This window comes from Amblyomma mixtum, chromosome 3 (assembly GCF_055824585.1).
Source record: "Amblyomma mixtum isolate Tamu chromosome 3, ASM5582458v1, whole genome shotgun sequence".
Classification (NCBI taxonomy): Eukaryota; Metazoa; Arthropoda; class Arachnida; order Ixodida; family Ixodidae; genus Amblyomma; species Amblyomma mixtum.
In genome coordinates this window covers 272,469,560-272,613,738 of record NC_143014.1, presented here as the reverse complement: position 1 = coordinate 272,613,738, position 144,179 = coordinate 272,469,560, and the positions used below count along the sequence as shown (strand labels likewise).

Below are 144,179 nucleotides of genomic sequence, written 5' to 3'. Positions count from 1 at the left end.
CCTCCACGGACCCTCTTGTACCTGACGACATGGCCTCGGTGAGTTTTTCTTTCCTTGTATTTTCTCGTTAATCAAAAGCATGCGGACTTTAGTTTCTCTGGGTATTGGCAGTTTTCTATATTTTTTGTTGTAATCAGCCATAAACCGTTATTTTCCTGGTGAGGCTCACTGGAAGGCTTCCGAGCCAAACATGCTAATTTCCATCTTTCCCTTGTTTTTTTTTTTGTTTCTTACTTCCCTTGGATTGGGCACACTACACTTTTTTTTTTGTTGTGTTTTGTTTAGTTTTATGCTTTCACCATAGGGAACTGTAGTGGCAAAGGATAAGGAGGAATGGTTGAGAAATAAGGGGAATGAAATGAATGAGAGCTGTGCTTTGCCAAAATTGTACCCGTTGCGTGCACACAATATGTAGATGTGAAGTATAGGAAACATTAGTTGCACTTGTGCACTATTACTAGGTGAGCTACATTTAAGGGGCTCTGAAACACCTGAGGAGAGTACGCGAACTCGCGAAACCACTACATTTTCTCGCCATGAGCGTCTGTGCATTTAGGTAGTGAGAACAAGTTCACAGGTTTGGCCCCAGTCACTGCAGCTGAATTTCAGTGGAGGTGAAATGTAAAAATGCACATGTTCTGGGACTTCAGTGTATTGCCACCAGCAAACTTAGCATGATTGCTTGAGCGCGCAGCTTGACTGACATTAGTGCCATGGAGCATTGTCCACTGGGTCCGTGGCCAAGCTAAAGTGGCTGCAAGGCACCCACCATAATCAGCCGCCGCAAGTACACTCTGGAGCCTGGCCGCGGACCTAGTGGCCAACGCCTCAATGTGCTAACGCTAGTCCAATGTGCTCAAGAATTTGTGTGGAGTTTGCGGACAGTGGTACATTGAAAAACTACAGGTAGAAGAAGTAATCCAGGACCCTCCATTGTGGCATGCCTCATTGCCCATAGGCTTTCTGTGACACATAAAACTATAACAACCAGTTATGTAAACTAACTGAAGGTAGCTTTCTATACAAAGAGGCTATTTTCTTCTTCCATTAATGATTGTTAGCGTATAGGTAGGGGTGGCTTTGCAATTCCCCAGTAGCATGTTTGCATTTGGTATGCAGATTGAATGGGCTTGCCACGTGGCGATTTAGCTTTTACAATGGTAGCTCTGCAGGATGCTCCAGTGTGTAAGTGGTGTCACCATTGTATATCACAGCTGCAAATTTTCTCATTCACCTGCTGGCAGATGAAAGAGTTATCAAGGGTGGCTGGTGGGTTGATGTTCCCAGTGTAGTCACGTGGTCTGGCTTGGCATGGCTCTCATAGAGAGAATGCTCTGCAGCCTACTGCTATCACTTCTTTGCATAGGAGAGGGGGGCAAAGAGTGGGGGATCAGTTTCCCTGCGTGCATTCCAATCTCTGCATGTTGTATGTGTGGCACTGAATGCAAAGAGCTGTCTATATTGATGCAATTTGCTATGTCCTGTCTCATTCTGCTTGTCTTTCTCTATTTTTAGCTTTCATGCTTCCAATGTTAGTGCACTTTCGTATCATCAAGTACTAGGGAGTGCCAACATTCGATGAACCGAATTTTTGGTATTCGAAATTTCGAAGCATTCATCTCGTGCGAATAGTGTTTCTGGGACGCTTGCCCGCTTGCTTTATGTGGTTTCGGTTTTGAGTATTACCACATAGATGGCTTTTTTTTTTATTGTGCTTTCAAACGTCGGGGGTCGCTTAGTATGCAAATTGCAGTCAGGTCAGGGTGTGACCCAGCTACAAACTAAAGAAAGGCGACGTCGGCATGCTATTGCGGAAGATCCTGCGTTCTGGCCGTCTTCGAGCCTCCGCACTGAGGTAGTTGCTGCCATAAGTCGCGTTGCTGCAACTGTGTCGAGGCAGATGCACCGAAGGAAGAACACAGCAGCAGACAATTGTCTAAGCTCCAAACCAAGAAACCTCAGTGAACCCTTTATATATTCTGGCCGGCGGTCACATTATCGGCGAGCTCGGTTGCCGCAGGTATTAAAACGCAGGCATCGCTTGGCCGCATTCATCGGATCGCTAGTTGAGTCCGCAACTCCATAGCATAATTACTGCAGAGGGAATTGACCCCCCCCATTTTTTTTCGAGAGCTGCGGGGAAAAGGTTATCTGATAGGAGAGATGCAAAGATAAACACTCAGCCCTACCGCGCTATCACTTCACCCAGTCACGTGACGAATCATGCGTCTCGAACATTGGCGACCTTTCTTGGCAACATTGAAGCAAGCCATCATACCAACTGTTGCGTCGATCAGAGAAAATCGAAAAGAAATTCTCTCGGCCTGACCGCTTGCTTGTTCAGGCTCCAATTTTGCACCAAAGTGGCATTTGGCGGTCAGTTTTGTTTTACTTTCGTTTGGATGGGGTACTTGCCTGATTTGGTCAGAATATCGAAAGTCTCCATTATATCCGCTGACGGCGTACCGAAACGGCAAGCTTTCGCAGCAATCATACCTGTAGGGCCATCTGTGCCCACCGGAGGAATGAACGCTCTACCACTGAAGCTGCGGCAAAATGCGAGTGGAGTGAAAGTGGCTTCGCGGTTGGTTTGAAAGGGCTTTCTTAGTTATTTTATCAAAATTGGGTGCAGAAAACGTTGTTCCATGCAACTACCCCCTTCCCTGCACCTTGAGCTTTTCCCATGAGTTCCTCCACAGCCTCCGTGCAGGGTAGAGTGCTCATTCATCTGGAGGGCCCATGATGCGCTACCGGTATCATTACTACAATGGAAGTTAACAAAAAACGATTGGAAGATTGGTGGCGCAAAAGCAGAGTGGTGACATAAGTTAGCAGTGTAGGAAAATATATTGAAAGAAAATGGTGAATTTTAATAACAATTTACAGCACAGTTAAAAAAAATAAAGAAAAGAGCCGAGCATGGTGGCGCCTGCCACCACCCCATTTCAAAGGGGACGCTCCGTCCATCTATTCATCCATCCATCCTGCGAAAGCTCACAGTTTTGGTTCACTGTCGCCCCAGGCAATGAACATTTTCGATTAGTTTTGACCGAATCGGGCAAGTACTCCACCCAAACGAAATATAAAACAAATCCGACTGCCAAATGCCATCTATCGGTGCTATGGGCTCCCTTGGAGACGTGATGGCGCGATGCTGCCAGTGCTGCTCAGAGGCGCGGTCAACCTATGTGCCATTCTAAATTCTTTGGACGCAGCAGTCCCATCAACGCGACATCGACGCAGCTGAAAAGAAGACGCAATCGAAGCCAAGAAGTGAGGATCCTAAACTATAGAAACTCAAACAACGCAGTGCCAAGTCTGTGCACAGAAAGTAATTGTCTAGCTCGGCGTTCGACATTGAACCCGTTTGACCACGGGTTCGATAGTTGGCACCGTGGCCAGTGTGTCTACGAAAGGCAATCCAATGTGGAGCTGCTTCTTGAAAGTTTCCCCGGGCAATGAGGCTCGCTGCTTGAAATGCAAGGCCAGTTTGAAGGCACTAACGGTGACGATGACGACATTACAAACGCACTTGAAAAGGCACCCCGATTTCTTTAGAGGGCCTACCAGGACGACTGTCAGGCGCGCAAACGTGCTACCACCCTGAATAAGGCGCCAGCCGAGCGTTCAGCAACCGTCAGTAGTAATATGTTCCACGCCAAAAATGAAGGCGACAGCGCCGAAAGTGCAACAGATGACAAAGATGGTCGGCCGATTCATTGCGCGCGGTATGCACCCGTACTCTATCGTTGAGGAGTGTGGCTTTCGTGACATGATGAAACCCGCCATGCCCGATTATGCAGTGCCGTCACAAATGACTTTCTCGAGGGTCATCATTCCCGACCTTTATGTATCAAAAAAAGAAGAGGTGCGAACGAAGCTTACAGAGCTTTGAGTTCGCGAAGCTTAGAGTTCACCCTAAAAATTTCTCACTCTGACTCCTCATCTCTTCTTTAAATCCAGCCTTGACTGTGTCTTGTGCTCTTCAGCTTGTGAGTCACCGTTGCCTCTTTGCTGCTGCTTGCAGGAGCTGCTGCGTGAGAGCCAAGTGAGCTTCCTGCAGTTGAACAGTGTGGAGGTGGCAACGCAGTTGACCCTGGAGGACTTCAGCATCTTTCGCCAGATTGAGCCCACCGAGTACATTGATGACCTCTTTGAGGTCAAGTCTGCCTATGGGGCACCCATGCTGGCCATGTTTGCTGAGGTGGGTCTTCTCTTCTGCTCATTTCTTGTTAAATTTGTTTTTAATAAATTGCCTTTAAGAAGTTCAGTGAATCCGTGTGATCATCCTTGGTGGTGTTCTGTACATTTAGGAGCTCCTCTTATTTTCCTTCCTATGAATGTAAACCGACTTGGTCATAACAAACATACTGAAATTTTTTTTTCATCTTTCTTGCAGCTAGGACGTTCTTGTTGCCACTAATTTTCTTTTAAACCGTCTCACATTGACCAGGGTATCCTTGCTTATTTATTGTTACGTGTGGTGCAGTATTCTACTTGGATTTGCTGTGTGAAAAATTCCGAACACATTTTTGCTTGACTGCTATAGTATTTTCCATTTAGGGCATGGCAGCAATTTTTGTGCCTTCTTGATATTCACTACATTTTTGGTGGTAACCTACTCTATACCTTATTTCAGCTTGTTAACCGTGAGATGTTCTGGGTCGTTTCTGAAATCTGTGGAGAGACCAACCCCATCCGGAGAATGAAGACAGTGAAGCAGTTTGTCAAGGTGGCAAGTAAGTTTTCCATTTGTTTTCATCTATTTTTGCGGTTCAGTAGCCGAGTGTCCGGTCTAAAAGTGCTGCTCTGTTCTTGTAGCATTTTAGAAACTCAGGTTGGGGACTGTCAAGTGAATTTCACATTCAGGATATAAGGCTACTTTTTTTTTTTTTTTATCCCAAATATCCTGTAGCTTTTTGCAGGCTGTGCAGGAGCAAGAAAATTTGCTATTAATGCTTGCATACCTAGAGGTGCTAATTTATGCTTTTGTACAGAACTTGTTACTAGGCCTAAACACAAACTGGGTGGTTGAGGAAAGCATTTATGCATAGTGAATGCATGAGATTTGCTACTTTATTCTTATGTCCTTTTTCTTTTTTTTTTTGAAGGGCAATGCAAAGAGTGCAAGAACTTCAACTCCATGTTTGCCATTCTGAGTGGCCTGGGTCATGGAGCAGTGTCACGGTTACGGTCTACATGGGACAAACTACCAACCAAGTACCAGAAGATGTTTGAGGTACATGCCTGATAGTTGTGGAAGTAATTGGCCATTGCAATCATTGGTTCATCATGTCGTTGAGAAGTAACACAGCTTCTATTCTTGTTTAAAATACATTTGGTGTGAGAAAATTGTTTGTGAACACTGCTTTGAAAGTATTGCCCTCTGTTTATTTCCCTGGAATCTGTGATGGGTACAAAGAATGAAACAAAACTGCATATTGCACTCTGACAGCTACAGCACTATTTTTAGGCATAACCTCCATCATTGACGATATACTTTGTTTACACGATTGTAAGTCAACCTGTTTTTTTAAATTTGAAAATCCAAAGTTGGGAATTCAACAAAGGATCTTGAATTCTTTTTTTTTACTTTCGACTGTGCACTCCATGCTCATGGGAGTGTTCATAGTTGATGGAAGGGCTGTAGTTTTAATCGTGGCAGCACCACCACTCGGAATGCCAGCACTTCCGGGGAGTGTTGTGAGCGATGGAAGTGCTGATCTCACGCCATGCTCACACATAGTTTCGCTTTGACTCTGTTTGATGCATTTGACTTGACTGCCAGCCACGTTTTACCAGTTTTTACTATCGTGCTTTGTAAATCTTTAGTGCTCCGGGTCCAGTAAGCGTTGTGTGCTCGTTTATGGCTACATTCAAGATGGCTGTCATTCTTTGCGCCAAAGAAACAAGCCGCGTCGGGCCGCAAATTCGCTATTTCGGGATGGGTGATGCAAGTGTGGCTTAAGTCCCTTGCTTATCTAGGGACTTTAGGTGCAGCGGCTGCAACGAAGCAAAATTTTCAGCTGTTCCACGTGATGTCGTGGTGCAGTTGTTTGTGAAGCGTGGTATTTCACTGGACAACGACGTTAGAACATTTTTTCCTGTTTTTTTTCCCTCGTCTTCTTTTCTTGCCTCTTCCCCGCACCTTCCCTCCTCCTGGCCACCTGCGAGCACATCTGGAGCTCCTGGGCACACTGGATCCAGCCTTGTTTTTTTTCCCTTCTGTTTATTCATCCTTTTGGGGCCTCTCTGCCCTACAAACCACCTTTACCCGCCCATAATTGGTGCAATTTTTTTAAATTGGTTTTCTTAGTTTTCTCTCTGACGTTTGCCTCCTTTTTTTTATTTTCAATTGGTTTTGCATGCGATTACCTCTGGTTCAGTGTGGGCTTCCTCTCACATTTATTTTGAGGTTTTATGTTTTCACTGAGAGTTTTACAATAAAGGGACCTCAGCAGCGATGACAACGGCAGCACTAGTGGGGACGAGTAGTCTAGTGAATGGTACATTTTCGTTGTAGAGTGTTGTCCACGGGCACTCCCTTATTTTTTTCCTGACATGCGATATGGGGGGTGGTTGACTTACATTCGAGTCGACTTACAATCGTGTAAATACGGTATTTTGGCCAGCAATGAGCTTCATGCGGCACTAGTAAAAACTTATTCCAAAGTAGGAATCCCACTGCTTCTTTGCTCACGTGTTGGCATCACTGCCTGGAAATCGTTCTCCGTACAATCAGTCAAGCAGTGGAAGTCATATGATGCCAAGTATTGGCAGCATAGAAGGTGCAGTAGGAGATCGGCAGTGGGCTGTACTGTCTTCAAAGCTGCGGGAGGCCTGGCAGTATGTTTCAAGGGGAAGGGTCCCTTCTCTACCTTCATTCGGAGGCAGTCCTGCAGTGTAGAATTCAGAGTTGTCGCTGTAAGTTCCTAGAGCCCATTGTGCCTTAGGTGGTGCGGGCTGGGCAACATTTCTTTTTTTCTCTGCCCACACTAATATATGTAAAATCCTAGAGATCCACAGGGATCATCCCTGTTGGGCCTCAAAAGACGGTGCAAAGTGACTTTAAGTGCTGAGTGCTTTTCCTGTGATGACAAATAGCCCTGTCTCCACTGCATGAACTGCCATTTTGACTCTGGCTGTACTCAGCCAAACAGGCACATGGTCAAGCAGGCAGTAACTCGGGCATATGTCTTAGTTGCTCAAGCATGCAACGTTGACACCGTATTGGTTATGTGACTCTGGTGATGTTTTCCCGGGGAACCTTCTCTATGCTCCTTTTGCTTCTCATTTGGGTGCCTGCCTGGTGCAGACTTTGATATTGCAATGTTACCGATATTCCTGACGCATTGAAGCTGATGTTCAGCACCTTGCTGAGTTCTCAGGTCAGAATGAGGCAATTCAGCTCGTCACAGTGCTTTTAACTTTGCAGCATGACAGCTGTGCATCTCTGTCCTGATTGTGTCTTGTCCTTGGCATCAGTATCACCAGCCCTGATATGCTTCACTCATTGCCTCACTGTGCTTGTATCTACCATAAACGTTCAACTGCTGCCTAATATTAATGTCTGCAGCATTTTTCACATGCATGAATTCAGTTCTCATTTACTTGAGTTTAATGCACGTGTTTTTCAACTGAAAAAAATGTCTACCTTAAAGAGCATGTGTGTTGTGGTATTCACATAAGGGAGTCACCTAGGGGAGAGGGAGGTGACATTACCATGCAGCCTCAGCTCCTATGCTCTCACATGGGATGGAGCCACAGCTTAGAGTTGTGAGGGAGTGGACAGATTAAGCAGTGGCTTGTGAATCGGAATCCCTTTCATTTTATTGCTTTACAAAGTCATGTGCTAGTACATTACACAAGTTGCCCCGTGCCGTGTGAGGGAGTAATAGGGAAGCTACTTGCGCTGCACAGCTGGGTGCCATTCAGAGAATTATCCCTCTGAAATGTTAGTCTGTACACTCTGTAAACACAAGAAGCCTGCCCACCTGCCCACACCAGTATCAGCTGGCAGTGACTAAGCAGCACCTGCCAAAATGACACAGCCCCCCCCCCCCCCCCCCCCCCCTTCCCCGGAACAAGTACCTTCACTCGTTGATTTTGCCTTTTTCTTTTCTTTCAGGATCTCCAGGAGTTGATGGATCCTTCAAGGAACATGTGTAAATACCGCAATCTCATAAACAGTGAACAAACCAGGCCACCCATTGTAAGTTGATACTTGAACTAGATTTGTCATCAGTGATTAGTAGATTAGCAAGGCACATGTCTCAGAAATGTGGGACTGGATTAAAGTGAGTGCAGATATGGCAAGAAAGCACTAAACTTAGCGCTCTTTCCTGTCCCTTCTTAGTTTTGCCTTCGGGCACCTTCATTCGCGCTGCTTTACATATGTCAGAATGGACCAACTTTGTTCACCTTTTTGCTTTCAATGTATTTGTGTGTGGCTGTATAATTTATGCTAAAGTAGACTGAAGTTATTTTATTGCCTCTAGGCGCAGTTTATTTAGTGTACCCAGCTTTTTTTTTCCCAGCGTTTTCCCCTTTGTGCTACCCTAAAAGTGTGAAGTGTGTAATTTTTTTCATTGTTCATTGTAAGCTGTCGCGGTGGCTGAGTGGTTATGGCGCTCTGTTGCTGACCCGAAAGACGCGGGTTCGATCCCAGCCGTGGCGGTTGCATTTCGATGGAGGCGAAATTCTAGGGGCCCGTGTAGTGTGTGATGTCAGTGCACGTACTGCAGTATCCCTCATAGCCCGAGTCACTTTGGGGCATTAAGCCCCATAAAACCAATTATCGTTCAGTGTCAAAACAATATCTGCTTTGTTTTTCTTGTTTTTCTAGATACCTTTTTATCCAATTGTCAAAAAGGACCTCTCATTCATTCATTTTGGAAATGACACCATTGTGGACAATCTGGTGAGTTTGTCCTGGGCGAGCAAAGAAAGCAGGGTTTAAAATGGCGTCTTGTGCATGCTTCATGAGTGATTGTACATAGACGTGACGAAGATGTAAAAACTGTATACTTGATGTTTTCTTCTGCATATCATGCTTTCCTTAGTTCTATTATCTGTGCATGTTGTGGCAGTGCGGGCAAAAAACCTTTCTCATATGAGATTCCTTTGCACAGTCATGACATTAGTAGGTAAATGGAGCAGTGGATAAATCTGTCCAATCAACTTATTCCTGTCTTCTTGCTGCCACACTGGACATTTAAAGCTTCGTAATGTACTTGACAAACCTTAGTAGTGATCACGCAAAGCAGAAAGGGTGTGGGTACTGCTCTGAAGTTGTCTCCAAGCGTGGATTGTAGTTCTTAGGGTTTTTAAATTTCAAGATATGCACTCTTATGTATGCAGTATGGAGTGAGCGTGGAAGTGTGAGTGAGCGAGTGTGCATGCGTGCTGTATATGATTAGCACACATCCATGCATGCGGGCATACATGGATGTGCATGCAGTAAAGAGTTTAGTGTGAGAAGTTGGTCAGACAAGTACCGGCTGCTGTCGCAGGTTGGTTCTTTTAATGACAATATTCTGCAAAACAGAAGCCCACTTGATCAGACCAATCATCTTTTTAACATTGGCTTCATCGAACAAGGTACCTTTAAATACCAATTATGAACAAGTGCTGCTGTGTTGCTTGTCCTAATGCCAAATAAGTTCCGAGAGCTGGTTTTGTCATTCAGGGCATGCACTTTAGATACTAGGCTTCTAGGATGAGGGGAAAAAGTTTCAGGACTGATCTGGCCACTGTCCTGGTCTTTTTCCTAAATATATGAAATAGCACAGAGCTTTATGCCACTGAGTGCCTACATTTTGAGCTCATTACCAAAGGAGAGGGTTGTATTGTTGCTGCAAAACACCTACTATCTGGCACCAAATCATTGAGGAATCGAAGTTTTTTGCATGCCTTGTCCCAGGGGTCCGGAGATACTGCAGCCACTCTACCCGACCTTTTCTTAATTTCTGCTCACACTTTGTGGCAGCTTCTGCTGCCTATGTATTTTTCCTCTCTGGGTCCTCTACCTGCCTTCTCGCCACTGCCGTGGCAGCACCTTCTGCACTCTTCCCTTGTCATGCCACTCCCCTTCTCAAGTTCTACATGTAGTCACACGAATATACATGCACATCCGCTTGCTTTTCTTGCCAGTAACAGCTATCACCATGAAGAAGAGTCCGGGACTTGTGTTTGCTTTCTGTTTAAGTACTGACAAGAGCTGGGGAAAGGCCGCTGCGGTGGCTCAGTGGTTATGGTGCTCGGCTGCTGACCCGAAAGATGCGTGTTCGATCCCGGCCGCGGCGGTTGAATTTCTTTGGAGGAGAAATTTTAGAGGCCCGTGTACTGTGCGATGTCAGCGCACGTTAAAGAACCCCAGGTAGTAGAAACTTCCGGAGCCCTCCACTATGGCGTCTCTCATAGCCTTAGTCGCTTTGGGACGTTAAACCCCATAAACCAAACCAAACCAAGAGCTGGGGAAAGTCTGTGTTGCGACTTGTAATTTGTGATTTAAATGCATCATTCAAGCATATTAACATATGCACACACACTCAAACACAATCATACTTTATTATTTTAAATTTTTTTGCAGTGTTAATGAAAAAGGGAAGAACATAAGCACAGCTTTCAGTGCATTCTGCTATCCTAAAAAATTTTTGCAAGAATGCTTAATGTGTCAAACCAGTGAGCCATAAAAGACAGCCCTTGATTTTACTCCATGTTCCTAATTCTTAAAAGCACGGAAACATCTCCCTTGTTTTTTTATTTGCAGGTCAACTTTGAAAAGCTCAGGATGATCGCCAAGGAAGTGAGGCAACTCATGAAGATGTGCTCAGTTCCCTACGTAAGTAGCATTGCACTTTTATAACATTGTTTCATAAATTTGAAAAACGTAACTGCAAGGGACAGTGCATGGAAAAGCAGACAAGACGAGCAGAGGCTTGCAGCTGGTTTATTGAAGTGACAGCTCCTTACTTCAACAATAGTGCACGTGCACAGCTGTTCACTATTGTTCATGGCCGTCAAACATGCCACCAGAGTCACTGCATCGAACGTAAAAATTTGTTCCTTATCGTACAAATGCCTCGCTAACCCGCTTGTCGGGGCCATATCTGACCAACATCGATGTTCCCAAGAATTTCACATGCCTTTTTGTCCTTTGCACAGCGAATTATCCTTGTCTACCTAAAATGCAGTGTACAGTCACTTGATTGGTAATGTTCTGGTGAATACTTCCCACAAAGTGATTCCACCTCACATGTTCCTGTAGATGCCTATTAATGCAGCGTCCCGCTCGCCCTACATAAACCATTCCGCAGCTAAGTGGAATTTTGTTTGTTGCACCTATTCTGCAACACACATACATGTTTTTGTGGTTGATTCCACAGCCAACCAACCTATATCTTTATCTTCTATCTTAATTTGTGAAGAGGCACCAACGAGAGTTGATAAACGAGAGCAGTGGAAGTGCAAATTCCTGCCCTATGTTCATGAGGTCTCGCATGGCCTGAAGAGGGTGGCAGGGAAATTCGGTGTTGGTGGTCTTTCTTTTGAACCATGCTAGTTGTTCTGTCTGTGCCTCTTACCAGTTAGCTTGCAACACCGGTCAGCCAGCAGTGTAGCAGTGGCAGCTGTGGCACAGGGAGGAAAACGAAAGTTTGCTGTGGCCAACTTAAACTTCTGAGCTACAGTGCTGCAGAGAAGCAGTCACGTGAGGATAAGTGATGACTATGGCTGAGGCCTCTTTCTGTGGTGGAAGATTTTAAATTCCATGAAGTAACAGAGAATCGGTAATATTCTGCGAGAGACATCAAATAATGTTTAAAAAAGTAGAATACAGTGTTTTTTTTTTTTTTTTAAGCTTTTCAAGGTAGTCAAAGTGACCTTCTCCACATCTTGAGAGCCAGTAAGAGAAGCCAGCTTTTTACTATCCTTGGGGCAAAGCACGCTGTGTGCAGGCGGAAATAAGGTGGCTCTGTATGGAGGAAGAAAGAAGTACGAGTTGCTGAGAAAGAGAAGGCACTAAAAGTGCTGAGTGGAGTAGGAAAAGGAAAGAAAGGAAAACGGGCTCAGGCCTGGGCAGCTTGAAACACTGAGTAAGGGCACCACAGTGTCAGCGGTGGCTGCTGCTGTGTCGTAGGCTGTGTGCATTAAAATGTTGGAGGTTTTACTTTGCTCGATTATGCTACATACATCTGAAGCGTTACCTCTCAAATAATACCGATGTGTCCGCTGCTTCCGTATTTTAGCGTGCTGTCTGCGTTTTTTTTTTTGGGTGCCTTTGGCTATGGTTGGCCTGAACAGTTTGAGATTACATCATAATCATAGCAATATTTCTTTTAAAATTCTCCTCCCGGGTCCTCAGACAGCCCTCTCTCATTATATTCGTGCATTGAGCACATTTGTGTGGCTCGTACCGTGACAGTTCAGACGCTGGCACCTGCAAGCGGGTTGGTGGTGGTGGCGCGGTGGGAGAGGCAGAGGGGGTTACGCTGGTACCTCCAGCAATAGCTTGGGAGAGTGTCTTCTCTTCAGGTGTGTCAACGAGTGTAAGTGTGCACATTGCCTGCTCCACCGTATTGGTATCAATGTGTCACTGCGATCTACACATGAGGGGCACTGATGAAGTTTTCTTGCAGTGCACTGCATAGGTCACGACTGCTTCACAAGGCCCCTCCTTCAGCCTCAAATGCAATGATACGTACGCACTGAGACGTTTGCGACAAGACACTACATTATAAGCGAGCACTAAATGCTTGAGGTTTTAACCTTATGCTAAATTGCTGCATTAGCAAGTGCACCTTAATAAGGTTTTACTGTACTGTATGATAAATAGGCAACAACAGCAGTCATTACATTCTTGTAACTCTATGGTTAGAGTGCACAAGCACTCTTGTCGGAGAAGAGGGCATGAACCCGGGAGAATGATAATTGGGGCATGGATGCCAAATAATTGAAAACAATTGATGGCAGAGAGGAGGCAAAAAAGTTGAATTCTTGACAACACAAAACAAAATGAATGAAATTATGTCCTGTGTTAAGTGTTCGAATAAAAAAAAAAGACACTGTATTAACGCGTGTAAGGGCCGCACTTTTTTTCTCATGTTCAAGGGCCAGTTTTCGGGGTGCGGCCCATACACATGATATGCAGAAAAAAATATTTTAAAGTAAAAACACACCAAACTGGGAATGAGCGGCATTTATTCTATGTTCAGTCATCACTCACGGAGTCTTCAGACTTTAAGCTGGTGCTGTGCTCTGGTGCATGCTTATTCCACAAAAAGTCGTACAGCATGTCCGCTGTCAACGCGTAGTCGTTGTTCCGCACTTCCGTCACATAGCAGAGCAGCTCTTATTCCAGTTCGGGTAACTTGCATGGTTTGTCTCGGAAACTGCGCTTTTTGCAACTTGTGTTCTTCAATGCATCCTTTTGGTTGCACCATCATCGGATGCACTTATCGGCCGCGTCGAATTTCCTGTGCACGCTTGCTGTGTCCAAGAGCAAACTCCCAGACATGTAGCTATTAAGGTGCTTGCCCATGGTGCTAAAATTGCAATGCTTGGTGGCAACACAGGGAAGCCACGACTGTGATTAACTAACGCACTACCACAACTCCCGTGCCTTTGACAGCCGCAGAAAACTGGAGCTGGTGATACTGATGCCGATATGGATAGCGGGATCTCGTGGCAGAAGAAAAAGTTAATGATGATGATAAGCAGCGGCCTCAGGCGCCATCCGTGGGCAGCATCTGGAAGCTCCTGTGCACATCTGTGGCCTCCGTGATCAAGCGCACCATTGCTCGCGGAGGCCAAGGCACGCGCGTTTCGAAGGCTATTCCCACGTGGGTCGTGGAAAGTTTGGGTGCGGCCCTTATACGGATGTTTTTTTTTAAAATATTTCCTTCGGGAAAACAAGGTGCGGCCCGTACATGGGTGCGGCTCTTACACGGGTTTATATGGTATTCTTGTCGAAGCTTTGGCTAGTGATGTGAGGCTCTCCCTTGACTTTTATTCATTTTGTTTAGCGTTGCAAACAATTGACACAAATTTGTTCAGTTTGATGTGATCCTCTATAGCAACACAGTCACTTGTGCTTGGATTTATTATTCATCCAAGAGCTTTTTTGGCCAATAGCAAGCACATTTCATTGGGCTGATGATATTTAAGTCTTTTTGCTAGTTAGCCCCAGTTGCTGGCTTCGTTCCCTTGATGAGACAGACATTAGGCCCCTAAACAGGTGCCCAGTGCTGACAGAGCTGCATGCAGCGGCTGTTTCTCCTGAATGTGCAGTGTTTTTGGTTGCCCACTTTTCAGGATTTGTACAGCATGCTGGAGGCTGGTGGGAGCCCGTTGAACCCAGCACTGGCATCCCTCAACAGCTTTGCTGCAGCTGCAGTGGCAGGGGGTGCGGGTGCAGCAGCGTTGGCACGTCGGCGCAAGCGCAGCACGGCGCAGCCCAGCCCTAAAAAGATGTTTGAAGAAGCCCAGATGGTGCGCCGTGTCAAGGCCTATTTGAGCCACCTCAAGGTTGTCGCTGATGAAGGGCGCCTGCTGGCTATGTCATTTGAGTGTGAGCCACACCCAGCGCCCTCAGCGATTCCCGTTGTCCTGCCGAGCAACGCGCATCCGCAGCGGAAGCGGCACCCGTCCCCACGGAAGAGGCATCCGTCTCCTACCCTCTCAACCGCCAGCAGCAACAGCAGCACCTCAGAAGGCAAGAAGTCCATCAACTCGGCAGGAGGCGTCAAGTTTGGTACCGACTCTCCTCAGGCCATGCGCAAGCTGTTGGCTCTGTCAGACCAAAGCAAGGTGCGTCCACACCAGCCACCACGACCGCCTGCATCGCCATCTCCTGGCGTAAAGCGCCGAGGATCGGCAACTGTGCGTGATGCACCTGCAGCTGTGGGAGGAGCCAGTGCCAATTGCCATGGCCGGTCACATTCGGATGCAGGCTATGCCAGTGTTCAGCCTGTTGATCTCTCAGCTGAGAGCTCCAGCGTCACTAGCCTCAACAACCTGCCTCTGCGAAAGTCTCATGCCTCAGGTTAGTTTTGTCTGTAGGAATGCAAGATTAGGTAGTGCCAGTGCCGATTTGGACATCTAATGTCAAGCACCACAATTTTCACAGTGGATCACAGGCTGGTTGTATATGTATCCATAGCTGTTGGAAAAAGCGTGTCTTAAAGGGCCATGAAACGATGTTTACTGAGGTTAAGAAAAGCAGACGAGTGATACGAATGCCATCATTCATTACCCCACCGCAAGAATTTTTGATATAGCTTTATTAACACTGAAGCTGTTGGCAATTAATTATGATGTTTCTGCTCTCCTCCCTCAACTCACACACTCCGATGCGCCAGAAAAAAATAAGAAAATGGGTCAGGACTGTTGTGGCAGTCTTGGCTGCAGTTAATGGCAGTGTCTGATGGTGGCCTGTCACTCAACATAACATCACTGGTACCCATGACTTATACATTATAGAAAATAGTTTTAACAACCTCTACATGGTGATCAATTAGTTTGCAAATTTTAAAAATCACGAAGAATTAATACTAAATTGCTGGGTCCATTCCAAGGACGCAGTATGAATGCTCAAAAGCATTCATTCTATGCTTTGAACACATTTGCCGACAGTCTTCAAAACTGTTTCATAGTCCCTATGAGTGAGCGCAGTTGACTTGTGTCCTCCAAATAAGGTGGACCAAGGCAGGGTTTTGCCTGGCTTCAAGAAGGGGAATCTCTTGCATTTGCCATGTTGCATTATTCTAGTGCTACAAAGAATCAAGCAACCTAATATTTAATCATAGGCACCATCGTAAAATTCATCACAATTAGTTGACAGCTGAAATGGCCAGGCACGATCCATTGTCTCTGTAGAAGCACATTGTGCTTTGATATACCTGTTGTATTGTGTCCTTCCAGAGTTTTCCATTGCCAATGCACCATCCTGTCAATAAGCACTGTCTGTTATGTACTGAGCTTGCTACTGAAACCCAAGTGTTATGCTATCCTCATACGATGCATGATTGTTTTGCTTCCTTCAGCATGCTCTGTCACCTCGGCCGATAGTGGGGTTGGAAGTTACCACGAAAGTGATTCTGGTCGTTGTTCTACTGGCTATGGCAGCCCTCAGCAGCGACGAATTTCAGGTACTGACAGCTTCGGTGTGTCATTGTGGTCATGCAGTATTAAGTGGCTCATTTCTTGCTTAATCTCAAACTGAGTGCTAGTGGTAAGCAGTCTTGCCTTGCAAACGTGCGTAACAGGCCAGGGAGTCGAGCTTCAAGGTATATATTTCTTTTGTACTAGCTGGGTTTACCTGCTACACAGAGCAATATATATTTGCTTTACCAATCAGATAACAGTGCTCTGTATTCTGAGTGAATGCAAGAGGGCTCGACTTCATACATTTAGTTTAGCTGTCCATCTGAATTGCTTTCTTTGATAATACTAGCTAACACTCAAGTTCGTGTGAATGCAATATTTGTATGGATGTGTGCATCTATTTACGGTGAAGACTTCCTTATTTGATAAGGAAAACCAGCTGTTATTGGTACAGGAGCTCGAGTAAAATTTATGCTCTGTAAACATGGTGTAGAATCTGCTTATGAAGTGGAAGTCACACCCATAAAGGCATCACTTGATGCTTGGGTACAAGGCCAGCATGACCTCTGACTTATGAGGGCCCACTGAGAGGTGCATGGCTTGCCCTTCTCTGAAGCAAAGAAGGTGCACCACAACACGATGGATTCTTCAGCTACTTAACAAAGTGCAGTCTCTAGGTACTTGAGTCAACAAAAGGGGTTTATTTTCCTCGTGTGTTCATTGTGTAAAAAACAGGCACTGACATGACACTTGTGGCGTTCTACGAATGGAGAGCCTCTGGAAGAAGTAGGCCTAGCTCCAGGCTGTTTGTTGACTTGCTCGAAGAGGGCTGTTCGGTCGTTCTTTCTCATGATAATCGTTGATACTCTTGAGAAGGTGCCCACATATCCATGTAGGTGGCAGGGAAGATGCTAACTGGAGAAGGACAATGTTTCTGCGTGCAGTATGAGCGCACAGGGGCGTAGCATGTATAATGCACAAGCTGCAGTCTGTGTGCCATGTTGGTGCTAGCACTTGTAAGATGAACATTCCAATCAGGCATGAGTGAAACAGCCATTCCACAAGTACACATTGAGCAGTTCAACCGTATGCAAGGAGGCATGCTGGAGGCACTGGAGATGCCCATATTCAAGGTCACCGCACAACTGCAGCACTGAAATCATGGTGGTGTGGAGCTCAGTAGTAACATTTATAATTAAACTTACTTTTGTTTTTAAGGGGGGAGCCTGGTCTTGAAAAAAAAATTTTTATTAATGAAGTCACAGTTAAGAAATCTTAAGGGAATATGTATTTTTGTGTGCCGATTCTAAACATGTCATTTAATTTCATGTAAAACAATTCCATGAGCACTTCCATAATTTTTATGCAAGTGTTTTGTGAAGAGCTTTGAAAGAAATTTCTTGCGGGAAGCTTGCTGAAATGTATGCCATTAGGTTCTCTTGACACCCAGGAATGCAATAAGGGTAAAATTGTCTTCCTGCCTATCCTAGAACTTAAGTTATAGGGTTTTGATGTTGTCGCTTCAGAAATGAGAAGAAAAGTGTGTATTCCTGTTTCTGAAGTGGCAGTTTCAGTACCCTGTTACTCAAGTTCTATGATAGCCAGGATGATAATTTTACCCTTATTGCATTTTTTGGTATCAAGAGAACCCAATGGCATACATTTCAGCGAGTTTTCCGCAGCCAATTTTCTTCAAAACTCTTCGCAAAACACTCGCATAAAAATTGCATAAGTGCTCAAGGAATTATTTTGCATGAAATTAAATTACATATCTAGATCAGCGCACAAAAATACATGTGCACTGAAAATTTCATAACTATGGCTAGATTAATAAAATTTTATTTTCAAGACCAGGCTCCCCCCTTAAGCTGTGGTAGCTGTGTCACCCCTGACCTTGTAATGTTGTACCTCCTGGCAGCTCTAAAAATGCTTTGCTGTGCTCGTTTTATTTGTTGCATTTTGTGTGTCGCATTTGGACTAAACAGGGAGGAGGCCTTGCATGGTCATTGGATGGTATTCTGATGTTCTTGCTTCCCATTCTAGCACAGCTGCGTGTATGGAAACTTTAGTGGGCTATTGACGCAGCACCCAGAAAAATTGCGTAATCAGTTTTGCAGAAGCACAGCTTGTTGACAGATTTCAGGATTCCCCCTTCTCGTCGTTAAGAGCTGCGGGAGCGAGCAACGTTTGATGTGCATCATTTCTCTGTTCTTGACAATAGGTGCAGCTTGGGTTTTTGTGGTCTCAAAATCTTGTTTTGTGTACGTTGCCTTGTTCCTTGCACTTTTCTTATGTTCCTGAGCTTATTCAACCTATTGTCATTGTTTGTTGACCTGCATGCTGGTTCCCTTCTTTCGTAGGCACAGGTCCCCCATCGCCTCCCACTGTGATGCGGAACCGCAAGAGCATGCCGCCATTCACTCATGGCGTGCCTGTCTTGCCACCTCTTGTGCCAGGCCAGCATCCGGGTAAGTCATACTGCCAACCTTCTTACCAGTGTGTTCCTGTCCTTGGTTCCCAAGTACTGCTTTGTGCAAGCCATTTCTTGTAACAACCACCACGTAATGGGGAAGGAAACAAAAGACTAGTATTGTTTGGGCTTTCAAGTGTGAGTGCATCATGTAGCCGGCATGCCTATTGGTGTACTGTTTTGGTTCAGGCTTGAACATGCCAAAGTAGTCGGTGGCTTGATGACAGAATAATGCAACCTCGGAACAGTGTGGACATTTTGCACTAACTTGATTGATGCATAAATTGTCCTTGGAAGATTTTCACTATGCATTCATAACCGATACTAGTAATTGCAGCTGGTATTCTGGGAATGATCTGGGCACATTTTTTGGCAGACAGATGGTTAAGCTGAAGTCCCAATCACATGGTACAACTAGTAATGGGAAAGGTATAGGCTTTTATAATGACATGCATACAATGTTCAGTTATGTATTTGACTTCTTGTCATACTTTCCTGCCAAGCATATCACTTACAAGGTGCTGCTAGCTTGGGACACTTCTGCTTCATTTTCCTTGTTGATTTGGCTTTGCTAACATGTCTTCGCTTTTGGCTTTGGGTCCCTGTTATTTCAAATAACAGTACAGCTGCATGACACCCTTGCCACACATTTGCCCTTTCTTAGGAAATGGTGGCGGTATTCTTGGTTTAGCATGGTTGCTTGTCATACTGGCAGATTGCTTTGTGACAAATCTTTGTCCTGTCAATTCTTGTTTTACATGTTATTGTAACAGTGAAAGTTTGTTGAATTAATACAAATCGTGTCAGTTGAATTCTGATCACTACCCTTCCTTAGTTTTGTGTGCTGAAATTTCACCAAATGACATCTCACCCTGTTGTGCGGGTCACAGTTGCCAAACAGTTTACATGATTTGATAACACCTGTTTTTGGCTAAGTGGTGCAGCATAAAGCATATACATTACACAGGAGCATATGGAGACAAGAATGGACAGAAATGATGCACAGTGCTGACTAAAAGCTAATGCCAGGGCTTTCTAGTACCTTCCTCCTGGTCACAAAAATTGTTCGTAATGTTACGGGGGACCTTTGTAGCCGTCTGGAGTGACTATGCCCGACCGTACTTCATGAGCATGAAAGGGCATGGAACTTGAAGGTAGGCTGGCACCTTGCTTTGTTTGTGCACAGCAACAGGTTGAAGACGCTTCCTGGACTGCCTTCAAGAGATGTGGCATTAAGTACGTTACGGGCCGCAGGCACTTTCAAGCTATTTCCCCGTTGCTTTTCACCTGGGGTCCTTTCATTCCTCTCAAATGAAAAATAAGGACATTCATTCATTCTTTCATTCAATCAATCAATTTCTGAAAACCATAATTACATTGAGCTCCTAAAATATTGTGTTCTGTATGTTGGGCATTGCTTCCAATACTGAAATTTTTTTTTTTTGACCTGTGTGAAAATTGCTGGCTTTCTTTTGTGTAGTTTTCGCAGTAAAGTCTGTGTTTTCAGTAGTGCAAACAGATCTTTTGTGTAAACACGATAATTTTGCCTTGCTTGTTTGGTGGAACCTCAAATGAGTGAGCCATAGTAGATGTGAGAATTAACTAATCAGCCCTATATCTCCAGCCTGCTTTTTACCTACCTTTGCATTAAAGTCGCCCATCAGTACAGTGTACTGTGATTTTAGTTTGGTCATTGCCGATTCCACATGCGGTAGGTGACTATGGCATAGGTTCTAGGAACAGTAGGGGAGAGTTATTAGTAGAGTTCGCAGATAGAAATAATTTACGGATTATGAATACCTTCTTCCGCAAACGAGCAAACAGGAAGTGGACGTGGAAGAGCCCCAATGGTGAGACTAAAAATGAAATAGACTTCATACTGTGTGCACACCCTGGCATCGTAGAGGATGTGGAGGTCCTCGGTAAGGGGTGAAGCGAAAGGCTATTAACGAGTTAGCATTAAGAGGGAAGGTAGAGAAATTCAGAATGCCGCTGCAGAACAGATTTTCCGCTTTAACTGAAGAAGACGACCGTAGTGTTGAAACAATGAATGATAATCTTACAGCTATCGTTACAGAGCGCGCCGCAGAAGTAGGTGGTAGGATGGTTCGACAGGATACCAGCAAGCTATCTCAGGAGACTAAAGATCTGATTAAGAAACTCCAAAGCATGAGGACGTCTAACTCCACAGACAGGATAGAACTAGCAGAGCTATCGAAGTTAATGAATAAGCGCAAGGTAGCAGGATAGAACTAGCAGAGCTATCGAAGTTAATGAATAAGCGCAAGGTAGCCGACATAAGAAAGTTTAACATGGAGAAAATCAGTGAGGAGAAAACTGGGCATAGGTAAAAACCAGATGTATGCGCTAAAAGACAAACAGGGCAATGTCATCAGCAATATGGATAAGATAGTTGAATTAGCCGAAGAGTTCTACACAAATCTATACAGTAGTGAATGTAATCATCAAGTTACTGAGGGAGGCAGTCGAGCACAGCAATGGGACATCCCACCAGTAACGAATGAGGAAGTAAAGAAAGCCTTAGGAGGAATGCAGAGAGGGAAAGCAGCTGGTGAGGATCAGGTAACAGCAGATTTGCTGAAGGACGGAGGAGAGATTGTGCTACAAAAACTAGCCACCCTGTATACGCAATGCCTTGTGACCACGAGCGTATCAGGAGCTTGGAAGAACGCTAACATTATCTTAATTCATAAGAAAGGAGACGTCAAGGACTTGAAGAATTACAGACCGATCAGCTTATTGTCCGTTGCCTACAAGGTATTTACTAAGGTAATTGCTAATAGAGTCAGGACAACCTTGGACTTTAGTCAACCAAATGATCAGGCAGGCTTTCGTAAAGGATACTCGACAATAGACCACATTCACACTATCAATCAGGTGATAGAGAAATGCGCAGAATATAACCAACCCCTATATATAGCCTTCATTGATTACGAGAAAGCATTCGACTCAGTGGAAACCTCAGCTGTCATGCAGGCATTGCGGAATCAGGGTGTGGAAGAGTGCTATGTGAAAATATTTGAAGATATTTGTAACGATTGCACAGCTACTATAGTTCTCCATAAAGTCAGCAATAAAATTCCAATACGGAAAGGTGTCAGGCAGGGAGACATGATCTCGCCAATGCTCTTCACTGCCTGATTACAGGAGGTATTCCGGGGACTGGAATGGGAACAGTTGGGGATAAGAGTTAATGGAGAATACCTGAGTAATTTGCGATGCGCTGATGACATTGCCTTGCTAAGCCACTCAGGACAAGAATTGCAAAGCATGATCAATCAGCTAGACAGGCAGAGTAGAACGGTGGGGCTAAGAATTAACATGCAGAAAACCAAAGTAATGCTCAATAGCCTTGCAAGGGAACAGCAGTTCGCAATTGGTAGCGAGGTGCTGGAACTAGTAAGAGAATATGTCTACTTAGGGCAGGTAGTGACCGGAGATCTGGATCTTGAGAGGGAAATAAGTAGAAGAATAAGAATGGGGTGGAGCGCGTATGGCAGGTTCTCTCAGATCATGAATGGTAGCTTACCAATATCCCTGAAGAGAAAAGTATATAACAGCTGTATCCTACCGGTACTCACCTATGGGGCAGAAACGTGGAGGCTAACAAAGAGGGTTCAGCTTAAGTTAAGAACAACGCAGCGAGCTTTGGAAAGGAAAATGATAGGTGTAACGTCAAGAGATCGGAAGAGGGCAGAGTGGGTGAGGGAACAAACGCGGGCTAATGACATCCTAGTTGAAATCAAGAGGAAGAAGTGGGCTTGGGCAGGGCATGTAATGCGAAGGCAAGATAACCGCTGGTCCTTAAAGGGACACTGAGGAGAGCACTATTAATATTTTTTTTATAGTAAAATCCGATAGTTCGGCATGTCATGGCTTTGTTGCCACTTGGCCGGCAGCGAAAGATGCATTTATTTCTAAGAAATTTGGATTCGAAGTTGAAAAAGTTTTTCCCGCCGCTCTGATTCAAACTTGGGATTCGTCTATGACGACAGAGGACTAAGAGACGTGAAACATGACGTGCACATGACGTAACGCAGACTCCGTGATTTCTGGCTGCCAGCAGTGCGGCCTAGCAGCAGCCGAAAAGAAAGCTACCGCCGGCCGCACGTTGAAGGCATCTATCGGCTATTGCGGCCGTTGCTACAGTCGCTTCGATTACGTTTGCACTGGTGTTTTGCCAGCGTTACGATGGATCTCGTTCTCGAAGTCGTCAACGAAGTTCTCGTAAATAGAGACCTTTAGCATACCGTGTACCTTGTTACCGCTAGCGGAATACCGGGAGCCCGCCTACCGCCGGAAAACAGGCGCTGATTTGTCCCGATGCTTCAGGAGCGCGCGTAGCAGCCGGGCACATGGCGCCATCTGGCGACGTCAAGGAGATTTGCGCATGCTTTGGCTGCGCCTCAGTGATGCATGGTTTCTCGGTTCCTGGTGTTGCTAGAACCATTCGTTCTAGCAACACTGTTTTGTTCTATGATCTCATCACGCTTGTACTTGCGAGTTTGGCCTGTGGCGGCGATACCTGTATTTTGGTTCTTGCTCTTTTCTACGTTACAAGAGCTTTGTTGTCAGTATGAGTGGCGTTTTTGTAATCAGGAGCTGGTATTCTGTCGATACAAGCCAACTTCAATTTCTCCTCAGTGTCCCTTTAAGGGTAACGGAGTGGATTCCAAGAGAAAGCAAACATAGCAGGGGACGACAGAAAGTTAGGTGGGCGGATGAGATTAAGAAGTTTGCGGGGATACAGCGGCGGCAACTAGCAAAGGAGAGGGTTAATTGGAGAGACATGGAAGAGGCCTTTGCCCTGCAGTGGATGTAGTCAGGCTGATGATGATGATGATATCTACAGTTTTAAGCTAACTGTTTTAAGTTAAAGGTGCACTGAAGAGGAATCTGAACTCGTCTTTTTAATGTGGGAACTCAATCTACACGTTCCTAGCATTCTTAGAAACTTCGAATTATTGTCATTTGCGGCCGATTTCTATGATTTAAATCGAATTAAACGTCCCAGCTCCCGCCTTTTATTTTGTCTTTTAGGTTTCCGTGCATAAGTAGATTCAGTCAGAGACTACATAGCTGCAAATTAGGCCCATAGAAATAAAAATATGCCTGCACTCTTTGCGTTTGCCGATCGCTACATATCACTCTGCCGATGGCAGAGCAGCAAGCTGCCGCGGGACTGGCTGAAAGGCTGGTTGAGTCCTCCTACCATCACAGGACAATAATTCGAAGTTTCTGAGAATGCTCGGAATGTGTAGATAGAGTTCCCGCGGTAAAAAAACGAGTTCAGATTCCTCTTCAGTGCACCTTTAAGTCTGCTTATAGTGTGAACAGGGTGATGATTAATTCTGATGATGAGCCAGGGGACTTCGGTATACATTGTCAAGTGAGGCAAGCTCTTTCAAATGTTAGCAAAAAATTAGTTGACACCTCTAGTTCTTGCTCTGAGAACCACATATATGATTTCGCTAATGTTCAGCTGAAGTTTATTTGAATTTAACCAAGGAGAGAGCTTAGATAGCCAGTGAGTTGCCACTTCGTGTATTTCCCGCAGACTTTATTTCAAGAAAGACATTCGTGTCATCAGCATTTATTATACATTCATTTGTATGTGGTACGTTAACTATGTGTCATTATTATACACTACAAACAAAACTGGTCCAGGGGCTGTTTCCTGTAGAACTCTCTCAAAGATAAGGCTTGTTGCAGATTTTATACTGTTGGCTAGTTATCAGGTCAGATGCTTGGCTTAGTTGGTTTATTAGGGTTTAACGTTGCAAAGCGACTCGGGCTATTTTGGACGGTGTAGTGAAGGGCTCCAGAAATTTCGACCACCTGGGATTCTTTAACGTGCACTGACATCGCAGAGTACACGGGCCTCTAGAATTTCGCCTCCATCGAAATTCAGCCGCCGTGGCCAGGATCGAACCCGCGTCTTTCGGGTCTGCTGCAGTTCCCATTATTCCAGAGTAATTCAATTTTATAATCAGTGCGCTATGTTTCACCGAATCAAAGACTTTCAAAGCCGTGTTTATCAAAACCGGAGCCACTTCAGCATGCAGGGAAGCGATCATTATCGTTCGTTATCAGAATCTATTTTGTCATATCCGTGACAGGTGCTCAAATGGCAAAAACAGTTCATGTTTCGCATTTCACTGCTCCCTTTATTCAGTGTGAAGTTTTATGAGAGAACTTTTATGTGGGAACTATGCTATGATCTGAATAAGCTTTCCGATGCTAGAAGGCTTACTGGGTAACCCATGTCTACATGCCTTTTAATAGCTTCAGGAGACTGTCCGCTCATTGTTGCTGGTAAGGTTTGGCAAAGGCTTATGTAAACTATGTACAGTAGAGACCCGCTGTTACATTTTTGACAGGACTGTGGAAACAAAACATACCAGCCGGGAGATATAGTAGCTGAAATCAGCGTATGAAAATTTGCACATCATTGCCTGCCGCATTTAAAAAAAAATTTTCTGCTAGCACAACATGCTTCTTTGTAGTCTGCAAAGCTTTGCGGGTCTCGCGATCGTTTTGCATGTGCAGGACATCTGAAATACCTTAAAATGGTTCTCCGTCTGCTTTAGCAGCTGTCGGTGGAAGGGGAGGCAGCAGCAAGGAGGGAATGCGCGCAAGGTTGGTGTAGTTGCAGCACGTGAAGGCTTCTCTGCTGTTTTCGAGGTGGCCACTTTAATCCTGCGCAATCCTCATCTATTTGAATGTGTGAACTGAGCCCTTAGGCTGCAGGAGACAAGAAAACAGCGCATATATAATGTCCCTGAGCCTGCCACTGCATAGTTTCATATTTGCACCTTCGGTTCACGCTCACATTGCAGCTGTGATAGACTGCACCAACAGCCACAACAAAATTCATGCTGCTCATAAGCATACGCGGCGTTGGCGTGGGTGGAATGCATCTCGAAACTGTCAAAAACGGTAGCGGTCAAGCGTGGATGGAGTTAGCTTTTGCCAGCATGTCAGTGCTGTACTGCATGCGCTCTATGTAAGCTGTCAGAATGCCAGCATGGGGTAAAAACATTATCACAAGGTGACAGTCACGACGTACCATTCGAGAATGCTACCAAAACTGCCATGTAACAGCTGAGTTTGTATTGCATGGGTTTCTATGGGAGCTAGAGCACAACTGGCTTATGAAAGCCTAGCAGCCAGTAAATGCAGCATTCGGGAAAGTAGCAGCTGGGTCCTACTATAACTACAGTATGCCTTTTTGACAATCGTTTAGTGGGCAAATCCAAAAGGTAGCATAGGTTTTATTACCCCACGGTTCAAGCACTCATTAGACGTAGCCTTGAGGGGTATAGAATCAAGGTCTAGAAACCTGGTGTGCTGATCATTTGGCAGCTCATGAGTTTGTTTCAAAGTGTATTCTGCCTCTATAACTGAGTGCATGCAACACTTTAAAGTTAAGAGTATGATTTATGGCATATAATGACGGTGGTAAGCGCAATGCAGTTATTTAAAAGACAAAATGTACAGGGCTTAAGGTATGGTCAACGGTCATTAAGAAATTTAATTTTAAGGTGCACTCGGGCAGCCTTAGCCGTAAACCTTGTCTGAGCAAGAACCACAAGGCACCTGACGGATAGGATACAACTCTGCCATCTCCTCGCCAGTGAGGGAGAGACTGAGATAAGTGGCAGTAAGAAATCCCCCGTAAGAAGCCTACATCTGTTAAAAGTTTAAGTACTTTATTCAGGGCAAACTTTCGGTCATCTCGTACACTTCCGGTTCTTTTATTGCATCTGTAAGAAAACTACATCCGCAGCATGTGTGAAGGACTGAATGTAAATATATTGTTCCTGTCGCAAAACCTAGGCTTGTATAAACAGAGAACTTCTAAAACAATTCCTCCTAGAAAGCCTGTCGTGTTTTGAAATGCTGTTATACCATGTCTGACGACTGAATCACTGACACAGGCCATTAGGTGTCAGGGTAGGGAGAAAAAGGTCCTTTGTCTAGACATAAAAAAACTTTTTTTTTAAGCTTAGAAATTCAATTATTAGATCAGAGGTTTTGACTAAGAATGTGTCGTCAGCACCGAAAGAAAAGAACCAAGTTTAGTCCCCAAATATTATGCCAGAGTCTTTTATTCTTTTATAGTGTGCCATTCTTGCAATGGTTTATAACAGAACGTCTGTTTTTATGGGTCTTGACCATGAAGAACATGCCCGAGGACAGTGAGAAAGTGCTGTGCCTTGTCGTTCTTCTGCAGTGTCACCTATGTGTGCACACTGTATACCTCATGTTTGTAGTTTTTTTTTTTTTTACCTGTTGCCTTGTGCCACTTTTCTAATTTTGTTGGGGAGTGTGTACATGGTTCCTTTCTGCCATTGTGCTGATATGCTTTTGTTGACAAGTGTTGCTGTGCTGTAACCTGACTTGGATGCAGTAGTCAGTTGCATTGTTGAAAACAGAAAACACTCTGAGAAAAAAGTGTTGCCTTTCATACAAGGCAGCAGCCAAAATTTGTGCTCTAACTGTTCAGCTTTCTCAAGTCTTCTATTGTAACTGAGAGCTTAGTTTGTGCATAAGGGGTTTGTTAAGCTTGTGTATCAGCTGAATACAACTGCATTTTGTGTTGTATTTTTTTGTAGCTACTTGTTCACATGCTTTTATAATTCAGTAAGCTGGAACACATTTTGCATTGTGCCCAATTTTTGTTCTTATTGTTTATAAAAAGAACTTGTTTATTTTTATTAATAGCATGTGCCTTGGCAGTTGCACGCATAATTGAGGAAATCTGATAGCACACGGTTTTTCACAATGCTGTGAACAAATTGCGTTCACAAAGCATAGTACAAATAAGGAATAAAACAGTTTTATTTTTTTCTAAAAAGGTGTCTTGGTTTATATCTAAGGCTGCAACAAAATAATTGTTACTGCAAAAGAGCCTGTTATAACAAGGTTTTATGGCACAGGGTGTGCTGGGTCATTTATTGATTTCAAACACCACCGGTAAAGGACAAAGCTTTAGCATGTTGTGAGCTTCCAAGAACCATGCCACACAACACAAGTGCCTTGGTGATGCACGTATCCAGGAGATTTTTAAGAGAAGGATGTCGCTGATGGAAGAGAAACGTAAAGAGCTCAACATGAAAAAAGTCATGGCTTTGCAAGTGTGTGTACTCTTCAAGCTCAGTTTGTGATTTATCGTCAATAAAAGGTTCCAGGCTGAGAACAGTGCATCCTTGGTTGTGGTAGATGGCAGCTTTTTTTTTTTTTTCCACTTTTCTTGCATTCAGTGCTGTTGTGTAACATGGCTACCATCATTATTTTTGTGTTGACATAAATGTGAGTGCATATATTGTTAATCTGTTCAGTTTGCAGACCTGTACCTCTGCATCCATTTTGTCTTGCCTAATTAAGCCTACGTCAGTTTAGCATGCAAAACCTTGGCTACGGCGTGTGTAAAAAGAATGGTCAGTTGATTTCAAAAGTCTTCCACATGAGCTTTGCGTTTGATGAGGCACCTTATCTAGGCTCTAAAAATACATGCTCTTTCTTTGTATTGCTGTTGTGAGCAATGAATGAGAGATATGCACAGTGTTCCTTGGTGTATTATCTTTGAAGCGACCAAATGCTGGGAGATGTGTTGATAAGATATGCATTTTTGTTTGTGTGTTTTCAAAGAGCTAATGTGCATTTGAGCAAGATGTGTGCCCGTGTCTTCAACTTGGGAAGAAAAAATTGCTTTTGGGCTTCTTGTCCTCTGTGGCACTTCATTTCTGCATGTTTGTATTGCAAGCCCTTCTAGCAGTTTATGCCTCGCCCTTAATGCTTTCTCGCTTCTTTTCTTGGTTTAGCTGTTATCATAACCAAATCCCGCTTCTTCCGCTATTGCTGCTTATTCGTATTAAGTAACAGTATGTTACTGAAATTGCGTTATAGTTTTTCATTGAAACTGCCTTCTAATTGATTAATCCCCCATCATCAGATGCTTGCTTGTCAACTTTGGGCTTATGCCTTCAGGATGTAGCGGCTCCAGGGCATGCCCACAAGATTTTTTTTATTCATTTCACTATAATTCAGTTAGGACCAGCTTTATTTTTCTTTTTGGAGCCAGCCTAGTCATTGTATTTTTCAGAGTTATTGTTCTTACTATCATTTTGCTTTTAATAGTACTAAGTTCACTTCCACTCGCTTTCGCAATTCATTAATATGGTTTTCTCACCTGTGCACTAGTTGTGCATTTCATAGTGTAGGCGTTAAAGCTAAGCTCATTGTGAAACTTTCCTGATTTATAATGGCAATGATGTGATCAAACTTAAAGTACCCAAACAGCTTTAAAGGTGGCTGTAAAATTGCGCAGAGTTGACCGCGGCAGTGGCCTAGTCGTGCGAGCATCCTCCTTGCATGCGGGAGGTGTGGGGTTCGATCCCCAGTGCCGCCAGGTACCCACCGGTGACACAATGGGTGCAAGCTTTCCCCTGGCCTGGTGCTCAGCTTATTTAGGGCGAAACGCTTGGGAAATGGGTCTTTGACCCAACCTTGAGAAGAAGAAAAATACCTTGTGCCATGGCGCTCTTTGGCCACAGATGCCCCTGTGCAATAAAAATCCATCATCATCATTACGTAGGATAAAAGCTATTGGGCGTTCATGATGCTTAGAAGTCCTCAAAAGCAAACCAATAGTTTACAAATAATATTAAAGAATTCTCATTCTCGCGGCTTGCGGCGACATCTGCTGCCAATTTCTTGTGTGAAATCTACTTTATGACTCCGTACACTGTCATTGCCCTGCCATGACACACGTTGCACCCCGCATGTGTGAGAAAAACTGCAACTGCATTTGTAGATGAAGCAAGTATATGGGGGGGGGCACAGCCAGACTAGAGACAGGGAAGCGAGTGCTCCAGTTGGAAGTAAACAGCGGAGCCCATGACATATCTTTGGGCAGAGAGTGATCCTGGCCTGGAATTTTTTTCTTCTTTCCGACTTCCTCTAATGAATGAGTTCAGACAGAAAAGAGAAAGGGTCGTTCTCAATCACTGTTACCTCTGGTTCTGCACGAGCTAGATAGAAAATTTTTGCAGGATGGTGATGGGCTATTCAGTATCTCTTTCCTTAAACTCAGTGTCAACCATTTAAGGGCCCTTTAAGATTTGGCTTTTTATGCTGGTGGTTTTGTGAGTGATTCAGTGATTATTTTTATTTTGTATCAGTCAGATATCACCTGTGTGCAGTTTAAGAATATCCTCACAAAAAAATTTTTTTCATGCAAAGAAGGCAATTTGAAAACAAACCGCGGCTTCTTGAGAAAAGTGCAGTAAACCTTCGTTAACTTGGGCATTCGCTAATTTCGAAATATTGATGAATACAAAAGTTTCTCGCATTGCGCAATAAACTCAGATAGGTACCATGTGTCCATGGCCATTTATCTCTAAAGGTTTTTTGTGATAAAATTTGGATATCCTTAAATGTAGCCTGTGGGAGCTCAGGTTGAAAAGGGTCATCAGATAGTGGTTTCCATGACCTGCTGGTCACACTGCGAGCCAACAAGCTAGTCTGTTCTAAAATGCTTCTATGCATGCCCATCACCTCCGCTGTGTACTTCGCAATATTCTGGTACTGCGTTGATAGCAGATGTGCATTGCCTCCAGTTCTGGCTTGAATCTTGAGGAATTCGAGGTGGGGGCTTGAGGCAATCTGGTTTCGAGGCAAATCACAATCAGGCAGTCATAGAGTAGGGGCACAAGGGATCTCTTCCCCCTACCTTTCACATTACTTACTGTATCAGCAATGTGGTTGCATGCGCTTTATTAGGTGTTCCCACTGTGCCATGCTGCTACAGAGAACTTAATTTCGTATAAGTAACCACTGGGTTTTCATGGCAAACTGAACCTAGGTGAAAAGCTTAAATTTTTACAATCCATGATCAATGTGCTATAATTTTGGTGCTTTATTTTTCTCTAAACTCTGTTTATCTCAGTTTTTCTCCATTTTTACAACTTTGGGATAACGAGGGTTCTCTTGTGCAGGAGTTAGGCCTTGACATTACTTGTGGGTGTATTCATTTGGGTGGCCCATAACCATTTGAGCATGTAGTACTGATAATGGATTCCTATTTATGACAGGTCCTTCATTAATTTCATTCCTAGCCAAGCAGTGGGGACTAAGCAGAAATATTCTTTGCTTATGAAAAGTAGTCCTGAAGCTAAGCATTTTTGTGAAATAAAAAAAAATTTTAGGTTCACTTTTTTTTAAACTACTAATCACAAGCCCCGTTACAGTTGCCCGTTTCAGGTCTTCAAAGACCTGAAAACTTGAGCTATCTACAGAACTCAGAAACTCGTGGTCATCGCTTCCATGCTTTGCGTTTACCATGTGCGAAGTTGCTGTTCAGCCCCGACTGCTGTTCCACATTGGTGCTTAGCTGCCGGCTTTGCCTGCAATGCATTTGCAGCTTGGCTAGTGCCATTCCTCGGTATATATGCTGCCTGCATTTCTCACTCATTTGTGTTGGCTTGTTCTTGCCCTCTCCCTTCATCTGCTTCCCTTCCTCGGCGCACGCTTGGTCCCCCGGCGTATCCAGGCCCCATGTCCCCGTCATGCCTGCTGATGCCTCCCCCTCCCCCACGAGACCCACCCCCCGTTCCCAAGGGGGCGGGGCCACCTCGAAGACCCCCTGACTACAATGTAGCTGCCCAGATGGCAGCTCGAAGCCGACAGGCCCAGCGGCTACATCGCGCCCGCAGTCAAGAGGTCATGGCGGCCACTGCAGCAGTCGCGGCAGCAGCAGCATCCAGCTATGCCTGCGAAGTGGCTGCTGACCCGGCTACTGATCATGAGGCGGACGAGGAGGGTAGGTGTCCTCCCTGGCCAAAGGGCTTCACTGCGGGACACACTGTCACCAAGTTCTATGCCTGTTTGGTGTCTGGGTCTGTTGTGAATCTGTTCGTAGTGTGTATGGGTCATGTAATATTTAATGTGGGCAGATATCTTGTGCGTTTTCATTTCTGGTGCCATCTGGGCCTTTTTTCACTGGACAGCATGTACTGTGTGGATGTGAGGTTTAGTTTTCTCCTGTAAACATGAATGTTGGGTTCTTGCAGTTGACATGTGCTCCAGAAGTGTAATACAGTTTAACATACATCTTTTAAGTTTATTGTGATGAAGATGGTACATAGAAGCACCCATGCTAGTACATGTTTGGGTGTTAGCTCAGTTTTGCCTGCCTTTATTTTCTTCTTTGTATTTAGGAAGGGCAATTCCAGTCTTGAAGTTGAGAAAAAGTTTTGCCTTGGAGCTGCATATTTAACTAGAAGCTGGACCCTCTGGAGCTGCTCTCAGGCAGAAGATTCTTGCAGTGCTGAGTGGCTAAAGCTTTGAATTGGAGGCTTGGCGTGTTAGCTTTTCTTGAAGCTTGGCTATACTTAAGTTTTAGCATTTGCTAATAACAGGTAGCCACTGTAAACTTGTCAGCATTAGTGAGATGGTTCTTTACATTGTCTAAAAGGAGTGCTAAGTATAGAAGTGGACAGCAAGAGTGAACACCTGTACTGCTGCTTCTGTCTGTTTGTATACTTTGCATTGTTTCTCAGATTGGTTGAGTGAACCATAGCTTTAAGGATTTTTTGATAAGACAAGTAAATACAGCTCCACTGCTGCTATGTCATCAGTCTGCTCATAGAGAAATAAAGTGCCAAGAAATAAAATTTGATTTAGGTAATAAATTTTTTTTTTTGAGCAGTTGTAAATTCAGATCAGTTTTCTGTAATAGGGTTGGTTGGCTAAATTAATACAACATAAATATATGGAAGAGGAGTTTATATTTCAGTGCATGGAATTACTCAGAAAACAATCCTTTACAGATTTCAAGCCATATTTATGGCACAGAAAGAACACCTAAGTCAAGTCTGTCAATGCAGTTGTAGCCCTTGCTAAGTCAACACTCATAATTTCATGTTAAGGTTTTTGTTGCATCTGTCTATGTCATATATTACCTGACCACACTGGATGTGGTTGATTTTGGCCATATTTTGGAGTAGAAGTTGCATTGCCTGAGCAGTCTAATTGAGAATACAGCTCTATTCACCACGAGCATGCCCGAGTGTTTTCTACTGGAGTGGTGGGTGGAGAGCAATATGTTTTCATGGTGTTGGCCCTTTCTTCAGTTTTGTTTTGTTTTGTGTGGGTGTGTGTGTGTAATTATCTCGGACCCCGCCTTGAATATGCCTGCCTGCATGCTTGCTATGCTGCATGCTTTTCTGCTGCATTCTTTGGCCTTGCTGCTGGCGGTCTGAACTTTTTGTGTGTACTGTCGCACTCTGTACATGGTTCTCAATTTTTCAGTGCCTGTGTATCACTCCATTCTTATGTGCAGGAGTGCTGTGTTGAAGCTGTTCCCCAACTGAGTATGTGGGATTAGTGAGTTGTTTGGAAAGGAATGGTCTTTCCATTGCATGAAAGATTAGATTTCAGACTTCAGCAAAGGCACTGGAAAAAAAAATTAACTAGCTCCTGAGGACTCAAAAATCATGTACAGGCATTTTAAACTGAAGACAGCATTCATGAGACCGCTTCAGCATTTGCATCAACACTCATTTGTTGTCTTTGCCTTAACGTCGAATACAGGGTTGAGGATAGCTTAGGTTGGTGCTGTAGTCTTTACCATGCTTTGATTACATATGGTGAGCTGATTTCCTGGCCAACCTTTTTTCCCATGTAGGCAATTGTGCTGGCTCATTCTGCCAGCTTCTGTGGTGCTGTGTGAAATGGTTGCTGTGCTTGTTGATTCATAATCCTAGAAGATGCAGCAGAGAAGACAGCAGGACAATGCTACTCTGTTGTATAATCTATGACATCTCGTTGGCCCTACAAAAGACCCTTCTAAGAACTGACAAGTCGAGCTTGAAGTTTTGTTGTGCTAATTGTATTTACTTTCATTCTATTGTTTACCTTAATTGTTGTAAAGGTAGTGCCAGGGCTATGTCAATCTTGAGTTTTTTATTCGCCTAAAATGGTGCTTGCAAAACACTTTTCACTTTGTCTCACTTTCTGGTTTTGTTTTATCTGACGGTAGTTAGCAAATATTGCCCAGTAGTTCTGTGCTAAAGTTCTGTTGGTAGCTGCAGGTTGAGATAAGGAACCTCTTAAAGATAGGCGGACATTGAGGACAAACTGAAGTCTGCCTTGGTTGATAGGGTGCCCCGTTCTAATGACAAAGACTACTTTCACTGAAGGCAGTGCTTCAATAAGCTAGAAAAGGCAAAAAAATTAAATGCAGGTGCCAGCTATTTTCTTGAGTAAACTGCAGTGTGTCAAGACAGTTTTTCGTGTGAGGTTCAGTGAGGCTGGGCTACATCACCATACACTCTCAGGCGATGATCACTGCGTGCGTTTTGATCTTGACATCATGAGGTGAACTAAGTAGTGGAAAAATTGTTAAATGCAATTTTTTTTGGCAATAAAAGCATCTTTTGCTGCCGGCCAAACATCAGCATCGCCAGAAAGAGATGTAGAATTTTTACTAATAACCAAAATTGGTTGGAGTCATCCTTGGTGTAAAGAGCATTTTTTTGTTGGTTTAAATTTTTCTACTGGTTTTAGTAATGATTGTATGTGTTGTCTCTCCCTGGTGGCAGACATTCATGCAGTTTCTTTTTCCCTCTCTCCCCACTGTTTTCTCCGTGATCCACACAGATGAAGATGAAACACAGGTCTCTGCTGTGTGATCTCTTATAATGGACAGCAAGAAACCAGACTGCACTGAATGCAGAGCTCCATGAGCAAAACTGGCTGCCATTGATGAAGAAGCAATTCGAGGGGGCCACTAGTCTACGACGGATGCGAGCAAGCTGTGCCGTCTGCACTGCCTCCAAGTGACATGGCAGTGTGTGTGTGTGTGCGTTGGAGTACAAGACAGTTTGTGCAAAAGAGACTGCGCCCATTTTTTTTTTTTGCGCTTTGCTTTGTCGTCTCTTTCGTTTCAGGAAAGTGTGGACATTTGCCATCATTAGACTGCTTTTTATGCATTTCTCTGTCTAGCACTACAGCACCTTGTTTCGAGCTTGCACTTTGAGCAGGGCTGAGCAATGCCTACTTGATTTCTACAAGTGTGCACTAGGAAAGCAAAACTTGGAAGAAGAAAAAAAACCAAAGATCTAGTGATGTGTACAAATGCTTTTTATATATTAGTGTAACATTTAATGCACCACGTCTGGAACCGCCCCTTCTTGCACGTTGCTTGTATCATATTCTCATGACGGCCTTTAGTAAAAGGGGTCAAACTCACTCGTTTTGTCTTTGGGTGTGACAGCAAGATGCCTTGTGTTGTACCTTTTTGCTTTTGCATTGAGATTTGAACTTCTTAAGAGGGCAAACTGTGTAATGTAAGAGTTTTGTATATAGGGCAAGACATTTCTTTTGCCATCCCTGTATTGACATTGCACTGGTCCAGTTTTAATGTTGCTTCCTTTTAATGTTCTTTGTGCCTGTTCCTTTCCCTTACTTTTTGCAACTGGCTCGGCTGTGCTGGGCTTGCCCATACAATGTGACTTGTGCCCACTCCTTTGCACCTCTTCTAGCTTTGTGTACTGTGGTCTCTCATTTCGTATGTAATAAGGTACACAAGCAGTGTTGTGAGAGCTTGACAATATTACGACAATGCATGGGTGAAAGTTATTAATGGACAGCTAGTGCTGTTGCCAGTTCAGCCGGCAAAGAAGGTCCTTTGTGTCTGCTGCCCTCTGAAGTTCTTTACCTTGCATTTGAAATGGCTGCAGAAAGTTTGACTGCATGCTCTTTTTCAAGTTATTCATAGCACATAAGTAACAGGCCTTTTATGCTGAGCTTTTGAGTTTAGTCACCTCATTTTGTTGACTCATGAGACAGTGTGACAGCAATCTAATTATGACACAAGAGTCCAGCTGTTGCATACACTGAAGTTATTACCATCATGTTAAGTTTGTGCTTTCAAAAGTAGCAATATGTAAAACTTGACGAACAAAGCTTTTAGGCTGTGGCCTCTTACAGGCATGCAGCGTCTTGTTTAAACACATGTTGTCAGTTATTACTGTCCTGTGAAAAGCTGTTGCTTCCATTCCCTGCTTTGTCTAGAATGTGTTGCTGTAGCATCAGTATTATTCTTTGTCTGTATCAACTCCTCAGGTATCAGTTGCACCCCTTGCAAAACCGCTCTGGCTCCGCTGTTACAAGCCTGCATTTAAAACATTATTGCTGTTACGGAGAGCGTGCCTGTCCGTTCAGCAGCAGCAGCAGCAGCTGCACAAGGTTCATTTTTCTACTTAAACGTGTGGTCTTTTAAGCAGTATCTGGCCTTGGTGAAATTTCCAACAAAATTCGGGCATTCACCCGTGTTTTCTTCAAGCCTTGTGCGCACTGCTGCCTCATCACTGTTGTAACATTGTTTTTTCCCCCAAGATATTTTTGTACTGCCAGGACAAGAACTTCTATGGTCATGTAAAGAAGGCAGAGACAAAACAGATCTGTTGTATAGTGGTCATATCAGAGCTGTACATAGTTAAGACAAATCCATAATAAATATGGAAATGCTTTCATGTCTGTCCATTTATTGCCAAGGCGCCTTACATGGCCTACATTTCACCTACCATTCCGCTTTCTCTGCCTCTGTCATGGCAGCTTCCCCAGATATCGCCGAGTAGGCAGCCATCGCGCTAGCCATCTCCTCCAGCCCAACCCCCAAAATTATCAGTGACTCCAAAACTGCAATCAATAATCTCTGTAAAGGCTGTCTCTCTTCCATCACTACAATCTAAACCCTCCACCCACACCATCCAGCTCATTCGGACCCCCATACACTCCTCCCTCCCGGGAATGAGGTGGCCCACTCGCACACCTCAGACATTACTATCCAGGTGGGGCCCAGCTCCTATCCTCACCACAGAGCAAGGTCAGTGAGGGGCTGGTTGACCATTTACCAGGGCATCACCCTAAATTAGACTTGGCCAGCGTATGAAATTTCCTGGTGCCAGCTTCAAACGCACACCTTCCCAAATCCCACAGTTCTCTCCCTTATCTAACCTACCCTTTACTCTCCCGGCTGCAGATTCTGTGGTGGGCACGCTACCCTATCCCACATCATGTGAGCCTGCCCTATTCCGCTCAGCTACCCTATCCCACATCATGTAAGCCTGCCCTATTCAGCGACGCTCAGACGATGGAGTCGTCTGAGCGTCGCTGCTTCTCCTTGCCACCGTTTTCTTCCCTTTGATCAAAACCAATATTTTCATTTGATCACGCAGACGCACGATGCGCGTCCCTTTCGCAGAACGCGGACTACGGCAACTCTTTCTTCTCCCACTTTCCTCCCTTCCCTCTGTTTCAGGTGTCCACCGAGATATGTGAGAGAGGTACGGCGCCTTTTCCTTTCCTAAAAACCAATTTTTCAATTTGCATCGCACAGCCTACGGGCGCGTTTTGTGTTTCACCTCGGTTGAAACGCGACCGCCGCCGCCCAGCCGAGAAGCGCGACAGTTTACTGTGCCTTTCCCTTTGATCAAAACTGATATTTTAATTTGATCACACAGACGCACAATATAATATAGAGAGTTTTAGTATAGCGTTAGCGTGATAGCGGACCTAACGGAAATTACGTTAGCGTGCCGCACGCGACTTATCCCCAAAGAAAGTTATAGAATAGCGTTCTGAAAACGTTAAACGCGATCTGCTTTACATGGAGGCAAAAGGTACTTCTAAAATTGTCGCCACTGCCGCTAACATGCGAAAATATGATATTTAAGAGTCTTCAAAGCCAATTATTACAGCAGCGCTTATTTTCGCCAGCAAAATGACCCAGAAAACGAAATAAAGTGAAATCAAAAAATGTGTATCAGTAGCGCCCTCTAGTCAAGTAAATGTTAACTACAAACCGTTCGAGTAAAAATATTTTCCATCACATGACACCTATCCTCCCGAGACCCGAGACATAACGTAGTAAAACCCAGTTAATTTTTTTTTATAATTGAGTTTATCAGAGTAAACAGATAATTCTGATGTTATTCTTTATTTTCTATGACGCTTCGTTAAAAAGTTATCACATGTGCAATATATTGCACACTGGGACTAAGTTGTCAAAAAAACCATGGAACATGATTTCACAGACACATGCTTTTATTGATCGCTCTGACCTCATTTCTTGTGAAATTCTTTGAAGCAGTTGCGGCCAGCTGTCAAACACAAGAATAAGTTACACTTGCAGCATCGGAACTTTGTCCTTTCGCTGCAGCCGGGGTTCCGACACCTGCTTGGGGACTTTTGGTCCACGAGCTCCGGCATGTGTGACGCACCCAGTGCGCGCACAGATGGTGACGGAAGTGGCACAATTGCTGGCTTCCGCAGTTTCAAGGCTTCGCAATCGCTTTCGCTTGAGGCAAACCCCTTGTCAGAGGCAAGCAAAAAATGGGCGAGCTCGAGCTTGAAGTCCAGCAGTTGCATGATGTCTTTTCTCGGTGTGCCGAGCTCTCGATGGTCTTGCTTGTAAAGCAGCCAAGAGTTCACAACTCCAACATCCATCATGAATACGAGGGTCCGAATCGTCCACTTCTTTGTGCGCATGGTAGTGGGGTAGTAGCTCAGCATTCTGTCACAGAGATCAACACCCCCCATGTAAGTGTTGTACCCTGCGACAACTGCTGGTCTCTTGACAGCAACTTTCTTTCGCTCCTGTTTTGAAAATCGTGTGCACTCATCCACAGGCTCCACGTCCACGTGGGTGGAGGCCAACATGATCGGTTTGTTATCATACCACTTGGTGATGCATATGTTAGAGACAGTGCCGACACACTGAGACATTAGATAGTTTTAGCTGAGCGTTTTTACGGCCAGCGGGGCGGAGCGGGCGAGCGCATACGCCAGCGGAGAGGCGCGCGAGAAAAGAGTTTTAGTCGGGCGGATCGCCCGTCTTCTCGAGCGGAGTAGAGTCGCTTGCTCTGCTGCTCCACCTATCGGTCGCAAATCGAGTTAGTGTGAAAAGAATATCAATTAAGCCTGCTAATAATGCGCTGAAACTGTTTAGTAAAGGTAGATTCTGTGTTTTTAGTTAATTATTTGGTAAGTGTTGCGTTTTAGATGTACAAAAGCGCAGTCTGTTAAAGAGATTATGTTCGCCAGAGCTAGTCAAATCAAGCCGAAACAAAACAAGATAGCTGTTTTCGCGCGCATTTGCGAATTGGCGGCTGCTACTGCTGTTAGCATCATGCCGAAGAGCATACTACAGGACCCGCTGCTGCTGTCGCAACTGACCTGGACCGAGATTGGAGATGTGTTGTGCCTGGAGGTATTTGGCGAGACACGACGAGAGCCACTTTCAGTGCACGGACTTTTGAACATTGATGCTATGGACGATGGCGTCTTTAGGACGTATTTTCGTTTCGAGAAGGAGCATATAGGCAGACTTCAGAGGGCCTTGCACATACCCGAAAAGGTCGTAACTGCGCAAAGGGTTGTGGTTCCCGCAGATGAAGCTCTCTGCATTACCCTACGACGGCTAGCATATCCCAACCGGCTGTGTGATCTTGAAGATCTTTTTGGGCGACACAGTTCAACGATATCGTCACTGACGAACGAAGTTCTACGCCACATCGAAGAGCGGTTTTTTCACTTGCTTGACGATGTAAATAACCATTCTTGGCTCAATCTCGACACTCTGGAGAAATTCTCGCAGGTAAGTCGCAATTACAGCAGAATCAATGTCAAGTTTGTCATTTGCAATTACAAATTTACACTTAAAATTTCACTTAAAATTTTCAGGCCGTCCACGCCAAAGGTGCCCCGCTGACAAACTGCTGGGGTTTCATCGACGGTACAGCAAGGGCAATATGCCGGCCATCAAGAAATCAGAAACTTTACTTTAGTGGGCACAAGCGGTTTCATGCCTTGAAATACCAATCCATAATGTGCCCCAATGGAATCATTTGCCAGTTGGATGGATCATACCCGGGCAGCAAGCATGACGCTGGTGAGTAATAACGAACAGTTGAAACCAAGGAATAGTGTTAAGTGCAATAATGCGATGCTGCACATTGTTTTCTCCTCCCATACCAGCTGCTTCAAAACGGGTACTGATCATTTATAATTCACTTCTGCTTTTAGGTAACTTCGGGATCAGCAACGTATATTCGAAGCTAGAAAGGCTCGTTCAAGGGCGCAACTTCTGCATTTATGGTGACCCCGCCTACCCACTGCGACCTCTTTTGCTGAAGCCATATGGTGGTGTGTCCCTCACCCCGGAGCAGCGCGCGTTCAACAAAGCTATGAGCAGCGTAAGACAAGCCGTGGAGTGGGGATTTGGAAAAATTGCAGGACTGTTCGCCTTTGTTGACTTTAAGAAAAATCAAAAGCTGTACCGCCAGAACGTGCCGCGTATCTATAAAGCTAGTGCGCTTTTGGCAAACTGTCATACATGTTTGTATGGTGCCCAGGTATCGCATTACTTCGGCCTTGATCCACCAGATCTAGAAACTTACCTTACTCCTCAGTAGTTTTGCCATTCACACATCTTTCTGAAATGCGTTTTATTCAAGCACAAGATGTACAACACTTTGCCAGGACAGTTTTCTGGGTATTCATGTCATGCGCGGTTTGCGCTTAAGAAATCAAAGATTGCTTGAGTCTGTTCGTTGAACATCCTCTGTACGTTCTCAAGCAGATTCTCGTGTTCTCTATTATAACGTCTCACTTCAAGCTCATGCTTTCTCTCCTCCAAGTCCAACCTGCGCTCCTCTAGAGCGAGCCGCCGTGCTTCATTTTCAATTTTTTGTTTTTCAATTTCTTGCGCTTTTATGCGTAGCTCATAGTCGTTTCTTTCTCGCATAGTGATCAGCTGAAGCCCGATGCTCTGTAACCCCCGGGTTCCTGCAAAAACAGACAAGCAGTTTTTTATCAACCTTAAATTCAGTTGAGCTTCTCCACTGCAGCAAAATAGTCACAAATACGTTTCTATCAGACGTATTTGCGGCTAAGCGGGACTTTGTATACAGAACGGGTACCGCAATACACGTTGTATAAAAAATAAAAAGGACTGTTGCGAGGACAGTAAACAGTTTATGACCCCTGTGTTTCTGCTTGTGTGCCATTTTTGTTGTCTAACAGAGTTCCTCTTGCAGTGTAGCCTGTGTACTAATTGGCAGAATATTAATGAAGGCATCTTTTCTTTTGGTAAGTTTTTGGGGTCCTATACACGCCATATTGCAATGTACAGGCGGAAAGAGAAGTTTCTTGACCGTGTGAAAGACAATGACGAGTGTTCTTTGTTTTTTTTCATCCACCCTGCATGTCAAGACCACAATGGGCAGGAAAAAGACAAACGCGCGTTCGGCGGTATGTTAGAGCAATGTGACTTCTAAAAAGGTAGTGAATATGTTCAATTTGAGCGGTACAAAGATTTTTGTGGTGATAGCGCACTGAATGAAAAATTCACAGGCGGTGCTTAATTATGATCACATATATCCTACGATACCATCGTAAGACATGCTAGGTCGTAGCTGCCCTGGCAATAAATAATTAGCCTTGATAGTCATTTAGCACCCTATTTAGCCGATATAATTATTTACATCCTTAATATTTATATAATAATTGTATGTTATATTACACATTAATGAAGCGCTGCATAGGAGTCATCATACAACTCCTGGTACAGTGGTGCATTGCGACCAATCAATAATTCTGCTGTCACCTGCCAAGGTGATGTACACTTGTCAAGTTCTAGTACAACCGCATATCAAACTATCATACAACGGCGTTTCAACTCAGTGAATCCTTAGTGTTTGCACTGTTAAAATATGCCTTCAAATACTACCTCTAGTGGCGACGGAAAGAGCTTGTCGCCTAGCTGCAGGCTGGCGCTCTCCTCCTTGGTCCGTTCCATTTGTGGGCTGGGGCTGCGTTCGCCCGGCGGGGATGTGTTGCTGCTCTGGACTAACATTTGCAGAGTGCTGGTTATGCACTTGTCCCTGCACATGTTGCTCATAGCGGTCGCCACCACCACCAGCAGCTGCAGCAGCCGAGGTCTCTGGAGGATCCGGCTCGTACATATTGAGGAGCAGCTGAGCAGCCGGGGATTGTGGTTCTAACGTGTAAAGAAAGGTAGACACAAAAATGTAGCAGCCTTCCTAGGAGCCGCTTTTCATTCGCACAGATAAGTAATGTATATCGTCTGTTAATTCTTACAAACCTCAGTATTTGCATAATTAGTTGAGCCCACATTAAAATCAGCGTTATTATGGTTGCCAATCGTCGCCCTTCGCTCTGCGAACTCCTGACGCTGTGGTTTACTTTCAGTTATTAAGCATGCTAAGTTCCCTCTAAAGGAACCCACGGAACTAAATTACTTATCGGGCTTAAGTCCTTAGGAGTCACCATACAAATCATGCGGTAACCGAAACCCGAAACGATGCGCAGCGCCTTTTCTTAGGCGGTGGGCTTGCTTTGTTATAAAGTAAGCGAAGCCACTTTCCACAACCACAGTACGGCAGCCCGCAATCGTGTTTCACGCTTTATAACATGTGAGTACGGCTTTTCATTCCTGCTGCTGCTTCATCGAGAAATGTATTTTTTTTTATCATTCATCCGAGGCCGGCCACGCGGCACTGACGATGATCGACTCGGTTTTGAAAGACTGCATAAGCTTTCTCTCATTTCGCGTCAATTGCCTTTTTCTGTTTGTGCTGTTTTATTTACGAGCCATTCTAGACAGCACGCAAACTGAAAAAATCAACGCAGTTTGATTTGCCAATTTTTGCGCGGGTTATTTTTGGAGGCTCGCAGCCAAAGCAAAAAAACAGTAAGGACATCCACAGTAATGATGAGTGAAGTGAGCCCTAAAGACTTTCAGTATGAAAAGCTCAGGCACTCGACTGCTCTGACGAATCGAACGTATTTACAGTGCATAGAATACCCGCAACAATTACCACTCATAAGCGTTTTTATATTTCAGCAGAGAAAATCAAAACCTAGAACATGCAAGGTTAGACACACACATGGTAAGACTTACCATGCGTTGATTCAATTTCGCAACTTCGGTCGGCAGCCACGCTAGGATTACTGCTGCAGCCAGTCGTTTCCTGCACCAAAGTCGCACCTTCCCGTGGACCCGTTAGGGACACGGAAACTGAACGCTCAGCTGTTGCGGGCCGTTTTCTGTTCATAATGCCCCCACTTCTTGGGGCTATCCTCGGCTCATAATTGATTGTCCGAACGTAGTCGGAGAGGTCTTGGAGTATCTGCTCTTTCTCCGCGTATTGCTCTTCAGTACCAGACCTGAATAATGTGAAAACAGCATGCACGTTAATTAACGACTGCCTATCAGTGTGCCCGGCATTTAGTTGTGCAGAAATAAAACTCACTTTTTCAGGTTCTTGGCGTCCTGCTGTCGCCAGTATCCGATTAGTAAATCCACGCGGTCTTTTGCTCCACGCAGAGTAAGTTCGCGGCCCACCGCGTGGTTCACGATGCGCACAACTTCGATCCACTTATGGTCATCTCCAAACGGCCTGGTCGCTGCCACCTCCCGCAAAAGACACAAGTCTTCGTCAGTTGTGAAACATCTCCGCGCTTTCTTAGCTTGTAAACGGGCCTGAGCTGTGGTCGCCGTCGACAACGCAGCAGCGCCGGTGCTTGTGTTGACGGCTGCCATCTTGAATACCCATACACGCCCGCGCGCTCTTACGCACGCTCGCGCGCTGCCCATCGCTCCGCTGGAGAGGGCTTCCCAGCGGGCGTAAGCTTCGCTCCGTAAAAACGCTGGCCGGCCCAGCGATGTGCGCATGCGCAGTGGCGTCCGCGCTCGTCCGCTCCGCTCCGCTGGCCGTAAAAACGCTCAGCTAAAACGACCTTCCGTACGCATTTCCCGGTCACCTTTCAGCTTGAGCCCTTTCGGAAGCCGTGATTTCATGATTGTGCCTGTCCCCCTGATGTTCTTTTCAGCCAATGACTCAAGAAGATGCGTTCCGGTAAAATATCGGTCGAAATACAGCGAGCTTCCACACGGTAGAGTCGCTGCAAGCTTCAGCACAACGGCAGCACCGATTCCATGTAGTTTCTTTTGTGCGAGGCTTCCTTTCCCCTGAAAGATCTCAAAATCGAACACAAGGCCTTCAGGGCTTGCCAAGATAAAGTTCTTCAGGCCTGTCGGGTTGGGCTTTCCAGGAACGAACTGCTTCACCGGGCACTTACCGGTGAAAGGAATAATTTGCTCGTCAACGCATATGTTTGGTGTGCGCGGCAGAGTGAGGCAAGCGTTTCTAATGATGTCAAGAAGAGGACGGACTTTCCACAGCCGATCGGCTTCTTTATCTTTGTCGGAAATAGCGAGGTCGTTGACGACCTTGAGGTTAGATCGGATGAGAAAAAACCGATCCCTCGTTATTTTGTTGGCTACGGCGGCGACACGCGTTCCTTGGCTCCAATACATTCTTGCTCGAGGATAACCCAAGGCACTCATGAGCAATGAAGCTCCAAGGAATATCTTCATTTCCCCAGGAGATGAGTTCAGCGAGCGTCCTGCGCGCTGGAGGTACGAAACTTCTGTCATTTCGTGGAGAAGTTCAAATGCCTGCTCATCCATGTACCTTGAGTAGTATTGATTCGCACACCAGCCATCTCTTTCGTCGGCTGTAGACAACGGTACATCAGGTACATGGGGAAGGACAGATGCGTAGTCTTGTTTCCGAGGCCACCTTTCGCGAGAAGGCATGAGTTGACTGGGAACACTTTTATCGCTGTCATCGACATCGGTGTCTGAATCGTAATGGCAATCCTGCTCCTCTTCATCTGCAATAAATATAACAATTGATATAAAAGGACAGAAGCGGGTTGCAGTAAAATTTCAAAACGAACGAAGTCCACGACATTTTACCTCGAATTCGGTCGCATTGCACATTCACTTCTGCTTCATCCGGGGGATCTTCCGAGTCTGACAAGTCCAAGTCGGAATTGTCTCCATTTGCCGCAATCCTCTCAAGAATTTGGATGGCAGAAGCATCGGCGGCATCTAAAGAGATTTTTCATTACTTTTTGCATTAAATAGACCCCTAATTTCAAGACAGAGAAAGAGAAAATCAAAATAATGTGTTCTGCCAAAAGCAGTCACAAAGGGTCAACATTGGGCAATTTCCTCACTGGCGTCCCAGAACCCTCCTCGCAGCGCCGCCTCTCCTCCTCCGCTCTTTTCTCCCTTCTCCTCTTTTTTTCTTTCACGGCTGTTGCGCTCTTCGGTCTATTCCTCGGGCGAGTCTGCCTCCGCGCACCGCCGCCGCGAATCTGCGCGTCTTCTGGACCTGGTCAGCGCGCCTCGCATGTGCTGACGCATGAACACGTAGGTGGTGGTGGAAACGTTTATTGCCAATGATGTAAATCGTAGGGGGCGCCTGGTTTGCCGCAAAAGTTTGCATGATTACGAGAATTGGTCTGGGTATCGGGCATGCAGCAGTATATATTGGGTATAGCGGTCCGGGTTTGTAGTTGTCGCCAATGTGCAGCCTGCGCTATGGTGAGGGACGGAGCGGGGGGTGCGTATTACCTTCTTTTGTCTCGGTAATACGAGAGAATATCACGGAAGGAGACCAGGTAGTGCATTCCCTGCTCACGACAGTATGAGGCATTAAAGGCTTTCGCCTTAATAAAGCGATTCTGCTCGTATTGTCTTTCACAGCTGTTCTGCTCCTGGCGAGCTTCTAGGGCGGCCGGCTCGCGATTTTCGCGTTGCCCTTCGAGCCATTTGTGTGGCCGGCACGTTCCCCGCGCAAAGAAGGCGACTGCGCACGTACTTAAAATGGCGTTAAAGGGCGATTCACACGACGGTCCGTTCGCCCGCGGCCCGCGCACTACCTGGTCTCCTTCCGTGATATTCTCTCGTATTACCGAGACAAAAGAAGGTAATACGCACCCCCCGCTCCGTCCCTCACCATAGCGCAGGCTGCACATTGGCGACAACTACAAACCCGGACCGCTATACCCAATATATACTGCTGCACAAGGGCGTCCGCAGAATTTTTTGCAGGGGGGGGGGCCCATTGGTTGTTGGCGCCGGAGGGGGGGGGGGGTATATTCGTAGCGAAAAGGCACTATTTGCGGAGTAAATTTATTTATTTATATATAAATAAAAAATAAGTAAAATACACACATGAAAGAAAATTACAAGCAGCAAATTAAAGCGCGGATTGTAGAGATACATTGGAGTTTATCAACAAAGAAACAATTAAAATTAATAAAAATGCAAAAAGATACTATCAATACTCGAAGTGCTCAGTCTTACTGCATACGGGTTCTCGACTCACCCGAATTGATGACCAGCACACAGCGCAATATGTTCACAAACACGCAACTACAGTCACTCAGTCAGTCTTCCTTGAACAGCAACTGTAGGCGCCTCGGATTTTTCTGGGCGAATTGCGTAGTTACACGGGTGATAAATTCATTTCTGTGCTTCATTACACGCTCTCAGTGCACAGTCATCATATATATTGATTGGAAAAATGGTTGAACGAGTACGTTGAAAACAAAAGATGACTATATATACAACGAAAACTTATTTACAAGATAAATGCACGCTCGCAGCTTCATACACCTCGCTCCATCTTGCTCGCGCATCCGCACAGTCGAGCAACCGCACACACACTGCTCGCCGCTCGTCGTTTTCTCGTCCGCTGTCTTGGTTGTTCTCACCTTCGTTGACAACCCGCCACTAAAAACACCGAAGCACAAACACAGAGGCGCGCACACGTGCAAGGGCTTACTTGCCACAATATCCACGAATGCGCACTTTTGGGGTGTAAGGAACGCCGCGCGACTTCCGAGGGGAAGGGACACCCGCAACTAATTCGGCCGGAAAATTTGTTTTTGTGCTTTTATGGGGTTCAGAGCCCCAAAACGACTCAGGCTATGAGGGACGGAGTAGTACAGAGTTTCGGATAATGTCGACCACCTGGGTCTCTTTACCATGCACTGACACGCACAGTACATGGGCGCTGTTGTGATTTGAGGCCCAGCCAGAGGTGACAGGCGAGCCAGGCAGGCGCCATCGGGCTGCGTTGACCAAAGGCGCTGGTTTTCGGAGAAGACGCAAGGAACGCTGGTGTGGGGGCGCCTCTGGAGACTGCGTCGCCGTGAACAAAAGCAGCTAATCCCCTTTGCCGAAGGTTCTGAAAGCGGCGCTTCTACCGCACCGAGCTCTCCCGTGGATCGGAGGAGACAGCGCGCGGCGGCGGCGCCAACTCGTCGCCCGCTTGCCCCTGAGCAGCCCGACAAAGCGGGGGTGGACACGGCTGATTTGTCCTTCCCCCCTCAAGAATTCATCGGTGGTCGGCGTACGAACGTATCATGATTATAGCGAGCGACCTGTGCCCTGTGCACTGTCTGCCTCCGTGTCGCTATCTCTCTAGAGATCAAAGAAACAGACACCCATCTCAAGACGGCTCGAAGCACATGCTCGCCGGTGCCGCTGCATGTCTGCAACAGGTCGTCCTTCAGCAGAGCTGGCGGTGGCGTGGTTTGAAAACGGCGGAACGACGCGCGCCCGGACGTGGCATTTCGCAGATGTGACCAAGCGTCGAAGCGGGGCTGCTTTTACCCTTTTGGCTGAGCGCACCACCGCACCTGGCGTGCGGCCATCACTCACGGTTTGAGTGAGTGATTTTCCAGGGGGGTGCAGCCGCCCCCCCTTGCCCCCCCCTCCTGACGCCCATGCTGCTGCATGCCCGATACCCAGACCAATTCTCGTAATCATGCAAACTTTTGCGGCAAACCAGGCGCCCCCTACGATTTACATCATTGGCAATAAACGTTTCCACCACCACCTACGTGTTCATGCGTCAGCACATTGAGAGGCGCGCTGACCAGGTCCAGAAGACGCGCAGATTCGCGGCGGCAGTGCGCGGAGGCAGACTCGCCGGAGGAATAGACCGAAGAGCGCAACAGCCGTGAAAGAAAAAAAGAGGAGAAGGGAGAAAAGAGCGGAGGAGGAGAGGCGGCGCTGCGAGGAGGGTTCTGGGACGCCAGTGAGGAAATTGCCCAACATTGTCCTGACGTGCAACCTGTTGCACATCGAATTTACGAGTGAAATAAAGAAGAAAACAGACAAGTGAAGGCAGATATAGCGGTTGTGAAGGAGACCTTAGTCCTTCATGAGCTCGTAAAATAATATTCAAGAGCATCACAGCATTTATAAATGTAGGAAAACGATTTACCTTGGCGGCGTCGATAGAAAACCACCGGGCTGAAAAACGCCATTTTTGTTTGTTAGCATGAGCGCCACCTCGCGCCTATAGTTACATGAAACACCAACGGATGGCACTGCCAGTCTCTACTTGAGCTTGGAGAGTCTGTTTCGGTTTCGATTTCAGCCCATTTTGTTTACGGAGCGCGGAAATTTGAATGTGCAATATGTTGCACGCGGGGTCTCAAGACAATTAAATTTAAAAAACTTTTTAAAATTTAATTTAAGTTGTTGTGTTACATCATTTAAGTAGATAACACACCGCGGCAAAGCTCGGAAATCTATTTCTGCTTCGTTCCAGGCGTTTGTGTTACGCTCCAGGCAGTTGCAGACGATAGTGTCACTTGGGCTTGACCGGTCCGTTGTATCTTCCGGCTCTCCGTTCGAAAACGGCGCAGCGCGCATACTTTGGAGGCGATTTAGATACTCAGGTGAGTGAGTGGTGGTAAGAAAACTTTATTGGATGCACTGGGGTGGGTTTTAGGGGAGTAACGTTTCCTAATTTGTGCAGGCGGCCTAGTTGTAGGCGTAGAGAGGCAGAGACGCGAACAGCAGAAATACAGTATTGTGCATAAGACTTCAAAAAAATTTCCCGCCTCAACTGTTCGCCCGTTTGCCGTAAAACTGACGGCAGAGCTTGCGCAGTGTGGTCGCATTTGTTTTGTAGCAAGTTTTACAACGATACTTTATTCAGCCGCGATACAAAAGTTATCCTATTGAATACCCCAGGTTCTCTGCGCAGTTTTAGCGTAAACGAGCGAGCGGCTGGGGCGAGAAAATTTTCAAGTCCTCGCGATAAAGATGCACAATACTCTATATGGTATGCAATCATTAATTTCGCGTCCGTCAACAAGACGAGTAATCAGTGCGCTGCTTCTGGCGTCTTGTGAACGAAAGGGAAGACCCAGCAGCGTTTTCTTTAGTGTTTTCACGTCGCAGCGTTCAGTCGCCACGATCACTCAGTTGCTGTTGACGCCGGCAGCGTTCGTTACGGATCAGAGCGCAAAGCTTATTCCTTGCACTGCTTCATTTCACCACTAGCTCTTCAACAGGATGGACTCGGCGTCGACCAACCCGCCGGCATCGCGTGCCGACCACAAGCCTGAGTGGACGACTAGCAAGGAGGCCAAACTCATCGAACAGTATTACTACACCAGGTGTTTGTGGAACCGAGAGCACCCCGACTATGGCAAAGAGCGTCATCGCCGTCGCTCCCTGAATTACATCGCCGTCTGCTTGGACAACGAATTTGAACGTAAGTTAGGCGCCACGGCGTCCTTTTGCTTGTCGGGCGGCTGAGGCAAGGTAGATATCATGCTGCTGTAGAAGGTCATCACCGTTTCGGCTTAGCATTCCATGGTGCAATAGCTTAGTTTACTCACGTTGTGCTCAAGGGGAGACGCGGGTCTTAGAGCGGTCTAAAATGGTAAAAAAATTGATTTTGAGCAAAACTCATTTTCGGAACGTTTGACCTTTCGAGCACCTATTCTCAAATTTTTAGCGCTAAATTCGGTCGGGAAATGAGATAAAATCTACTTTCAGTATACCACGGCAGCCGCGAAATGCCCTCAAAAGGGCGAAATTTGTTCGAACTTCCCGCGCGCGCCATGGAGCCGGCCGATCGCCGCCATCTTGGGCATGGCTTGAAGCTGTTTTCTTTGTGCACAATTCGCGATATCTTAAAATGGCGTCGCCCAAGCGAAGAGAAAGCCTCGCCGGCTTTCCGAAGGCCATTTCCAAGTCGCTGATTGGCTCGCGCACGGCGCGCTTTTCAAACGCGCTGTTCCGCGCCTGCCATTGGCTGGCGTGACCGGGGCGTCATTTCTTTTTTCTTTCTCTTTCGCGTTCACCGCCGTGCATGGAGGAAGGAAACCATAGGAGAGGCCCTCGCTACCCTCGCTATCTGATCCGCGTGACAAAAAACGTGCAGGTAGTCACGTGGTTTTGCAAGGCCTACTGGGATTTCTTGGCCGACGGCGCAGCCAATAGCAGCGTTGAGCGCAGCGGCGTCGTCTGCTTCACGCATCACCCATGTCGGCAGAGCCGGTGGAGTAGAGTTGGAAATTCGCATTTTTATTCAATCGTTGTGGTCCGCGGGAGGCACAAAGTTCTAGAGGCCTGTAGTCGGTGCCGATCTTCATTGCTGTGCGCTTAGTTCATTCAGGATGCCGTCTTGACGAAAGCGGTTGTTTTGGAAGCCTGCGACAGCTTTCTCTGAAAAGGCTTGGCGCTGCAGCTTCGCTATTCTTTTTCGGCTTCGCGTTTTTGCGGTGGCGTCCCTCAACGCTGCTAGTCTTGTTCCAAGGAGAAATTGACAGTGCGGACGGCTCATAAAGCGATAGACGACGGTGACACGCTGGTTTATATGGTTGCAGCAGCGAGGGAAGAAAAAGCCATTTGCGAGTCGGCGCTTGTTTTGTGTATGTATACGTGTTCTGCGTGTTCCTTCATTTTTGTGTATTTTTCCCGCGCTGTTTTAACCACGAATAAATACAAACTCGTCCAGACCGTGTCCTTGTACGTATACCCGTTGCGTCTACATTCCCCTATGCATGACGGTCACAATTGTTGGCGACCGATATGCGTGGGCCGCGCTGTGCTCACCGAAGCGTGCAGTGCCAAGAAAGCCGCGCCGCATCCAATGGTATCCGTCAGCAAAGCGATACGCGAAGCAGTCTGAAGCGTACCATATCTGTTTACTGTACGCTGTGCGAGCGATATGCCAACTGCGTGCAAGTTTTCTCCGATATGGACCCTGTGGATCGACCGATCCGCGCGGCTGTCTCGATCGAGTGCTGTTGTGCGAGCGTAAGGACACATAGCCGGGTTTAGGATGCGCAGTGTTAGGTTTAAAACATTTGCGCTTAAGGGTGGTGAAGTGTAAGGCCATGCCATTGTAAGATTGAGTGTACAGCCTTTGTAAAAAGTTTGGAGCCCAGGGGGGTTTTCTTTTTAGCCACACTCTGTCGTTCTTAATGGAGATCTAGCGCTCCAACTTTCCTGGACATAAGAAGATTTCTGCTACTGCCTCCTGCAATAGGTAGGACATACATGAATGCTCCTGGAGTCCCATTATAAAGTTCGGAAGTGAACCCCCTGGGCTCTAAACTTTTTACAAAGACTGTACCTCGCAACTTACCGTTTACCGAGATGCCGAGTCGACCTGCGACCACCTCGCCGAGTTGCAGTTTCTTGCATTCAGCTGATTAAAGGCATTAGTGAAGTCCAAAATTTGTAGTTTATTGGAAAATCAAATTATGAGCCTTAAAAAGGTTTGATACAGCATAACACTTATTACAAAACATAGCTTGCTACGTGAAGCAAGCAAAATCTTTTAACAAAAGTGATAACACTCGTGTATGGAAGGAGAACACACATAAAAAGGATTCAACAAATATACTAGAAAGAAGAAGAAATGCACAACTGAATTACATCACTTTGCAACCATGAACTATTCGATCAGAGAGAGTAAAAACATATAGGAAGGCAGTAAATTAGGGCTTTCAGACAGAAAAATATTTGTGGACCATTCTTGCCCAATTGTGTGAAAGCTTTCATTTCTCGGTAGTTGTTTCTGCATCACAAAGTTGATAAAATTTAAGCAATGTAAATGCAAAGTAATTGGAGCACTGTGTGGAAGTGACTTGAAAAATTGGTAACAGTTGTCCCAGCTGGTGGAAAAAGTGAATCATTTCCCTCCCTTCTGCTTCATGTATTCCTTTCTGTAATATATGCAAAGAAAGAGAGTACCCTGCTGACACTATTTCTATTGTTGCATGTTGTATTAGACTCTTATCTGCCTAGCCTGGAACAATACAGAAATAGCATAGTTTTCTGTTCTGTTTGTTGTGTGCTATGTGGTACTTGTGTGCACATGCTGTTTTATACTTGTCAAAACCACGAGCCAACCAACATAGTCTGCGCATAAGACGGGCATTTGAGCTGTGCACAACTAAGGCATGATGACAGCTAAAGAATGATTAATATAGTGTACAAATTGCGGCTGGTAGAATGATAAGGTTTTCCTCTGTATGCATATGTACCAAGTGCATGTGGAAAAGTGTTTTCATCATTTAAGAACATGAATTTGTTGCAGGTTGCAAAACTTATATTTTTTATTTATTTACATATACTGCAGGCCAATGCTTTGGCCCAAGCAGGATGGGCATACAAATGTAGCATACAACAAGAACATATACAATGCGAGGAAGAACCCATGGGAAACAACACATTTCTTAAAAGAACAACTATATGATAAAACTAACATTGGGTAATAAATGGCAACAACACACCTCATGTATGATATGAATGCAAAATGGATGACAAATAACTCTTCTGGAAGGAAAACAGGATATGTTAAGTATGCAAAATATGGCTTTCTAGTCCTTTCACAAAATCTTTGCTCTTAAAAATGTTGGGTGGTAAAGAATCCCCTTATATGCTAGAACTTATATGCTAGTGCTTACTCTGTTGCTGCGTGCAGTGGGATGATCACCCCCTTTTGACACTACTAGTTTGAAAGGCCAAAATCACCTTCAGTTGTGTTGAATATCTAGAACTAAAATTGTAAGTATGGTACACTAATTACTCTCTTGATTATTCCGGCTTCTATAGTATGAAAAACATGCACTCCATATTTTTACAAAATACGATACTTCAGTCACCTTGTACCCTAAAGGACAGTAGTGCAGGCACGCTAAAGAAAGCTCTGGGAGACTGCTAACTGCAGCCTTTATTCTTGAACATCAGTGACCAATAGTACATGTCCATCTGTGAAGCTACAGCATATAGATTCATGAACAAGAACTAGCATTTGCACTCTGGACATGTACTGCTGATGTTACTTAACTGACTTCTTTTTGAAAATGTGCGTATCGTTCATTTACCACAAAAGACAAAAATCTGATTTTGGGAAGCAGGTAATTTCTGGTTGATTCAGTAGCAATCAAGCTAAATCAAAGCCCTGATTACTCTTGAAAAAACTGACAGTGACTGCCATCAAGCATGAGCCTAAGTCGGTGGTGTACATGACGCATTCACATTACAAAGCTATTCTTTTCAATACTCAGTATGACAGGTACTCTAATTGTGAGCGGCCGTTTGAATAGAATTTTATTTTGACAAAGTCAGACATTTACAGTATTTACTCGTGTAATTTGCGCCCGCACTTAGATTGTGCACCCCAAAAAGTTCTAACATTTAACCGGATTAAAAAAAAATACTCGCACATTTTGCGCACTATGCTGAGCCAGACCACCAGCATGTATACGCGGGTGCGAACTCTGCGCCGTTTACCCGGCTTGCTCGCGCTGGCGGTCGCTATCCCGGACGAACAGCTGCGCGCGCCCCAAATCCAAAACTCTACCGTACCCTTTGCTATACGGTTTGCCGCTAGTCAGCCGGGCCACACGCAAGGGCCCCGTTTTATTGCCCGTTATCTCCTCCCACTGCTGACTTCGCGATTAAATCTTTACGCGTTTATTGCTTTGAGCTAAGCACGTGCCGTCATGCCACCCCGCGGGGAGCTACATTAGAGCACTGCACGGGCCTCAATCTGAGGCCCGGGCCGGGCCCGAGACCTGGAGCCCGAGCCCGGCCCAGGCCCGCTGAATTATCGCTCTAGCGAGCCCGGCCCGGCCCGTGAATCCCGCAGTGAAGCCCAGCCCGGCCCGTTTCACAGTAACGCTTGAGGCATACTGCTCACTCTGAGCAAGTAGACCGCTACTAGACCGATAATAAACTGGCCGACAATGGTTCGGAAACCGCAGTTTGGCTTGCAGAAAGTTGACTCTTTTTAACCCAGAAGGAATTGATTAAGAGTAGTGTTCGCAGGCCCTCTTTTGGACAGTGATCTCGTGTAGGTGCGCAAAGATGAACTCGGAAGTTCCGAGAGCCAAATAAAAAGGGCTGCATACGCGCGTAATAGACTACGTATTTGCATTCCCCCATGATTTTAATCACTTATATTTTGCCGCCCGCGAAGTATAACTGCCGCCATCTTGCGAGTAGTTCATATTCTGCCACCAGGCTACGACACGGATCCATCACTGAGAAAGTGTCTACCCGTCTTGCCCCCAGCGACCCGAGACTGGTTTTGGTTGAGATGTTGAGATACGTGTCCGGTCCTTTCTTGACACGTGCACCCGTGCTGCGTGAAGACTTTTCTTTTGTTGCTGCGCCTGCCTTCAGAGGATTACAAACGAACCATGGCAAGCCCGGCTGCTAGTCCCCGTCGTGCGTGGGGGGAGGTGTTGTCTGGGGTGGTTCCGCATGCTTCTTTCTCTGCCTGTCCCTCGCCAAAGCCAAAGAGAGTGGGGCTTCCTTTATTCGGTCTATGGTTCCCGAAGGGTGAAGGGAAAAAGTTGGAGAGCCGGGGCAAAGAGGGTACCGTCTTTGTCCAAACGGCGTCAGAGGTGGAGTGATCCTTGTTCGGGATAAGGATGCCAGCACGGGAACAGAGGACCGTTTTCTTCTCTCTCTTGTTTAGCCTTGGCTAAATAGCCGCAGAAAGCTGTACCGTCGATGTTACTATCTGGAGGGCCTCCTTTGAGGGAATGTGCCGTTTCGTTCTTGAGTTTTACCCGACTACAGACTTTCCTGTTTTCAATGTCGTGACATATATTAGTGGGAGCAAAGAAAAAGAAAAAAATAATGCTGCCCAGCCCGCATCGCAAAAGGCACAACGTCCCAGTGGAAACTTGGGAGAGTTAGTGATAATTGTCGACATAATTGCACAGAGCAAATTAGTAAGTAAGCGAAAAGAGGAAGCGGACGCCAAAAATAAGGAAGGTGTGAAATAAAGAAAATTAATTATGTTTATGTCCCATGTATATATTTCTAGCGTTCTTTTTTTTCAATGAACCTTATAGTTGAAATCGGTGCCTTTCTTGTGTCCTTCCTTCTGCCCTCGTCTTTTGCGCGTTCAATCACTTCGTCACTGTTGATGCATAGCAATATTAGTAGTAGTCGGAACACTCCTGGTCTAGAGTGTAACCTGCTAACTATAGCGCTGAAAAAAAATATATTTCTTTATCAAATGATATTGCATCTATGATAAGAAAACTATAACAAAGACAGCTATACAATTTAGTCAACGCTCAGCGTATGCCTGTCCATCCTTATAAACTATGGTTGATAAAGAAAAAGGCAGAGAGAAGTGGGCAACTGTCAATTTCTGTTTACCCTTGAGATGAATCGACATTGCGCAAGAGACGTGAAATTGCTATTGAGAGGGTTAGCACCGCAGGGTGTCGGAATGTGTTTACCTCAGAAGCAAATATTCGTCGTACATGCGGCGGCACCTTGCAACCAATTCCGATCAACTTCGACGGAATTTTGCCAAGGCTCACAAAAATGCAGTATAGAGATGCATACCATTCACGAGGCGGACTCGAGACTTTTTTTATAGACATTGTACGAAGAAGAACGGGGGGGGGGGGGGGGGGGGGGGGGGGGCGGGAGGTGTGCAGGAATGCTGCCAAAAAAAAGGGGTCGGCTACAAAGCGATAGTTCTGTAGGCACTTAGGGCGACCCCCTCCCCTCTCTCGTTTGGACCCTCAACTGCGTGCTCTTATTCATTTTAGACGTACGTCTTTCTTGTATCCAGTTTGCATCATTAGGTTGCTTATTCCCTCCAGAATTTTCCATCGCGTGCTGAAATGTATATCTTTCTTGCCTTGCGTCGATTTGCCTCGATTTGGTTGGATCAAAGATTGAAAAAGTGCGCCCGCGTATGTGTGTGTGTATGCGTGCATGTCCACGCGCGCGTACCTGGAAACTGTAGGAACAGCTGCTATTTTCACACCGTCTATTGTCAGGAAACTGTAGCCTCGTTTACATGAACCCGACTTCGGCGGGTCGAGCCAGGAGATCGAGTTGAGCAAGGTCAGCCCAACTTGACTGTATGTTTACATGAACTCGATTTTAGCGAGTCGCGACCGGTTCAACAGCAGCGGCACCAAGCGTCGAACGGCGCAGCGGGAAAGGGCAGTCGCAGCCGGGAAGATTGCGGCATGCACGGCTGCCTCGCAGGCGCTACGGCGCAAGCGAATAACAGGTTCGCATTTATCACCTCTCCTTCCACTAACCCGACTCAGACCGGTTTACGTGCTATCTGCTGTTGGGGTCGAGTGAGTCAACCCACCCCCTGCAGCGGAGTTGACTGGACTCGCTCCCTCGACTCCCGGACCCGACACGTTTACATGAACCCAGTAACCGGTTTTCAGCTCAAATCCTCCACTCAACCCGTCATGTAAACACCGCTTATAACATGCTTGTAATCATTTTCCGAGAATTCCTTTTCCTGCGGCGCTAGTGTAGCCCGCCTGCAGGAGGGGCGCGCAGCAAGGGGAGGGGGCGGTCCTTTGTGCCAGTTCCGGAAGAGGGGACCTCAAAGCACTATAGTTGGTTACAACAAAAGAACGAAGCGGCACATGCAACTCAGAGGGAGCCCTCCAGCCAGTCACGTCGATTTCTGTGGCTGTGCATGCAGCCAAGCCTGCGAAAGAGAAGAAAGGAGACGGCGTTTTGTCCCCGTGTAGCCGAGAGTGGATGTCCTTTGTTCGGGATAAGGCTAAAAGAATAATAACGCAAAAAGAAAGGAAAAGATTTTGCTGCCCCGGCATCCGCCATCGTCTCTAGGAGCACCTGAGCTGGAGCAGGGGAAAAGACGGAGAAAGGCGAAGGTACTAGTAGGTGTGGTGCCCCCGTTTATTGTCTCAGCTGCACTAGCCACTAAAGGGGGAGGGGGGGGGAGAGGGCTGGGCTGCTCACCTTTCGCATAGATCCGCGCGAGAGCGTCTTTTTCGCAAAAGCGCTGTATGTTACAGGTGGGGTCATATTCGGCAACAGACGGTCGTGGCAGCTTCAGTCTCCACTGCTGTCGCGGCGCACCTGTGGAGACCGAACAGAAAACTGTTCGGTCGACGCGCTTGGCTGGGCGGTCTCCTTTGATGGGCATGTGCTGCTTCGTTCTTGAGTTGTACCCGACTTATATACCACATGGATTCATTTCAGCGGTGGAACATGGCGGCGCCCTCTGAACCACGGCATTCGTTTGAAAGAAGTGCGAGTCTAGTTCAGGAAAACTGCACCTGCTCCACGGTTAGTGCTGAAATAGTGCAGCTGCAGCCGCCATGGAAGCAGATGATGGTTTGCGGGTTGTGATAAACGGCGGAGACTCAAGTAACTTTCACTCGTCGACAAGCTAGAACGCTGCTCGAGTTCTCCAAAGAAACGGATCGAGGCTGGTTCATGGCAACATGTTATTGTGATGTGCTGTTTGCACATTTCTTCATGAGATACGAGAGGTTGGCTGCCGCTGATGTAGGCTGTAAACAGCTGGCTGCAATTCATTGGCATCGCAAAGGCTAGCGACGACCAGGCCTGCACTCGACCATCCGTTTTGGAAGCAGACAGTGCCAAACTGCGCTCAAAGTGCTGGAACTAGCGGTACACACCCGCCGCACCGCCGCTGCCGCAGAACTTTGCCGAACTGGTGCATTGAGTGCAGGCGAATCGAGCGCTCTCCAACTTCCCCTCCACATCGCTAGCCGGAACAACGAACAACCGGCAGCACGAAGCGAAAGCCTGTCTCTTCCCTTTCCTGTCGCTTTAGCAATGCCTGTCCTCGAAAAATAATACGACACCCAGAATGCGTTTCGTAGCGTCAAGTGAAAAAAATTGGCAGTGGCTTAGCTCTGCTATGCCTGGATATACGTAGCGTAAAGTGCTCCGGTGTTTCGGCCGCACGTTTCGCCTTGGCTGCTCGACGGCGAACTGCCAGGCGTCAACCTCGGGATCGGAAGAATTTACATTTTCCAGTCTTCTGCGCCGTTTGGCAGCGGCTCGACTCTCCTTAGCTTACCAGAGCTTACATGTTGAGAGCGACCGTCATTTCTCCGCGCACCCTCCTCGCGCATGCGCAGTAGAGCGCGGCGCAACTGTCGTAAACACGAGGTCACGCGGTGGAGAGGAGCGCACGCCGGCGGCGCCGGCAGCGAGGAGCTCGCACCGGCTGTGGCGAGGAGGCGACGCACCTGCGGACCTGCGCCTCTCGTGACGTCACGCGGTTCTTCTCGCGCATGCGCATAACAGGCGGCGCACACTCGCGCAAAACTCGGCTCTGACCCGCGTAGTGTGGCTTTACTAGCTTTACGCTACAAAACAATCCAGCAAAGCAATATGGCGAAATCTGCTTGGAAGTTCGACACACACTACATAGGGCAAAATCGAGGGAAACGTGCAAACATCGTAGAGGTATCGTTCCCTCTCGTGAACACCTCCTGATTGTAAATGTTTAGCAGCGCCACACTCGTTATTTTTTTGAACTGTGATTATTTAGTACACGTGCATGTGTGTAGATGGCGCTACTTACTACATTTATCTACATTTATCGCATGTCGCTGCGTTATTGCTATTATTGTTTGTATTCTGTGGACTTTGTTCTTGGCAATTGTTACAAGTTGATTAAAATAATGAGAGACCGACATTTTAAGAGTATATTTGCCAGAAAAAAAGAAGCCGCGGAACGTTTCAAGAGCTTGTGTCCTTCATGACGAGAACAAAAAAGGTAGCTAAAATCAACTAGACATTGCGCATTCCCCAAAAGCCGTAGAGTAAAGGCGATGCTTAGCCGCGTAGAGCGAAGTATTAAGTTTCTTCACGCAAAATCTCAAAACTGCCACGCGCTGGTTACCTGAACAGTATAGCATTCCGTTTTTAACTATTTCGAAAAAACGCTAAATTTGATCAGGAATAACTTTTAAACTAAACAAGGCAGATGAATGAAATTTTTAGAATGGAAGAGCGATTAGACGATCTCAAACTGTACGAAAAGTCGCCGCAGTGCAATGCATATCACAAAAGTTATTGCAGATTACATTGTTCTGTTTTCTATGCTTTTCAAACATGCGTGGCTAATAAACTAATCTATACACGTACTTCTAAATGCTTAAATATGTTCATTAGCATCCGATCTCAAAGCATCTAGAAAGATATTTCTCTAGGTGCAAGAGGTTTTTCACAATTTTGCATTTCCTGAGACAAGTTGAGCTCAACTGCCAGTTTTCATCTTTGCGTTTTCTTTTACAGTTGAAACAAATATGCAGCTACCGTTAAACAAAATGCATCTTTTGAAAGCAGAGAAAAGTAGCTTTTCGGAGATATCTGAACCATATTTATGAAGCGAACGAGCGAGGTACAGTCGACGTACAAATATCACCAAAAATGGTTCCCGCTCACCGTCAGAGTGGGACCGCCACCTTAAAGCTGTCTAGCAAGCAGTAGTATGACATTTTTTTAGTGAACGCGATCTCACAGGTTGGACTCATAGCTGAACTGGTCGCCTTTCAGCAGAACCGAAAACCTATGAAAGGCTTGAGTATTTCACGATGTGTGTTTTGAAAGCTGTAAGCGTCCTAAACTAATATGTCCTTCCCGAATGCATTTCTAATAGCGTATAGGTATGTTTTGGGATGACGAACGATCAAAGGCCAATTAAGAGCGGCTGAATTTTACTCTTACTGGTGGAGCAGAAGATAACGCCCAGACCATACGTGATAACTTACAGGGCAAAACACTTGTCATGTCAACCAGGCTGAAGAAGCGAGGAGGGATAGATGTGGTTATGAGATGAGATTTACAAACTCTCGAGACCTTTTTTGGCTATTTCATTAACTAAACGTTCCGGTCAGCTGATCAAAAAGAAAACTAAATGCGCTTTAGCTTACGAATTTTCTCACATGAGAAAAATATAGCTATGAAATAAAAGCTATGTTTTTGGGGCTTAAGGGCCCAAGGGGAGTCAAGCTGTGAGAGACACCGAAGCAGAGGGCTCCGGATCATTTCGACCACCTGGGTTTCTTCAACGAGCATTGATACTACAAAGTACATGGCTGTCATGCTTGGCGCCTAAATGGAAATGCGGCCGCCGAGGCTAGGAGAAAACCCTGGTACCCTGGCTCAGTAATCAAGCGCCTTGACCACTAAGCCACCACAGCGTGGAAATAAGGAAATAAATAAGTCAATGAATAAAGCTTGGTTTTTTTCTCATCGCGTACTATAACCCATAGCTCATCCGTATCACTGCTCTATAGTGAACTAGAGTATTCTAGTTCACTATACACTGCTCCAATGCCACAGTTGTGTACTTCACTCTGCAATAGTGGCTGAATAGTCGGACACCAGCCGTTCCAAGCCTGGCAAGGGTCCGCAGCGTCCGCAGCTTTAAGCCCGAGCCCGGCCCGGGCCCGCAACTTCAGGCCCGGGCCCGGCCCAGGCCCGGCAAAACAGATCATGTCCCGGCCCGGCCCGGCCCGCGGGCCGGGCCCGGGCTTTCGGGCCAGCCCGAGCCCGTGCAGTGCACTAAGCTACATAGCGTGGGCGGGGCGGACGAGTCAACCTTTTTGTTTGCCAGCGAGGGGTGCCAACCTTTTTTTTTTTTTAGGACGTGTTCGGATGACTCGCTTGCGCGTAAATTGCGCACCCTTTTTTTGGAGCCCTAATTAAAGAAAAAACGTGCGCAAATTACGCGAGCAAATACGTACGGTGCTCTATATGCCTTATGGAACTTCTTTACGATCTCCTTTGTAAACGAACTATAGTTTTAAGGAATCACAGTGCTCTCTTAGTTATAAAACAGTGACACTTCCCAGGCGCTATGGCCGAGATAACAACAAAAAAAAAATGCACCGCCATACAGATTACTGCTAGGCGCAAACATTTGCACACTACAAGTAATAATATCAAATGGAAATGATGCCCCAAAGAAACTGTGGTGTGCTCGATGATATATAGATGACAAGTATCTCTTTATTTTCTTCTAATGAGGGAGTGCGTAAGCTAATAAATAAATAATCATGTACAGTAAGCAGAAGTTCATCAGAGCCATATATAAACCGCAGCCAGTTTAGCAGTAATGATTACTTTTTATCAGTGCGGGAATACTGTAGCCGCGCTACTCGATCATAACGTCTAGCTAAAGCCATTTATTCGCAAATCATTCTATTTCTTGCATAAACACCTACAACGTCATATTGAAAGCATACATGCAGTCAAGCTATACACCTTCTCAATAAGAGCATTTCTTTCCAATCTCTTGAGAATGTATCGAGGTGGTTCCTCACCTGAAGGGGGACGGCATCCGCACGTATACGAACTACGAGCGGCGACATCCGATCGAAGTGCTCGGGCAAAAAATGTTTTGAACATACGCAGGTCCATTTTGCTGGTTCCCAGTCGCTTTGGCCTGGTCTAACGGCCTCAGTCCACTGCCTCCTTTGCTCTGGATCTTTCGGAAACCTGTTTGAAAACAATTATTCACTGCACTCGGACAAAGAGCCACCAATAAGGCCGGGGCGGTACGAATACCACGTTCACGCCGTGTCGTGCGTTATGTTCTGCGAGCATGCATTTTACTCATTACGCAGTCAATTAAATACGAAAACAAAATGCAGTATACTTACGTGTGGAAAGTGACGCCAGGTTCTTGTCCTGGCGTGCGCGACCAACATCCAGGAACGCAGCAGCTGGGCATCGCAGCGTCTTTGTTGTCAAAGGGACCAGAAGTCTCACTTTCCGCCGTGTCTGACAGCTGCCGACAGCCTGGCGAGGCGCGAAATCGTCTGCTCGCGCCGCTCGCGTTGATCTTCGCGGCATGCCATTGGCTGAGAAAACGGCCAAGTGTCATGGCGGAGCCCTCGCTTCCGGCTTCAAAAAATGTGACGTAGCAGCCTCTCCTCTTTTCCTTCTTTCCTCCATGCCGCCGTGGCTGTCGCTTCGTGCGCGTCTGCTTTTGCGCTTGTTTTTTCTCGACGCGCTGTACTGCTTTGTGCCGGAAATTTTTTCATGCGATCGAGATGACGGGAGGCAGCCGGCGTAAACCGTGCACGCAACGAGCTTTTGGAAGCCGTAAGAAACGAGCGTGGAACAAAACGCCGAAGGCGTCGGCCACGAGTGCGCCGTCGGGACCTGCGTTAGAGCCAGTGACGAACTCGCTGGATCTGCCGATAACGTGAACCACGCTGCTCACTGACGACACCGCAGGTCAAAGTTCCAGCACGAATTGCATCCTGGATCATGGTACAGTTCGTGTTGATGCCGCGTACTACTTTGCGGTGGTGCGAGAGAGCGGTGGAGCAGGCGCAGCTTGTTGAGCGATCGGCGCACACAAAGTCCGCTCTGTCAGAAAAGTCAGCGACCCAGCGCAAGTTTGAACTTCTTGGCGTCAGCGCGGAGTGCCAGACCGGTGACGCTGGCACTGAGTTCGTGGTTGTGGACATGAAAGTTTTAAAGAACTTTTTCGCGCAAGCGAAGTGCGGAACCTGCGGCGCAGGAAGTTGATTTTGAGGAAGGCGCCCTGCGTTTGCGCAAGGCAAATGGAGCTCATCTATAGAGCATTAATACGAGAGACTTACAAGGCGGCACAAAACGGGAGCAACTAAAGATTACAGTCCTGGACTGCTATGGAGACGTTTTCCAGCGGCACAGGGCAGCGGGCTGCCTAATACCAGGCGGTTTTTCTCAAAGACAGAGTAGAAGCCGTGTCGAGCGTCGCACCCAACAGTCCTTTTCAATTGCTTGCCATGGTGGGGGCTCGGATCTCCTTGGCTCCAGACCTCTAGGTCCCTCGAAAAACAGTTTTCAGGATTCAAAATATTGCCTTTAGAGCTCAACACCCTAGCCCTGCTCTCCATTGTCTCTAAAAAATGTACTGATAACTTCATCAGCAATCATTTTTTTTACAACTTCATCACACTTCCCACCTTCGACATTTTTTTAATAATGTTTTATTGGATGGAACAAGACACTTTTTGTTTTGTTTTGTAGGGAAACAGATAGGGAACATCTAAATAAAATCCGTTGTTGAAGATTCCTCACAAAATTTTCTGTAGTCAGTGTAAAAACTTTAAATGCGATTTTCTCGGCTTCACGTTTTTTGCCAATGTTACTAGCTTTAAGGAACTTTTCATTATGTTTTTGTGGTCCAATTTTAATAACTTCTACACCGTTGAATTCAGAAAGAATTGAACTGTGGAGCTATGCTATTTTTGTGTGGCTAAGTTGAACATACCAAATTTTGCAGACAATAATACCAGCTAATCAAATTCCAGAATTGTGATGCATCAACATAATTGAATATTTTTATATGATCATGTACCTTAATAACAATATAAATAGCATAGCTCCGCATGGCAGGTCTTTGGCTATGGCTACATTTTAATCAGAACCAAAAAATGTTGAGGGAAAGTGTCTTAATGACCCGTAAGAAATTACCTAATTAGGCTTCAGTTATTTTCTTATACATTGAGCACTAATTGAGATAAGCTGAAGCTGATTACATTTTTGAAAACAGGAGGAAGGAATACATATGCATACTTAACTTCACTACAATATATCTAATAATAAAAATTTTCTCCCCTTAAGGCAGTATTCCCACGGGGGACACCGGCTAGGACGGATGTGGAGACAAGGTGCGCGACGTCACCGATCCGCGTCCCTCCAACGAAACGGCGGCGAAACGCAAGATGCGCCCATGTGCTGTGCAATCGACGTTAAAGATTCATAGCCCGTGTGAATACCGCTTAAAGTGATTAGTTCTGGTTTTATAGTAAAGAAAGGGCGCCGTAAATGTCTCGCTTCTCTTGGTGCACACCTCTACCGCGCCATGGGGGAACCGAAGGGGTAAAAATTGACGGGTGGCGGTCTCACTCTGACGGTGAGCGGGAACCATTTTTGGCGATATTTGTACGTCGATTGTACCTCGCTCGTTCGCTTCATAAATATGGTTCAGATATCTATGAAAAGCTAGTTTTCTCTGGTTTCAAAAGATGAATTTGGTTTAACGGTAGCTGCAAATTTGTTTCAACTGTAAACGAAAACGCAAAGATGAAAACTGGCAGTTGAGCTCAACTTCTCTCAGAAAATTCAAAATTGTGAAAAACCTCTTGCACCTAGAGAAATATCTTTCGAGATACTTTGAGATCTGATGCTAGTGAGCGTGGATAAGCATTTAGAAGTACGTGTATAGGTTAGTTTATTAGCCACGCATGTTTGAAAAGCATAGAAAACAGAACAATGTAATCTCTGCAATAACTTTTGGGATATGCATTGCACTGCGGCGACTTTTCGTACAGTTTGAGATCGTCTAATCGCTCTTCCATTCTAAAAATTTCATTCATCTGCCTTGTTTAGTTTAAAAGTTATTCCTGATCAAATTTAGCGTTTTTTCGAAATAGTTAAAAACGGAATGCTATACTGTTCAGGTAACCAGCACGTGGCAGTTCTGAGATTTTGCGTGAAGAAACTTAATACTTCGCTCTATGCGGCTAAGCATCGCCTTTACTCTACGGCTTTTGGGAATGCGCAATGTCTAGTTGATTTTAGCTACCTTTTTTGTTCTCCTTATGAAGGGCACAAGCTCTTGAAACGTTCCGCGGCTTCTTTTTTTTCTGGCAAATATACTCTTAAAATGTCGGTCTCTCATTCTTTTAATCACCTTGTAACAATTGCCAACAACAAAGTCCACAGAATACAAACAATAATAGCAATAACGCAGCGACATGCGATAAATGTAGATAAATGTAAAGTCACTTTAGATAAATGTAGTAAGTAGCGCCATCTACACATATTCATGTGTACTAAATAATCACAGTTCAAAAAAATAACGAGTGTGGCGCTGCTAAACATTTACAATCAGGAGGTGTTCACGAGAGGGAACGATATCTCTACGATGTTTGCACGCTTCCCTCGATTTTGCCCTATGTAGTGTGTCGAACTTCCAAGCAGATTTCCGCCATATTGCTTTGCTGGATTGTTTTGTAGCGTAAAGCCACACTACGCGGGTAAGAGCCGAGTTTTGCGCCAGTGTGCGCCGCCTGTTATGCGCATGCGCGAGAACCCCGTGACGTCACGAGAGGCGCAGGTGCGTCGCCTCCTCGCCACAGCCGGTGCGAGCTCCTCGCTGCCGGCGCGCCGCCGGCGTGCGCTCCTCTCCGACGCGTGACCTCGTGTTTACGACAGTTGCGCCGCGCGCTACTGCGCATGCGCGAGGAGCGTGCGCGGAGAAATGACGGTCGCCCTCAACATGTAAGCTCTGGTAAGCTAAGGAGAGTCGAGCCGCTGCCAAACGGCGCAGAAGACTGGAGAATGTAAATTCTTCCGATCCCGAGGTTGTCGCCTGGCAGTTTGCCGTCGAGCAGCCAAGGCGAAACGTGCGGCCGAAACACCGGAGCGCTTTACGATACGTATATCCAGGCAGAGCAGAGCTAAGCCGCTGCCAATTTTTTTTCACCTGACGCTACGAAACGCATTCTGGGCGTCGTATTCTTTTTCGTGGGCAGCTTTGGCATTGCTAAAGCGACAGGAAAGGGAAGAGACAGGCTTTCGCTTCGTGCTGCCGGTTGTTCGTTGTTCCGGCTAGCGCTGTGGAGGGGAAGTTGGAGAGCGCTCGATTCGCCTGCACTCACTGCACCAGTTCGGCAAAGTTCTGCGGCAGCGGCGGTGCGGCGGGTGTGTACCGCTTGTTCCGGCACTTTGAGCGCAGTTTGGCACTGTCTGCTTCCAAATCGGATGGTCGAGTGCAGGCCTGGTCGTCGCTAGCCTTTGCGATGCCAATGAATTGCAGCCAGCTGTTTACAGCCTGCATCAGCGGCAGCCAACATGTCGTATCTCATGAAGAAGTGTGCAAACAGCACATCACAATAACATGTTGCCATGAACCAGCCTCGATCCGTTTCTTTGGAGAACTCGAGCAGCGTTCTAGCTTGTCGACGAGTGAAAGTTACTTGAGTCTCCGCCGTTTATCGCAACCCGCAAACCATCATCTGCTTCCATGGCGGCTGCAGCTGCACTATTTCAGCACTAACCATGAAGCAGGTGCAGTTTTCCTGAACTAGACTCGCACTTCTTTCAAACGAATGCCGTGGTTCAGAGGGCGCCATGTTCCACCGCTGAAATGAATCCATGTGGCATATAAGTCGGGTACAACTCAAGAAAGAAGCAGCACATGCCCATCAGAGGAGACCGCCCAGCCAAGCGCGTCGACCGAACAGTTTTCTGTTCGGTCTCCACAGGTGCGCCGCGACAGCACCGGTGGAGACTGAAGCCACCACGACCGTCTGTTGCCAATATGACCCCACCTGTAACATTCAGCGCTTTTGCGCAAAAAAACGTTCTCGCAAGGACATATGCGAAAGGTGAGCACCCCAGCCCTCTCCCCCTTTTTGGCCAGTGCAGCTGAGACAATAAACGGGGGCACCGCACCTACTAGTACCTTCGCCTTTCTCCCTGTCTATTCCCCTGCTCCAGCTCAGGTGCTCCTAGAGACGATGGCAGATGCCGGGGCAGCAAAATCTTTTCCTTTCTTTTTGCGTTATTATTCTTTTAGCCTTATCCCGAAGAAAGGACATCCACCCTCGGCGACACGGGGACAGAGCGCCGTCTCCTTCGCTCTCTTTCGCAGGCTTGGCTGCATGCACAGCCACACAAATCGACGTGATTGCCTGGAGAGCTACCTCTGAGTTGCGTGTGCCATTTCATTCTTTAGTTGTAACCGACTATAGTGCTGAGAAGTCCCCTTTTCGGGAACTGGCACAAAGGACCGCCCCCTCCCTTTGCTGCGCGCCCCTCCTGCAGGCGCGGTAGACTATCGCCACAGGAAAAGGAATTCTCGGAAAATGATTACAAACATGTTATAAGCGGTGTTTACATGAGGGGTTGAGTTGAGGATTTGAGCTGAAAACCGGTTACTGGGTTCATGTAAACACGGTCCGGGAGTCGGGGGAGCGAGTCCAGTCAACTCCTCTGAAGGGGGTGGGTTGACTCACTCGACCCCAACAGCAGATAGCACGTAAACCGGTCGGAGTCGGATTAGTGGAAGGGGAGGTGATAAATGCGAACCTGTTATTCGCTTGCGCCGTAGCGCCTCCGCGGCAGCCGTGCTTGCCGCAATCTTCCAGGCTGCCCTTTCCCGCTGCGCCGCTCGACGCTTGGTGCCGCTGCTGTTGAACCGGTCGCGACTCGCTAAAATCGAGTTCATGTAAACACGCAGTCAAGTTGGGCTGACCTTGCTCAACTCTGATCTCCTGGCTCGACCCGCCGAAGTCGGGTTCATGTAAACGAGGCTCTAGTTGCCTGACAATAGACGGTGTGAAAATAGCAGCTGTTCCTTCAGTTTCCAGGTACGCGCGAGTGGACACGCACGCATACACACACAAATACGCGCGCGCACTTTTTCAATCTTTGATCCAACCAAATCGAGGCAAATCGACGCAAGGCAAGAAAGATACATTTCAGCACGCGAGGGAAAATTCTGGAGGGAATAAGCAACCTAATGATGTAAACTGGATGCAAGAAAGACGTACTATCGTGCTCAATATGAGTTGCAACGCGCGGTCATCGACGGGGGCTCGTTCCGTGGTGTGCCTCCTCCACACAGTCGCTCGGAATTCTGGGAGAAACTGCTGTTCCAGGAAACAACAGCACCCCCGCTCTGGAAAAAGTTTCTCCCAGAATTCCGAGCGACTGTTTGGAGGACGCACACCACGGAACGATCCCCGATCGATGACCGCGCGTTGCAACTCATATTGAGCGCGATAGTACGTCTGAAATGAATAAGAGCACGCAGTTGAGGGTCCAAACGAGAGAGGGGAGGGGGTCGCCCTAAGTGCCTACAGAACTATCGCTTTGTAGCCGACCCCTTTTTTTTTTGGCAGCGTTCCTGCACACCTCGTCCCCCCCCCCCCCTTTCTTCGTGCAATGTGTATAAAAAAGTCTCGAGTCCGCCTCGTGAATGGTATGCATCTGTATACAGCATTTTTGTGAACCTTGGCAGATTTCCGTCTAAGTTGATCGGAATTGGTTGCAAGGTGCCGCCGCATGTACGACGAATATTTGCTTCTGAGGTAAACACATTCCGACACCCTGCGGTGCTAACCCTCTCAATAGCAATTTCACGTCTCTTGCGCAATGTCGAGTCATCTCAAGAGAAAACAGAAATTGACAATTGCCCACTTCTCTCTGCCTTTTTCTTTACCAACCATAGTTTATAAGGTTGGACTGGCAACCGCTGAGCGTTGACTAAATTGTATAGCTGTCTTTGTTATAGTTTTCTTACCATAGATGCAATATCATTTGATAAAAAAAATATATTTTTTTTTCAGCGCTAGAGTTTGCAGGTTACACTCTAGACCAGGAGTGTTCCGACTACTACTAATATTACTGTGCATAAACCGTGACGAAGTGATTGCACGCGCAAAAGACGAGGGCAGAAGGAAGGACACAAGAAAGGCACTGATTTCAACTATAGGTTCATTGAAAAAAAAAAATAAAAAAACGCTAGAAATATATACATGGGACATAAACATAAATAATTTGCTTTATATCACACCTTCCTTATTTTTGGCGTCCGCTTTCGCTTTTCGCTTACTTAGTAATTTGCGCTGCGCAATTATGTCGACAATTATCACTAACTCTCCCAAGTTTCCACTGTATCGACGTTGTGCCTTTTGCGGTGCGGGCTGGGCAGCATTATTTTTTTTCTTTTTCTTTGCTCCCACTAATATATGTCACGACATTGAAAACAGGAAAGTCTGTAGTCAGGTAAAACTCAAGAACGAAACGGCACATTCCCTCAAAGAAGGCCCTCCAGATAGTAACATCGACGGTACAGCTTTCTGTGGCTACTCAGCCAAGGCTAAACAAGGGAGGGAAGGAAACGGTCCTCTGTTCCCGTGCTGGGCATCCTTATCCGGAACAAGGATCCCCCACCTCTGACGCCGTTTGGACAAAGACGGTACCCTCTTTGCTCCGGCTCTCCAACTTTTTCCCTTCACCCTTCCGGAACCATAGACCGAATGAAGAAAGCCCCACTCGCTTTGGCTCTTTGGCTTTGGCAAGGGACAGGCAGAGAAAGAAGCATGCGGAACCACCCCAGCCAACACCTCCCCCCACGCACGACGAGGACTTGCAGCCGGGTTTGCCATGGTTCGTTTGTAATCCTCTGAAAGCAGGCGCAGCAGCAAAAGAAAAGCCTTCACGCAGCGCGGGTCAAGAAAGGACCGGACACGTATCTCAACATCTCAACCAAAACCAGTCTCCGGTCGCTGGGGGCGAGACGGGTAGATACTTTCGCAGGCATGGATCAGTGTCGTAGCCTGGTGGCAGAATATGAACTACTCGCAAAATGGCGGCAGTGGAACCGCCACCTTAAGCCTGGTAGGTTGCAAAAGCGCAGCGCCTCCAACTGAAGGAACGCAGTGCGCCGCGTCTACAGGTCACGCGTGGCTACCGGCCGCCGCTGCGCGACGACTCAAAGCGTCTTCGGTATTTTTTTATATTTTGTTTTTGATGTTGTTGCGACTGAGAGAAAGAAAACAATCTACAGCTGGTATGACGTCACAGCGGCAGTAGCGCCACAGGTGCGCAGCGCGGCAAACACACACCGTAACTGCAGCCGGGCTATCTGAAGGAGCGAGTTGGTCGCCCATATTCACTCCGCTAAAGATCGAACGTAACTGCGGCCGGGGCGCGCGAAGGCTTGAAAGTGTGAGTAATATTGCTTTCGCAATAAAACGAGCTCGGCGTGAAGTTCTTTTATTGCGAAAGCTACACTACTCCCAAGAACGGCATTTTGCGTAGCGGCGGCTACTTGGCACGTTTGACCTTTGGAATGACCCCTGACGTCATACCGTACCTAGTGACGTCACAGCGTGACGTCATACAAGGAGCGAGAGACGGGCTACCAGCTCGGCTCGTCGGGTAACGGCGCGCCGCGCTCTTCCCACTAGATCCGCTGCATATGCAGTATAAAACATTTGCTTTCGCAACCTACCGGGCATAACCAAAGCTAAGGTTCCGCCAAATTTTTTATGCGAAGCATATTACTAGAGCTACACTACAGCCTGTCGAGCGCGGCGGTGGAGTTACCATTGACCACGTGACGTTTAGCGTGACCACGTGACACCACGTGATAACATGACGTCACAGCAGAGGAGAGATGGGCTGCCGGCTCGCGCGGTCGGCCGCGGCGGTGGAGGCTCCACATCAGAGGCGCGGCGGCTGACCACGTGACAACATGACGTCACAGCAGAGGAGAGATGGGCTGCCGGCTCGCGCGGTCGGCCGCGGCGGTGGAGGCTCCACATCAGAGGCGCTGCAGCTGACCACGTGACGCTACAGCAGCGGTATAAAGCTGAGCTTGCCTCGCTCTCCGGGCACTCACGAGGCGGCCAGGTGTTGGGATGCCGCCTAGAAGCAGGGCTGATTTGAACGAGAAGCGAAAGCTTCAGCGTGCCACAGAGACCGATGAAGAGCGGGATGAACGTCTGGCTAAGCGGCGTGCTCAATATGCGGCTCGGCGACAACGTTCTACAACAACTGAAGAACAAAGCGAGGAACTTTACCAAGCCTAGCCATCAATATGCTTCGCATCTGACTAGGCTTAACCTTAGCTAAGCCTCAGCCATTTTTTTCTTACTTCTTTCTGCATAGAGAGGAACAACTCTAGATCACAATGTGCACTTGCTTCAAAGATTTGACATGACAAGTAACAAGAGGAAAGCACTTTTTTTTATCGTTCTGAACATAGTTGGGCATTTATGGTAATTTTCAAACATTGTAAGTAGTGTTTGTTCTAAAACGTTTCATTGCATAAAACGTTGCATAAAACATTTTATTGCATCAAGAATACATCACAGTTGTCCACTGCTTTTATTTATGCAGGTAAAAACTCATGATGGTAATTATGTTCAACTCTATCACTTCATTTACTCTGTTCACACTTCAAGTGGGATTTTTCACACCGCACAATAAGAATTCGACTTTCTTTGCACAGGAGCGGCAAAAGCCAGACAGCAAGGTGAAGGATCAGGCACACACGTGGGAGCACCAACCTAATGTATATGTTTTCTGTAGCAGAATAGTAGGAGCAATTATATATATAGAGAAATCCAGTAAAGCCACCTCAAGGCTGCTACAGATTTATTTATTTTATTTAACAATACTGTCAACCCTCGTGTGAGGGTCCTTACAGAGAGGGTATAAAAATTTCATAGAAAAACAGCACTATTCACAAGCATTGAATACATCAGCATGAAACGGTACATCATTCAGTCAAGCATCAAATACTATCTTCCACTGCTATACTATCTTACACTGCTATCTTACACTGTAGTATATCTTACACTGCAGTGTAAGATATACTATCTTACACTGCACACTGTAGTAGCAAGGTTATAATGCTCTTCTTCCAATCAAGAAATAGCGAGAAAGCTGATACCAAAGTGTCCCCATATTCAATCTCTGATGGTTCTGAAAGGTTTCGTGTCACTTGTGCAGCAGCTCAGTGCAGCTTCACAGCTTAGGCCAAGGTGACCATAAATGTTGTTTCTTTTTGTGCTGTAACGTAGCTCTTTTAATCTACTTTTAATGCCTGCCTTTTGCCCAACACCTGCCAGGCAACAAGGTAATGAAACATTGTAGATATGAACAAATTAAAAAAAATGTCATGGTGCTGCTGGCCAGACAGCTTCACTGCATGATGGTAACCCTAACTAGTCTACACATTCTTGGCGCGCCCTTGTAGAGCGTAAAATAGTGATTTAACTATGGCCTATGGCCTAAAGTCACCAGAAATTGAAAAACATAAAAAGATTTAATTCATGACGTTTCGGCTGGAGGACCAGCCTTTTTTGAGTTTATTACAGTATTCGAAACAAGCAGCTTTTATAGCATCCGCGATGTGCAAGAAAAAGCGTAAAGCACAAATGCAAACAATGGTGAGCAGAGAGGTTTAGAAAAAAAAAAGTTGGTTACAACTTGAAAAGGCGATCCCCTAACGTGGGTGCAGGTGTTCGGAAGGAGGGACATACAGAAAAGTCGATGACAAGCGCGAAGCTCTACAGCGCACAGCTGCCGCAGGGTTGTGACAAAAAAAAAAACCGTGCACAAGTCTTTGCAAAATGACACTCATGACGCATTGCGGCGACAAGTGCGAAGCACCAGCGAGAAGGCAACATTTCAGGTAAAGGACTAGGTGGTGGAAGTTGCGAGTCAGCGATTGTAGTGTCTCCCCTCTTTTCTGTGTTTTCTGTCTTAGTTTGCGCTGTTTTTCCATCATGAATTCACACCAACTAGCCCAAATGTCTGCTTTGCTACAGTTACTTGAAAGTACTAGGCATGGGGGTCCGCAGGAATGTCAAAGAAACACCTCCGAAAAAAAATAAACCACTACTGCGCAAGAATTTGGAAATTCCACTCAGAGAAAGGTTGTGGCAGCACAACACGATACAAGGGAGGTCATTTTTCCTAATGACCTATCTTGTATCTTATACCGTAGCTCAGCGGTAGAGCACCGGACGCGTAATTCGGAGGTCGTGGGTTCGGATCCTACCGGCGGTACATGGTTGTTTTTTTTCTTCTGCTTTTCTAATCAATCAGCTTTAAGCGATAACATATATTCAGTAATGTTCTAAATCGAACAGCAGCACAAAATAAATAAATAAAAAAAATCTCTTGTGTCCCTTGGTTTCTGTGCCTGTTGGCTTCTCTCATATATATATATATATATATATATATATATATATATATATATCCGTGAACAATACGAATATCATGTGATCATGTGAAACATTGGCTAGTTGAGCAACAACAGACTAAGTGATCAGGATAGTCATGAGGTAATAAAACAAGGCGGAGGCTCCTCTAACAAAACTTTGCCGTTCAGGAGTTACTAGAGTGGACTAAATTTCCTTGAGGGCATCGTTGTGAGCCTAGAGCTGAAGTGCGTTTAGGTTGTCAATTGTGAAGCACACTTGGAGGATCGCTAACCATGGAAGTTTTATAAATGCAGCATTGAGATGTAGGTTATATTTAAAGAAACAGTGCCGCATTTCATTACGATATCTTGAATAATAAAAATGTTCATATCAAAGCCCACATCTCCCCTTAACAGACTTGAAGGGTCTTTTACACCTACTAAAATGCACTTTCACAGAGATTTGGCCATGACGATAATAATCATTTTCTTTCTGTGATTTACCCTACAGAATTAGTGAAAGCACTGCTTAAGTACATACTCACACATCAATCTTTAAGAACAATAAAGAACAAAATTTTGCTTGTGTGTTTTCTTCTCGCATTAGAGATCAGTGTGCATGGATCACTTCCTGATATTCCTATTGAACCGCTAAATAATTTATAATTGAATTTCTTCTTGATGCTGTTTCGGTTTCAACAACCAAATGATAGTTATGACATGAAATGTGGGTTTAGGTCACCTCAGGCATGAAAAGACTGCAATACAATCACTACAATACGATACAATGCAGTACAATCACTTCAGTGCAGTCGTGTGGCCGGAGTTGACCTCCTCATGGGACCTCCCTTTCCCAACTCTTTCTATCCTTTGAATAGGCCTTTCTGCCAGCTCCATTCAATAAAGAGTACTCAATAATCACTGGTACATAGTTTTCATCACTACAATGCTTAAGCCAGCATGCTTCAACAGCCAGAATGATAACAAACGAAACAGCAATTATATTGCGTACTGCTGTTATTTTAATGCCTCACATGACCTAAAGCCACCTTTTCCCTCACAGCCATTGTTCGGGCGATGAAAGTGATGCAGTATGAGAAAAGAAATTTATTTTTAATTATGTATCAGCCATAGGCAAATACCACATGGCGATCTATGTATCCTAACTGGTTCTGCGTCATTGCAGAGAAGGAAGCATGCAACTAGATTTAGATTATCGGGGTTTATATTCAAAAAGCGACTCAGCCATGAGGGACACCGTTGTGAAGGGCTCCAAGAATTTCGACCGCCTGTGGTTCTTTAACATGCATTGACATCGCACAGTACTCGAGACTCTAGAATTTCGCCTCCATCGAAATTGAATCGGCGTGGCCGGGATCGAGCTCGCGTCTTTTGGGTCAGCAGCCGAGTACCATTACCACTGAGTCACTGTGGCAGCTCTAAACATGCTACTAGAATTGGGTGTCTATATTCCTTTAAATTCGGTCATTGTATGATAGGAGTGAACTTATATTCTTGAAAACAAAATTCGCTCCCAGATATCCAGGCATGAAGTAAAGGCTCAGGTTCCGGAGATTTATAAACCCCGAGTTATGATACAGGCTGCACAGCCTGCTGGCCCGTGATTGACATAGATAGGCCACGGGTAAATGACACTTTTGTTGCAGTCAGCACAGCAATGAGTCGAGTGCCTTAGTCATCGTGTCCCAAAGCTGTGACTGTTTCATGAGTGGCCACAAAAACAAGAGATAGAAGCTGAGGTATAATCACATAACCACCTGAATACACGAGTAAGGATGCTCTTCAATGCTGTTTGGCACTTTTGAGGAGCTTTTCTGTGCCCGTTTCTATGTTGAGTGGGCGAAATCACTGCATAACCTAACCCTGTCGTGGAACAGTACAGCCATGAGGAGGAAGATCTGTTCTGATGCTTACAGTAAAGTTTGCAACACCTATTCATATGCTCTCTGCTTGGAGATTGCGATCACAGTGGATAATTAGCCCACTGCTAAAAGTTTAGCGGAGGAGAAATCTAAGTGAAGAGGCTTCCAGCTTTTAGTGAAGCTTGTAATGTGATATCCTGGCATTGTTACGTCTGGTGGCATCCATACAAGAGCCTTGTTATGCACGCGTATCAACGCTACCGACCCCACACAAAGTTTTTAACATTTCTGCCCCAATTTCACGGTCAAGTTAAATGCTCTCCGGCTTGTTTTCCACAGCAAAAACTCAGAAAAAACTTTGAAAGCGGAGCAAAAGCCACAAGGCTCACAGAGAAATGCAAGAGTAAAATGTCATGCTAATGCTTGAAATTAAACGGTCCATGAAACAGTATTCTCAAAGGTTAAGGAAAATCTGAAATACTGAGAGATACTGAACCGCTCACAAGCTGGGAAAGAAATTTTAGAAATGGCTAATATTAAAACCTTTAAAGAAGGTCGACTTACCTTAGCTGTCATCCTTGGCTGGGCAAGGATCCCGATACTCCCAAGCCATCAAGTAAGGACCTCAGCATTCTTCTCAGGAATGAGAAGGCGGCTGAGGTGCAGAAAAAAGTGAAGAAAAGCAGTGGATCAGAATTTATAGTCTCTCGAGAAAACCTGATGCTTCTCTTAAAAAGCTAAAAATACAAGATATGTCAACAATCGCATTGTCTGTGAAGACCAGTTTTGGGTGAAAAGGAATGTATTCATTGTGAAAATGAGAGAAGTACTTTTTCCTTATTTTTAAATTTTTGTGTATGAGAATAAAATGTGATTAACTGTAAGTTCATCTTCACATTTTTCAAAAACTGGTTTCTCTTGTTTTTTTCAGTAGGAAGCTGTGTGTGGGCAATACGGAGACGACACAAAATTTCGTACTTCTATAAAACGTTCCTGGTGCCCACAGGTCTTCCATTCACACAGGATGTGCTTTACAAAAATGTAGCTCATTGTTATCTTTGTTGTCCCACGAAGGCCGCCATTTTCCTCAGTTTATTTTTTACAAGTTTCAGGCAATCTTTATTGGGTATATCTACTTTTTTTATTAGCACATTACGGCATGTGTGGCAGATGCATCAGCGCTGTCGTTCCCCTTGATTGCCGCATGACTAGGGACCCAGCAGAATTTTATTGACATCTTTGTTTCAGCTCTTATTATGGCATGTATTATGTCTCCTATCACGGTTTGAACTGCATTTCTGGACTTTAGTGCTGTGATTACGCTGAGGGAGTCGGTGTCGATGACACATTTTGTAGCTTTTTCTTAATTATTTATTTAACTGTGATAGCGATGGCGGAACCTTCTGCCATGAAAACTGATGCGCATTCAGGTAGCCTGACTATTTTTTCTTCTTTCCCTTGTATTGCCGCACTCCTAACCTGGTGTGCGGTTTTAGAGCCATATGTGTGAAAAGCTGCAATTCTTGTACTTTTCCTTCACTGCCAAAATCTCCTGCAGTGTATATTCTGTGGAGTTTGCTTTTTGTGGATGTGTGTCAATTTAAGTTCACATACAGAAGGGAAATTGTACCAAGGTGGCAGTGGGCGAGGTCTCAGGGCAATGTTGGGCAGTGTGTTCAGTACCCAATTCTTCGCATTTTTTCTTCAAAACGGAAGTGTGGTCTCATTGATAGGGGTTTGTTAAACAGTTGCTTGGATTGGCACTTTGTAACTATAGGAGAGCAGAGATGTTCTGGTAGTGAACGGGTGTTTAGGACGTATGTGCTTGTCAACATCTTGCTTGCTGTCAGAAAATCATGATTCATTGCGTTCTAAGTAGAGACTATTTAAATTTATGGGTGAGGTCCTATATGCTCCACTTGAAAGCCTCAGACCTGAGTTTTGTATCAGGTTCAATCTCTTTCGATAGGATGACCTGGCAGAACCGTACACTATGCACCCGTAATTTAAGCAAGAACTTACTAGAGAACGATAGATGTTCAAGATGTATGCCCTATCGGACAGCCAACTTTTTTTTTTGAGGGAACCTTTCGGATATTCAAGGGTCGGGAAGCTTTTTTCTTCAGGTCGTTTATGTGTGAAAGGAATGTGAGCTTTTTGTCGAAAATTGTACCTAGAAATTTGTGTTCTTCTTTTTTTTTGGAAATTCAGTTTCCCTTAGTTGCAGGGTGGGATTGTTCTGTAAGCCTCGTTTGAGAGAGAACATGACAGCCACTATTTTCCGGGGAGACAACTGGAATCTATTTCTGTCTGCCCATGTTGCTACTTTATTTATCGTCAATTTTACTTGTCTCTCACATGTTGATATGTTAGTTGGACGTGCAGGCGATCTGGAGATTGTCAACATAAACCGAGTACATAATTGATTCTGGGATTATTTGGGCCAATGATTTCATTTTCCTGACAAGAGTCTAGTGCTTAAAATACACCCTGTGGTACTCCATCCTCCTGAACAAAGTTCATTGAGATGATTGAACGTACGCTACATGAAACGAATGATTGGGTAGGAAGTCTTTTATTCAGTCAAACAGCCTTCCTCGGATGCCAAGCTCTGCTAAGTCGCTGAGTATCCTGAAGCTCCAAGTTGTGTCATAATCCTTTTCGAGGTCGAAGAAAGCAGCAAGACAGTGCTGTCTATTAAAGCCTCTCAGACAGTATTTTCGAGTTGAACAAAATGGTCTGTTGTCGAGCATTCCTTTTTAAAATCACACTGATGAGTGTCAAGGACTTCACGAGATTCAAGCACGAAGGTTAGCTTGATATTCAAAACGCTTTAAAAAGGCTTCGTGAGGCAGCTGATAAGAGTTATAGGTCTATAACCGCCTGGGGATATTGCCTGCTTTCCAGGTTTCAGGAATGGCACTATAATGGCTTTTTCCAACCTCCCGGAATTTTTTCTAGTGTCTGATGTTTATTACGAATTTCGGAAGTGCTTCTACAAAAAGTTGGGAAAGGTGTGCCAGCATTTCGTAATGTATTTCTACAGGGCCGGGAGCAGGCTGTTTGCCGGCAGATAAAACTATGTTTATTTCTTAGATTGTGATTAACCTATTGAAAGGTTCATTTGTGCAACCACTTGTTGGACGTCTGTTTTTCTCAGCTGTGTTTTTGTATTTTAAAAATGATTCTGTGTAGTGTGCAGTACTGGAAGCAGTTGAGAAATGTTCACCCAGGATGTCTGCTTGTTCCTCTATACTTGTTTGTGCATCAGGGGCTGTAAGAAAAGGAATTGCGAAAGGGAAGAAGTTGCCATTTCATTAACAAACTTGCTGCCACATTTTTTTTAATGTGATTGAACTCTTTATGGATGATATGTAGTTTTTTTAGGAAGCTTTTTCGGCATTGCGACAGATACGCCGTGCATAACCTCTCACCGTTTTAAAGTTTATAAGGTTCTCGTTCATCGCATACCTGCGAAAAATTCCCGTGGCTTTATTTTGCTCTTTTTTTCGCCTCGCTACATTCTTTGTTATACTGCACCTTGTTATTGTGTTGAACCACTCCCGAGGACTGAGGGATAGCTAGGCGTGCCGTAGAAATGGTGCAGGATGTAAACGTTGCATTTAATTCATCAACACTGAGATGATCCGCAAATATTTTTTCTAGAGAGGCATTTTCCCGAAACAGCTCCCATTCAGCGATGTGAAGCTTCCAACGACGCGGTTTGTTTGGGATGACTGATGGTGGTGACGACAAGCTCATTACTACAGGAAGGTGATCACTTCCGTAGGGGTTTTCAAGGGCATGCCATTTAAAATCCAGAAATACAGACAGTGAACTAAAAGACGAGTCTATGCAACTCATTTTTCCCGAGCGTGGAGAACAGTATGCGTTTTTGCCGGTGTTGAGCAGGCAGACATTGTTTTACAGAATAAAATCTTCCAAAATACGACCGCTAGTATCTGTTTGCGCACTTCCCCAAAAATAGGAGTGAGAGTTACAATCCCCAACAACCAGATATGGCTCTGTTCTAAAAGTGTTTCTGAGTCGTGATGTGTAATTATTAGTTGTAGCTCGAGATAAATAGAACATATTGTAATTGTTTTAAAATATAAGACGGTGACTGCAATCGCTTCATATTTGGTTTTAAGATTGATTTCACGGGTTGCAACACTGCTCTGTACTACAATAGCAACGCCTCCTGAGAGCCTAATAGCTTGTTCCCGGTCACACCGAAAGACTTTATACTTCTTTAGAATATTCTTCTGTTTGGGACATAAGTTGGTCTCCTGTAGGCATAAAGCCACAGGGCAAAGTGTGTTTAAAAGTTCTCTTATGTCACTATAAATATTTAATACTCCACGGCAGTTCGAATGTATAAGGAACGCCGTGTTGGACGATTTTTGGGAGTAGTTAAAACTTAGGATACCCGTTTTGGGGGTGCCATTACTGGGCTGTCTTTTGTTTTACGCTCAAGAGAGCTGTGCCGCTACTGCAGCAGGGGCGAGTTCTGCGTTGTGTCCACCGCCTCGCTAGAGGCTCTGGGGACCTGCGGAAGACTCACGGGTGTGGGGTTTGTAGGCCTCTCCCAACTGGGTAAGCCTTGCGGGCAGCCGACTGAGGGGCCGGCGGGCCCTTTTTCAGAGGTGGCAGGGCAGCCTCCGCTGCCCCTGCCGGGGGCAGGGGAGGCCCTGCCTTGGGCTTTGCTTGGGGATTGGCCGGAGCCCAGTGTGGTGCCCCGCCCCTAAGCACCATATCAGCAAAACTTGTTCCTGCGGTGAAAGAGAATGTGTTGATTTTGGGTGACAGTCTAATTACGAGCTTCTTTGAATTAAGTATTTTCTTTTGTTTTGAGAGTGATTATTTCTGTTTCAGTTTTGCATCTTTGGCAGGGCCTTGAGTAGGCGGGGTGACCTCCTTCACAGTTTGCGCAACACAGCGCTGCTGCTTCACAATTTTCAGAAACATGCTCATGTGAAGCGCATTTTGCACATGTTTGTCGACCACGGCAACATTGCAACCCATTGCCATATCGCTGACAGTTGAAACACATTGTGGGGTTTGGGACTGTGGGGTTTTACTAGGGGGGATAAATAGGTTTTCCCCATTTAAAGGGCCACTGACCAGGGGTCTGAACAATTTAGGCAAACAAGACCAGTGTATAGATGATGCACCGAAGATAACCACTGCAAAATACAAGAGCCATGCGCTATGCGCGCCCCGAAGAGCAGTAACAATTCAATTCAAACCCGTTCGCTCTTTCCTTCGAGAAGCCAATGCCCTCATTTTCTACGCTGGCTCTCGAGCCTTCTAGTTCATTGTCATCTCGAAAACCTTCGCGAAAGGCGTTCCATTGGTGTGTCGTTCTGACTGACGGGCGAAGGGTGGGCGTAACCGATTCGTCGCGTCGTCTGCTCGTTGCACGCACTCTTTGCGTAGCGCCTTCCATTTTCGCACCCGCATACAAGCCATCCTAAAAATTCAGGGGGCACTTTGACGACGTAAAGCGCGCGAGGCGAAAGCCTCTGCATGCAACTTTGGCTGCACCGCCGTAGGCACACACGAGGCCGCTATGAGCCGACTTGGAGTGGCTAATCACGACCCATGACTAACTAGTCACGACTAACTAGTTTATGACTGGTTAATGGCTAGTTACTCATGACTAATTAGTGGATGACTGGTTAATGACTAGTTAGTTGATGACTAACTAGTCATTATTGGTTAATGCCTAACAAGTCGTAATTGGTTAATGACTAAGTAGTCATGACTAACCAGTCATGACAAACTAGCCATGACTGGTTAATGAATAGTCATTCATGACTCGTAACTGGTTAATGACTAACTAGTCATGACTAACCAGTTATGACTAGGCATGACTGGTTAATGACTAACTAGTCATGAATAACCATTAATGACTAACTAATCATGACTAACCATTAATCACTAACTAGTCATGACTGATTAATGACTAGTTAGTCATGAGTAGTGACCAGTAATGACTAGTTACGACTTTCACTTCAGATGTAATGGATGGATGGACAGAGTCATGGCCGCGAGTATGAGTGCTTAAAGGCTTTCGCCTTGCAACAAGGTTTTTATTTACTCGTGCCAGTTCATGTACAGTGCTTCAACGTGTTGTGTGTGCTGTGTCGTGTGCGTGTGCCGTGTCGTGTGTCGTAGAGCCTTTCCCTCGCTCGCACACTGGACCGCTCCACACATACACTCTTCTAGCTTGTCCAATAGCGCTTACACTGCCACTCTCCTGGTGTCTCTCGGCTCCGTTGACAGACAGGAACTTAGGAACAGAAAAAAGACACAGACACATAGAACTCAAATTCGCACAGAGAAGTGCGAACGTGCATTTCCAAGAAATGCCGGACGTTTCCCGGGCGCGCGCTCTTCGCCGTGCGCTTTGAACAAAAAGCGACTCCCGCTCGTCCGGTCGTAAAACAACGGGGAGGCATCAAAAAAAAAAAAAACATCCATGCATGAAAAGGAGGCCCGCTAACTGGGGACGTCACTGACAGAAACAGATATATGAAAAGATGCGCTCGCTAACAAGTTGAGGTGGTCAAGCCGATTGCGTCTCTCGATCGTTTAGTGAGCGGATAAAATGCAGCGACGCTGTTTCGTTGTTGGAGGCGCACACAGCCACTGGAGTCGAACCACGATCCGGCACAGATTGCCAGAAGATTATAGTCGTGTGTGGCTCCAACGCGTCGGCCTTCCAGACACAACGGTCACGAATGTGGTGGTTTGCGGGAGACACTTCATTCACTCCAGCTGAAGGAGGCTGCGGCGAGGACGGACGAAGAAAAAAAAAAAGATCGCGACGAAACATGCCGAGGAGACCCAAGGATCAAAATATAGAGGGTGTTGGAAGACTTCCGCCACTTAAATATCCCGGGTAGCAAAAAGCAAGAAAGGAATTCTTTTCAAGGCGGGGCCATGACGTAGCCGTGTGACGTACTCCACCACACACCACGTCTCCAGCTAACATCGGAGGAGGAAGGGTGAATTTTCCTTGAGGAACCTACTCTACAAGGCGCGAGAGCGAAAAATCACGGGGATGGAACGGAAGGAGAGGAGCATGGCGAGGTAGCTTGATTGCGATGGTTGCAATTACGCTATTAATGAGTCTTTTCAAAAAAATATTAGCGGCCGCGCCTTCCGGGGTCGATGCCTCGCTACCAGAGAGGTAGAAAATATTTTCGACCAGAGGGTGGCCAGCAGCCCTTTAACTACGGCTGACAATTCAAAACCGCCGGGACACCACGCCGTGATCGCGCGGGCAACTCAGCGCACGCCGACTACCGTGGGCCTTGCTCTGAGTGAACAAAGCCACGATATGCTGGCTAACACAAACGAGGCATTTCTTGCTACAACAACAATAACGCCAGTTAGCAACAAAATACGCGAAAGCATCGAGGTCGTCCAACTCACCAACTAGGTTACGAGCGAATGTTCGCCAACCCCAGTAAAAAAAATCATTGGGTCCAATTGAGATTTCCAAATGAACCCATTTGGAAGCCAAATGGACCCAATTGGACTAAGGAATACCAGCAAGGGAATCCGACTTGTTTCCATAACTCCAATTGGACAGTTCAATTGGTTTCTGAACTTCCAATTGGACTCAGGAATCCAATTGGGGAGTCCAATTGGTTTCACTCATTTCAACTGACTAGTCAAATTTGGTCTCTCAGCTTCCAGTTGGGATACAGTACGCTCTGCCATTTCAACTGAATTATCCAACTGGTTCCCGGGACTGCATTGGTATCGTCACATTCGGTTAGACTGTCCAGTTCGTCCTCTAGCTGTGTTCCAATCTAATAGTCAAATTGTCTAAAGGCAGAGTTGATTCCTCTATTAACAAGTGGCTAGTCGGCTAGCCAGGCAATAGAGTAGCTCCAAATGAATAGTCCGTAGCATACTGCAAGTGAGCCAACAGGAAGGTCCAACTCGATGTTGCAATTGGTTAAAGATGCACGATTCGAAAGTTTACAATTGGGAAAAACCAACTAAAAGCCAATGACTGCCTTGATTGGGATCAGAATATTGCTCTCTGTGAACACAAAACTGGGAAGTAATGATGTCTTAGTACAAATATATGAGCTGCTTTATCTACCGCATTGATTTATTCATTTGAACTATATATCACTGCGGGCATGAATCAATGAAATAACTTCAACGGACAAGCGCCACTCCCTCCAGCAGCAGTGTCTCATGAATGGGGTGTATAAATTGGAGCAAAAGTATTTTTAGTGGATATATACATAATGACTGTGTCCGTGTCCCTTCAGTGTGATATTGCAGGCTTGTTTGTCTTCACTTCCTTAAATTCTTGGATTTATCAATTTCAGTTCCCACGTAAAGATGTTAGCACTAAACGCACAACGTCTCCTAGACTCCTGGGAGAAAATCCGCTTGGTTCTACACCATTTGATTCGAATTGGAAACAACTGTATGTAAAATGAATTGTCTCGTTGGTTTCAGCCAAAACACGTGCGCTGATGACGTAGGCCGAGAGAGGTCTACTCGATCAGACCGGATGATGTATTTCAGTTGGGATGGACCATGGTGCCTGCCCACTGGAGCTGACCATTTGGTGTGGGCCAATTGGAGTGGTCCAAACGGTATTTTCAAATTGTTATTCTTCAATGATGTCGAAGACGCATTTGGAAATATCCATTTGGTTCCAATTGGTAATTTCCAATTGGAACCCAATGGTTTTTTTTTTCGACTACGCTAGGCCAGGGGATACTCCGTGGCCAGACAGGACGAGATGTTGGAGAACGTACTCCCCCAAATGCTTCGCCCCGATGGCGAAGAGCGCAGAGCCGCGCCGGCACGTCCGTACGCGACGAAATCTTCAGCTGAAGTAGAGCGTACACTCTAGCTCAGGGGTTCTCAAACTTTTTTGCTTGGAGGAACCCCAAAAGCCTTCAATAAAATCCAGGGAACCCCCCCCCCCCCCCCCTGCTTTCACTTACCAGCAATGTTGTCGAGTGCATTGTTGCAAAGCGAGAGCTGCAAAAGTTAAATGTTTTTTGCACCGATTAATACAAATACTAATGTGATGGGTGGTACTGCTTCTCTTCTAAGAGCAAGTCAAAGCGGGGCTCAGTAGCACTCAGAGCCAGTCTAATATCAGCTGCCGGGTCAGGGCCGGTGAGGTTTCGCGCGGAACACAAGAAGACAGCCCGCGGAACCCCTGTGTTCCGCGGAACCGAGTTTGAGAACCCCTGCTCTAGCTGAAGAGAGCTCGTATTGCTGCGCGCGCGCGCAGCAATCACGCCGTCCGTGGCGTTCGTGATGCTGGGATGCCGGCGCCCTCCCTTGTTAGTTAAGGTAACTAACTAGGCTAAGGAGAGTCGTTGCGGGGAAGCTATCCACAGGGGACGAGTGGGGAGGTCTCCACAGGACACAGTGTCGGACTTTGATTTTCAGGTAACCTACTAAATGTATTTGGGAAGTGTGCTGAAGTTGAAAGTGAGGACGAGATGTTTGGTTGGTATTTATTTGTGTTCTTTCCTAATTTTGGTGCGAAGGACATTGGTGACATTTTGATCTTCGAGACCCTCAAGCATTGAATCTTCAGTGAGGTCGAGAAAGTCAAATTCGGATATTACACCGCGGACGGTGTTTTAAGGATCGGTGTGCGGTTACTGAAACAGGAACGTACCCTACTGAAACTGTTCTAGACAGTTTGAAGTACTGGCTGTTGTTTTTAATTTATAGAAGCAGGTCAGCACAAGGCATTTTCATCAACTTGTAGCCCGTGCCCGAGGCATCGGTCAGACATTTCGACACCATGAATGGGGACATTGTTCTGGCAGTTTTTTAGTTTCACTGTGGATGACGTGGCATTTTGGAAATGTTTGTCTCGTTTTTTTGGAAGCACTGGGCTGTGAGGACTTCGGTCCGCACGCCTTTCGGAGTGCGATCAATATCTGAAGCAAGAGAAGCCATAAAAAATGTGTTGCGGCCACAGCCACCCACCATGGAGCCCAGGAAGGGAACGGGACAGGAACTTGCAAGCAAGCCCTGCCCACGTCAACTCTACAACCTGACTATAACCAGATACAAATGACTATAGTTGGCCACACATGGTTAACCCTCGCCGCCAGGGAAAAAAAAAGGAAAAACCAAGTGTGTAGGAGCCAGAGTAGATAGCTGTGAGAAAGAAATATGAAAGTGAAAGATATAGAGGAGGTCAGGAAAAGGCAACAGCCGACTTCCACCAGTTGAGATATTCGGAGGTGCCGTATGTAGTATGCTAGCCCCAAAGTGGTGTGATGCCTCCGCCGAGTGGCCTTAAAAGTCCAAACACTCTGCATTGGCTCAACCACCAGAATCCCCTTTTCCCCGGACACGGCTAAGCGTGGGTGCTCGGGTCCGTGGTGACGCACCGCTCACCATCATCCCCCTGCGGGAATGTCCCTGCGGATGCTCGGGAAGCCGTGGTGTCGCCACTCACCAACGTCTGCATGCTGCAGACGCCCCAGCGGGATTCCTGTATCTTAGATTATACACAGTTCAAAACGAGAGGCAAGCTACTCCATAACTGAACTGGCAGCCAACAATAACATGCACCAGCTAGCATGCCAGCGTGATGCACTGTGTATTCTCATGAAGATACACTTTCTAAAAATAAAAAACTGGTGTCCGTAAAAAAGGCACTTTTAAGCCGAAATTTGGGTCAAATACAGCCATCCTGTTTTTCGCAATCAAACTTCAGGAAATTATTTGCCAAGACCCCCCCACACACACATTTCTGCAAGTTATTTTTTTCCCATCAGATTTGTAAATGGTTCCGTGCAATTTCTTTTCAACAGTTTCTGAACAAGAATACTAAAACAAGAATGAAAAAAAAAGAACACACTATTGAAAATAGAACCCCGGGTTTTAGTGGTAGCCGGGATCATACTGCTGCACTTAAATTGCATGGCTTTCGTATTACACTACTAACACCACCAAAACGAACTATTTTCAGATAAAGAATTTTAGCACTTTGATTCAACATTTGGACCTCGTTTCCGTATGGCACGAGCCTTGTCCCACGTGCTCAGCTGCCACTTGATGAGGTTAAATAAGTTTTTTCCCCAGAGGACGAGGGAACGAACGCTTTGTCGCAGCCACAGATGCTCATGTGAGTAATTCGAAACACTTGCGTAAGACAGCATAATAATGCTGCTTACGCATGACAGTGACCTTGCATAAGCTGCACTCAAGGTCACTTCAACGTTGGTCGCATTCAAAGCAGCGGGAATAGCTGAAAAGATAAACCCACCTCTCTTGAAGATTACCGTGAGACCAGACTTCCTATTGGTGGATAATTCATAAAAAACAACGGAAACTGGAAGTGCAGGGCGAGTAAATAGGCCCTCCGAACTTTAATACACGCACATACACGTACATACGTGTACATCGCACAGTACACGGGCCTCGAATTTCTCCTCTGAATTTCTTTGGAGGAGAAGTTCGAGGCCCGTGCACTGTGCGATGTCAGTGCACGTTAAAGAACCCCAGGTGGTCGAAATTTCCGGAGCCCTCCACTACGGCGTCTCTCATAGCCTTAGTCGCTTTGGGACGTTAAACCCCATAAACCAACCAACCAACACGGTTCTAGACTTTTTTTTATTATTTTCCTTAGAGCTATACGCTGGCATGACAGAAGATGGCTACACTGTTAACTCAGCCAACCTGATCTCAGAAAGAATGGTGTTGAGAAACGTTGAACGTTGCCGGTTGGTGTGCTTCGTGCACTGTCAGATAACACTTAAATGCTGAATACGCTACGATTGGACGGTACACTCTAGACACTGTCCTTAGTTAAATAATGGCAGCAAAGAATGAGCAGCTTTCAACATGTCCAGCGAAAGAAATCATTTCCTTTTTATCTACCCTCATTTCATACAACCAAATGAAAATGGCTTTATGATGTAGCACTTGCATAGGTGCCATTTTTTTAAAAATAAATCAGTTGAGCTTATTCGAGAACAAGAATTGCACTTCTATTGGCCACGTGTTTTTACCACACCTATTGCAAACAATGGAAGGTGCAAGCGCAACTGAGGATCACACCGACGCATCGACGATCTCGTTTGTGACTAAGGATGCACAAAAAAATGGGTGTGGTTTAGCTCTGGTTAAGCCTGGTTGGCTGCGAAAGACTTTCCTCCTCCTCCCCTGCTCCGCTTTTCAAGACGTTCGGCCCGTTGTTTTTCGGTTTCCTCGGCACGTCTTCGTCTCCTAGCTTCATTCCGTATAGCACGGCTGGACTCACACTCTGAGCTTGAAGTGGCTTGCTTTGCTGCTTCTGATTCTCATCGTTTTCGCAGACGTTCTTCTCGTTGTTCCTCTGTTTCCTGGGCACGTTGTTACCGCTTGGCTTCATTCCGTTTAGCTTGCCTAATCCCAGCTTCTGAACTCGATACAGCTCGTTCAGCTGCTTCGGCTTCTCGTCGTCTCCGCAGTGGTTCTTGTCGTTGTTTTGCATTCTTCCTAGCTTGCTTGGCTGTCGAGTTAAACCGTTCAGAAGCAGTGGAGCAACTACACTCTTCGTCGGTGACTTCCATGGAGAGACTCCTCGAGGAGCGCGCGCACGACCGGCTCCTCCTGGCTGCGGTGGAGAGAGCAAGCTGACGTCACGCGTCGCCATAGCAACGGAGAGGCTGACATCACACCATCGGTTAGGCGCGGGGGCGGCTCCTCGAGGAGCAGGGGGGTCCACGGACCACACGACGAGCGGTTAGACCTGGTGTAGTATTGCTTTCGCAATAATAAATTAATGACATGACAAATCTCCATGGTAGCCTAAACATGACATATACGTTGTAAACTCAGGTGGTCTATACATATTTGCAAAGCGGAGCCACATTAGCACATGTGTCTCATGTATGTAGGGGAATTTTTACCTCCAAGCCCGTGCAGCGTAGTGGGAAGTAAAAAAGGTTGCAGCTGACAAAGTCGTCAAATGTGCAATAGTGTGCACACTAGTGCACGCTAATAAAATGCACTTTCCATGTTTTCTTTTCGAAGCCTTCAGCTTAGTACGCGAGCTTAGTGACCCATTTCTGATTGTTGCGAAAACTGAAATCAATGCACCCCTGCTTTATTACTTAGAAGCATGTTACTCATATGTTATGAATGTGGTCTCTTTTTCGCTGTCAAGTGCTCCCGTATGTGAAGAGCGGCACATGCCGTGCGTGCTTTCGCCGATGTGCACCGTGGAGGACGTGACGTTTTGTCGCTGGCTGCCAATTAAGTTCTTGCCCTCTATAAGTCGGCTCGATAATTAAACAGAAATTATCCCATGGTGGCACTGAAGTAAGCTTGCGGCACGAAAGGAGCAGAGAAAAGTGCCGAATGCGACGGCTTCCCTGTTGCCTGTGAGCGTGTGTAAGTCGAACATACATTCCTCTCGGCTCATAGAACCCTTCTGCAGAACCAAGCCGCTGGCAAAACCCAACGCGACTCGAATGTTTCATTGCCCGTATAATAAATGCTTCAAGATAATAGTGCATCATTTATCATTTACTGTGCGTGCGCTAAGTCCCCCAGGGAGCGACGACTGCGACAACTGCCCCGCGCTGAGGTTGTTTAAACAGCTGTGCACGAACAGTTCTGCTCGTTTGCTTGGCATGAAACGCATGGTGGGCTCTTATCTTAAATGTTATCTACTCTTGCTCAGGAATTGTAGTTTTACTCGTTTACACACTATACGATAAGCGCCGATAATGTTACCGCGCCTGCTTGAAAACGCTTCGCGTATAGGACCGGCCCTTTCCGCTAATGGTACGAGGGTGAATCAGAAAGTCTTTGTCCCTGTTTTTTATCAATCAAAATAAGGTATATACAGGTAATTAAAAATATGCGTACCATTCTACGTTTTTTCCACATAGTCCCCACACCGCTCCACAGATTTGTCCCATTGCAGCACTAAATTTCAAATTCCTCTGTGGTAGATTTAGTCCGGCAGACTGTACTTTCTTATTCTTCCTCGTATATAGACCAGAAGACGAAAGAAATTTCACTGCCGCCATTTTGGAAGCGCTGTGTTGAACGCAGACGCCTGGGCTGCCACGCGAAGAGACACGACATAGAGCGCACACAGGAGCAGCGGCTAAACGGCACTATGAAAACGCTGAAGGAAGCCGTAATTGAAGACATAATTTGCAGTGATCGCGTTTATTATCCTGCAACATTCATTACCCTGGTGATGAGTTTTGAAGGCTCCTTACCCACCACCTAGGCAAATGCGTCCGGTGAGTAAGAAGTTTACATGCGATTTTCTCAAACCAATGTGTTGTAAGTCCGCGTAACGATGAGGCGTCCCTCACAGCCTGAGTCGCTTTGAGACGTTAAACCCGATAAAATAAAACCAGACGATGAGGCAGGGTTCAATAATGCAGGGAGCAATGCTATGAGCTGTTGATCTGCATGCCTGCCCTTTGTTGGAATACGTGTGCAGATAGCAGGTCCGATATGGTTTTGTGAAGCCACTATCCCAAACCCTCCAAGGCTGGCAGTTGTTGCGAGTCATGAATTACGAACTTGCGTAGCCGCGACATCACTAACCCTGACGAAGTGGAACCCACTTATATGCCACTTGAGCACTCGAGCTACACATGCGAGCCGGTTCTAATGACCAAAATGGGCTCATGGCGGATCGCCCCACTCTACCAAATTCACTGGCATCTATCGGTCATACCGCTAGCCACCGCGCCATTGCAGCGCGACCACATAGACCGATGCCGCTAACGTGTAAAGACAGGAAACCAACGCTGTAGCATGTCGGGCTGCACTTGTCCTTTTTGAGTTGCCGAGCATCTGCAGTGGAACAGCTAGGGTTTCACTTGGTCGGTGTTGTGGTTACTGCGATGGGTACACGGACCATCAACCACCGTGGGTTCGAGCTTCGCGACAGCCTAAGGCCCCAACCAGTGAGGAGAGCGGAAGAGCGGCTGGCACTGGGGAAACAGGCTTCCAAATTCACAAAGGAGACATTTATTTACCCCGTCCTGAATACTTCGAGCACACCTCCATGTTCCCATAACACGGTCACTGAATGCTGAACACACTGCGATGGCCACGCAGTTCGGTATACCGTTTCAAACCCAGCACTTGTGTTTTCGTACTTGCCTCGTATTTCGTTCTACGTACCACAACAATCCATATTCCACGCAGTTCGGCATTTTTAAAGCCTGATTGGAAGCGATACAGAATGAAGACTCTGAAGCGACGGAGCTCTCGACACACGTCGCGCACATCGCACACAGCGCTCCACAACATAGCTGCTTCTTTTCCTCTGCTGTTACTGCATCTGTAGAGAACGCAGTAGTGCTCAGATGACTTCTTGTACTTGCAGGAGGATGACAGAGACCTGTTTAAGCCCTCTTAGAGGTTGTAAAGGCCACTTTTTGTAAATGGCTCATACGCACTTGGTAGCGTTTTGGCAGCCCGGCAAAAGATGAACCCTGATGTCTGGGTTTGAGAGTATGTTCCAGCCAGGCCCTGCGCGAGAGTATTGTATTCCGGTGTATAACGATGTAACGTTGCGGTAAACTCAGCAGCCCTACGGAAGCTGTTTTCCTTCGCATTCTATGCTGTTTTTAGTGTTTCTAGATTGGGGCAAATTTGTCAGTCGACGTGACGTATTAGGTCGCGATATGTAAGCAACCACAATAGAGAAAAGAGTGCTAAGGAGTGAGAATTCGAATAATGATATTTGCCGCCATCTCACGCGCGTAAAAGCTTCAACTGCCTTCCTGCAGTGACTGACCTGGAAGAAAAGATCTCGGACTTGCGGAAGCGGTACGCCACGGAACTTCGAAGAGGAAGCACAGGGGACTACGGCGACCGCTGCTGGGTCCACATGGACCGCATGGCCTATCTGCGGCGTTCAGTCACTGCGGAGGATTGCAACGGCGTGCAGGTGAGTCGTGCGAGTTGTGTCTGGCATATGCAGGGACGAATTTTTGCATGCAGATCAAGAAAACTCATTCATTAGACCACTGAGGCTATCTTATCACGCTAAAAGAGTTTTATTGATGAACTATTTTTTGGTTTGCTTACCAAAGCATGCGCAATGTATTGCACATTGGAATTCAGTGGATGAAAAAAAAACAATTTGAAAAGAGATTATGGGTAATGAGCATAAAAGGCTTTTCTTGTGCCCTTCGGTGTTACCTCTAGGTGTGAAACTGTTTAAAACAGTTTCTCGAAGAAGTTAAACAAAGAAAAACGCCACAGCGAGTGCAACGAAACTTCGTGCGTTCAGTACACGAGGAGTTACGGCATCTTGATGCGGACTTCTGCGATGAAAGTTCGGGCATGTGTGCTGCCCCGGCTGTCCGGAAGGAGACGGGAGGTAATGGTGTTGTTTTACTGGCAGGGCGCTTCGGTGGCGGCTCATCGTCGTCGCCGCCCACATCCAATTCTGCTCTCAGCAAATCGTTAGCAATGACCAGTTCGAAGTCCAGTAGACTATGTGTGTTCTTGCTAGCAACTCCTAGGAGCTGACAGCCTTCTTTATACTGCAACTATGCATTAACTACCGCCACGTCCGCAAAAAAAAAACAAAGAGCACGAACAGTCCAGCACGTTGTCCTTGCCTTGCTTGGGTAGAGACTGACCATTCTATCGCAGAGGTCAACGCCTCCCATGTTCTTATTGTACTCTTCGACGAGAGCCGGCCGAGGTGCATCCTTATAGACTCTCTCCTTTTTGCACCATCTTTTGCATTCTCCTACTGGCTCCTCACCAATGTGTGAAGAAGCGAACGTAATGGTCTTGTTGTCAACCCACTTAACAAGGCAAATGCCATCAGCCACATTGACAGTTTGGGAAAAAAGATCCGCGGCCTTTCTTCACCAAAGCTTTGTCATCAGGGAGCTTGGAATCCTTTGGCACGCGATTCTTCATTATGGTGCCAGTTCCACGCAGGCCTTGGCTCGAGAGGAGCCGGAGTAGGGGTGCAGTTGTGAAGTAGCGGTCAAAAAGTAAAGAACTGCCTGCTGGCATGGACTTTGACAATCGAAGCGCAGCACAAGCACCCACAGCCAGCTCTGATCTGTCGGCTGCGAGCGCAGACTTTCCCTGATATATTTCGGAACCTAGAACCATTCCGCTTGGGCTGGAGAATGAGGTTTACCAGGGGCGTATTGCTTCAGTGTCGTTCAGCCTGTAAACGGTATTATTTGCTCGTCTATGCTTGCTGACGGGCTTCTTGGAAGCTGGAGGCAAGCCGTCCTTATCATTTCAATGAACGGTCTCAATCTCCACAGCCGGACCGCTTTCTTTTCCTCATCACTGGTTTCCAAGTCATTCACAACTTTTATGTTTTTTCGCAGCAAGAAGAAGCGATCGCGAGTCAGAACACCAGCAATTGCAGCAACTCGTGTTTGCCTTGCCCAGTAAAGACGGCTCTGTGGATATCCCACGCAAACCATCATAAACGCTGCCCCTATGAAATTTTTCATCTTGGCAGTGTTGCTATTCCGCAGCGTCCGCTTTTTTTGGTGATAGCCCACCTCAGTGTTTTCATGCATGTTTCGGTAAAACTCCTCTGAAAAATACTGCTTGACATAGTCCAGAGCAGTCCAATTGGTTCGAGAATCGGGCTCAGTATCCGGCGTATCCGGAACATCAGGCAGTGACGACACAAACGGACCATGCCTCCAAGCAGGGAATCTCCCCACACTTGTTGATGGCTCGCTGCCGGAATCTTCCTCGTCCGAGTCGTCTTAAAAAAAAAAAAAAGAAAATCGGCCTTAAGACCCGCATCTGGTATTTATGCTGTAAACACTTGTATTAGGAAGCTCACCTAAAGAGGAAACGTCTGGTTGCGGTGCTTGTATTGGCGTTTCGTTCAACTCATCATCAGACAAGTCGAGATCCGGGCCGTCCTCGGAGGCAATGGCCTCCAAAATCGCCTCTGCCCTGCTCAGATTCAACCCTGGCAGGGGCCAAAGAATGCCTAAATTACAAACATTGCTGACATATCAATTGGAAATAACTTTTTGTGTAAAATTGAACATCATCATAACGCCTTCCCTTGCAGAAAAGCACTTACGATGAACAGAATGAAAATAACCCCATGTGCTGTAGCTCAGTCCCAGTGTGCAATAAAATGTACACAAAAAAATACAACGCGGCCACGGACAAAATACGCGCTTGCCTCAAGATAAATTATGCTCAAAATGATCCCTGTACATTCCTGAACGTGTTCACCGCAAAATTCAGAACATTTAGCAAAGTGGTAAGTAAGTAGGGGCAACTTACTTGGTCGTGTTGAATAAAACTAATAAAACGACGCCGTCGGTATGGACGCCATTTTTGAACGTGCCGAGCAAGCGCTCCGCTCGATTGACTTCTCTCATTCTTGGCCAGATCGCAGCACATGTGTATGCAATATATTGCACAGGAGGACTTTGCGCGTACCGCAGTTGCATCAGGGCCTTGACGCTGAGACCGAGTGTGCAATAAATTGTACGCTGGGTCTCACGAGGATGCACAATTTTTTCCTATGAACATCCAGCTGACAACGCCCGTCTTGTCTTTCTGTCCTTTGTCTTCGTCGCGCTGAAACAATATGACTGAGAAACATGCCTTTTTGTTTCCTGCAAGATAAACGTAAGAGAAAAATAGAAAGAACAATTTTTTTCTTTACGCTTTATTGGTAAACCATTTATGTGCGCTTGCTGTTGAAAAATAAATAGCGAACGATATAGATGTTATATAACTCATGTTTTTAATGTTAGCGGTTACGCGAGCAATATTCATTTCGACAGCAGGGGAAAACAGGTCGTTGGTTCAGATATCGCGCCACGAAGGTCAAAGCACGAGCGGGGTTAGCCCAAAGCCTCCTAGCTGGCTTTGGGTTAGCGGCCTTCATTACTCAGTTTGCGGAAGGGACTTTGTTCCGCCCTCGGTCCCTTCCGTCAAGGCCGCTGGTCAGAGCTCCTTGTCAAGCCAACAAAAGGGATGATCCCCTTGCTGGCGTCGTTGTGTCCCATGGTGGGATGAAGACATGAATGGGTGGCTTCTTGCCGCCCCGACGAGGTTGCACTATATGTCTACTTTACAACATTTCGTACAATACAGATAATGTGTTATGTTCATCTGAAATGGTGCTGGTGAAATTTTCAAAAAGTACTATCAGCGTCAAATGAAATGCGAGCAAAACACCTGAAACGCGAGCACAAAAAATCAAACATACTAGAGGATGGAGGTGAAATACAGGCGTGGGCTATTAACAGTTCAGAAGAGCGATCCTTTCGGCTTCGATGGGAAAATCAACTGCTCATGTATTTTGCCTCCCTAGTTTAATATCTGCGATTTGTGCTGTTCGCGTTTCAATTGGCTTGTTCGCGTTTCAATTGACGCTGACAGTACATCATTTCGTCATCATTCGCACAAAAAATGTGCAATCATTCCGATTGCACGCAGTAAAGAAGGATTATTCTGAGCACAGTAAGTGCATGCAACTTAATGCATGTACGATGCGTCTCATATTGTAATAATTGCAAGAAAATTCTTTAGTGTTTATGTAAACACGTGAAAGCGAACCATTATCACGCAGTGGCCTTCATTGTTCATGCTAATAGAAGCCGTTAACATGAAGTGGGATAATCGGTTCCCACGACGTGCCGACTCTTCTACGGACCAAACACGATGACTGCTTCGTCAACAGCAGTGGCTAAATCATAGTTCATGATCCATGGCGTTGCAATCAGCGATGGCTCGCGATAAAGCGAGCGCAGGACTCTTCGCAGTTTCTACCGTCACGAGCACAAAAGCAAACACCACCGTGTTTGTCGCAGCACCGCCATTACCTACGCATGAAGGAACACGACGCCAAAGTATCTGTGAACGGTGCCGCAAAGCAGGCGACAGCGCCCGAGATAACGCGACGGACAGAGTTCGCGAAGCACACAAAGGATGCACGGCAGCTGCAACGGCCGCTCTGGTCAGAAATTCAAATGGGATAGTGAGAGACAGAGAGGTCGTATCTCCTTTCAGAACCTTCTTGCGGTTAGATCTTAATTGTTCTTTACTGCAGACACCAATTCCTCCTTCAGTTGCCTTCATAGCGGTGGGCGGAGCAATTACAGCTTCAACGGAGGATTCTCGTGTTGGCCGGCACGGAAGTTGCTCGCGCTTTCCTCCCCTTGAGTGGTGTCGCATATATTAGCATGGACAGTGAAGGCGATCACGTGGCTTGCTTTCAAACGCTTACATAAATACTAAATATTTTTTGCAATTGTCTACGATTGTAAGGATAATCGTGTATGCATTAAATTACGTGCACTCGCTGTGCGCAGAACGACCCTCCTGTATTGCGTGAACAGCATATGCAGGAATGATCGCACATGTATTGCGTGAATGATGCACGAAATGATGTACTGAAAATGTGAGCTGCGCCGTTTGAGATAAACTTGACACCTCTGGTGCGTCGACAAACATTATCTGTGTTGTGTGCAATGCTGTAACTCAGACATATGGTGTATTTTGAGAAATATTTCTTTTAGACTGACAGTAACTGTAAAAACATGTATGTCGATAAAACCATAAAAAGTGTGTTCTCTGTTCATTGGCCCAGCGCTGCGGTTACCTTTGTTGACTAGCATGGCAACAAATCTTAACATGCTACAACAGCAAAGAAAGGGTGTACGAAAACCCAAGAAAAGCATGGCAGAAAGCATTCTAAGAATGCAAAATGAAAAAAAGGGGCGAAGAGAACCAAGTAGTGCACTCGTGCACCCCCGAATTACAAGCAGCGCAAGTCTTGAAAGCAATGTCGATAAGCTTACTCAGGAGATCCTCGAAGCATGGGGGATTCGTCAAACATGAGAGCAGTGTGTAAGCACACCGTAAGTGGCCTTGTAAGGTAAAGAAGTCGCTTATCTTGCACGAAGCCCTAGGAAGATAAAAGAATGATATATTAGCAACGAAATAAAGCGCCCGGAATTTCCAATAAATAATTCAGTTGACAGCGCAGCTTTGCCTATGTGGTTCATTCCTTTCTTTGTCCTCGTTCTAAATTTTTTTTTCTGCAACCACCCTGAAGTATTACTTCTGTTGCGCCTGTCCCAGTGTCGTGTTTCGTGCTTGGTGCTGCTGCATTAACAAGAGACGCCAACCTCGCCCCAGCTGGTTGGAATATTTGCCGCTTTTTTATCAATCATTGTCGCGATACCGGTGGCATGCGACCGTGGTAAGTGCAGTTTTCCAAGGGCAAGCTTACGTACAGCGCACTGGACTAAGTTCTTATGTGAGAGGGGGCTGGATGATTCTTTACGTTCCTGCTGGTGCTGCTTGTTTTGTAGTCATAGTTCGGCGAACTCACTCAGGATCATTTCAGATCATGATCTGAGTCGTGAGTGAGCCCGGACTCACATTCAGGTCACGATCTCAGTCCTGATTTCGGGCTCACATTCAGATCATGATGTGAGTCGTGAGTCTGGGCTCATATTCAGATCGTGATCTGAGTCCTGTTCAGCCCGGCAGAGTGTGGGCCTGTCAGGTCAAATAAGTCCATGAAGTGATGTTGAACAATCCCACGATCCCAAGTGAATCCATGACGCCGATTGGGCACGAGTTTGTAACGCTCATAAAGGAGAGTGTCCTGTGCACTCGTAGTACTGAATACTTTTTTTGTGGGTGCAGCACTCTATGCACTCCAGAACATTACTGAGAGGCGAGAAAAGTTGATTAGTTGATTAGTTGTTAACCTCGCATTTAAGTGGCTTGTTGCCGCTTCAGTGGTACATTGTGAGAGGAGATTCCTCGCGTTCGAGAGTGTAAAGAGAAAAAACTTCAACATATGCCTAGACCCAGCTGTGTTAATGCGAATGGTCTCCTCCTGAGCACACTCCTTTTATGCTTTTATCCGGAATTTGGCTTCTATTAAAATGCTTTTATCCAGAATTTCTGGGTATCCAGGGGTGCCCCACTTTCGCCGCAGCTTTCAAGCGTGTAGACATCGAAGGAAGCACTGAGAGGTTAACTCCACTCCCCCTTTGTTCTCGGTGATAATCTGCTCTTTGGTCCCTGGCTACCTTGATGTTTCTTCGGCGGGAAGAAAAATGCATTTACTGCTGAGAAAATGTCAATTAAAAGTGTTGTTTTTTTTCTCCCACTCGATACAGATGCCTGAGCAGGACTGAACAATGCCTACTTGATTTCTACAAGTGTGCAATAGGAAAGCAAAACTTGGAAGAAGAAAAAAAACCAAAGATCTAGTGATGTGTACAAATGCTTTTTATATATTAGTGTAACATTTAATGCACCACGTTTGGAACTGCCCCTTCTTGCACGTTGCTTGTATCATATTCTCATGACGGCCTTTAGTAAAAGGGGTCAAACTCACTCGTTTTGTCTTTGGGTGTGACAGCAAGAAGCCTTGTGTTGTACCTTTTTGCTTTTGCATTGAGATTTGAACTTCTTAAGAGGGCAAACTGTGTAATGTAAGAGTTTTGTATATAGGGCAAGACATTTCTTTTGCCATCCCTGTATTGACATTGCACTGGTCCAGTTTTAATGTTGCTTCCTTTTAAAGTTCTTTGTGCCTGTTTCTTTCCCTTACTTTTTGCAACTGGCTCGGCTGTGCTGGGCTTGCCCATACAATGTGACTTGTGCCCACTCCTTTGCACCTCTTCTAGCTTTGTGTACTGTTTTCTCTCATTTCGTATGTAATAAGGTACACAAGCAGTGTTGTGAGAGCTTGACAATATTACGACAATGCATGGATGAAAGTTATTAATGGACAGCTAGTGCTGTTGCCAGTTCAGCCGGCAAAGAAGGTCTTTTGTGTCTGCTGCCCTCTGAAGTTCTTTACCTTGCATTTGAAATGGCTGCAGAAAGTTTGACTGCATGCTCTTTTTCAAGTTATTCATAGCACATCAGTAACAGGCCTTTTATGCTGAGCTTTTGAGTTTAGTCACCTCATTTTGTTGACTCATGAGACAGTGTGACAGCAATCTAATTATGACACAAGAGTCCAGCTGTTGCATACACTGAAGTTATTACCATCATGTTAAGTTTGTGCTTTCAAAAGTAGCAATATGTAAAACTTGACGAACAAAGCTTTTAGGCTGTGGCCTCTTACAGGCATGCAGCGTCTTGTTTAAACACATGTTGTAAGTTATTACTGTCCTGTGAAAAGCTGTTGCTTCCATTCCCTGCTTTGCCTAGAATGTGTTGCTGTAGCATCAGTATTATTCTTTGTCTGTATCAACTCCTCAGGTATCAGTTGCACCCCTTGCAAAACCGCTCTGGCTCCGCTGTTACAAGCCTGCATTTAAAACATTATTGCTGTTACGGAGAGCGTGCCTGTCCGTTCAGCAGCAGCAGCAGCTGCACAAGATTCATTTTTCTACTTAAACGTGTGGTCTTTTAAGCAGTATCTGGCCTTGGTGAAATTTCCAACAAAATTCGGGCATTCACCCGTGTTTTCTTGAAGCCTTGTGCGCACTGCTGCCTCATCACTGTTGTAACATTGTTTTTTCCCCCAAGATATTTTTGTACTGCCAAGACAAGAACTTCTATGGTCATGTAAAGAAGGCAGAGACAAAACAGATCTGTTGTATAGTGGTCATATCAGAGCTGTACATAGTTAAGACAAATCCATAATAAATATGGAAATGCTTTCATGTCTGTCCATTTATTGCCAAGGCGCCTTACATGGCCTACATTTCACCTACCATTCCGCTTTCTCTGCCTCTGTCATGGCAGCTTCCCCAGATATCGCCGAGTAGGCAGCCATCGCGCTAGCCATCTCCTCCAGCCCAACCCCCAAAATTATCAGTGACTCCAAAACTGCAATCAATAATCTCTGTAAAGGCTGTCTCTCTTCCATCACTACAATCTAAACCCTCCACCCACACCATCCAGCTCATTCGGACCCCCATACACTCCTCCCTCCCAGGGAATGAGGTGGCCCACTCGCACCCCTCAGACATTACTACCCAGGTGGGGCCCAGCTCCTATCCTCACCACAGAGCAAGGTCAGTGAGGGGCTGGTTGACCATTTACCAGGGCATCACCCTAAATTAGACTTGGCCAGCGTATGAAATTTCCTGGTGCCAGCTTCAAACGCACACCTTCCCAAATCCCACAGTTCTCTCCCTTATCTAACCTACCCTTTACTCTCCCGGCTGCAGATTCTGTGGTGGGCACGCTACCCTAACCCACATCATGTGAGCCTGCCCTATTATCCCCCTTCTGCTTAATCACTACCAAAGAGCAGCGGGAGACTGCGCTGCACAGCTCGGAGCCAGGCCTTCAGGCTCGGCTCGTCCAATGGTGTGGCTGGGTCACTGAGGCACATAAGCTCTTGGCCATCTGTCGCGGTTGACCTGCTGTGTTAGAGGGGCTCTGACCTTCCTATCTGCTAATAAAGATTGTCTGTCTGTCTGTCAGAATTCAATGAAGCAACCTCGTGCAGCTAAAATGAAAATAACCAGCCACAAAAGACAAGGGGCAAGACAAGCAGTACTCACGCCACAACGACTGTACCACTACGACAGTGTCCCAACTGGCCTGCATTTCAACCCTTCTTGGTACATCCAGGTATGCCTGCAATGTTTTTCAAATTGTCTGGCTCTGTTTGCATACCGCCACACATTACAAGGGATATACAGCGTCGCGCAATTAACACAACACCTGTTAATATGGATAACTCGAATTATGAACAATTCTCGGAACCAAACTTTTTCAGTAAGGTCTGGGCTAGTTGGTACATGGTTCAAACTGAAGGCACAGCGCACGAAAGACTGGACTAAGGACGGGATCCTTGCCGAATTCAGGACAATAACAATGAGTTCCCTTGTTGCAGAAAACCGAAACTTCGCTGTGATACCTTATGTGCACAAGGTATCACATAGCCTAGAAAGAATTGCGGGAAAAGCCAGTGTCAGAATCCTCTTTCCTGCCCCCAACAGACTGCAGCGCTTATGTAAAACCATCAACCTTGAAGGACCTCCACCTGCCAGATGTGAAAAAAATCACGAATCGCCCTATGTGCTGTGCCATAAAAATGTCTATAAGATAGAGCTATCCTGTGGGTGGTGTTATACTGGTCAAACAGGGCGTTGCCTCAATGGTCGCCTAAGTGAGCATAAACGCTCCCTAAACCCCCCCCCCCCCAAAAAAAAAAGCAATCTGACTCTACATTGGCTTTCTTGTAAATGCACTCCTTTTGAAGCGAAAAGCTTCACTAGGCTCGTAAACACCGGGTCCGGCGTGCGCCGTGATCAGTTTTAGCCACATCTGCGCATGCGCGAAACCAAGCGATGTCACGCGAAGCGCAGGTAGCCGCTGCTGCCGCAGCCGTCGTCGCCGCCGAGCGCCGACTCCGTCGTCTGAGCGTCGCTGCTTCTCCTTGCCACCGTTTTCTTCCCTTGGATCAAAACCATTATTTTCATTTGATCACGCAGACGCACGATGCGCGTCCCTTTGGCAGAACGCGGACTACGGCAACTCTTTCTCTCTTTCTTCTCCCACTTTCCTCCCTTCCCTCTCTTTCAGGTGTCCACCGAGATATGTGAGAGAGGTACGGCGCCTTTTCCTTTCCTAAACACCAATTTTTCAATTTGCATCGCACAGCCTACGGGCGCGTTTTGTGTTTCACCTCGGTTGAAACGCGACCGCCGCCGCCCAGCCGAGAAGCGCGACAGTTTACTGTGCCTTTCCCTTTGATCAAAACTAATATTTTAATTTGATCACACAGACGCACAATATAATATAGAGAGTTTTAGTATAGCGTTAGCGTGATAGCGGACCTAACGGAAATTACGTTAGCGTGCCGCACGCGACTTATCCCCAAAGAAACTTATAGAATAGCGTTCTGAAAACGTTAAACGCGATCTGCTTTACATGGAGGCAAAAGGTACTTCTAAAATTGTCGCCACTGCCGCTAACTTGCGAAAATATGATATTTAAGAGTCTTCAAAGCCAATTATTACAGCAGCGCTTATTTTCGCCAGCAAAATGACCCAGAAAACGAAATAAAGTGAAATCAAAACATGTGTATCAGTAGCGCCCTCTAGTCAAGTAAATGTTAACTACAAACCGTTCGAGTAAAAATATTTTCCATCACATGACACCTATAGTGCTCAAAAAACTTTTTTAAATTTAATTTAAGTTGTTGTGTTACATCATTTAAGTAGATAACACACCGCGGCAAAGCTCGGAAATCTATTTCTGCTTCGTTCCAGGCGTTTGTGTTACGCTCCAGGCAGTTGCAGACGATAGTGTCGCTTGGGCTTGACCGGTCCGTTGTATCTTCCGGCTCTCCGTTCGAAAACGGTGCATCTGTGCAGCGCGCATACTTTGGAGGTGATTTAGATACTCAGGTGAGTGAGTGGTGGTAAGAAAACTTTATTGGATGCACTCGATGAGAGGGGGAGATGCTGACTCATCCAGCCCGGCTGGAAAGGAATCTCCCGCAGTCTTCCAGCAGGTGAATGAACTTGCCTCCCCACCTGCTGTCCAGAACCCGAGTCGGGAACACAGAAGTCTTCAATTAACCGCCAGCGTGACTGGCGCCGCCACGTCGCCTCCGCATCCGCTGTGGTTGCTCGGACAATACCCCCGGCACGTCGCCGGCCTTCGCCGCTACTGCCGTGGTCACCTCCGCTCAAGGAATTTCGCTCGGAGGGCGGCATTCCAAGCACCCACTTCACCACCGCCGTCGCGAGGTTGTCGGCCTCGTCGATTGTTCACGGTTGCTGCTTGATCGGGCCCACGTGGTCAGAAGTACGGTCACGACAACGCCGGCAGCGTTCGTTACGGATCAGAGCGCAAAGCTTATTCCTCGCACTGCGTCATTTCACCCCTACTCTTCAACAGGATGGACTCGGCGTCGACCAACCCGCCGGCATCGCGTGCCGACCACAAGCCCGAGTGGACGACTAGCAAGGAGGCCAAGCTCATCCAACATAATGTATTTCGAGGCATAATAAATGAATAATAAAATAAGCCTCTCCCGCACCACTACTGTATCACGGGTTCAAGCCAATCAAAATAAATGAATTGGCCCGTAGGCAATTGTAATTTCACCACCCGAAGGTGGAAAGAAATCAATAAGGGAGTACTACTATATCGACCCACAGCCGGGAGAGCGGGCCCGGGGAGGCTCCCCTGACCTCCCCTGGGAAGTAGCGGAAAGGGAAATGGGACATGGGAGGGGAATGGGGACAGCGATTTTTTTGCTCTGATCCTTCAATGACTCGACTCTATTACTGGCCTGCCTGGCCAGGACAGGGAGAGCGTCGAGTTGCCCAATGGTGCGGCCCCGCTCACGGGATGCCCGACCACCCACCATACGCAACGGGCTCCGACCGCCGAAGACAGGAAAACCTAACACGGGGTCAGCAGCTACTCAAGGGCCCCTCCACGACTGGGTTTGTTTCCAACATGCCGGCTACCAACCGACGAGGGCTTTTCACGGTTTTTCAGACTCCGGAAGTATGTGTGATGAGTCCGGCCAGCAGAGGCCCCAGATCGCGGACCTACGCGGCACCACCGGCCCTCGGTCTCGCACCTGACTCACTCCATGGGGCCCATCTGTGCTTCGTACCAACCATCCATGCACTTGTTTCCTCCCCTAGCTTGCTCGTCTCCTACTGAGGAGCGAGTGTTCAAGGCCGGGCGACCGGGCCACAAACCAAGAACGGGGCTTAGGGTGAGAGGACCGGGCCTACTTACTCCACCGTTACTCCACCACATCGCCGGAGTCACTCGGACTAACAGTCGCACTCCATCCCCGTTCCTCGGCGTCCTGCAAAGGCCATGACAGCCCTGCGGCCGGCCGTGAGGCCGCTTCCCCGAGGTGTCGTTTCAGTGCCTTGCTACTGTAAACCCCCGCGCGGACCTGGTTTCTCCGGAACCAGAAACCGGCGCGTCGGTAGCCAAACTTGCACGCCCCCGCGTGCGGAGGGTAGTAGCATGCATCAGTACTTTCGCTCCTTTTGACATGCCTTCCGGGCCGGATTTCGTGGGTCCAACCTGAGTATGAACCCAGGCCTGCCTCCGCTCAGGCATCGGACCTCAAACAGTATTACAACACCAGGTGTTTGTGGGACCGGGAGCACCCCGACTATGGCAAAGAGCGCCATCGCCGTCGCTCCCTGAATTACATCGCCGTCTGCTTGGACAACGAATTTGAACGTAAGTTAGGCGCCGCGGCGTCCTTTTGCTTGTCGGGCGGCTGAGGCAAGGTAGATATCATGCTGCTGTAGAAGGTCATCACCGTTTCGGCTGAGCATTCCATGGTGCAATAGCCTAGTTTACTCACGTTGTGCTTAAGGCAGTATTCCCACGGGGGACATCGGCTAGGACGGATGTGGAGACAAGGTGCGCGACGTCACCGATCCGCGTCCCTCCAACGAAACGGCGGCGAAACGCAAGATGCGCCCATGTGCTGTGCAATCCACGTTAAAGATTCATAGCCCGTGTGAATACCGCTTAAAGTGATTAGTTCTGGTTTTATAGTAAAGAAAGGGCGCCGTAAATGTCTCGCTTCTCGGGTGCACACCTCTACCGTGCCATGGGGGAACCGAAGGGGAAAAAATTGACGGGTGGCGGTCCCACTCTGACGGTGGGCGGGAACCATTTTTGGTGATATTTGTACGTCGATTGTACCTCGCTCGTTCGCTTCATAAATATGGTTCAGATATCTGTGAAAAGCTAGTTTTCTCTGGTTTCAAAAGATGAATTTGGTTTAACGGTAGCTGCAAATTTGTTTCAACTGTAAAAGAAAACGCAAAGATGAAAACTGGCAGTTGAGCTCAACTTCTCTCAGAAAATTCAAAATTGTGAAAAACCTCTTGCACCTAGAGAAATATCTTTCGAGATACTTTGAGATCTGATGCTAGTGAGCGTGGATAAGCATTTAGAAGTACGTGTATAGGTTAGTTTATTAGCCACGCATGTTTGAAAAGCATAGAAAACAGAACAATGTAATCTCTGCAATAGCTTTTGGGATATGCATTGCACTGCGGCGACTTTTCGTACAGTCTGAGATCGTCTAATCGCTCTTCCATTCTGAAAATTTCATTCATCTGCCTTGTTTAGTTTAAAAGTTATTCCTGATCAAATTTAGCGTTTTTTCGAAATAGTTAAAAACGGAATGCTATACTGTTCAGGTAACCAGCACGTGGCAGTTCTGAGATTTTGCGTGAAGAAACTTAATACTTCGCTCTATGCGGCTAAGCATCGCCTTTACTCTACGGCTTTTGGGGAATGCGCAATGTCTAGTTGATTTTAGCTACCTTTTTTGTTCTCCTTACGAAGGGCACAAGCTCTTGAAACGTTCCGCGGCTTCTTTTTTTTCTGGCAAATATACTCTTAAAATGTCGGTCTCTCATTCTTTTAATCAGCTTGTAACAATTGCCAACAACAAAGTCCACAGAATACAAACAATAATAGCAATAACGCAGCGACATGCGATAAATGTAGATAAATGTAAAGTCACTTTAGATAAATGTAGTAAGTAGCGCCATCTACACATATTCATGTGTACTAAATAATCACAGTTCAAAAAAATAACGAGTGTGGCGCTGCTAAACATTTACAATCAGGAGGTGTTCACGAGAGAGAACGATATCTCTACGATGTTTGCACGCTTCCCTCGATTTTGCCCTATGTAGCTATTCTAGGCACTATAGTAGTGTGTGTCGAACTTCCAAGCAGATTTCCGCCATATTGCTTTGCTGGATTGTTTTGTAGCGTAAAGCCACACTACGCGGGTCAGAGCCGAGTTTTGCGCGAGTGTGCGCCGCCTGTTATGCACATGCGCTAGAACCGCGTGACGTCACGAGAGGCGCAGGTTCGTCGCCTCCTCGCCACAGCCGGTGCGAGCTCCTCGCTGCCGGCGCGCCGCTGGCGTGCGCTCCTCTCCGGCGTGTGACCTCGTGTTTACGACAGTTGCGCCGCGCGCTACTGCGCATGCGCGAGGAGGGTGCGTAGAGAAATGACGGTCACGCTCAACATGTAAGCTCTGGTAAGCTAAGGAGAATCGAGCCGCTGCCAAACGGTGCAGAAGACTGGAAAATGTAAATTCTTCCGATCCCGAGGTTGTCGCCTGGCAGTTCGCCGTCGAGCAGCCAATGCGAAACGTGCGGCCGAAACACCGGAGCGCTTTACGCTACGTATATCCAGGCAGAGCACAGCTAAGCCACTGCCAATTTTTTTTCACCTGACGCTACGAAACGCATTCTGGGCGTCGTATTATTTTTCGAGGACAGCTTTGGCATTGCTAAAGCGACAGGAAAGGGAAGAGATGAGGCTTTCGCTGCGTGCTGCCGGTTGTTCGCTGTTCCGGCTAGCGCTGTGGAGGGGAAGTTGGAGAGCGCTCGATTCGCCTGCACTCACTGCAGCAGTTCGGCAAAGTTCTGCGGCAGCGGCGGTGCGGCGGGTGTGTACCGCTTGTTCCGGTACTTTGAGCGCAGTTTGGCACTGTCTGTTTCCAAAACGGATGGTCGAGTGCAGGCCTGGTCGTCGCTAGCCTTTGCGATGCCAATGAATTGCAGCCAGCTGTTTACAGCCTGCATCAGCGGCAGCCAACATCTCGTATCTCATGAAGAAGTGTGCAAACAGCACATCACAATAACATGTTGCCATGAACCAGCCTCGATCCGTTTCTTTGGAGAACTCGAGCACCGTTCTAGCTTGTCGACGAGTGAAAGTTACTTGAGTCTCCGCCGTTTATCGCAACCCGCAAACCATCATCTGCTTCCATGGCGGCTGCAGCTGCACTATTTGAGCACTAACCATGGAGCAGGTGCAGTTTTCCTGAACTAGACTCGCACTTCTTTCAAACGAATGCCGTGGTTCAGAGGGCGCCATGTTCCACCGCTGAAATGAATCCATGTGGTATATAAGTCGGGTACAACTCAAGAACGAAGCAGCACATGCCCATCAGAGGAGACCGCCCAGCCAAGCGCGTCGACCGAACAGTTTTCTGTTCGGTCTCCACAGGTGCGCCGCGACAGCACCGGTGGAGACTGAAGCCGCCACGACCGTCTGTTGCCGAATATGACCCCACCTGTAACATTCAGCGCTTTTGCGCAAAAAACGCTCTCGCAAGGACATATGCGAAAGGTGAGCACCCCAGCCCTCTCCCCCTTTATGGCCAGTGCAGCTGAGACAATAAACGGGGGCACCACACCTACTAGTACCTTCGCCTTTCTCCCTGTCTTTTCCCTTGCTCCAGCTCAGGTGCTCCTAGAGACGATGGCAGATGCCGGGGCAGCAAAATCTTTTCCTTTCTTTTTGCGTTATTATTCTTTTAGCCTTATCCCGAACAAAGGACATCCACCCTCGGCGACACGGGGACAAAGCGCCGTCTCCTTCGCTCTCTTTCGCAGGCTTGGCTGCATGCACAGCCACACAAATCGACGTGATTGCCTGGAGAGCTCCCTCTGAGTTGCGTGTGCCACTTCGTTCTTTAGTTGTAACCGACTATAGACCAGATTCTTTTACCCTCACACGCAGGCTGCTGGCGCGCCACTACTCTCGACACCAGTCGCCATTTATCGGCGCGCGCGGCCCGATGGACTGCGGGTCGCGCCGGCGCCGCGCGTAGAATGCATGTTTACGTGTTCGGTTCTGTCGTTGTAGTGCTTCAGCATAACGTATGACGGTGTGGGCTGTGCGTCGCTCGTCACATTTTCCCTCTACCAGGCAGTACTGCGGCTATCTTGAGCGCAGTTACTCGTTAACGTGACATCTCCGAGTTTTTTTTCCGTTCATTTGGATGTGAGCAATTGCGGCGAGGCAGTGCGCGTCTGTCTCGTTATTTGTGCCCACCATGATGATACTGATGATTGGGATTCCGCTAGGTGGCGCCGCCCTGGTTAGCTGGCTGCCTACCGCGCTCTGCTTTAACCTGCCCCTGGCCTGGTCCAGGGCCTCGCCCGCCCCTGGATTTACACTCCATCGCTTCAGGAAGGCTCCCGAAGCACGTGGAAAGCATTGGCATCACGGCCCGCTGCCGAACTGGCCCTCCAAGCGTCTCCAAAACTGTGAAGCGGCGCGGCGCCTCGCTAAACCTAACGCGCCGCGCCTCCACCGCCGCAATGCAGCGTCTGACCAAGCCCCTGCAGCCCAGACCCACCGATGCCGCCACCGCGGGGCCTGTTCCAACCACGTCGACAGCCGTCTCTCAAACGGGTACGTTCAACGCCGCCCACGCAACCGAGCACATTCCTGCCGCACTGCACGCCTTGAGCGACGCTGGGAGCACCGGATCGACGGCCGCGGCGCAGCCGGCAGCGTTCGTCGTCGGCGCAGCGTCCACACCTAGCCAACTCCACGCTCTAAGGGACGCCAAGAGCTTCGGGGCCATAGACGCGTCGCAGCCGGCTGCGTTCGTCGCCGCCGCTGGAGCCGCTGCACCTACTCCAGCCAAAGGTCCCACTGACACCAAGACCTCCAGCCCGGCACCCGCGTCGCACACTGAGACTCCGGCTGAGGACTCAGACATGGACCTTACGACGTCCCCGGCAGACGACACTCCTTCCCAGGAAATCGGCTGGACCACCATCGGTGCCAACCGTAAGCCTGCCACTGCAGCCCGACCCCGCGCCGAGCTCATCACAGTTGCCATCCAGCTTCCCCCTGGAACCCTCACCCCCAAGCTACCTCTCTACGACGTACTCGCCGCAGTCGCCTCCGCTGCACAACTTTCCTCGAAGACCAGTGCCGACATCACCCTTCAGGCCAGGCCAGCCCAAAGCCTTGTGTTTCTAAAGACTCATTCTCCTCTCACCGCCCACCTCCTACTCTCTGTCACGCATCTTCAGCTTCATGGTAAGCCTGTCACCATCAAAACTTACACCCCCCATCCTCCCATCTCATGCCTCGGCGTCATCCATAACGTCGGGGGCCACTTCACTCCTGATGACCTCATGCATGACCTGGAATCTTTCAAAACAGATATTCTCGCTGCTCGCATGATGGGAGCCACTCAATCAGTGCTCATAACGTTCGCTGGCACCGTCATCCCCCACTTTGTTTATTTCAAACGCGTTGCCTTCCGGTGCCGTCCTCATAAACCTAAGCCTCCCACCTGCACCCGTTGTCTCACTCTAGGCCATCGCGCCCACCAATGCCCCCAGCACAGCGTTCCGGCCAAGTGCCGTCGCTGTGCTGCTCCTCTACCCGCTGACCCTTCCGCTCATGTGTGTGCCCAGCCCTGGTGCGTTCATTGCCAGGTGAACACCCACCCCTCCCTCGACCCCACTTGCCCCTTCATCCTTGCTAAGCAACGCGAGTGTGCTAAAGCTGCATACCTCCGACGCGTAGCTTTGCGCCGGGCCACTCAACCCACCAACCCTCCCCCCTCCCCCGCCTCCTCCTCCTCTAATCATGAATCTCCATCATCTCCGATCACGTCACCACCAGGCTCCTACGCCGCCATAGTTAAAGGATCCTCGGTGCTAGCGTCCCTCTCTTCCACTACACCACCGTCTCCATCCTTGACTGACGAGAGCCGCTCCTTCGACCTCCGGCTCGCAATGCTGGAACGCCAGCAGCGAGAGCAGCAGCGCATTTCCCACGATCTACAACAGCAGATACATGCCTTGACTCAAACCCTCCAGACAACCACCTCCTCTCTTACCTCCCAGCTTAGCAAGCTAAATGAGCACCTTGCCACGTTCACCACTCCTTCCTCCAGCGCCCAGGTCGCCCCTTTGGCTGACCTTGTAGAAACCACCACACAGGCACATCACACTCGCTTGGTTCAGCTGGAAACTTCGGTTCTCCAGATCCTTACCACCCTCCAAGCACAATCAAAGTAATTGGAATCCTTCGCATCTATGCTCCAATCCGTCCATGAGTCACTGCCCCCGGCAAAAAAGAAGGAACGCGTACCATCGCGTTCCTCTCCACTATCATAATGGCGTTTGGCGAGGACCTCGAGATTGTGCAGTGGAACTGCCGAAATCTTTGCCACAATAAGACCCCCCTCCACCAGTATCTACTCACCCGCCCCTCCCTACCTCATTTTCTCCTTCTCCAGGAGACCCGGACGGCCCGCAATGTCCCAGGCTACCGCGCCTACCATGCCACTACGGCCACACCACTTGCGTCTATTTATGTACGCAGTGACGTGCTCGTACAGCAAATTGACATCCCCTCCACCCTCCTTAAATATTTAGTTGGTGTGGTTTATTACCACCCTTCTTCCCGCATCTCACTCGTCCTTCTGTCTTTTTACAACCCCCCTGTCACTTCCTCTTTATTCTCTGCTCTGGGCAAATTCCTTCACTCTCTTTCTTCTACGTCCCATCTCCTCTTTGGTGGTGACTTTAATGCCCCTCACACACTCTGGGGCTACCCACAAACCCTCAAACCCGGCCGCCTCCTCCATTGTCTGGCCCAGGAACGCCAACTCACCCTTCTTAATACTCCTGGCTCTCCTACTCGAGCGGGCACTGCCTCACAACGCCCTACGACACCCGACCTCACTTTCTCTCGGGGTTCACTTTCCTTTCACTGGCAGGTGACAGCCGAAACTCTTCTAAGTGACCACTTTCTCACCCATATCACCACCTCTCTCTCCCACATCCCTCGCTGTCATCCGATTATTCACACTGACTGGCATGCTTTTCGCACTAATCTCGCCTCCGGCTCCTTTCAATCCTACGACGACTGGACGTCGCGCATCTCTGCAGCGCTCACGTCCAGTAGCCGTCGCGTTCGCTCTCGTTACCCAATCCAAGACCCAGATCCTCACCTTCTCCGTTTATGGCGTCGCCGTAAACGTCTTCAACGCTCCTTTCGCTCCCAACCACACAATGCCCAACTTTCCTCCCGGATCACTGCTTTGCGGGCCGAGATCGTCGCCCACTGCGCCTCCCTCGAGCACTCTCGTTGGAGTGCTCTTTGTGACCGTCTTGACTCTGCATTGCACTCGCGATCCACATGGTCTCTCTTCAAATCCCTCCTTGGCACTAAGCCTGCCCTTGCTCCCACTCTAGCTAAAGCCCTCACTCAAGGAACTCCCTCCGATGTTTTTGATCAGCTCGCCTCTCTATATCTCCCACCCCCTCTGGCACCCTCCTACCCGGTGTACTGCGGTGGACCTAACCCCGATCTGGACCAATCCTTCACTCTCCGGGAGCTCGAATCGGCTCTGGCTGCTAATGCTACACGCTCGGCTCCCGGTGAGGATGCCATTACATACACCACACTTCGCAACCTTCCTGACTGCGCCAAAGAATTCCTCCTTAAAACCTACAATGATGCATGGGACAGCGGCTGCCTGCCCAGCTCCTGGACCTCCTCCCTCATTTCTATGATTCCAAAGCCGGGCAAGCCTCCCTCTCTCTCTAACCTCCGCCCAATCTCCCTGACATCATGTGTTGGTAAGACCCTTGAGCGAATGGCCCTGACTCGCCTCTCTAATTTTCTCGAGACGAGGGAGTTCTTCCCTCATTCTCTCATCGGCTTCCGACGCCACGTCTGTGCACAGGACATGTTTCTGGTTCTCCAGCACACGTTTCTCTCACCTACCCCCACTCAAATTCACGCACTTGTGACCGTCGATGTTCGCAAGGCCTTCGACGGTGTTTGCCACGACCACATCCTTTCCCAACTCGCCTCCCTAGACTGTGGCTCCCGCATGTAGCATTGTGCGTTTTTATCGTGAAGACTTTCAAAAATTTTCCTGCCTCAACCGCTCGCTCGTTTGCGGTGAAACTGCACACAGAGCTTGCGCAGTATGGTAACTTTTGTTTCGTAGCAAGTTTTACAACGGTACTTACTTAGTTGAGCCGTGAATGATGCAAAAGCGTAATCGTCTGCGACGAGATCGGCGTGCCGAAACCCAAAACACCGAGTTTTTGCTGAAGGGCGGCAGTAGCGCCATCTGTCTTCTGCGGTGGAAAGCGTCGCGACAGGGCGCCGTGGCGAGCGTTGCAAGGAGCGCGGGCAATTTGAAACCGCCGTTCCGGCATATGCGTTGTCTTTAGTACTTTTCAAGTATAGTGCAGTAAAATCAATTACAGGCTTATGTGTCACCATTTACCCAATGAAAGCGACATACACACACTACACCCGAAGAACAGCTGTTCTTCGGGTGTAGTGTTCTTCGGGTGTTATTCACTTTTAAGCTGTTCCCCTCGCTGGATGTCCCGTTCTCGGAAGAACGTGGTGCAAGATGTTGAAAGAAACAGTAGTAATTTATAGGCACTACGCGACGTCCGCTCTTGTGTACGTCCCTTCCTTGTGTCCGTGTCTGTTTGATGTTCTTTTAAGAATTATCCGCCACCAACTCGCTCGTGCTTCTACATTGGCTGATAACAAAGCAATTGAAAGACTGCCCTTGCAAGCCTGCCTCGAACATTTTATTTATTCATTTTTTATTCCTTACCTGCGTCGCCTATTTCAGACATTACAGACATTTTGATAGAAAGGGGTACGCGCTTGCGCAAAAGACGAGACGAAAACGAGGACACACAAACGACATGTACAATGCGCGACTTCCAACTAGTTTATTTTATAGAGAGTTGCACATTTATACCCTAGAGGTCAAAAACAGCGATAAAAATCGTCGCATGCACATTTCACGTCAGCATACCATCACCACAGCCCCGCCGTGGTGGCTCAGTGGTTACGGCGCGGCTGCTGACCCGAAAGACGCCGGTTCGATCCCGGCCGCGGCGGCCGAATTTCGATGAAGGCGAAATTCTAGGGGCCCGTGTACTGTGCGATGTCAGTGCACGTTAAAGAACCCCAGGTGGTCGAAATTTCTGGAGCCCTCCACTACGGCGTCTCTCATAACCTGAGTCGCTGTCACCTAACTTCGCGCACTTTTAAGCGTGAAGCTCCCAGACACCCTTAAAGCGTGTGGGGGTAGCGGTCTGGGACTCAAGATGCCCTCGACTCAGCGTGGCAAGCTCTGCGGAGACCAGCTACCAAGTGACAAGGGGTTTTTGGGCGTTTGGTGCACAGCTTTCGCCGGTCGCAAGCCAGAGAATTGGTCGGAGTCAAAGGTTCACAAACAAAACAATATTTATACAGCAATGAGACGATACAGAGGATTTCACAATCACTAGTACAAACACATACAAAGTGATTAACAAAACAATGCAACTCGTGCAAAGTTAAACTCGAGAGAGAGACTACAGTACAAAAGGGATATTGCACCTAAAGTGCACTAACACAAGAGAGAGGCAGACAAACAAAACACAATTTGTTCACCGGGCACTGCGACAGTCCGACGACCAGAGGTCCACGACAATGCCGTCCCGCAGACTGGCGAACGTTGCCTCGTCGGTCCGATGCTGGCCGAGTGGTGTTTTCCCGGGAGTCGAACGGGCGCGCTTCGATGAAGCTTAAACGGCGGCTCGGACTAAACTGACAGCGATCAGCGCCCTTCTTATATAGGCTCGCTCCACGTCTCTCTGTTCTTCACGCCAAAGTAGGCGCGCACATACACGCAGCATCGGCAGTGCTGTCTCCTTTTCCACTTCCCACCGGCCGTGCGTCCCCATTGGTCAGAGGTCGGGCTAGTTCTGGCATGGCGCCGTCGCCGACGTCCGAGTGCAGAGGAGGGGGTCTTAGCGTCTTAGCGCACGCAAGGCTACGCCCGGCCTTTCCCCCCGGTTAGCAGTAGAAGCGACTCGGAGCTGCTAGCTGTCAGGAGCTGTCAAGAGCTGTCAGGAGCTGCTACCGTCAGTACCTGTCATGCCGTCTGATTTACCCCTGCGAAGCTACTCGGGTGAGCTCACACAAGTTCAAGGTAGAGCGGATGTCACAGTGCAGTTTCGTGACAGAAAAGCAGTGCTACCTTTATTCCTGACTGGGGAACGTTCACCTACACTTCTGTGCCGGAACTGGATTCGAGAACTGGGCATTGACATTGCTCGCGTGGAAGCAGACGTTCATGCTGTTTCTGATGTTGAGGACCTTCAAGCGTTTCCTGAGGTGTTTGAACAGAGCCTGGGAACTTTCAAGGGTCCAGAAGCCACAATCCATGTTCCACAAGATGCTGTACCAAAGTTTTTCAAGCCACGGCCACTGCCCTTTGCCCTGAAGGATGGGGTGTCACAAGAGCTTCAGCGCCTACAGAGGGAAGGCATCCTGGAGCCAGTCACTTCTTCAGCTTGGGCTGCACCAATTGTTCCAGTGGCCAAGAAGGATGGACGCGTCAGGATTTGCGGAGATTTCAAGATTACCGTTAATCCATGTGGCTGTGATGGAAAAGTATCCAATTCCAAGAATTGAGGACCTGTGGGCCATGCTGTCAGGAGGTGAGAAGTTCACAAAGCTGGATTTGAGGGACGCCTACCAGCAAATAGTTCTTGACGAAGAATCTAGAAAGTATGTCACAATCTCCACACACATGGAATTATTCCAGTATACACGTCTTCCTTTTGGCGTGTCATCGGCACCAGCCTTGTTCCAAAGGGAGATGGAGAACCTTTTCCGAGGGCTGCCACATGTTGCAGTATATTTCGATGACATCCTTGTCACTGGCTCGAATGACTCAGAGCATCTTCGCAACCTCAGTGCTGTCCTATCTAGACTTCGTGATGTTGGACTTAAGTTGAAGTTCGACAAGTGTCATTTTTTCGTCCGACAAGTTGAATATACCTCGGGCACATCATAAGCAAACAAGGCCTGTCTCCAAGTTTGAGCAAGGTATCTGCCATCCTTCATGCACCTGCACCCCGGGGCGTCAAAGAGCTTCAAAGTTTTTTGGGACTTGTGAACTTCTACAGGCGTTTTCTACCAATCCTTTCCGGACGCCTCCGCCCTTTGCACTTACTTCTCATGAACGAGAAGAAGTGGGTGTGGGGAAAAGAGCAAGAAAATGCATTCAATGCAGTGAAGCAGTTCATCCGCTCCAGTCCTAGTACATTTCGACCCATGGAAGCCACTGTGTCTCAGCTGCGATGCCTCACCGTATGGGATCGGCGCAGTTTTGGCACACCGAGAATCTGATGGTCTAGAACTGCCCATTGCTTTTGCCTCCAGATGTTTGTCTCGTGCAGAGCAAAACTACAGCCAACTCGACAAAGAGGCATTAGCCTTTGTATTTGGTGTTGAAAAGTTCCACCAGTACTTGTGGGGCAATCCTTTCACTGCTTATACGGATCACAAGCCTCTACTAGGATTACTGAATGATGACAAACCCATTCCAGTGCAAGCATCACCACGACTAGTCAGATGGGCATTGAAACTTTCTGCATACAAGTACAAGCTTGTGTACAAGCCTGGTCTGGGCTTAGGTCATGCGGATGCTCTCAGTAGGTTGCCGTTGCCTGCAAACAACGTGGATCTACCTGCACCTGCTGAAATGTTCATGCTTGAACAAGCATACCCAGGTCTGTTGTCACCTGCCATTGTGGCACCAGCTACAAAAAAGGATCCATTCCTGAGCCATGTAGCTCTTGCTGTCCTGCGAGGGGAAAAACTTCCAGCAGGACCAGAAGGAAATCCATTCACAGCAAGGAGCAGCGAACTCAGCCTCCACGAAGGTTGCTTGCTGTGGGGTTCCAGAGTTGTTATCCCAAAATCTTTGCAAGCCAAAATCCTAATTATACTTCATGCAGGGCATCCTGGCGTTGAGGAAAGCAAGACAATTGCCAGAAGCCACATCTGGTGGCCGGGAATTGATGGAGACATCGCTAAGAGTGTAAAGAGCTGTGAAACCTGCCAAGCTTACCTGCGTGCACCGCAACGCATTCAGCACACGCCATGGCCGTTTCCACAGAGGCCCTGGTCAAGGCTTCACGTTGGCTTTGGGGGCCCATTCATGGATCATACATTCCTGGTCATTGTTGACGCCTATTCAAAGTGGGTCGAAGTTTTTCCAGTAACATCAACATCAGCGGATGCTGTTATCAATGCTTTGCGAACATTTGCGCAGCATGGACTGCCGGATCTCATAGTTTCCGACAATGGGCCTGCCTTTGCAAGTGAACAGTACTTGGAATTCTTGGCACGTAATGGAATACGTCGCATGCTTGTGCCTCCCTACCATCCAGCTTCGAATGGTGCGGCAGAGCGCGTCGTACAGACTGTCAAGAACAAGATCAAGAAGACTGAATCTGGATCTTTCCAAACCCAGATTTCGCGGTTCTTATTTCATTACAGAACCACGCCACATGAAGTCACAGGCAGAGCACCGTGTGAAATGCTCATGGGAAGGATGTTCAAGACACCTTTGGATGTTCTTCGCCCAAATCTACACACTTCAGTGCTGCTGAGACAGTTGAAGCAGAAACTACAGGCCGATAAAGGGTGTCGTTCTTCTCGCCGAATGTTGGAGACAACGTACTCGCAAAGAACTTTCGTCGAGGGCCACCGTGGGTACCCGCACGTGTCACGAGCACCACAGGTCAGTCAGCAGCTACAGTCTGTCTCAGTGACGGTACTGTCTGGCATAGGCACGGAGACCACCTACGTCCTCAAGTCGAAGAAATCGTTGAGCCAACCACTGAACTATGGAGGCCTGGAACTACTGGAACACAGGGCGTTTCCAGCCACCCATCGACTGAGTGTGACACCAGTTTGGCTGTTTCTGTGGACTCTGACCTCACCGTGAGTGCTACTAGTGGCACAGAAGAGACAACTGTGAACGTGACTGGTGGTACAGAAGAGACTGCTATGAACTCTCCCAAGTCAGCGTGCAGCACGCCTCAGTTGCGAAGAAGCATGAGAAGCCGCAAGCCAGTGCAGCGCTACTCTCCATAATGAGGCCGCGCGGTGGCTCAGTTGCTATGGTGCTCGGCTGCTGGCCCGAAAGACGCGGGTTCGATCCCGGCCGCGGCGGTTGAATTTCTTTGGAGGAGAAATTCGAGGCCCGTGTACTGTGCGACGTCAGTGCACGTTAAAGAACCCCAGGTGGTCGAAATTTCCGGAGCCCTCCATTACGGCGTCTCTCATAGCCCTAGTCGCTTTGGGACGTTAAACCCCATAAACCAAACCAAACCAAACCAAACATCAAAAGTTCCAACAACTCCCAGCACTGCTATCAAGAAGGAAAGAAGAATGAGGTGAAAAATGAGGAACAATAAAAGAAATCGTAGCAAAGCAGTGTCAAAACCAAAACAAACAACCAAAGGCATGTGTCAAAGCGTAAAAAATAATCATCGTAGCGAAAGCAGTGTCAAAAAAGGCAAAACACAGCACAAAAAGCAGAAGGTCAACAGGGTAAAAAACGCACTGCAGCGAAGAGTTCAAACCAGAATCGAAGGCTAGGCCACCAAACAATAGTAATACGACCCGAAATAAGATGCAAACCTTAGACGCAGCAAAATTTACACGTGTCCGTCTAGAAAAGTTCCTCTTTGTTATTAAGTAAGATGATGTAGTGCTAATACATTTACATTTTGAGACATTCTGCGGACAACAACAACAACAACAACAATCAATCCTCAAAGTGGCCGCCTGCAGCGTCTATGCATCGCTGCAGCCTGTGCGTGTATTCCTTGAAGACTGCAGCTCTCATGTCGTCACTTATGGTGTTAAACTCTTCTTTGATGCGCTCCTGAAGTTGTTCAAGAGTGCGAAGATTCCCAGTCCTGTATACGCGCGATTTGACATATCCCCACACGAAAAAATCGCATGGTGTCAGATCTGGCGAGCGCGGTGGCCAAGGCATATTGGCCGACCCACGCCCCATCCACCGGCCCGGAAATTGCTCATTTAACCATTTCCTCACTTTGGCTGCATAGTGTGCAGGGGCACCATCTTGTTGAAAGATGCATACCTGCTGCTGCATATGGTACTGCACCAGCTCCGGCAGAAATTCCTCCTTCAATAGGCGCAGATAGGAGTCGGCTGTCACGGTGTCCTCAAAGAAGAACGGGCCGACCACTCCCTCTCGCCATATTGCGCACCAGACAACTGTGCGTGGCGAGTTCACTGCCCTCGTTTGAATGAAATGAGGGTTGTTTTTAGCCCAGACACGCGTGCATTGTCTGTTCACTTGACCGTCTAGGTGGAAGACAGCCTCATCACTAAAGAGCAGAAAATCGAGGTGTGCAGGGTCTGCTGCCACCCTCTGCTGCTCAGAGCGGCAGAATGAAACCCGCTGGGCTTTGTCTGCAGGGCTTAAATTTTGGTGTACCCGCACCTTATACGGGCGCCACCCTCTGCTTTTGAGTGCTCGGCTCACAGTTGATGGGGCTACGCCGAACATAAGCCCAGCACGGGTGCAGGACATGCGAGGGTTGTTTTCAAACACGCCCTCAAGCGCATCACCGATTCCGTGGTGTGTCTTCGATTGATCTTTTCTCACTTGCCTTGTCACCGAGCCGGTTTCTTCAAACTTCTGTCGCCATTTAAAAACGGCTGCTTGAGACGGTGGCCGCCGCCGAAACCTCATTGAGAATTGTTTTCGGACATAGCGAATTGAGTTTGTTTCAATAAGCCACACCACTGCCGCCGCTTTCTCTTTTGCACTGTAAGTCGGCATACCGCACCTCAACACACCACAGCACAGTGACACAAAGAAGTCAAGACAGCAACGAAGAATGAAAAGTTTGCACCACACAACGAAATGAAACAAGAAAAACACAGCTCAGGACTTCGCGACGTCGTCCTCCGACGCTTTAGGAGAGCCACGAAAGCAGACGAAATAAGCTGAATTGAATAAAATCATTGGACGAAAAAAAGACGTCAAACAATATTCGTTTATTGGCACAGCCTCGTTAAAATAGTTCTTTCTGGCATTTTTTCCGCTTAGTTGGCCGAAAATGTTCGAAGCGCTTCAGTTGAAGCAGACGAAAACGCCGGAACGGCGGTTTCAAATTGCCCGCGCTCCTTGCAACGCTCGCCACGGCGCCCTGTCGCGACGCTTTCCACCGCAGAAGACAGATGGCGCTACTGCCGCCCTTCAGCAAAAACTCGGTGTTTTGGGTTTCGGCACGCCGATCTCGTCGCAGACGATTACGCTTTTGCATCATTCACGGCTCAACTAAGTAAGTACCGTTGTAAAACTTGCTACGAAACAAAAGTTACCATACTGCGCAAGCTCTGTGTGCAGTTTCACCGCAAACGAGCGAGCGGTTGAGGCAGGAAAATTTTTGAAAGTCTTCACGATAAAAACGCACAATGCTGTACTGTTATATCCGCTCATTCCTCTCTAAACGTGTCGCTCGCTTTCGAGTCGACACCTATCTGTCCGACCCCCACAACCTCACCCGAGGCACTCCTCAAGGTGCTGTTCTCTCTCCTACCCTTTTCAATCTTGCTATGGCCCCTCTCGCCTCCCAGCTAGCTGAAATTCCCGACCTGCATCATATATTTTACGCCGATGACATCACTCTCTGGTGTTCATCTGGCTCTCCCGGTCACGTACAGGACACCCTGCAACGTGGCCTAGATCTCATCGACTCCTTTCTCACCACCGCTGGCCTCTCTCCTGCTCCTGAGAAATCCGAGCTTCTCCTTCTCAACCATTCCTCCTACCAGCGCTCACACAACCACTTCGTCTCTCTCCACCTTTCTGGCTCTCCCATTCCTGTCGTCACACAGTGCAAAGTTCTTGGCTTCCCTTTGCATGCGGCTAAGAATGTGCAATCCCTTCACCGCGCTGTCACCACCTGCCACTCTGTAACTCACCTCCTGCGGCGCGTGGTCACTCGACGCTCAGGTCTCCACGAGGCTCACGCGTGCCGAGTTGCCCACGCGCTGGCCCTCAACAAGGTCTTGTACTTTGCTCCCTACGCTTCATTCACTCAGACTCAACTTAACGCTCTCGAGACTGCCCTTGTGGGCCTCTACAAGGCAGCTCTGAACCTCCCTATCACTACCTCTACCACTAAGCTCTTTGCCACAGGCCTCTTCCATCCTCTTCGTTCTCTTCTCAGTCTCCATCGTGACTCGCAGCTTGCCCGGCTTTCCCTTACCCGTCAGGGTCAGTGGTTATTGACTCAAGCGGGTATCTCGCCCATTCCAATCTCCCCGTTTACCTCTCCTATTCCCACCCCCGCACCCAATCTTCGTATCCTTCCCCTCCCGACCAACATGTCCCCCGTCCTGCACGCCGGATGTCGTCATGCGGCCGCACAGCACCATTCCCCTCTCTTTGATACCCAGGGTGTAGCTTACACGGATGCCTCCTTCGTGGCTCCTCGAGGTTCCTGCGGCTACGCCCTGTACCATCCACACCTCCCTGCTCCTGAAACCCACACCAGCGGGCCGTATCTACACCCTCCAGACGCATTGTCCCTCGAGGTCCTCGCCATTGCGCATGCCCTCCAGTCATTTTCCCTCCTTCCCTCTCTCCAAGAGTACACAGTCTATTCGGACTCACAAGCCGCTATACACCACATACAGAAACGCACCCTGACCCCTTCTCTCCAACAGGAGGTCGAACGAGCGGTCTCCGCACTGCAGCCTTCCATCGTTTTCCTCCGCTGGGTCCCTGGGCATTCAGGGATTGACGGCAATGAGCTGGCCCATCAGCTCGCCCGCGACACACTTTTCCGGGCACCGTTGATCCCCTGGCCCAAGCCCTCGGAGGACGGTGGGAGACTCACCCTTCGCCGCACCATAAAAGAGGTCTACCTTGAGCTCCGCCTCGACAAACGCCTTTACCCTCCCCCTCATCCATCACTCACGGTGCCGGAGTCTCGCCTTCTTCGGCACATTCAGATGAATGCAGTTATCACCCCGTCCCGCCTCTTCCTCTATCGCTATCGATCGGACCCTTCCTGTCCCAACTGCCCCTGTATCTATGCGGACCTGACCCATTGCCTATTCTATTGCCCGGCTGCTCAGCAGTCGGGTTCCTTCCCCCCACCCTCTCTATCCATCACCACCTGGCTCGACTGGCTTGGCGCTGAAGGGGAAGAAGAACAGCGGCTTCTGGTCGCCCAGGCGGTCGAAATGCTCGGCCTGTAAATTATGGTCGATTAAAAGTCTTTTACTACTACTACTGATGATTAGCGCTCGTGTCCTGTCTTCACCTTTTCTGTGTCTCGTTTTTCGCGCTACGTTTTTAAATGATAATATTCTGCTGGCTCAGGATTCTAAACGCTGGCACCGCAGCGGCGACGCTGCTCCACCGAGCCGCTGGTGCGGCGGCGCTGCTCAGGGAAATTCTGGAATAGTATTGCAAACAGCAAGGATTTTTCCCGCGGAGTAGTCGGCCAGGTAGCGTACGGACTGGAAACCGGCACTTCTAAGCAGATTTCTGCGCTGGCGTGTCGTTTGTTGCCGTATTTTTTCGTGCGCTATCATCTATAATAATTTTAGGCACAGGAATGTGGATTTATTGATTTGACTCAGTGGAGTAGTAACTGGATAGGCGAGCTGCAGACTGAAGGTCGTCCCGACGAAGCGCGTATTTTCGATCACCTCCTTGCGCTGAGCTTGCTCTAGTTCCCACTAAACACACTTCATGCACAGGATTGTAAGCACGACCGCTACCGATTTCAGTTCCTCTTTCCGCACGCATGTCATAGGGATCAAGGGGGGGGGGTGTAAAGGGTTTACCGTAGTGTCTTTCTGCTTTTGCTATCTACCTTAACCATAGGAAAATATGCGCGATTTTAATAGATTCATTAAGACTTAGCAAAACGCCTACGCAACGCTGTCACACGCGGCGAGAGCTACCGAATAAAATGAACGCGACTTCGGACCTCAGAATTCTTGAAAGCTGGATTCGCTGCTAATATCTATTCAAGCTTTGATAATTTGAGCAAAAGTACGTTTTTATGCACCAGGTTGCACAAACCATGACAAATTTTGTTTTTTGTTGGCGCTGCAACTCATGAAGTTAAGCTCACAGCGGTAATTTGTTGATAAACTGGCGCACCACGCATGCGACAAGAAAGCCCTGTTTGTGGGTGCTACTTTATGGCCGAAGGATTAAGAGTGCATGGCAATTGCAACTGCATGCTAGCCGCTCACCTAATACTTGATATTGAACAAAAAGCTTCTTTTTTTTTTGCAGTGGAGCACCAAAACGGTAGCGATATAAGCACGAGCGCGTTCTAAGCGTCAGCACAATTCACGTGAATGTCAATTTAAATGTCATTAAAACGCATCAATGTGCTCCCTTTGATAACGTGAATACTTCCTGCAACACAGCCACGCTGCGGAAGTACGCTCGGCAATGTTTTTTTTAGCGCCGAAGCGCGGCTATATGCAGGCGCGGCCGCGGAGCTGCCGCAGCCCCGCAGTCCCCAAAGAAACGCCCGCACCGCGGCGCACGAGTCGGCGGAAAATGGCCGCGCTCAGGAGCGGCTCTGGATTCTGGTCTATAGTGCTGAGAAGTCCCCTTTTCGGGAACTGGCACAAAGTACCGCCCCCTCCCTTTGCTGCGCGCCCCTCCTGCAGGCGCGGTAGACTATCGCCGCAGGAAAAGGAATTCTCGGAAAATGATTACAAACATGTTATAAGCGGTGTTTACATCACGGGTTGAGTTGAGGATTTGAGCTGAAAACCAGTTACTGGGTTCATGTAAACACCTAAGAGTGGGGTCCGGGAGTCGGGGGAGCGAGTCCAGTCAACTCCGCTGCAGGGGGTGGGTTGACTCACTCGACCCCAACAGCAGATAGCACGTAAACCGGTCGGAGTCGGGTTAGTGGAAGGGGAGGTGATAAATGCGAACCTGTTATTCGCTTGCGCCGTAGCGCCTCCGCGGCAGCCGTGCATGCCGCAATCTTCCAGGCTGCCACTGCCCTTTCCCGCTGCGCCGCTCGATGCTTGGTGCCGCTGCTGTTGAACCGGTCGCGACTCGCTAAAATCGAGTTCATGTAAACACGCAGTCAAGTTGGGCTGACCTTGCTCAACTCGATCTCCTGGCTCGACCCGCCGAAGTCGGGTTCATATAAACGAGGCTCTAGTTGCCTGTCAATAGACGGTGTGAAAATAGCAGCTGCTCCTTCAGTTTCCAGGTACGCGCGAGTGGACACGCACGCACACACACACACAAACGCGCACGCATTTTTCAATCTTTGATCCAACCAAATCGAGGCAAATCGACGCAAGGCAAGAAAGATATACATTTCAGCACGCGAGGGAAAATTCTGGAGGGAATAAGCAACCTAATGATGTAAACTGGATGCAAGAAAGACGTACTATCGCGCTCAATATGAGTTGCAACGCGCGGTCATCGACGGGGGCTCGTTCCGTGGTGTGCCTCCTCCAGACAGTCGCTCGGAATTCTGGGAGAAACTGCTGTTCCAGGAAACAACAGCACCCCCGCTCTGGAAAAAGTTTCTCCCAGAATTCCGAGCGACTGTTTGGAGGACGCACACCAGGGAACGATCCCCGATCGATGACCGCGCGTTGCAACTCATATTGAGCGCGATAGTACGTCTGAAATGAATAAGAGCACGCAGTTGAGGCTCCAAACAAGAGAGGGGAGGGGGTCGCCCTAAGTGCCTACAGAACTATCGCTTTGTAGCCGACCCCTTTTTTTTTGGCAGCGTTCCTGCACACCTCGCCCCCTCCCCCCTTTCTTCGTGCAATGTGTATAAAAAAGTCTCGAGTCCGCCTCGTGAATGGTATGCATCTGTATACAGCATTTTTGTGAACCTTGGCAGAATTCCGTCTAAGTTGATCGGAATTGGTTGCAAGGTGCCGCCGCATGTACGACGAATATTTGCTTCTGAGGTAAACACATTCCGACACCCTGCGGTGCTAACCATCTCAATAGCGATTTCACGTCTCTTGCGCAATGTCGATTCATCTCAAGGGAAAACAGAAATTGACAATTGCCCACTTCTCGCTGCCTTTTTCTTTACCAACCATACTTTATAAGGTTGGACAGACATCCGCTGAGCGTTGACTAAATTGTATAGCTGTCTTTGTTATAGTTTTCTTATCATGATGCAATATCATTTGATAAAAAAAATGTTTTTTTTTCAGCGCTAGAGTTTGCAGGTTACACTCTAGACCAGGAGTGTTCCGACTACTACTAATATTACTATGCATCAACCGTGACGAAGTGATTGCACGCGCAAAAGACGAGGGCAGAAGGAAGGACACAAGAAAGGCACTGATTTCAACTATAAGGTTCATTGAAAAAAAAAAAAAGGTTTGGTTTATGGTTTGGTTTATGGGGTTTTACGTCCCAAAGCGACTAAGGCTATGAGAGACGCCGTAGTGGAGGGCTCCGGAAATTTCGACCACCTGGGGTTCTTTAACGTGCACTGACATCGCACAGTACACGGGCCTCTAGAATTTCTCCTCCAAAGAAAATCTAGTCGCCGCGGCCGGGATCGAACCCGCGTCTTTTGGGTCAGCAGCCGAGCACCACAACCGCTGAGCCACCGCGGCGGCTGAAAAAACAACAACGCTATATTTCTAGCGTTTTTTTTCATGGGACATAAACATAAATAATTTGATATAAAGCAAATTATTTATGTTTATGTCCCATGAAAAAAAAACGCTAGAAATATATACATGGGGCATAAACATAAATAATTTGCTTCATATCACACCTTCCTTATTTTTGGCGTCCGCTTTCTCTTTTCGCTTACTTAGTAATTTGCGCTGCGCAATTATGTCGACAATTATCACTCACTCTCCCAAGTTTCCACTGTATCGACGTTGTGCCTTTTGCGATGCGGGCTGGGCAGCATTATTTTTTTTCTTTTTCTTTGCTCCCACTAATATATGTCACGACATTGAAAACAGGAAAGTCTGTAGTCAGGTAAAACTCAAGAACGAAACGGCACATTCCCTGAAAGGAGGCCCTCCAGATAGTAACATCGACTGTACAGCTTTCTGTGCCTACTCAGCCAAGGCTAAAGAAGAGAGGGAAGGAAACGGTCCTCAGTTCCCGTGCTGGGCATCCTTATCCCGAACAAGGATCACCCCACCTCTGACGCCGTTTGGACAAAGACGGTACCCTCTTTGCGCCGGCTCTCCAACTTTTTCCCTTCACCCTTCCGGAACCATAGACCGAATAAAGGAAGCCCCACTCGCTTTGGCTCTTTGGCTTTGGCAAGGGACAGGCAGAGAAAGAAGCATGCGGAACCACCCCAGCCAACACCTCCCCCCACACACGACGAGGACTTGCAGCCGGGTTTGCCATGGTTCGTTTGTAATCCTCTGAAAGCAGGCGCAGCAGCAAAAGAAAAGCCTTCACGCAGCACGAGTCAAGAAAGGACCGGACACGTATCTCAACATCTCAACCAAAACCAGTCTCCGGTCGTTGCGGGCAAGACGGGTAGACACTTTCGCAGTCATGGATCAGTGTCGTAGCCTGGTGGCAGAATATGAACTACTCGCAAGATGGCGGCAGTGGAACCGCCACCTTAAGCATGGTAGGTTGCAAAAGCGCAGCGCCTCCAACTGAAGAAACGCTGTGCGCCGCGTCTACAGGTCACCCGTGGCTACCGGCCGCCGCTGTGCGACGACTTAAAGCGTCTTCGGTATTTTTTTATATTTTGTTTTTGATGTTGCGACTGAGAGAAAGAAAACATAATCTACAGCTGGTATGACTTGACAGCGGCAGTAGCGCCACAGGTGCGCGGCGCGGCGTAACTGCAGCCGGGCTATCTGAAGGAGGGAGTTGGTTGCCCATGTTCACCCCGCTAAAGATCAAACGTAACTGCTTCCGGGTCACACGAAGGCTTGGAAGTGTGAGTAATATTGATTTCGCAATAAAACGAGCTCGGCGTGAAGTCCTTTTATTGCGAAAGTTACACTACTCCCAAGTACGGCCTTTCGCGTAGCGGCGGCTACTTGACACGTTTGACCTTTAGAATGACCCCTGACGTCACACCGTACCTAGTGACGTCACAGCGTGACGTCATACCAGGAGCGAGAGACGGGCTACCAGCTCGGCTCGTCGGGTAACGGCGGCCGCTTGGCACGGCGCGCCGCGCTCCTCCTTCTGGAGGCACTAGTGACGTTATAGCGTGACGTCATACCAGGAGCGAGAGACGGGCTACCAACTCAGCTGGTCGGGTAACGGCGGCTGCTTGGCACGGCGCGCCGCGCTCCTCCCGCTAGAGGCACTAGTGACGTTTGGCGTGACGTCATACCAGGAGCGAGAGACGGGCTACCAACTCGGCTGGTCGGGTAACGGCGGCTGCTTGGCACGGCGCGCCGCGCTCCTCCCGCTAGAGGCACTAGTGACGTTTGGCGTGACGTCATACCAGGAGCGAGAGACGGGCTACCAACTCGGCTGGTCGGGTAACGGCGGCTGCTTGGCACGGCGCGCCGCGCTCCTCCCGCTAGAGGCACTAGTGACGTTTGGCGTGACGTCATACCAGGAGCGAGAGACGGGCTACCAACTCTGCTGGTCGGGTAACGGCGGCTGCTTGGCACGGCGCGCCGCGCTCCTCCCGCTAGAGGCACTAGTGACGTTTGGCGTGACGTCATACCAGGAGCGAGAGACGGGCTACCAACTCGGCTGGTCGGGTAACGGCGGCTGCTTGGCACGGCGCGCCGCGCTCCTCCCGCTAGAGGCACTAGTGACGTTTGGCGTGACGTCATACCAGGAGCGAGAGAGGGGCTACCAACTCGGCTGGTCGGGTAACGGCGGCTGCTTGGCACGGCGCGCCGCGCTCCTCCCGCTAGAGGCACTAGTGACGTTTGGCGTGACGTCATACCAGGAGCGAGAGACGGGCTACCAACTCGGCTGGTCGGGTAACGGCGGCTGCTTGGCACGGCGCGCCGCGCTCCTCCCGCTAGAGGCACTAGTGACGTTTGGCGTGACGTCATACCAGGAGCGAGAGACGGGCTACCAACTCAGCTGGTCGAGTAACGGCGGCTGCTTGGCACGGCGCGCCGCGCTCCTCCCGCTAGAGGCACTAGTGACGTTTGGCGTGACGTCATACCAGGAGCGAGAGACGGGCTACCAACTCAGCTGGTCGGGTAACGGCGGCTGCTTGGCACGGCGCGCCGCGCTCCTCCCGCTAGAGGTACTAGTGACGTTTGGCGTGACGTCATACCAGGAGCGAGAGACGGGCTACCAACTCGGCTGGTCGGGTAACGGCGGCTGCTTGGCACGGCGCGCCGCGCTCCTCCCGCTAGAGGCACTAGTGACGTTTGGCGTGACGTCATACCAGGAGCGAGAGACGGGCTACCAACTCAGCTGGTCGGGTAACGGCGGCTGCTTGGCACGGCGCGCCGCGCTCCTCCCGCTAGAGGCACTAGTGACGTTTGGCGTGACGTCATACCAGGAGCGAGAGACGGGCTACCAACTCGGCTGGTCGGGTAACGGCGGCTGCTTGGCACGGCGCGCCGCGCTCCTCCCGCTAGAGGCACTAGTGACGTTTGGCGTGACGTCATACCAGGAGCGAGAGACGGGCTACCAACTCAGCTGGTCGGGTAACGGCGGCTGCTTGGCACGGCGCGCCGCGCTCCTCCCGCTAGAGGCACTAGTGACGTTTGGCGTGACGTCATACCAGGAGCGAGAGGCGGGCTACCAACTCGGCTGGTCGGGTAACGGCGGCTGCTTGGCACGGCGCGCCGCGCTCCTCCCGCTAGAGGCACTAGTGACGTTTGGCGTGACGTCATACCAGGAGCGAGAGACGGGCTACCAACTCGGCTGGTCGGGTAACGGCGGCTGCTTGGCACGGCGCGCCGCGCTCCTCCCGCTAGAGGCACTAGTGACGTTTGGCGTGACGTCATACCTGGAGCGAGAGACGGGCTACCAACTCAGCTGGTCGGGTAACGGCGGCTGCTTGGCACGGCGCGCCGCGCTCCTCCCGCTAGAGGCACTAGTGACGTTTGGCGTGACGTCATACCAGGAGCGAGAGACGGGCTACCAACTCGGCTGGTCGGGTAACGGCGGCTGCTTGGCACGGCGCGCCGCGCTCCTCCCGCTAGAGGCACTAGTGACGTTTGGCGTGACGTCATACCAGGAGCGAGAGACGGGCTACCAACTCGGCTGGTCGGGTAACGGCGGCTGCTTGGCACGGCGCGCCGCGCTCCTCCCGCTAGAGGCACTAGTGACGTTTGGCGTGACGTCATACCAGGAGCGAGAGACGGGCTACCAACTCAGCTGGTCGGGTAACGGCGGCCGCTTGGCACGGCGCGCCGCGCTCTTCCCACTAGATCCGCTGCATATGCAGTATAAAACACTTGCTTTCGCAACCTACCGGGCATAACCAAAGCTAAGCTTCCGCCAAATTTTTTTCTTACTTCTTTCTGCATAGAGAGGAACAACTCTAGATCACAATGCGCACTTGCTTCAAAGATTTGACATGACAAGTAAGAAGAGGAAAGCACTTTTTTTTATCGTTCTGAACATAGTTGGGCATTTATGGTAATTTTCAAACATCGTAAGTAGTGTTTGTTCTAAAACGTTTCATTGCATAAAACGTTGCATAAAACATTTTATTGCATCAAGAATACATCACAGTTGTCCACTGCTTTTATTTATGCAGGTAAAAACTCATGATGGTAATTATGTTCAACTCTATCACTTCATTTACTCTGTTCACACTTCAAGTGGGATTTTTCACACCGCACAATAAGAATTCGACTTTCTTTACACAGGAGCGGCAAAAGCCAGACAGCAAGGTGAAGGATCAGGCACACACGTGGGAGCACCAACCTAATGTATATCTTTTCTGTAGCAGAATAGTAGGAGCAATTATATATATAGAGAAATCCAGTAAAGTCACCTCAAGGCTGCTACAGATATACTATCTTACACTGCACACTGTAGTAGCAAGGTTATAATGCTCTTCTACCAATCAAGAAATAGCGAGAAAGCTGATAGCGAAGTGTCCCCATATTCAATCTCTGATGGTTCTGAAAGGTTTCGTGTCACTTGTGCAGCAGCTCAGTGCAGCTTCACAGCTTAGGCCAAGGTGACCCTAAATGTTATTTCTTTTTGTGCTGTAACATAGCTCTTTTAATCTACTTTTAATGCCTGCCTTTTGCCCAACACCTGCCAGGCAACAAGATAATGAAACATTGTAGATCTGAACAAATTAAAAAAAATGTAATGGTGCTGCTTGCCAGACAGCTGCACTGCATGATGGTAACCCTAACTAGTCTACACATTCTTGGAGAGCCCCTGTGGAGCGTAAAATAGTGATTTAACTATGTCCTATACCGACCCTTTCTTTTTCAACAACAGGGAGGCAGCGTCAACATATGTAATTACTCCCTTGTTTCCTTCATGTGTTTGTTTGTGAAGGTCTGCTCTTGTTGGTTCACCAAGATTCCTGAACACTTTTTCCCCTGCGGAAAAAGTAACATTATAGATATACCCAGCCTCTGGAGGAATCTGGCCATTTGTGCCTCCTCCTGCGAGTCAAAAATAAAAACTTAGGCAAATGGTATATGGAGTTCCCCGAAGCTGCATAGGGGCTGTGAGTCATGGTGCTGCAGAGTGCTTTGGATTAGTTTGGACAAACTGTGTTTCTGCACTACTACCTGTGGTTGTATACGTGCAGTGACTTGCAAGAGTTTTTTCTACTTCCCCTCCATCAAAATGGGGCTGCACCAGCCAGGATTTGATCTCGTGACCTTGGGTTCAGTGCCAAAGGCATCCAGCTCCTGCAGCAGGTAAATGGGGAAATGTGCCAGAGTTAAAGCAGCATTTTCTCCCCCGAAACGGCTTGCTAACATACGCGGGCTAGTGAACGTTAAATACTAAGATATAGACTTTTGGTAAGCAGCGGCACCGTTGATTTGTTGGATGCTCTCATACAGTTACTTTAACCTGTCGCGTGGCACATTTGAGCAAATTAACAAGTGTTTGTTACAAACTAGATTAAACCATTGTGCCACATCCTTCGCATACAGGTCTTCATTTCAAGAACTGCTGTTGCCAGACCAGTTTGAAAAAAAAAATATGTGCACGGGCAAAAGCATAAGTATTTTGGGGAGAATTAGAGAAATAAAAATGGGGCTCCTCCTCTGCGAGAATTTTTTTAGCTTCCTTGTTGAGAAGGGAAGTGTCCCACCTTTTCAAAACAATATAAAATGTGTGATTGTACAAGATTATTTCACTATTTATAATATCAGTGGCTTTCTTTCTTTAGACTTGGTTGGCAGTCACCTATTCCTCACAGAAAAGAGATCTGCACCGAGTTAACAGTTCGCTAAAAAACTCTCTGCTCCCTCACTTCTTTTTAGGTAGAATTTAGGCAGTGGTGAATGTGCCGAAATATCCAACATACCAGAAAAACGCCGCATTGACAAAAAAAAAAGAACCGCCATATCACTCCCAAAAAGCTCGAAAGACATTTGTCACAGCAACATTTAAATGGGACAGCGAAAAGACGACATCGATTCCGGTCTTTCCAAGAGATTGTTATGTTCTATTAGGTTATTCTCAAGAAACGATCTTTTGTCTAGTATTACAAATAAAAGAAATTTCTGATACTTTGCTTAACTTCGTCATAATATAGCTCTATACTCTCCAAAACTGTCCTGAATGAATAAGTAGCCTGTCTACTAAAGATATTTGCTTAAACACGAATTAAATGAGCTTTAGAAATTATTTAAGGGTGACTTCTGATATGGTAAAAATAGCAATCCTGGTAATATGCTTATTTAATCCTGTATTCTTCAAGAAAAATGTGCGCAGAAATGATAAGTTTTTTTTTTATTGGTGTTTAATGCCCTAAAGCGACTCAGGCTATGAGGGACACCGTAGTGAAGGGCTCCGGAAATTTCTACTACCTGGGGTTCGTTAACGTGCACTGACATCGCACAGAACACCGGCCTTCAGAATTTGGCCTCCATAAAAATTTGACCTCCGCGGCCGGGATAGAACCCGCGTCTTTCGGGTCAGCAGCCGAGCGCCGTAACCACTGAGTCACCGTGGCGGGGTAAATGATATAGAACAAGACCGTTTAGGGGGAAATACCACACAGAGAGGATGCTTCCCACAACACAGGGAGATTTTTTTATCCAAATCAAGCTATCGCAACTAATGTCATCCAAAATACGAAATAATTTTTTGACTTTTACATACATACATACATATTTATTTTTCATATTTACACATGGAAGTATGTGTGCCCTCGGAAGCGCAGGACAGGACGCTTGTGGGTGGGCCATGGCAATCAAACAAAGTGCAGACTCAGAACAGCCAAATTACATGGTTTGCAATATAAGAGAGAAAAAAAAGAAAAAAAAACATATATTGATAGGAACAATCACACTTGCACACACTGAAAAAGTAGGTTAAATACACAGATTACGAAGATACAAAAACAAAAAAAAGCAACTGTGCTTCATAACACATGTCAACAAGACCTTCAGAGTGTTTCGAGCCATTATGTCAGTGTACCGTTTGAAAGGTTCTAGACGTAACTAGGCAGGATTTTACTTGTGATTTGACCTCTTTGATAGTCTGCAATAATATTATTTTTGTTGGAAGCTGGTTAAAAAGGAAGGGGATGTAGAACATTCGGCACCTTTTTCCATAGTGTGTATTTCTCAATGAGCATAGCCTAATAAGCAAATGAAATCTTAGCTGAATAAAATAACTGCAAAAATAATTTTATATATATATATGTATAATTATGTCTTGGCAGCTGATTGATTAACATAAGATAAAGTCACCAGAAATTGAAAAACATAAAAAAGATTTAATTCATGACGTTTCGGCTAGAGGACCAGCCCTTTTCGAGTGTATTACAGTATTCGAAACAAGCAGCTTTTATAGCATCCGCGAGGTGCAAGAAAAAGCGTAAAGCACAAATGCAAACAATGGTGAGGGGAGAGGTTTAGAAATGGTTACAACTTGAAAAGACGATCCCCTAACGTGGGTGCAGGTGTTCGGAAGGAGGGAAAGACAGAAAAGTCGATGACAAGCGCGAAGCTCTACAGCGCACAGCTGCCGCAGGATTGTGACAAAAAAAAAACCGTTACTGCACAAGTCTTTGCAAAATGGCACTCATGACGCATTGCGGCGACAAGTGCGAAGCACCAGCGAGAAGGCAACATTTCAGGCGAAAGTACTAGGCATGGGGGTCCGCAGGAATGTCAAAGAAACACCTCCGAAAAAAAAACCGCTACTGCGCAAGAATTTGGAAATTCCACTCAGAGAAAGGTTGTGGCAGCACAACACGATACAAGGTAGGTCATTTTTCCTAATGACCTATCTTGTATCTTGTACCGTAGCTCAGCGGTAGAGCACCGGACGTGTAATTCGGAGGTCGTGGGTTCGGATCCCACCGGCGGTACGTGGTTGTTTTTTTCTTCTGCTTTTCTAATCAATTAGCTTTAAGCGATAACATATTCAGGAATGTTCTAAATCGAACAACAGCACAAAATAAATAAATAAAAAAATCCCCTGTGTCCCTTGGTTTCTGTGGCTGTTGGCTTCTCTCATATATATATATATATATATATATATATCCATGAACACTACAGCCACGAATTTTTCCCTCTCTGCTCCGTCGTTGATGATGTTGTTCTCCTGATGTTAATGTGGAGTCGTAGAGGGCGGGTCTCGTGAGTGACCCGGGGGACGTACTTCGCGACAGATGAGTTTAGACAGGTGTGCCGGTCTTCGGATGGTGAGGCACTTGGAAGGCTTTCTTCAAGAAATTATTTATTACAAATGTATATACAACTTATTTACATATGCCGAATGATTTCGGCCTCTCCACTTTAACTAAATATAAAACCTCAAAACTTCCACGACTCCGGACCACCGCTGGCCACCACACGGCCAACCCGTCCGGCCGCCGCTCAACTCACTCGCTTCTCCAACTCTACGCTCTCGGCCCCGGGACCACCACCGGCCACACACGACCGATCTGTCCGGCTGCCACACACCCAACCTCGGCGCTCTCCTTCGCGCGCACCCATCTCGTCACATTCGCGCCAAAAACTCCTTCCTCCGCCAATAAACAATCCTCCCGCCAAAACTTACTTTTTAGCCAATAGACGACCTTCCCGCCGTCATTTAGAAGTAAGAGGTCACAAGGCAAAAGACAAGTAAACAATATAAAACACACACCTCGCTCTAAGCAGCCATGGCTAACTAGAAGCTATTACAACAGAAGGAAACAAACACAATTCAAAACACACGCTCCACTGTTAGCCGCTCTGGCCAGCTAGCAAGAACAAAAACAAGAACAGCGCCAGTCCACCCCAGCGGTCCTGTCGTCGTCTCGGGTTTCGGACCGACTTCCTAGAAGAAACCATTCCCCACTCGCTGGGGCCGAGAAGCGCGACCCTCGCACGCTACGCCGTTTTAAGTCCTTCTCCTTTTGTCTGCGCATTCCCCTGCTCCCCTTCGGCGACACTCCTCACACTTTACCACGACGCACGCTAGCTGCGGCGTGACAACTACGAATATCATGTGAAACATTGGCTAGTTGAGCAACAACACACTAAGTGATCAGGATAGTCATGAGGTAATAAAACAAGGCTGAGGCTCCTCTAACAAAACTTTGCCGCTCAGGAGTTACTAAAGTGGACTAAATTTCCTTGAGGGCATCGTTGTGAGCCTAGAGCTGAAGTGCGTTTAGGTTGTCAATTGTGAAGCACACTTGGAGGATCGCTAACCATGGGGGTTTTATAAATGCAGCATTGAGAGGCAGGTTATATTTAAAAAAACAGTGCCGCATTTCATTACGATATCTTGAATAATAAAAATGTTCATATCAAGGCCCACATCTCCCCTTAATAGACTTGAAGGATCTTTTACACCTACTAAAATGCACTCTCACAGAGATTTGCCCATGACGATAATAATCATTTTCTTTCTGTGATTTACCCTACAGAATTAGTGAAAGCACTGCTTAAGTACATACTCACACATCTATCTTTAAGGACAATAAAGAACAAAATTTTGCTTGTGTGTTTTCTTCTCGCATTAGAGATCAGTGTGCATGGATCACTTCCTGATATTCCTATTGAACCGCTAAATAATTTATAATTGAATTTCTTCTTGATGCTGTTTCGGTTTCAACAACCAAATGATAGTTATGACATTAAATATGGGTTTAGGTCACCTCAGGCATGAAAAGACTGCAATACAATCACTACAATACGATACAATGCAATACAATCACTTCAGTGCAGTCGTGTGGCCGGAATTGACCTCCTTATAGGACCTCCCTTTCCCAACTCTTTCTATCCTTTGAATAGGCCTTTCTGCCAGCTCCATTCAGTAAAGAGTACTCAATAATCACTGGTACATAGTTTTCATCACTACAAGGCTTAAGCCAGCATGCTTCAAGAGCCGAATGATAACAAACGAAACAGCAATTATATTGCGTACTGCTATTATTTTAATGCCTCACATTACCTAGAGCCACCTTTTCCCTCACAGCCATTGTTCGGGCGATGAAAGTGATGCAGTATGAGAAAAGAAATTTATTTTTAATTATATATCAGCCATAGGCAAATACCACATGGTGATCTATGTATCCTAACTGGTTCTGCGTCATTACAGAGAAGGAAGCATGCAACTAGATTTAGATTATCGGGGTTTATATTCAAAAAGCGACTCAGCCATGAGGGACGCCGTTGTGAAGGGCTCGAAGAATTTCGACTGCCTGTGGTTCTTTAACATGCATTGACATCGCACAGTACTCGAGCCTCTAGAATTTCGCCTCCATCGAAATTGAATCGGCGTGGCCGGGATCGAGCTCGCGTCTTTTGGGTCAGCAGCCGAGTACCATTACCACTGAGTCACTGTGGCAGCTCTAAACATGCTACTAGAATTGGGTGTCTATATTCCTTTAAATTCGGTCATTGTATGATAGGAGTGAACTTATATTCCTGAAAACAAAATTCGCTCCCAGATATCCAGGCATGAAGTAAAGGCTCAGGTTCCGGTGATTTATAAACCCCGAGTTATGATACAGGCTGCACAGCGTGCTGGCCCCTGATTGACACAGATAGGCCACGGGTAAATGACACTTTTGATGCAGTTAGCACAGCAATGAGTCGAGTGCCTTAGTCATCGTGTCCCAAAGCTGTGACTGTTTCATGAGTGGCCACAAAAACAAGAGATAGAAGCTGAGGTATAATCACATAACCACCTGAATACACGAGTAAGGATGCTCTTCAATGCTGTTTGGCACTTTTGAGGAGCTTTTCTGTGCCCGTTTCTAAGGTGAGTGGGCGAAATCACTGCATAACCTCCTCCTATCGTGCAACAGTACAGCCATGAGGAGGAAGATCTGTTCTGATGGTTACAGTAAAGTTTGCAACACCTATTCATATGCTCTCTGCTTGGAAATTGCGATCACAGTGGATAATTAGCCCGCTGCTAAAAGTTTAGCGGAGGAGAAATCTAAGTGAAGAGGCTTCCAGCTTTTAGTGAAGCTTTTAATGTGATATCCTGGCATTGTTACGTCTGGTGGCATCCGTACAAGAGCCTTCTTATGCACGCGTATCAACGCTACCGACCCCACACAAAGTTTTTAACATTTCTGCCCCAATTTCACGGTCAAGTTAAATGCTCTCCGGCTTGTTTTCCACAGCAAAAACTCAGAAAAAACTGAAAGCGGAGCAAAAGCCACAAGGCTCACAGAGAAATGCAAGAGTAAAATGTCATGCTTGAAATTAAGCGGTCCATAAAACAGTATTCTCAAAGGTTAAGGAAAGCTGAAATACTGAGAGATACTGAACCGCTCACAAGCTGGGAAAGAAATTTTAGAAATGGCTAATATTAAAACCTTTAAAGAAGGTCGACTTACCTTAGCTGTCATCCTTGGCTGGGCAAGGATCCCGATACTCCCAAGCCATCAAGTAAGGACTTCAGCATTCTTCTCAGGAATGAGAAAGCGGCTGAGGTGCAGAAAAAAGTGAAGAAAAGGAGTGGATCAGAATTTATAGTCTCTCGAGAAAACCTGATGCTTCTCTTAAAAAGCTAAAAATACAAGATATGTCAACAATCGCATTGTCTGTGAAGACCAGTGTTGGGTGAAAAGGAATGTATTCATTGTGGAAATGAGAGAAGTACTTTTTCCTTATTTTTAAATTTTTGTGTATGAGAATAAAATGTGATTAACTGTAAGTTCATCTTCACATTTTTCAAAAACTGGTTTCTCTTGTTTTTTTCAGTAGGAAGCTGTGTGTGGGCAATACGGAGACGACACAAAATTTCGTACTTCAATAAAACGTTCCTGGTGCCCACAGGTCTTCCATTCACACAGGATGTGCTTTACAAAAAATGTAGCTCATTGTTATCTTTGTTGTCCCATGAAGCCCGCCATTTTCCTCTCAGTTTATTTTTTACAAGTTTCAGGCAGTCTTTATTAGGTATATCTCCTTTTTTTATTAGCACATTACGGCATGTGTGGCAGATGCATCAGCGCTGTCGTTCCCCTTGATTACCGCATGACTAGGGACCCAGCAGAATTTTATTGACATCTTTGTTTCAGCTCTTATTATGGCATGTATTATGTCTCCTATCACGGTTTGAACTGCATTTCTGGACTTTAGTGCTGTGATTACGCTGAGGGAGTCGGTGTCGATGACACATTTTGTAGCTTTTTCTTAATTATTTATTTAACTGTGATAGCGATGGCGGAATCTTCTGCCATGAAAACTGATGCGCATTCAGGTAGCCTGACTATTTTTTCTTCTTTCCCTTGTATTGCCGCACTCCTAACATGGTGTGCGTCTTTAGAGCCATATGTGTGAAAAGCTGCAATTCTTGTACTTTTCCTTCACTGCCAAAATCTCCTGCAGTGTATATTCTGTGGAGTTTGCTTTTTGTGGATGTGTGTCAATTTAAGTTCACATACAGAAGGAAAATTGTACCAAGGTGGCAGTGGGCGAGGTCTCAGGGCAATGTTGGGCAGTGTGTTCAGTACCCAATTCTTCGCATTTTTTCTTCAAAACGGAAGTGTGGTCTCATTGATAGGGGTTTGTTAAACAGTTGCTTGGATTGGCACTTTGTAACTATAGGAGAGCAGAGATGTTCTGGTAGTGAACGGGTGTTTAGGACGTATGTGCTTGTCAACATTGTTCTTCTGTCAGAAAATCATGATTCATTGCGTTCTAAGTAGAGACTATTTAAATTTATGGGTGAGGTCCTATATGCTCCACTTGAAAGCCTCAGACCTGAGTTTTGTATCAGGTTCAATCTCTTTCGATAGGATGACCTGGCAGAACCGTACACTATGCACCCGTAATTTAAGCAAGAACTTACTAGAGAACGATAGATGTTCAAGATGTATGCCCTATCGGACAGCCACCTTTTTTTTTGAGGGAACCTTTCGGATATTCAAGGGTCGGGAAGCTTTTTTCTTCAGGTCGTTTATGTGTGAAAGGAATGTGAGCTTTTTGTCGAAAATTGTACCTAGAAATTTGTGTTCTTTTTTTGGAAATTCAGTTTCCCTTAGTTGCAGGGTGGGATTGTTCTGTAAGCCTCGTTTGAGAGAGAACATGACAGCCACTATTTTCCGGGGAGACAACTGGAATCTATTTCTGTCTGCCCATGTTGCTACTTTATTTATCGTCAATTTTACTTGTCTCTCACATGTTGATATGTTAGTTGGACGTGCAGGCGATCTGGAGATCGTCAACATAAACCGAGTACATAATTGATTCTGGGATTATTTGGGCCAATGATTTCATTTTCCTGACAAGAGTCTAGTGCTTAAAATACACCCTGTGGTACTCCATCCTCCTGAACAAAGTTCATTGAGATGATTGAACGTACGCTACATGAAACGAATGGTTGGGTAGGAAGTCTTTTATTCAGTCAAACAGCCTTCCTCGGATGCCAAGCTCTGTTAAGTCGCTGAGTATCCTGAAGCTCCAAGTTGTGTCATAATCCTTTTCGAGGTCGAAGAAAGCAGCAAGACAGTGCTGTCTATTAAAGCCTCTCAGACAGTATTTTCGAGGTGAACAAAATGGTCTGTTGTCGAGCATTCCTTTTTAAAATCACACTGATGAGTGTCAAGGGCTTCACGAGATTCAAGCACGAAGGTTAGCTTGATATTCAAAACGCTTTAAACAGACTTCGTGAGGCAGCTGATAAGAGCTATTGGTCTATAACCGCCTGGGGACGTTGCCTGCTTTCCAGGTTTCAGGAATGACACTATAATGGCTTTTTCCAACCTTCCGGAATTTTTTCTAGTGTCTGATGTTTATTCCAAATTTCGGAAGTGCTCCTAGAAAAGGTTGGGAAAGATGTTCCAGCATTTCGTAATGTATTTCTACAGGGCCGGGAGCAGGCTGTTTGCCGGCAGATAAAACTATGTTTATTTCTTAGATTGTGATTAACCTATTGAAAGGTTCATTCGTGCAACCACTTGTTGGACGTCTGTTTTTCTCAGCTGTGTTTTGTATTTTAAAAATGATTCTGTGTAGTGTGCAGAACTGGAAGCAGTTGAGAAATGTTCACCCAGGATGTCTGCTTGTTCCTCTATACTTGTTTGTGCATCAGGGGCTGTAAGAAAAGGAATTGCGAAAGGGAAGAAGTTGCCATTTCATTAACAAACTTGCTGCCACATTTTTTTTAATGTGATTGAACTCTTTATGGATGATATGTAGTTTTTTTAGGAAGCTTTGTCGGCATTGCGACAGATACGCCGTGCATAACCTCTCACCTTTTTAAAGTTCATAAGGTTCTCGTTCATCGCATACCTGGGAAAAACTCCCGTGGCTTTATTTTGCTCTTTTTTTTTCACCTCGCTACATTCTTTGTTATATTGCACCTTGTGGTTGTGTTGAACCACTCCCAAGGACTGAAGGATAGCTAGGCGTGCCGTAGAAATGATGCAGGATGTAAACATTTCATTTAATTCATCAACACTGAGATGATCTGCAAATATTTTTTCTAGAGAGGCATTTTGCCGAAACAGCTCCCATTCAGCGATGTGAAGCTTCCAACGACGCGGTTTGTTTGGGATGACTGATGGTGGTGACGGCAAGCTGATTACTACAGGAAGGTGATCACTTCCGTAGGGGTTTTCAAGGGCATGCCATTTAAAATCCATAAATACAGACAGTGAACTAAGAGACGAGTCTATGCAACTCATTTTTCCCGAGCATGGAGAACAGTATGCGTTTTTGCCGGTATTGAGCAGGCAGACATTATTTTACAGAATAAAATCTTCTAAAATACGACCGCTAGTATCTGTTTGCGCACTTCCCCAAAAATAGGAGTGAGCGTTAAAATCCCCAACAACCAGATATGGCTCTGTTCTAAAAGTGTTTCTGAGTCGTGATGTGTAATTATTAGTTGTAGCTCGAGATAAATAGAACATATTGTAATTGTTTTAAAATATAGGACGGTGACTGCAATCGCTTCATATTTGGTTTCAAGCTTTATTTCACGGGTTGCAACACTACTCTGTACTATAATAGCAACGCCTCCTGAGAGCCTAATAGCTTGTTTCCGGTCACACCGAAAGACTTTATACTTCTTTAAGATATTCTTCTGTTTGGGACCTAAGTTGGTCTCCTGTAGGCATAAAGCCACAGGGCAAAGTGTGTTTAAAAGTCCTCTTATGTCACTATAAATATTTAATACTCCACGGCAGTTCGAATGTATAAGGAACGCCGTGTTGGATGATTTTTGGGAGTAGTTAAAACTTAGGATACCCGTTTTGGGGGTGCCATTACTGGGCTGTCTTTTCTTTTACGCTCAAGAGAGCTGTGCCGCTACTGCAGCAGGGGCGAGTTCTGCGTTGTGTCCACTGCCTCGCTAGAGGCTCTGGGGGCCTGCGGAAGACTCACGGGTGTGGGGTTTGTCGGCCTCTCCCAACTGGGTAAGCCTTGCGGGCAGCCGACTGAGGGGCCGGCGGGCCCTTTTTCAGAGGTGGCAGGGCAGCCTCCGCTGCCCCTGCCGGGGGCAGGGGAGGCCCTGCCTTGTGCTTTGCTTGGGGATTGGCCGGAGCCCAGTGTGGTGCTCCGCCCCTATGCACCACATCAGTAAAACTTGTTCCTGCGGTGAAAGAGAATGTGATGATTTTGGGTGACAGTCTAATTACGAGCTTCTTTGAATGAAGTATTTTCTTTTGTTTTGAGAGTGATTATTTCTGTTTCATTTTTGCATCTTTGGCAGGGCCTTGAGTAGGCGGGGTGACCTCCTTCACAGTTTGCGCAACACAGCGCTGCTGTTCACAATTTTCAGAAACATGCTCATGTGAAGCACATTTTGCACATGTTTGTCGACCACGGCAACATGGCAACCCATTGCCATATCGCTGACAGTTGAAACACATTGTGGGGTTTGGGACTGTGGGGTTTTGCTAGGGGGGATAATAGGTTTTCCCCATTTAAAGGGCCACTGACCAGGGGTCTGAATAATTTATGCAAACAAGACCAGTGTATAGATGACGCACTGAAGATAACCACTGCAAAATACAAGAGCCATGCGCTATGCGCGCCCCGAAGAGCAGTAACAATTCAAATCAAAGCTCGTTCGCTCTTTCCTTCGAGAAGCCAATGCCCTCATTTTCTACGCTGGCTCCAGAGCCTTCTAGTTGATTGTCATCTCGAAAACCTTCGCGAAAGGCGTTCCATTGGTGCGTCGTTCTGACTGACGGGCGAAGGGTGGGCGTAACCGATTCGTCGCGTCGTCTGCTCGTTGCACGCACTCTTTGCGTAGCGCCTTCCATTTTCGCACCCGCATACAAGCCATCCTAAAAATTCAGAGGGCACTTTGACGATGTAAAGCGCGCGAGGCGAAAGCCTCTGCATGCAACTTTGGCTGCACCGCCGTAGGCACACACGAGGCCGCTATGAGCCGACTTGGAGTGGCTACTCACGACCCATGACTAACTAGTCACGACTAACTAGTTGATGACTGGTTAATGGCTAGTTACTCATGACTAATTAGTGGATGACTGGTTAATGACTAGTTAGTTGATGACTAACTAGTCATTATTGGTTAATGCCTAACAAGTCGTAATTGGTTAATGACTAAGTAGTCATGACTAACCAGTCATGACAAACTAGCCATGACTGGTTAATGAATAGTCATTAATGACTCGTAACTGGTTAATGACTAACTAGTCATGACTAACCAGTTATGACTAGGCACGACTGGTTATTAAGGCGGAAGCCTTTAAAGGGGTCGTGAAACGTTTTCCGAAAATTTTGAACGACGTGTGTATTTGGAATTCTGACCCTTCATTCAAAAGTATACCTTGGTTCGTTTCATCGGCTGGGTTGATTGAATAGCGAAAAAAACTAAATTTCGGTTTCCCAGCGCGCGTCCCCCTCAACTCACAGCAAACGTCATTTTAAGAAGCCAATCAGAGGCTTCTGTCGTCAACACAACATGGCGGCTTAGCGAGGCCTGTTTAGCCATAGTTGACCGAGGTTACAGCACACATATTGACTCGAATGTGGCACTGTCGTCTGCTCAGAATGGAGTCTGCTAGCTGGCAAGCTGACATATGTGCGAAAACTTGGCCGGCGCGCCGCACCAGTCGCCGCTTGCGAACGGCCGCCTACTGCAAGCAGGGACACGGAGCGGCAAGCATCTTTGCGCCGCTAGACTCATGCCCGGGCCACATCCGGTGTAACACTTTGCCACCGCACACCAGCGCCTGCGCGCTGCTTGGCTACTGAAGTTCGCACCAGAAAAGACAAAATAGCGATGTTATCAGAAAGACTGCGGGCTGTACTCGGGCGGCGACAAAGCATGCCTGCCCACGTAGCGCGCTTTCGGCAACGGCGCTGGACGCGGGCGCGCCGGGCGACGAACTGCACTGCTCTCTGGCTGCCCTGGTCGTCGCTAGGCCTGTTTCACACATCGAAGCCGCGGTGGACAGCGCTTCGGAAGTAGCCTGGGTTATAATAAAATGCCTGCTTTTGGCATCGCTTTACTGTCAACAGCATCGTCTCACAACAAAAAATATGGTCATTGTTGCGGTGCGCTCGGCAGCGGAGCTATATAGCGGACGCCAGGCGCGCAAGCCGGACCGCAACGGCCGGGCAGCGGCAGCTGAGCGGCGGCTGTGGCAAGAAATTTGCTCGTATTACAGTTGCTGCTTCTACCAGCAACTCGGCATTATTCAACGATCCTCAAAAATGATCTATTTTATACACTTCTTGCTCCCACAGTTTATTATTTACTTGAATAAAAATCTTTAGCTCATTTTTATGACGCCAGCGGACGGGATCCACGCTTGCCGGCCGGCCTGCAGACTCGCTGTATTTTACATTCGCACCAGAAATGACAAAACAGCCATGCTATCAGAAAGGCTGCCTGTGATGTTCGAGCAGTGGCAGCATGTAGAGCTTTCTGCAACGACGCCGCCTGCGGACGCGCCGGGCGATGAACTGCGAGGCTTGCCGGCGGCCCTGGTCGTCGCTAAGCCTACCTGGTTTTGCATCGATACTATCGATACCGCAGCTGAGGGAGCTTGGGAACTGGTCAGCGCTGTAAAAGGTACTACTCTCGTCACCCCTTTAACTGTGAACCTGTCCCATAATAAAATAAAGATATGCTCGATTTCCGCGACGCCAGCGGAGCTAGCAAATGCCAGCTATGCGAGCGGCGACCAGGCAGTAAATAAAGCGGTCATGAGATGAAATTTGCTTGTATCGCCGAATTAAATACTGCCAGCAACTCGGCATCAGCCAACGATCCTCAAAAATGATTCATTTTTGGCATTCATCTATTCCAGGGCTTGTTATGAGCGTGAACAAATAATACTATCGTGTTTTTCTGACGCCGGCGGCCGGCATCCAGGCTGGCAGGCCGGCCCCGAGAAACGCGCCCCCGCGTCATTATGATGCTGGCGCTCTGCGCGCTTGCATTCTGCCCCTTGTGAGTGCGACGCGCCGCGTGCGGCCTGTCATTGACATCGGTCGGGCGCAGGCGGCGAGCTGCTGTCAGTCGTTGTTACGCCGCTCGCAACGGCACGTCGCGCGCCCGGCAAGTAGCAGTCATGCCGAGAGCCCGTGACATCTCTGCCTGCGGGAGCCCCGACCGTGAACCTCCGAACCCGGTCGTGGACTCGAGTCTTCATCTCTATCGCAAGGGGTGGGTTGACTCGCAGCCCCGTCTGCAAATTATGCCTAACCCTCTTCACGCTTCTGGAATGTATTTTTCTGCAGGAAAGAAGAGAAGCCCGGAGCCGATGCGCGCCACGATAGCTGACTCGTTCGTATCGAGTTCATGTAAACAGAGAGTCGTCGAGATGGACTGACCTTGCTCAGCTCGATTCTCTGACTCAAACCACCGCTGTCAAGGAACACCGCCTAGATAGGTTCACGTAAGCAAGGCTATATCGAACCGCTGATTTGTTTACCTGCCTTCTTTGAGTCCTTGCCACGTCTCTCGCCAGAAGGGATAATTGCCGCAAAAATAGAAAAACGGCGGCAAAGTGCGATACGCTGAAAGGCACGGGAAAAGGATAAGGATGGAGAAGCAGAACCGAAATCAAAACTGGTCCCAGGTCAGTGATTGATGTATGACCACGCGCTGCAGTTTAACAGAGTGTAATTACGCGTGCAAATAATTGGAAAACATTGTTTCACTTTCTGAATTTCTCGTAAAGCTATTATTTTAGGGCAAACGAAAGTTGAAGATATCCGTACGTTTCTGAATTTCTTAAAATGACGTAGTCGAGTAGTGCGTGTTCCACCCGACGGCGGCGCATGGTCGTTTCATGAGCACAAAAAGGCAGCGATTTCGAACGGGCTTTATTAAATGCAGACTCAATATTGAGTCGAAATATTTCGGAATCAGCATGTCTAATGTTTATGGAAGCAGTAAAAATTAAAACCGGGCAGCTTCATTTTCTTTTCACAACGCCTTTAATGTCTCATCGTTGTAAGCAGCAGTTGTGGACAGAAAATGTCACGCTTTTCAGTTGGTGGAAACGGTCGTGACGTCACAGTGCGCGAATTTCAAACGGGGCCAATTGCACTTTGGCTAGTAACCATGCAACCCATTGAAGCGATCGTATAGTGATGCTCCAAGTAAGTGGGACTGAGCTTAGTTAATTGCTTAATTACCCAAATAGCCTAATTAGCTTTACTAGTCAGGCCATATAAATAAATAAAACCGATTAAGAAATTGGTCGAGCTCAGGAATCGAACCCCGGTCTTCGGCGTGAGAGACGAGCATGCTATCCACTCCGCCATGCCAGCTCGATGGTTTGGAATGAACAAAGGCGCGTCTAGTGAATACGGTGTCTTCACTCACTCTCATCCTCTTCCATTCCTTTCCGGCGAGGTTTAGGTGTCCACCGACAAATGAGAGACAGATACATTTCCTTTCCTCAAGAACCAATTTACCGACGAGCGAGGCGTAGAATCGAATGGGCGATGGCGTTCTATGGACTCCTTGGCAGCGTTGCAAGACGCTGTCGCGTTCCACTCTTAGGGGCGAAGCTTAACATCTTAACCACACATCAGTGACCACACTTCAGGTCAAAAAAGTGCCCCCCTGAATTTTGACGGGTGTCCACCGAGATATGTGAGACAGTTACTGCGCAATTTCCTTTCCTCAAATACAATTTTCATTTTCTTCATCACGGCTCCTCTTTATCTATCTTCTTTCACTCCCACCTCCCTTCCTCTACGGTGCGGTTCAGATGTCCACCGAGATGACAGAGAATTACTGCGCCATTTCCTTTCCTCAAAAAGCGTTGCGTTAAAAGGGCAAGGCATCGCGCCGAACGGGTGGTGGCGTTCCGTGGACTCCCTGGCAGCGCTACAACGCGCTGTCGCGTTCCACTCCTAAAGGCGAAGCTTAAGCGTCATTAATTAGCAGTTAATTAGTATTCAGGCATTAATCAGTAATTAACAATTAATTAGTGATTTGTCATCACTTAGTAATTAGTACTCAATTATATGTGACGCCACCAGTGCCACAGAAGCAGCGAAGGTGGTGCGGGAAACGCTTCCGCCTCTACCCACTTTAGACAGTCAAAGTGCCCCCTGAATTTTTTGACTAACTAGTCATGAATAACCATTAGTGACTAACTAGTCATGACTAACCATTAATCACTAACTAGTCATGACTGATTAATGACTAGTTAGTCATGAGTAGTGACCAGTAATGAATAGTTACGACTTTCACTTCAGATGTAATGGATGGATGGACAGAGTCATGGCCGCGAGCATGAGTGCTTAAAGGCTTTCGCCTTGCAACAAGGTTTTTAGTTACTCGTGCCAGTTCATGTACAGTGCTTCAACGTGTTGTGTGCGTGTGCCGTGTCGTGTGTCGTAGAGCCTTTCCCTCGCTCGCACACTGGACCGCTCCACACATACACTCTTCTAGCTTGTCCAATAGCGCTTACACTGCCACTCTCCTGGTGTCTCTCGGCTCCGTTGACAGACAGGAACTTAGGAACAGAAAAAAGACACAGACACATAGAACTCAAATTCGCACAGAGAAGTGCGAACTTGCATTTCCAAGAAATGCCGGACGTTTCCCGGGTGCGCGCTCTTCGCCGTGCGCTTTGAACAAAAAGCGACTCCCGCTCGTCCGGTCGTAAAACAACGGGGAGGCATCAAAAAAAAAAAAAAAACATCCATGCATGAAAAGGAGGCCCGCTAACTGGGGACGTCACTGACAGAAACAGATATATGAAAAGATGCGCTCGCTAACAAGTTGAGGTGGTCAAGCCGATTGCGTCTCTCGATCGTTTAGTGAGCGGATAAAATGCAACAACGCTGTTTCGTTGTTGGAGGCGCACACAGCCACTGGAGTCGAACCACGATCCGGCACAGATTGCCAGAAGATTATAGTCGTGTGTGGCTCCAACGCATCGGCCTTCCAGACACAACGGTCACGAATGTGGTGGTTTGCGGGAGACACTTCATTCACTCCAGCTGAAGGAGGCTGCGGCGAGGACGGACAAAGAAAAAAAAAGATCGCGACGAAACATGCCGAGGAGACCGAAGGATCAAAATATAGAGAGTGTTGGAAGACTTCCGCCACTTAAATATCCCGGGTAGCAAAAAGCAAGAAAAGAATTCTTTTCAAGGCGGGCCCATGACGTAGCCATGTGACGTATTCCACCACACACCACGTCTCCAGCTAACATCGGAGGAGGAAGGGTGAATGTTCCTTGCGGAACCTACTCTACAAGGCGCGAGAGCGAAAAATCACGGGGATGGAACGGAAGGAGAGGAGCATGGCGAGGTAGCTTG

The 144,179-nt window shown here is 47.2% G+C and overlaps 3 protein-coding genes across 12 annotated transcripts in view; 2 read left to right on the top strand and 1 right to left on the bottom strand.

The window, feature by feature from the left end:
- The window catches only part of LOC149354866 (rap guanine nucleotide exchange factor 6-like), a 602,352-nt gene extending 566,214 nt beyond the window's left edge, over positions 1-36,138 (top strand). For 7 of the 10 annotated variants that reach the window (XM_089583522.1, XM_089583525.1, XM_089583524.1 and 4 more), the window contains 12 exons: positions 1-38; positions 4,028-4,204; positions 4,640-4,739; positions 5,112-5,239; positions 8,129-8,212; positions 8,846-8,920; positions 10,772-10,843; positions 14,314-15,043; positions 16,044-16,148; positions 18,465-18,572; positions 31,152-31,421; positions 34,262-36,138. The exon at positions 1-38 is cut by the window's left edge and continues 128 nt beyond it. In XM_089583522.1, the coding sequence (XP_089439648.1) occupies positions 1-38; positions 4,028-4,204; positions 4,640-4,739; positions 5,112-5,239; positions 8,129-8,212; positions 8,846-8,920; positions 10,772-10,843; positions 14,314-15,043; positions 16,044-16,148; positions 18,465-18,572; positions 31,152-31,421; positions 34,262-34,293 (1,919 nt within the window). In that variant the 3' untranslated portion in view covers positions 34,294-36,138. The remainder of the gene's footprint in view (positions 39-4,027; positions 4,205-4,639; positions 4,740-5,111; positions 5,240-8,128; positions 8,213-8,845; positions 8,921-10,771; positions 10,844-14,313; positions 15,044-16,043; positions 16,149-18,464; positions 18,573-31,151; positions 31,422-34,261) is intronic. The other 3 variants (XM_089583523.1, XM_089583526.1, XM_089583528.1) reach the window with 3 other exon arrangements.
- Positions 36,139-40,168: 4,030 nt separating this feature from the next.
- LOC149354865 (uncharacterized) lies at positions 40,169-43,364 on the bottom strand. Its single transcript, XM_089583518.1, has 4 exons — positions 42,943-43,364; positions 42,591-42,856; positions 41,397-41,666; positions 40,169-40,453 (listed from the first exon to the last, which is right to left on the bottom strand). The coding sequence occupies exons 1-4, from the start codon at positions 43,362-43,364 to the stop codon at positions 40,170-40,172; spliced, it is 1,242 nt and encodes a 413-aa protein (XP_089439644.1). The 3' UTR covers position 40,169.
- Positions 43,365-48,855: 5,491 nt separating this feature from the next.
- LOC149354864 (uncharacterized) lies at positions 48,856-97,882 on the top strand. Its single transcript, XM_089583517.1, has 3 exons — positions 48,856-49,065; positions 90,002-90,162; positions 96,380-97,882. Exons 1-3 carry the CDS (start codon positions 48,864-48,866, stop codon positions 96,395-96,397), a joined length of 381 nt encoding a protein of 126 aa, XP_089439643.1. The 5' UTR covers positions 48,856-48,863; the 3' UTR covers positions 96,398-97,882.
- Positions 97,883-144,179: the final 46,297 nt, after the last annotated feature.

Excerpts from the sequence above, each read along its gene's own strand:
- LOC149354865 (XM_089583518.1), bottom strand. The coding sequence starts at position 43,364 with ATGCGCACATCGCTGGGCCGGCCAGCGTTTTTACGGAGCGAAGCTTAC. Across the intron at positions 41,667-42,590 it reads CGAAATTGAATCAACGCATG|AACCACAATCCCCGGCTGCT; the intron begins GTAAGTCTTACC and ends TTTACACGTTAG. Across the intron at positions 40,454-41,396 it reads TCTTTCCGTCGCCACTAGAG|GAACCCGGGGGTTACAGAGC; the intron begins GTAGTATTTGAA and ends CTGTTTTTGCAG.
- LOC149354864 (XM_089583517.1), top strand. The coding sequence starts at position 48,864 with ATGGACTCGGCGTCGACCAACCCGCCGGCATCGCGTGCCGACCACAAG. Across the intron at positions 49,066-90,001 it reads CTTGGACAACGAATTTGAAC|TGACTGACCTGGAAGAAAAG; the intron begins GTAAGTTAGGCG and ends GCCTTCCTGCAG.